General features: G+C 37.4%; 1 protein-coding gene across 4 annotated transcripts; it reads left to right on the top strand.

Annotated features, from left to right (window-relative positions):
- The first annotated feature begins 23018 nt into the window (after window positions 1-23018).
- SENP6 (SUMO specific peptidase 6) lies at window positions 23019-115227 on the top strand. Of its 4 annotated transcripts, none has more exons than XM_068678142.1 (24): window positions 23019-23251; window positions 54105-54198; window positions 60543-60606; window positions 61773-61915; window positions 67062-67163; window positions 71201-71221; window positions 79627-79697; window positions 80844-80989; window positions 84033-84435; window positions 85419-85651; window positions 88100-88270; window positions 88933-88975; window positions 93041-93220; window positions 96163-96389; window positions 96984-97090; window positions 97191-97307; window positions 98152-98274; window positions 98527-98619; window positions 103930-104363; window positions 107349-107452; window positions 109558-109646; window positions 111821-111889; window positions 111969-112119; window positions 114258-115227. In XM_068678142.1, exons 1-24 carry the CDS (start codon window positions 23197-23199, stop codon window positions 114465-114467), a joined length of 3450 nt encoding a protein of 1149 aa, XP_068534243.1. In that variant the 5' UTR covers window positions 23019-23196; the 3' UTR covers window positions 114468-115227. The 4 variants fall into 4 exon arrangements, with proteins under 4 accessions (XP_068534243.1, XP_068534244.1, XP_068534245.1 ...); XM_068678143.1 differs by lacking the exon at window positions 23019-23251 and adding an exon at window positions 34654-34848; XM_068678144.1 differs by lacking the exons at window positions 23019-23251; window positions 54105-54198 and adding an exon at window positions 34708-34848.
- Window positions 115228-116819: the final 1592 nt, after the last annotated feature.

The following is a 116819-nucleotide window of genomic DNA, read 5'->3' as shown; positions in this document are numbered from 1 at the left end:
GCAGAAAAAAAAAATATATTTTGTTGTTGTTGTTGTTGACAAGATCAAAACAGATGTCTTCTTCTGACTGTACCGGTCCCACCTGACTTGAAAATATCTGTAAATAATCTCATTCTGGAAAATATACATTACTATATATATTTATATATTTATATATGCTATATATATAATGTATATAGCATTACTATATAATTTTTATTTCAACTGTCCATCACTGCAGTGAATAACTTCATCTCATTCTCTAAAGCCATGGGGGAATCCAGAGTCAGTGCCTTATACCTTTTCTCTTCTCAAATATTGTACATCATAATTAACTGGCCCAATGTACCAGAAACAAATTATCCAAGTGGGTTTAGGGTTTCTTCAGAAATGTATGTTCAGAGAAGCTCTACTATGGGTAAAATTTTGTGAGAGCAACTACAGTCAGTTATTCATTACTTTGCTCCTCATTGAAGAGTACTGAAGAGTACAGAAGACTCTTCATTGAAGGGTAAGGAGTCATTAGTATTTTAATTTCTAAAAAAAATATTTTTTTATTTGCTTGAAGGGTCTTCTGACACCCTGGTTTTATAAGACTTTTGTTCACTTCCATAAGAGCTGTATTATTTTAGATTGTGCTGCTGCTTTTACCTTTGTTTCAGCTTTACAGTGTAACTGGCAGGGAGGGTGGTTGATCATATTTTGATTAACCTGATCTTGGCTGCATCCCCTCAGATTTATATTTTGAGAAGGTAAGTTATTTTTTCTGCTTTTCCAGATACTATTGTCACCTCATAAAACTGATATTGCTTTGTAGATATTAGATCTTCTATATCCTCAGCTCAAGCACCTGCTTTTTTAGAACCAAAGAATAAAGCATTTCTGCCACCTAGTTCATAGATTTCATTTAGTTGTCTGTTTTATAATCTTGCCAAATTAATTAAACTAATAAAACTTTGTGGTATCCCACAATTCAAATATTTTCCCAGATACATAAATTATTTTCCTAGGTGTAATTTAAAAGTGAATTGTGTAATTAACACTGCTATTTTTATTTCCCTAAAACCTTTTTACTCCCTGTTTTTTGTTTTTTTTTTTTTTTTTGTTTGTTTGTTTGTTTTTTTGACATCTGCATTAATCTTAATTTTATTTGTTGTAAACACATCACATATATCTAAAAAATCAGTGATGTAAGATGCTTGCCACAGCTACAAATTTCCAGGAACTCTTACTGGAGTTTTATAATCTTTCCTGTAACAGTTTTTCATGCTTTATCAGTGAGATAAAAATAGGGTGTCTTTCATTTTGTTTCTTCATATGATGTCTTGATCTATATTTTTTTCTTCAGAAATAATTTCTTTTGAAAATATTTTAATTAAAGAAACATGTTAAAATGCTTGGGCATTTCAGTTGTTTTAAATTTGATATTTTTGCATTTTGCCAACAAAAATATCAGCATTTCATAAGTCTTCTCATTATGAAATAGGCATAATTCTGAGATGACTACAGTCAGACAGACAACCACACCAAAAATGTCAGATGGCCCATCAGACTTAGAGGGGCTCAACACTGTTTATGACAAATGACGGGAAAAATAGTGATAAGATTTGTATCAGAATTGGACACTTGAGTCTGAAGCTCCAAAACCTGGCACTTGCTAACAGCTGGGTCAAATGGAGACAGCCTGAAGCCTAAATCTGGAGGAAAGTGCCAAGTCAGGTCTCTGGAAATAGAGCAAATCATCTTATTTGCTCCGCTGCCACACCCCAGGAGTGGTATGTAACTTGCTCAAAGACTATGATAAAAATGAGCTGAGCATGGATTAATTGCTTTTAAGGCCAGCATAAGCTACTTTGATAATCTAATATTGCCTCCTACACAGGAAAGGCAGGGGAATTTTCCTCAAGCAAAGCAGCAAGTTGCAGTGAATTAAAGCACATCCTTCAGAAAGATTATATAAAGCAAATATGGACAATCTGCCAACTCAACATAGAATCATGGAATCACAGAATGGCTTGGACTGGAAGGGACCTTAAAGATCATCTAATTTTGATTAAGATGATCTAATTTTGAACACCTTCCACTAGACCAGGTTGCTCAAAGCCCCATCCAGCCTGGCCTTGAACATCTGCAGGGATGGGGCACCCACAACATCTAATTACTCTTACTATTTCAAGCAAACCAAAACTTTGCAATTTATTTCCAGTTTGCTATTAGCTGACTTTAGCTCCCAGCCCATTCAATAGCTAGTCAGTAGCCTTCAGCCTCTCTCAATTTCTGGAATCCTAAAAAATTTCCTGAGGAGATTAAAACGCCTGCAGAAAAAGTCCAAGTATATAGGAGCTAACCTTGCTTATCCTGATTTTTCTGTGACCCCCTTGGAAACAGTGCACAGATATCCTTGAATCACAGAATGAAATTCTAAACCACTTCTTCCTATGCAGGTTATTAAAAATCAAGTTGGTTCTGAGCCTTCTCTCTTATAGACTAAATTCCATGAAGTTTTCACTATCCCTTAGCAGATATTTGCATATTATGATAGGACGCACTTAAATTGCATACAGTTGTTAAAAAATAATCAAGCAATTAAACAAGCACCCTACCTGGGTAAGCCTGTGACATAAGATTATCAATCAGAGAAATATGGATAAATTAAGATAAATTTAGATTAAAATAGAATACTATTTTGAGGATTAAATATTTCCTTGAAAAGACACCTAGAATTTGTTTCATGAATAATCCCACTGAATAACAGTAGTCCTGTATTTTCTCAAGATTTGTCTGTGTGCTGTTCATCACTGAAGGGAATCCAACAGATTTGTTACCAATTACTGTAATGTAATCTAAATATCACCTTCCATTTACTACTAGTCTGAAGCAAATTTATGTGAAAAAAAACACTTGGAAAGAAACATGAAGGTATCGACTGCCAGTGGTAATTGTTGGTAGCACACGTGAAAAATCTTATAAACATTTGCTTTTAATGAAACAAACACAAACTTCACTTACACTTTTAATGGAAGATGACCAAGTAAAACATCCTTATCCTGCAGTTCAGCTTAACTGTGTTCAACCCCCTTAGCACCTCAAGCTTTTCAAAAATCTAACAAGCTGTGAACCAGAAAACCATAGCTTTGTTACTGTCAGATCAACAGCTGTTTTATACCACTGAAGGGCCTGGCCATTTGTCTTTAACAAGGCTTCAATTCTGCTGCACTGCCTTCGTTAGTTCAAGCAGCTTGTAGGAAAACTCATTATCAAACAGATGTAATTCCCTCATTGCAATTGTGTAGCAGTACAGATATCATCACAACTTGGTAAGATCCCTCTACAGTAGATGCAGTTTTTACCAGAACTCTCCCCTCTCTATGAATGTGTTATTCAACAAGAAATACGTAGCCCAGAAGTATTTATTCTAAAATAAATAAATAAATGAATAAATTAATAATAATAACAATAATAAAAAAGATTATCACGATCATCTGATACGCATTATTAAAGCTGCAGCACCCAAGGACTCGATTGCCAAGAACAGCACCTCTGTCCTTGCAAACAGTGCCATGCTCTCCTGGCTGCTCATAGGAGGGAAGTGCTGCTTTTGACATCTCCAAGAACACAGTGCCACCTATCTGCACGTTAGGGGTAATTCAGGGGAGACGGTGGGAGAGGACCAGGAAGGGGCTGTTTTCCTTGCAGCCATTTCAGCAGCATCCGTTGTTCCCTGGCTGGGTTTCCTGAGGGCTGAGGGAAGCTGCTTCCACTGCACATCCCCAGGCTGTAGTTGCATTTCCCACACCACACTGCTTTCTGCCACCAGCTCAGTTCCATGTACACCTGTCAGGTCAAGTGCTGACTGGTCATACCAAGTTTACTTAAGACATTTTAAGCTAAGCCTCTTATATCATTAATACTCCCACAGATTTTGTTCACAGAAGCCCAAGACTGTTACTACATTATCTGTGGATCTGTAGAGCTTCAATTGCTGAGGAGAAAGGAGTGGCTCAAATACATGTAAGCAGCCCATGAGATTTAAAATTTGTACCCACCTGGACCTCAGTACCAAGGAAAGGGTTAGCCTTTCCTAATTTTGCCCCAGGGATGAGCCACCAATGCACTCCAGATGTAAATTACAGTCCAGCTACCATTTTCATGAAGAACTGTCTCCAGTCCCGTTACCAAACCAGCTACATACACCTCTCAAAGATAGTCATTTGCAAGACTAAATTGCACGCACTAAGGAAAATAAGAGGGAAGGGATAAAGTATTTAGTGTCAGGCACAAATCCATGCTTGAAGAACATCTCTGCAAGGGGGTGGAAGCAAGCCTTTGAAATCCAAGATTATATGCTCCACAAAGTATCAAAGACCTGATGCTTGAAATATAAAGAAGAGGAAGATACATGCAAGCCAGCTTACTTCTATCAAACTGCTCAGCAAACAACAGGCCTTGTTCTTGAGGTATCACTGTACATTTGCCATAAATTACACTTTGTGGTTTTACTTTCAGAGTGTCGGGAAGAGGAGTCTTTTGAAGCACTCCTTTCTATTTCCTATTATTTAAGAATTTGGTAAACAATAAGGAGGAAGGCTCAGTTAAATTGCTGTTCCACTCATTTGCATGCAGACACAGTTTGCCAGTGATACTCGAAAATGAAATGGTCTTTCAAAATGCCTTGTTTTTAAGCAGCAGTGTTGAGAACAGTTCTTTATGAGCACAGTTCACTTGGGTACATTAGGAAAGAATTGTTTTGCCTTTTTTATTGACCACTAGAAGAGAGCAAGAGAATTTAGATAGCAGAATTTTAACAGGAGGATCACTATAGGAATTTTATTTAAAAAAAAAAAAAAAAAAAAAAAAAAAAAAAAAAAAAAGCCACCAAGATGATGAAACTCTTTGAAGAGAGGCTGAGAGAGCCCGCACTGTTCACCCTGGAGAAGAGGAGACTCAGGGAGGATGTCACCAACTGAAGGGAGGGTGCAGAGAGGATGGAGCCAGGCTCTGTTCAGGGGTGCCCAGTGCCAGGACAAGAGGCAATGGGCACAAGCTTGAACACAGAAGGTTCCTTCTGAACATCAGGAAGCACTTCACTGTGCAGATGGTGACTGAGCCCTGGCACAGGCTGCCCAGAGAGGTTCTGAAGATTCCTCCTCGGTGATCTTCAAGAGCCGCCTGGGCAGTCTACTCTGGGTGACCTTGTTTGAACAAGGGTCTCTAGAGGGCCCTGCCAACCTCAGCCATTCTGAGATTCTGTGATATGCTCATAGTGCTAAATAGCATACTATTGAATACGTCCCTTTTCTTCCATATATACTGGCAATACAATTGCTTAGAAAATCCACCTGAGCTAAAACCTAGAACGCACCTCTGATAATCTCACTGGACTACTGTCCAATACCTGCCTACTTATGCAAATTACCAAGAAGAATTACCAATTACCCTGCAAGTTAGAAGAAGTGACTAGAGTTTCCTCACAGCCCTTGTAAATAAAAATGCATTTCTTTTAGAGAAACCAAAATAGTGTGATGGGAGATGAGATGGGGAATCCCTGTGCAATAGGGAAATAAGTAACTGCATGGTGCAGAAATCAAAAGTTGGGACACAGAGTGGAACCTGAGCCAGTGGTAGCATGAGCACTTGCAGAAAGCCTAGCAAGGCATCTCTGCCTGGAAACTGAAATGGAGACAATCTGAGGGAATACTTTAAACATTCTGTATCCTGTAAACTATTGGCTTTCAGGATATAAGCAACCTCAACAGAAGGAGGTAGACACCAGGTCAACCACAATTACCATTGCTAGCCATGTAGGTTTTCTTCCTTTTTATTATCAGGATTATTTAGGTAGCTCTACATCCAGCTAATTCCTGAGTATCCCATCTTTCAGTACTCAAAAGCATACCAGAACAGAGAAGGTTAAGCAGAGAAGCCAGAGGCCAGAGCTACTACTGGCTCAAGAAAATTATACACAAATTATATTATTTGCTTTATTAGGCCACATTTCTCTTTACAAATATTGATGCTTTTTATTTGCAATATTTATTAATTTATTTATGTAAAATGGCAGAGAATCACAGAATGGTTGAGACTCTGAGGGACCTCTGGAGGCCATCTTCCAATCCTCCTGCTGAAGCAAATTGACCCTAAGCAGACTGCCCAACACCACGTCCAGATGGCTTTGAGTACCTCATAGGATGGAGTCAGCACACAAAATGAACAGTAGCACATCAGAGCAGATTTTGTCTCACCTAAATCAGTCATGAAGTTAGGTGTACAATCAGAGTTGATTCACAGTGAATTGTCTCATCTTCCAGATATGATTAAACACTCATTTGTGATTAAGTAATGTCAGAAGAATCTGATCTCCAGCACAATTCCACATTTAATTTCATTTTATATTTATCATTTTATAGAGTAATAATTTATATTAATGTCTTGAATATATCTAGTAGTATTTTTCATGTGCTTATTTTATGTGAATGTAACATTTTCAAAAATCAAAGTTTTGTTGTTGTTGTTGTTTTGTTTGTTTGTTTGTTTGTTTTTTTAACTAGAAAGTAAATAAAGCAGGTTTTTTTTTTTTTTTCCCAGCAATTCCTACCGTTATGGTCATTTTTATGTTTTCAAGACTTCTTGTATGTCAAGATCTAAGTCTTTATTGTTAGTACATTGCCAAATAAAAGAGGGTCAAGTAGCAAGCTGCACTGCTGATTGCTCAAACCGATAGCACTCTCCTGGTGATTTAAGTGACACAGGTCTTCCAATGCTGAAGAGCACAGTATCTGTCTTTGAAAGTCAGTGTTTTTCTAAGAAAAGTCCAAAGAATCTCTTGAACTGCATAATTAAATGATACTGAGGAGTTGTATGATTCAATTATATATTCAGAGCTGATACACGGAGTATGTTGTATTATCCCTAGAATCTATTTTAAGCCTAAGATTTCCTTAACAGGAAACAGATTTTATTTATTTATTTATTTATTTTGGCAAATATTGCCCTCACATTTCTCCTTTTACAGAAGGCAGGAAGCCAAGATCTGTGTTTTGAGCTTCCCTCCCACATATATACCTTTACAAATTTACATTTACTTTATATTGGCATGTTTTTCCCACAACTCTTCCATATTAAGCCGGTTTTCTTTCTCCCTTAGGCCTAAGTAAATCTTTCTAGAAAGTCAAGAAGACACTCATGAATCTCAAATTATTCTTTTGTATTTCTGTCAAAAGGATGCCCCCCACATCATCCACTAAGGGCTTCTGCATTGTTTGTTTTTTAGTGTTACACGTGTGATGGATTGCAACATAAAATATTTCCAGCAGGTAACAGATCTCCAAGACACCATCACTAAGACTCTTCTAGGGACAGTTTAGCCTTCAAGAAAACAAGCAATAGATAAAAAAGCTAATACTCACCAGACCGTGGTGACATATCTGAGAATTAACTCAAGCAGAATAGAACTACATGACCATTCTAAGTTAAAAACAAGACAAATCAGAAAAACATTGCAAAACAACTGAAATAAATCATTCTCAACAGAGGGTAACAAAGTGCTGAAGCAGAACCTGAAAACCTAAAGACAAGATTAATTCTGCTGTAGCTGAAGGATACGGCTGGTTTGTCACATAGAGTTTTAGTGCACTATAAAACAGAGAAACCAAACAAATAGCTTGGTTGTCAAAAAAGGAGAAAAAATCTGATAAAGAGAGCTCTGCATCCTTCACCTTAAATACCAGTAGGAATTGTACCTTCTTTGTTGAGCAATAAGCAAAAGCCCAGAAGGGAAACAAGCAAACCAACCAACCAGGACAGGGAAGAAAAGAGAAAAATGTTCTAATGCTGAATAAATAAATAAATAAATAAATAAATAAATAAATAAATAAATAAATAAATAAATAAATAAATAAATAAATAAATTGAAGAGCTGGGATAGATATTGCTCAATGTATTGTAGCCTAAATAAGGAAATTCCAGTAATGAGGGCAGTCTAAGAACCTAACAAGACATATATGACTGTTCTGTTTGGCTTACAGTGCCAGCTGATGGACATTGTTAAATATACGTCTCTCCAAGTCCAAGAAAAATAAATACTCTTCAGTATGTATATGAGTTCCAAGCCTTCAACAAGGCAGGCCTTTGCCTACAAACATGTGATTCAATTATTTTGATACATTTATATAGAAAGATATATAATAAAAAAAAAAAAACTGTTTGCCTCCAAATATGTAAATGGACTTTAAAAGCAATTAAAACAAGAAATATTCATGGTCTGTTGTAATACCAGAACAGAAATATGATAAGAAATAATAAAATAGAATGGTATTTTAAATGGTCTTCTGTGCTGATTGAAATTGAAACCAGTTACTACACTGAAGTAGAAAGCAGCTTTCTATAATCACTCCAGCTTCACTTAGGTCTTTAACTCAGATATTGAGACCTGTCTGGGGGCAAAATTTCTGAAAGTACAAAATATTGGATGAATGTTGTGTCTTCAGAGCATTTTCTTTTGGAAGGGAACAAGAGAGGAAGGAACAGTGTATCCCTATGTGTAGTAAAGGTGTTGGGTAGGCAATTTATATTCTTTCCTTCTGTTTCTGCACATATGAGCATTTTGTCATTCACTTGCTCACCCCAATCACTGTGTTAAACTGTGGAAGAAATATTCCTTGCCATCCTTCAGGGAGTACAGGGAAAAATACAGAGAAAAACAAAGAAAATAACTGTTTTGCATTTGCTGGTCGGCATGTTTGGAGCAGGCCCTTGGAATACCAGAGTACACCAGGCAGAAGCACGGAGAGTCAGAGGAGCTGAAAAGAGGACCTGCCTGGTACAGCAGCTTATCACAGGCCTTGCATGTCCCACAAAGACCTAGAACTGATGACAAAGTGAACCTGGACAAATACTGTATTTGGGAGCAGCTGGAAACCTTTTGATGTGACACTCTTGGGCTACTGGGTTAACATCTCAAGTTATCAGGATGCAAGAGGTGAAAATGGGGTGGGTATAGAGCGAGAGCTGCATACGAGAAGTTTTGTTAGGATGGTAGGAAAAGTCACAGCTCCTGACCAGATGCCTGCTGCACATTTATCCTCTTGACTGTAAGGAATTTACCAGTAGTCAAGTGTAGTGAACTCACGTTGACTACAAAGGATGGCCAAGGTCTGAAATTACAATTAACCATTCAATGGCACAAAGCAAGAGAGCCTCCACCCTGATGGAAAGGACACAGGCAGGACTAGTCAAAGGCAGGAAAAACTGCATCCTAGAGAGAAAGGGACTCACATCCCAGTGAGGAGCCGTATCTTCTTACTTTGATATCTTTCTCCAACAAATCCAGTAAAACCTTTACAGAGGCACAGTGGGAAGAGGCCCTTCCATTACTGTTGTCAAGTCATAGATAGAATAGTGAATTTAGTGAATATCTTCTGACTGGTTAGTCACATTTTTGTTACAATTAATCATACCTGTTTTTTTTGTTTGATGGTTTGTTTGTTTTTCCCTTTAATCCTAGCTAGTGCATGTCCTTTTATTCTATCCCAGATTTGTTTCCTGGATACATTACAAGAATAAATAGAAAAATAGGCTACTCCAAAAATAAGACCTGTACTTCTGAGAGATTCCACAAAAGACAAAAAAAAAAAAAAAATAAAAAAATCAGGCCAAACATATATGGGTCAAATAAACTTTAAATGCATTTATGGAAGTGAATATGAACATCTCCCTGTTCTATATGTAAATATTTCTGACATCCCAGATCTTGCCTCAGGTTTCTTTGATGAATAAGTACAAGAGAAAGCAGCAGAATATATTATTCATAGTTTCATTAAATACTCCAACATCATTATTTTTGCAAATTATAAATCTACAAATATTATGAAATTATCTGCTTGTTACAACCAAATAAGCACAATATTTATATAGCAAACAATAAATAACAATAAATAAACAATAAATAACAACTTCAAAAACAAAAGACTTTTGTTTTCTATATTGTTTGAATAGGATAAAAATAAATGAGTTAAAGCATATAAAAGGAAAAGAAGAAGCACCAAAATGTTGTTCCAAGAAATCCCTAATGAACAAACCCTCCCAAATTCCTCTTCTTTGACTTCACCACAATCATTGAACTAACTCCTCTGGAATGTAAGCAGGTTTGTTTTCTGTTCAGCTGCCATCAAATTAAGTCAGCCTTCACCTGACCTTCAGAAAAAAATTGAATTATGGTGATACCCATTCTCCTGGACTGCCCACACCTTCCCAGTCTTCTCATTCTTTCTATGGAACACCTCAGTAATGCACTATTTGTTAAAAAACAAACAAACAAACAAACACAACAGCATGACGCTTCCACAATTAGCTTCTGTTGTTTGTCTAACTCCATCAGTGTAACAAACAATATATTGCAACCTTTCAATATATTATAATATGAAAATATTGCTCCAACTCGCCCCACTACTCTGGGACTAATTCAAGATACTGGTAGTGGCTACATAGAAATGCAACACTTTTACTGGTCAGAAGAAGTAGTCCAACAATTGCTCTTCATAGAAGGAGTATGACTCTGAGAACGCTGATACTCGAAGACAGGACACTTCAGACTAGATAGTCCAGTGTTAAGAGGACTTTTTGTAATTGTGGGCTTCAGCCAATGAACTTCACATAAATGGAAGGAAAACACATCCATAAGGAGCTTGAGATAACTATGTATTATATTGCAAGAAGAAATATGTTAGTAAATTGTATATAAAAACTTTCCCAAGTTTATTCATTTGGTACCAAACACCTATTGGTTTAAGAGAGTTTTGCATCTGAAACCAGAGGAATTTCTAAAGAAAGGAGAGGCACGCAGGGGCAGGAGCCTCTTTAACCCACACTCTCACTTCAGCTGCTAGCGAACTTGCCCATCATTGTGATATCCACACTAGGGATCATACACATTATGTTCAGCATGGGATTCAGCTGTACTAATATAGAAATCTATAGTGCTCATGAATGCTTTTGAGCCAGCTATCCAGACTCCCCATGGTGTCGAGAGAAACAAGCATTTCTAAAGTGTAGTTCCTCTCTTACTAACACAGCCAGTGAAATCACTCCCTAGAATTATTTATTTCTCTCCACTGGTAAAATGGTGAGACTAAATCAAATCTCTCTGATGTCTGAAATTTGACGATACAATGTTCACCCTTGCTGTCTTAGCTGTTGCTTCTAGATCCCAGGTATCTGTCTACTCCAAAAAAAACCACAATTTTATTTCTGTCACAAACTTGAAGTTTTCATTTCAGCAGCTATTTCAAACAGCTAATTTTCTGTTCATGGGCTTTCTCCATTTTCATTACATTTAGTGGCCCTGTGTTTTTCATTTTTTCTTCAGTTCTTCTGTTTCACCAGAACAGTATGCCACAGATAATGAAGACTGCTGAGACCTCTTGACTAAGGGTCAATAGAGAGACATACCTCTGGAACAAATACATTTAGCTAAGTCAGTAATGCTTTTCTCTGAATTTTAACCCAACATTTCTACTTGAACTTGAAGTAAACTATCTCTGTGGTCATGCTTACAACAGCCGAAGCCAGTATAAACAAGGAAGGGCCTAGAACAAAACACTAAAACCTCTTGAAAGCATCCTGGTTATCTCAGAGAAGTTTTATTAATCAAATCCAAGCCTTATTTACATCAGATCTTTATAAAGAACAGTAAATCATATTCAGTATGTACCAAAGGAAAAAAAAAAGACAACCCCCCCAAAGAAAAATAAACTACCTCAGAGATAGCTCTGTCAGTAGCAGACAGACTTATGATGCTATATTAGCTATATTTGTATGCAGATGTCCCAGTACACTATAGAACAGATGTTACACTATTATCATGCATAGAGTGAATGAGTGCAACAGGTGAAAGAACAGGTTACATTTCTAATGCCTGCATTTGAATGACACTTTGTTAGGTTAAATCTAAAAAGAAAAAAAAAAATCACAATAATATATACTTTTATACCTTCTACTCACATATGCTAATGACAAATACTAAAAGCATATGGGATGGAAACCTTCTTCCTCTAGTAATCAAGTGAAGAATTTGCCTACTCAGGTTCTAAAACAGCTGCCTGCCGATTTTGGCAGCCTTCTGGATCTGAAAGACACCAGTACCACAAATGGAGGATTTCCACCATGAATCGAAGACTGACAAATCTCTCCACTTCGTCCCAGTACTGTTACGAACACATCATATGAGCTATGCATCACCAAGCTCTATCTGTTATTAAGACTCCTTCATTCAGAAAAACATGTCATGCAGCAAAAACTGTGGGAAATGTTAAAAGCAAGAGCTTCCTTTCTTGTTTTGTAGGTGCTACTGGAGAACACCTCTTTTATTTTGGCAGACCTGTCAAGTACCTTACATGAAGCATGATCTTCATTTGACGGGAGTTTCAGGTTCTCCCACTGCTGCACCTGCACCTCAAGGACCAATAGTCCTGTCACTGCCACTCTCCTGCCCCAGCACTGAGCACACCATGTGCTGGCTGGCCTGTCCCAGCTGTACTTTCGTACATTGTTACAGACTGATGGGGACATTCAGCAATATCACTTAGCACAGTCCTGGGCTTCAAGAAGCTGCACTGTTAGGCATGGTTCCAAGCTAAAACTTTATACTTGAAGCCCTCTTACCCTATGACAGGCTGTGCACGTATGGACTTGACAGGTAGGCTCTCCTAAAACCTGGAAATGTAGCTTCCAGACGCTGACCTACTGGTACAGCAAAGAACTGAAGCAAAACTTACCTTTTCCTCACCATAACTCTCGTTAATCTAGTAAAGGGGAAAAGGACTACACAGTTTGCTCAAGGTAAATGTTGTTTCATCTGTTCAATAATACACTTCAGAAATTAGAAATTTTTAAGAAACTTAAAGCACCTATAAACAAAACTTACAGATAAGTACAACTCAGATTTTTATAAAACTTCTCAAGAAATTTAAAGACCAAATGTGCCCTAATCTATAAAGGTAAATCAACAACAGCTATAGGTCTGGTCAGAATTGGGGCCATTACTAATAAGACAATCCTCTGGTTTACATGCATTATCTGCAGATCTCAGGCATTTCAAAACTAGTTTCTCATGGATATTTTCTCTCATTATGAAGCCATCATAGTAACTGGTAGACTGAATAGACTTTGTTAAAAAAAGTCCCAAGGGCCACAGTACTCTTGGTAGAGAGCATACTAAGGCTGCAAATTTTGGATCTGAGACTGGATTCCAAGCAAACTAAAGATCATGAGTAATTGGTTCCAGGAGCTGGTCTCATTCTAAATATGGGGAACATTTGCAAAATTTGTAACTGGAAATGAGTGTTGAACATCATCAGGGCTTGGAGTTATTCCTCTCCAGGGTTTTAACCAAGACCCATCTGCATCTCTAAGTCAAGGCTGGATACAAATGGAGGAACTGCAGAAAAAGCCTTACACTGTGTGAGTGCATTGTACTCACAATGCCTTTGTTAGTTGTCCACTTTTTTAATATTACTACGTTTTCCATAGAAAAACAATATACAAGTTTTGTATCTTATGTCTTGCTCTTGCAGTGATACCATTACAAAACGTTATTACTACTTGAAAAAAAAAAAAAAAAAAAAAAAAAAGAAAAAAAAAAGATTTATTGTGGTGCAGTAATACTGGTTTTCACATTATCTGTGTAGATTGTCAGCCTTCTATGCCTTTCCATAATTATTAAATGACTACATAACGCCACCTAGAGGCATAGGGCTTCATTTCTTTTGAAAACTGCTGAAGTTCATCACTTAGGAGGTCTAATTGTGCAATTGGTGACCAAAACTATCACAGTTCTGATGTTAGTGTGTAAAATGAACTTATTTTCTAAAAAAAGAAAAATCTTATTCATTTAGATTTCAAATCTTATTATTATCCATTTATAGCAAGCAATAGCTATTTAGAGTCTCAAGGCAAATATAGAGCACCCATTCTGACGTAAATATATTTTGACTTTTAGCAAAAGAAAACATAAGGTGCATGACAAACACTAGAAATAATCTGATTATATATTTATAACTCTTTACATTTTACATATATGCTCCACCTGTGGAGATCACACCTCAAAGCCAGTGCAGAACAGACCATGGGGCACATGGCCTGGAGAGGGGCACATGGCCAGAGCATAGTTCTCTACTGTGTAAAGCAAGATAAACCACAGGGGCTCTCATTCTACTGGATGTTTTATATGACTCCTCTGGCAATACAGCCTTTCATACCAGTCTTTACACGTCTCCATTTTACCAGCTTCATTATGCCGAGTCTGGGCTTATGGCTTCACCACCCCTGGCTAAATCTGTAGAAAATACTCTGCCTAGTGGGAGTCATCCCTGGCATGTGCTAACCTGAACCTTTCCCAGGCACCATCTAGGGAAGTATTAGTGGGTACAAACCACTTACAGGGTCACAGGGTCTTGCTCCAACAATTTAACTGTATGTGGCAGTGCTGAGGCCATGATTTTGGACCAGCTTAATTTACCAGTAAAGAAGTATCCTTCATTTTTTCACAGCTGTTCCTTCAGCTACTTCCATAAAGCTCAGTCTCTGCTAGCTTCCCAGCCAGCCAGAAGCCAGCCCTCAGATATTCTGAGATGGGGCCGTCTTTTCAGAAATAGTCATCAGTTGGAACAATAAGTGACATTTTTGCATATTAAGATTTGGATGGAAATAAATAGTTTAAGAATATTCCACTAGCATTATGTTAACCTTCTCAGACTTACAGCACAACCACAGTGCCACTACACAGCAAAGCTCCCATTTTAGTAACTCCACTAAATTTAGGCGTGTGGAGCATTGCATGTTTGTTTCCTGTTTTCTTTCCACTACTTAGAAGTGGACATTCTCCAATGCGGTCCTGAAGACATGAGTGACAACCATCTCTCATTGCCCTTTCCTAAGGAGTTATCAGCACTTTGGGGCTTAGATCCCCATATAAAATAGGTGGGTAAAACAAACCATATCTATTTCTCATAAAAATAATTCAGAAACTTTTCCGCTTACACCATGTGTCCTCCACAGAGATCATAGAGGGAACAGATCTGAAGCTCTGCGACACAGTGTTTCCTGAATACCCTTTACAGATTAAGCTTTCATTTAAAGATGGTTTCTAGACATTTTCACTGTAAAACTGGATAAGATGTAAAATGCATGGTATCCTTTTCGTTTGTTTAATGACTTTTTCTAAACTCTAAAATTTCCATTCAGTTGTATGCCCTCTTTCTTCTTATAGAAATATATACATGAGATCAATAAAAGTAATAAAAATAACTTCCTAAAAAATAAGATAGAAGATAAATTACTTTTTTTCCTAAATGCAATAAACTTACAAAATGTCATGCAGCTCACATATATGCATATACTACAAATGTATGTATCAGTATATATCTCTAGAAAATCCAAGTCAAACAGCATAACCATTAACAACAGAATACATGACATTGGGTCTTCATTCATAAAGTGCTGAGAAGGTAGAAAATCGGTGAAAACAACAGAATAAATGTGTCCACTGAATTAAGCTTCAAAATTATTTTTCTAATTTTTTTTTTCCCCTAGTACCATAATATAAATCTGAATGTAGAAACAAACAACAAAAAAGCACTTACTATAGCCTTTGTCACTGTTTTCCAAAGGTTTCTGGGCATTACACTTTGTTGCCAAATTCAAAATTAAAGAGAAGATCTGACAGAAATCCTCAATGGTGTTTTAAAATGTATAGAGAGTAGAAAGTCCATTCACATCCAGAAAGATTTCTTAGAGGGCTCAGCTGAAATCTGCAAACACTGTATGCTGAAAGTTTGCCATCTGGTCTGTATCACTGGTTAGATTCTACAAAATGTCTTAAAGAGTACTTTGATTCTGTGTAAGTGTGGGATGTACTGTCCACAACAACATTATGCATACTTTTCCCTTACATAATGTCCTGGATACAATGAATAAGGTCAGTACACACTAGATTTACCAGTAGGAGTAATGGCAGCATGGAATAAATATTTGGCATAATTAATACATTTCTGTTGCTCTCATTAACCAAGGGGACACTTTAAAACAAGAGAATTGTACATAATAATTATATATGTTTAGATAACACTGTTTTGATGTAGAAAAAGACAAAGACCAGTTGAAATCTTGTTCTTTTAAAAACAGAGCACAAATTTCAATAAAGTTTTTTAATGCCTTTCTTTTGATCTCAGAACAATTACCACTCTGTACTTCATCCCATGTATCTTTGACCTGCAAACTATGAACAGATATTTAAATTATTTGCTTATTCGTAACAAAACCTGACATCTAAAGGTACATGAATATATATTTATGAAAATTTTAATCCTATTTAAATAATTTTGTTTTGAATATGGGATCAGAATTTAATGTGCCAAATATTTTAGTCAAATGCCAATTCCTTTGAAAGAACTGTTATCATAATACATGTATATTTATTAATAAAGAGAGAAAGAGGGGGAAAAAAAGTGGTACTACCAACCAGATTCTGTCTTCAGTTTCCTATAGCATTCTCATACCTTAAATACCTAAGCTGGAATTTTCTACATGTGATTTCAGTGTCAGACTGATTATTTTTATTTGGTTTGAGAAATTTTATTTCATTGAAAAATTCTTGCCATCTTCTAGTAAAGACTGGTTGCAACTCTGCTAAAATTAAGGTTCATTTTTTCCTTGTTTTGTCTTGTCTTACATAAGAGGTCTGATACTTCTAGAGGCAGGTTGTATTTATGCTTTAAAACCACTATTTGTCATCAAATTGAAACCTTCTTAATTGTCTTATTTTGCAAATGCCTAAGAGGCAAGTGCTTAAAATTTTATTGCTTGTTAAGAGTTTGACAGATGGAAATTTCTGTCTGTACAGTAGAAAACAGGATTTTGGTTAAATCCATCCCTGAAATTCAGGTAGGCTTCTTTTCATATCGTCTGTTTTTCTTCTAATTTCCTTTTGCCACATGACAGTGGTTACATTTCTGTTAAATGTGGTCATAACTGGATATATTTTTATCTTTTTCCTGGTAGCAACTTCTAAATATATTGATATATTGTTTATATATTTATTTTGTTACAATCATTGTTATTAAAAATGAGATGTTGTTTAGTACGTATATTCTAAAAATACTTGCTCAAAGTGCTACAGTGAATGTCCAGTCTACAACCTCTCAGCATAGGAAATATTCTCACGCTACCACAGAATTCAGGGAAAATTTTAACAGAAATGCAAATTTGGCTTTCCTTTACAACATACAGTTTATTCAGTAGATTTATTTGTATTTTTCTTCTCATAGAAAAAACACTTTTCTCTTTCTAGATCAAAATGCAGGGGATCCTTTCAAGCCAGGTATTACTAGCTTATACTATGTGTTTAAGGTCTTGAGCACAGCCTTATCTTGAAAGATCAGCCTTATCTTGAAAGATCTGTAAGCCGCAGCTCTCTTCCTCTTTCAGTATACATATGTATGTGTAAACATAGTGAGGCCCAACCATAACAAGTAAGATTGAATGCTGCTGCTTTGAATTCAGTGAATATCAAAAAAGGAAACCTAGAACGTTACTTTTCAGCAGAGAATGAAAAGCAAGGAATAAGTAGAATCCATAAAAGAGAGAAAAAAGACACACAGGAAATAATGAATATTCAAGTTAAATTGGTTTACATCCTTCAACTGAGTGGGCTATTGAGTTATCTTAGTAACAAATAAACAGAGGGATGCAGTTTGAGGTAAGAATACAGTGTTTGCAAAAAGTGACAGGTAAAAGAGAGGTGTGGTTTTTTGTTTGTTTGTGTTTTTTTTGTTTGTTTGTTTGTTTTGTTTCTTTGTTTGTTTGTTTAAGAAAGAGGTGCATTTCTGGAACTAAATTTCTACCTTTTTAATTTACCTTCACAAATCAAATTGATTTTTAAAAGGTACTACACACTATTATCACAGAAGTACCAGAAATTGTGAAAGAGACAGAAGTTTTGGAAGCAAGCTTTAAAGAATCAAATGTTTCTCATTTGCATTTATAAATTATATGATACAAAAGTGGCAGTAGCTAACCATTTGCAGTGTTCAATAGAATAGTATGTGAACAGTGAAATAAGTAGAGTGGAAAATCCATTATACTATATTGTTTAATTTGATTTCTTGAATTTAAAGGTTACAAATACAATCTTCCAAATCAAGCACTCATTCTGTAATCAAACTATTTCAGTAAAACCCTAAAAATTCAGTATTCATGTTAAAATTAAACTGTCTGCAACAATGTACTTCAAGATTTCTCAAATGATCAGTCCAAACATACATCTTTTGTTGATCGTTACTGCTGATTGTTAGGGGAAAAAAAAGATAAACTTGAATAGTACTGATCTGCCCCCTTGTGACAAACTAAGAAAAACTGTTGGGATCTGTAGAATCCTTCAGTCTTTACATGAAAAAATTAATTGACAATTCCATGTGAAACAAATCAAAGGTGGGCTAGGCTATATTAAAGCTTCTGCATGCTATTGTGAGAATTCAGCATCACTAAATGCAGTCCACTAAAACATCCACTAAATGTCATTCATAGAAAAGTTCTGTCATCAAAGAGTGCTGTACATCCTGATACCTTATACTGACTTGGGCTACTTCTGTCCTAGTACTGTGGATCCTTGTATTACAGAGTTCAAGGACATGACAGGGCACTTTTGTAAGATTTGTAATTTTTTCTGAAGAGTGAAATATTGATACATACTTTCTATAGTTCATTTATCCTATTTTAAAGATTAAGACTGACAAAACAGGTGGTTTTTGTTGTTTTCTACACAAGAAGTATGTTAATAGCACAATCTGGCCAATACAAGATTCATAAAAATGAAAGTATAGTTCGTAAAGAATGATTTGAAAAGGTAACAAAGTCATTTACAAGGGTACTTGCTCTTTTGTTACTGCACATACCTAGTTTAGAAAACCAAGATTGCCTATTAACATTTATAGTAGGAACTGTTCTTCAGCTGACTAATTAGAACACTCCCTCAAAAACTTGAAGAGAGACATTTTGCGGTTTCAACTTTGTAAGGAAATAAAAATCAAAAACCATAATCCTTTGACTTACTTTCTAAAAGTTTTTTTGGAAGGACAGTGCTCCACCTCACTCTCATGCATAAATAAGTTGTCTACAAATCCTTATCCCTGCTTAAAATTTTGTAATTACCTTCATCAAACGCACAGGACAGCACTATAAAACATGGGCACAACCATATAATTTCACAAGATGAAAAAGTGAGGAAGAAATTTGCAGTCCAGAGATGGCAGAAGAGATAAATCGTAACTAAAACTGATTAAAGATGCTGCTTCCACAAGTAAAATGATGTCTGTGTGAGACAGGATAAGGAAGTTACTCGCTGGCTACAAGTTCCCTGTTCCCAGCAGTCAACACAACAGTTAAGGAAAAATGTCATATAGCTGTTTACACAGTAAGTGATTAAGTTAAGCAAAAGGGTGAAGAATAACATGGATAAAATGCTTATAGATACATATTGCTATATGATGCATGAGGTGAAGCTGTCTCTTGAATTTCCTGGGGAGATTAACGTGAAGTTCTTATAAAGGGCATCCCACTGCAGCATCTCAGCCTTACTACACCCTAATGAAGGCATATCATATCCTTTGCCCAGTATAGGACATCCTCTAATCTTAAACACTATAATTACGAGTTTAAAAGTGCTCTTGTTGAGTTACTTGTTACTCACATTAGTGAATATCAAGTTTTGGCTATCTATAAGACTGGACACTGTTTTTGTTAGAGTTATTAACTCGGCTATATCACTCAGAAGAAAGAAGAAGCTGTATATTCACCAATTCCAAGACATCACTAGCTCTTTTCTATTTTACTAACCCTATTACCTACTCTAATACATAATGATAATTGTAGTCAAACAACAAGCAGACTGTGTAGCTGCAAAAATTATAACAATAATAATAAAAGCAGATGGAAGGGTTCTACAATTTCTGCAGCTCTGTTTACATGTTGTACTTTAGACAGGCCCCTGATCACCCTGTGCTGACCAAGAGATGTGTGAGTGCAGTAAATGTCTCACCATGCCAGAGCTAACAAGGTTGCTGTCTGGCACAGTTAATTAGCCTGGGCTGTGCACAGAGCGAGCACACTCATGGCTGGCTCAGAGCATTGGCAGTGTGAAGTTGTATTAGCACAGGCATAGAAAGACTGTGCCTACTCACAGCATGACACGTAGGCATATTCTGAACATAAATCAGGGTCCAAAAGCATTGGAGAAAAGAACCTGCACAGAAACATCAGTGAGGAAAGGAGCAAAAAAATTCCATTAATATTTGAGACACTGGATGTGGCACAGAAATATAAACTTATCCATTACTCTCCTCCTCAAGACTGGGGATGTTTGTGTGATTCAAGTGCTACTCTGGAACTCAGATAGCCAGCTTATATGATTCACCTAATCAGAGACTCCTATGCTGTAGAAATCTACATCTGAGCGAGGCATCTAGATTCCCTTTACAGTGAATGGAAAGAAACAGATTTGATGAAACAATTCATCCCAAGTAGACATCCAAAAATATCAGAAATAAATCACACTTTCAAAGTACCTATTTCTCTCCATTAAGCACAAAAGAAAGGCAGACCCCTAGCTCACATGTACACTAGTTCTGTAGTCATCTAAAGACAAGAATGATGAATACCACTGTCTGTGCCTATGTTCCTTTAAGTGAGGATAATCATATTTCTGACTTTGTTAGAAGAACTTTAAGGCACTAGAGGATGTGAATACCTCAAAGACTGAATTCTCATGAGCCAGGTGGCTATAACAGCATTTTATGTTTATAATATCATTTATTTAAATAATTCTTATCTCTCAGGATAGGTAATTTGAGATAATATGTATATAGGATACTTTGTTATTAATAGCACCTCACTTCACATGTTTTACAAACCTTAGTCTGTATTATCAGTATTATTGTCTAAAATACAAAGTAAGGCCAAGTGCTGATTTTCTAGTTTCACATTAAATTGACCAAGTAAATTGACCAATCTTCCAAATCATTCACCAGCTGGTCCTGCTGATGGATTTAGAAGCTTGATTTGGATCTTCACTTCTCTTACATATTCTCATCCAGAGTATTTTTCTATTCTCAGCTTGAGCTCTATCTACTCTTTCCAGCACTTCAGGTTCCTTGCTTTCATAACTGAAAGAGATTCTGTATTTGACAACTCCTGTCTGAGACCTGCCTAAATTACCTTTATCATCTTTCAACATCTTGTATTAATGTTTAATTTGAAATTGAGCAAAAGACTAAAATGTTTTTTCTCTCTTACATGTGACTGCTGGTTCTTAAATTTCTTGGTGGTTCATTAAAGCAAAAAATAGTAACCTAAGTGTTAATTTATCACATGATGCCAGGTAATTGTATCCTGCAGCACGGATAGGTCATTAATAATACAAGTAATTGCTTATTACTTTTTTGGTCATATGATTAAAAAAAAAAAAAAAAAAGATTTAAAAGTTGTATTATTGTAAACAGTAATTATTGCACCAGAAGCTCCAATAAAGATTTAAATATATCTTTTCCCAGTAGCCATGCTTCAGACAATCACAGATGCTAGACCATAGAATCACAGAATGGTCTGGGATGGAAGGAGCCTTAAAGATCATCTTATTCCAACCCCCTGCCAGGGGCAGGGAGATCTCCCACTAGACCAGGTTGCTCAAAGACCCATCCAACTTAGCCTTCAACACCTTCAGGGATGGGACATCCACTGCTTCTCTCAGCATTGGGTTCCAGTGCCTCACTACCATCTGAATGAAGAATTTCTTCCTTATATCTAATCTAATCTTCCTATATCTAATCTAAACACCCAATTTTAGTTGAAAGCCATTACTTCTTGTCCTACCCCTACATTCCATGGTGAAGTCCCTCCCCAGCTTTCCTGTAGGCCCCCTTTAGGTACTGGAAGGCCACTACAAGGTGTCCCCGCAGCCTTCTCTAGGTTGAGGATCTCTAGCATCCACACTATTTTTATGTCTGAAACGTATACTGCAAATTTCCAAGTTCATTTATCATAGTAAGAAATTGTGGTTAGTTCTTAAAATGGAGAGTTCTGTATTGGAATGCCTTTGCAGTGTTCCAAAATGTTTCTGGGGAATCTTGTACACTCACACTTCCCAAAGCATTATGGCTTGCACATATCCTGCAGACAGTACACATGAAGCATAAAAGCATCAAGAAAATCTATGTGAGCCAAGAAAGGCGAATGTTGATGATAACGGTAACGTTATCCCCTTGCACTTACCATGGTGGTAAGTTACTATTACGTGTTAACACACATTATAGGCAAGTGGAGATATCCTTTGGTGCAGTTTTTGTTTATTACTGTTTTATATAAATTGAAATATTTAATTTGTTGTTTGCAATCCTAATATACTTTTATATATTAGCCTAAGTGTTTCAAAACTAGTACCATATTTATATATATATATATATATATATATATATGCTGACCATCATACTTTCAAATATCTTATGTGATGAGTAACAGTGGAAACGTAGATATTTATGAAGCCCATACCAAGCAGCTCAAGTAAAGTAACAATGCCTTGACCCATTCCCTAGGGAAAAAAAAAAAATTTATATATATATATATATATATATATATATATATATATATATATATAATGTTTGTGAGCTTTCTAGCTGAAAATAATGGTTGTGCACACACGATTTGCAAATGGCTTTCTTAGAGGAGCACACAGCTGGGTTTAACTCTAGCTGTAACCCCGGGTTTTCTTACACGCACACTTTTTTTGGGGGTGTGTGAGGGTAGGGAAGGGGTGGCTGGCACATGGCAGCAGGCAGCCGTCTCGGGGGCGGTACAAAAGCCCCCTCTGCTCGCCACACGAAGCGAGGTGGCCCCGTGACGGGGCGGGCGGCGCGGGGAGCGCTGAGGCGCGCAGGTGGCCGGGCCCCGGTCCCGCCCAACGGCCGCCGCTGCTGACCGTTGTGACCGTTGGGCGGGTCCGGGGCAACGGCCGAATCCCTGCGGTGCCCTGCTCTGTCCGTGCTGTTGCCGAGGCCCGAAAGCTGCTAGAAGGTTCCTGTGCTGAGCGAGAGCTGTAGCAGTTTCTGGACCAGAGATATTGCTTTCATCTCTTCGCGTACGTCGAGGCTTTTCCTTCCTCTCAGGAATGCAGGGAAGATGTTCTCCTGGCCCCTTTCGGATCCTGCTTTCTCCAGGCAGCTGCTGCTAGCCCGTAAGTAGTTGTGTGTGAAGAAAATTTAAACACTCACAGGCTAAAAAACAGCAAAGGAATAACACTGTTACCTGTAGGTGAAATTAGCCCTCACCAGAGAGCTGTTGAGGGTCTGTCTGAGGCTGTCGTGAGCTGGAGCATGTGGTGTGCCCCACACCCAGGCTGTGCCCTCCTGGGAGCGAGGAGCTGCAGTTACTCCTGTCTCAGGTGCCAAAATTATGTGCTGTTAGCTGTGAACTTTGTAGTGTACAGGTTAAAGGTGTATTGACCTGTTATAGGGAATGTTGTGGACTTTTTCAGCCAAGAGGACAAATGGGTAAGGAGGTCAAATATCCTTATTGTTGCTCTGTTAAAAGAATTTGCAAGGCTCTACTTACTTGGGTACAAGAAGATTTAGATAACTTAGTTCCCCTGTTCATAGTATGAAAAACCACTTAAGCCTGCACTCTGCCTTGTACTCTTGACTTCAGGGGTCACACACATGTATTCTTTAAACTTTAAAGCTTTTTTTTTTCTTCATTATGTTTTTCTTTTTTTTTTTCATTTGTTGTTTCTGTGTGTTCAGACAGAGCTACTTTACTGTTGTGCCTACTGAAATATCTATCTAGATGAAAGGTCTTTGTGAAGACCTTTAAGATCCCAGGCATTTGCTTTTTCATTTAGGTGAAAACAACCTTTTACAATCTAAAGTGGAGGCTTACAATTAAATGTTCTAGTTCCAACAAAGTTAAATCCAGCCTAGCACAATATGATTACTGCTTTGTAACGTCCTTTTGAGCCAGAAAAAGGATATTAGTTGAATAGTTCCTCGTTATTATTTCTCTGGGGAACTATTCAATATTTCAGGCTGCTACCCACTTCTATTTGGACACATTGTCCGTTATTGTTCATATATTATTATGAGAAAGGAGATACTTCAGGGATTTGCCGGTCATCTCATTGCTGAGTGTCAGATTTCTTCAGAGCTAATGGTGGTTGAATGCTGAGAGTATCCACCTGCCTGGATGCTAACAACAGTCAGAGCGTTGACCAGGTCTTTAAGCTTGTTTACAAAGAAACTGAATACGGAAAATCTGTGTTAGAGCCCAGCTGAGGAAATAGATGATGCTTCTTTCATTTGAGTATTTGAGTACAGGAGTATTTCAATTATATTTCTTGGTTATCTTCATTGCGTTATTATTGTTTTGAAATCCTTTCCAAACTAAGGGATTGCTGTCTGTTTTGCAGAGTTTTGTATCTGTGTCATACAAAACATTTCCAATTCCAAAAACATACTTCAAGATTACTGGTAATTTACAAGGGATCTCAACTTCCCTGCCTTGCTCTGGATCTGGTAGAAACTTGGAGTTCCATTTGTTTTGACCTGCAGTGCCTAAAACAGCATCCAGAGGTATACATGTAGATCAAAACTTATTTGGGTGCCTTATACTTTGCCTGTAACAAGATATTCTTAGGTTCTCTCAGACAACTTTGCATCAAAATGTCACAGCTGGAGAATGTGAAGTGCAGATTCGATGTTAACGTGGCCCTGAAGTTTGACTGCTTCGTTTGAGTTCCTATATACTTTTAGGTAGTTGCCTACTCTAAAACCTAATCCCTTAAAATTGAAAGGTCTCCATGTATAGAAAGGCATTTTTTTAAGGAATACCAAAAAATTCTTTGACTTTATTTTATCTATATACAGGGAAATAGATAATTGAATTTTTGGCATGTTTATAGTTATGCCATTTGCAGGCATCATTTATATTAATGATGTTGAAACATTGTGTCGAAGCTTACATGAAAATTTCTGCTAGTGTTTATATACGTACAGTACCTCTGCAAGCCACACTGATTTAATTTCCTTTGAAGATATGTAGACAATTTTCTAAGTCCTTGTGTAGTTCACTTACCTATTAAACTGATGTTCTATTTATGGCATAATACAGCACATTCTCTAGCAATATGTGGTCATGTAAAAAAAGACCCTATCACACAGACACAGGAGGAGATAGAGTAAGGTTGCTATGGGAACCTTAGCTCTAAATGGTCTGGCTTTTGTTGGCTTAAAATCTCAAACATTGTGTTGCATTAATTATGTTTTTGTTGAGGTTCTTTGCACTGAATATGAAATTTGTTGGATTCCTGTTCCAGTCTTACATGTCTGTGTGCAACACGTTTAAAAACAAAATTACTTGTGTTAGCTAATAGAAAAAGGGGAGATTGTTTCATTACCAAACTGAATTACAGTACTGAAGAAAATATGCTCAACAAATAGCAACTAGATTTTCTTTTTATTCATCTAGCTAAAATTCAGCTATTGCTATCCTCAGTTAGTATCCATGAGCCTTATTCAATAAAAGCTAATATAGAGGAACCAGCAGTGGGAGGGAGTCATAACAAAAGGCAGGAATGGGGTAGCAATTGTGGAGGGAAAGGGTTGGAGAATTCTCTGTTGGAAGCATGGGAGGGATTTCGGTACTGATTTTGGTAGGAGGAAAGAAGCTGAAAACAGAAACTGAATAAAAAGACATTAGGGAAGACTGAGGGAAGAGAAGAACTTGAGCAATGACAGAAGTTGAAGGATTGCTTTTAGTGCAGGAACCACTGGGAGAAGTGAGACAGGAATGGATAAAGAGAGTCTGAAAACAAGGTGAGTCCATTTGGGGTGGGTTGAAGCAGGTGGGTTGCAATTACATGGTGAGGACGCTAATAGAATTCAAAACATATATCCCCAAATTATAAATATATTAATCAGATCGCACAAGTTATTAACCATAAAGTCATCTTAATATATGTTAATATATATATATATATAGCATATGTATTCTCCTAAGACCTCTTCAAATCTTCAACTGTATGAGACCAATGAAGTTTCACACAGTAAGAAAGGAAACATTCTATAGCATTGAATTTCTTCCCAATACTTTTCTAAAAGTGTCATTTGATGATTTTCCCCTTGGAAAGCTACTTAGGGGTAATGAATATGATTTAATTTTCTTTAAATTATATTAGTTATTCTTAAGAAGCTTATGTTTCATTTGCTGAATTTTCCACAGAATGATTTCAGTCTTCATTCATCCTTATGGGTGGTGCAGAGAATGGAATTTTTATGATGAAAACTGATACAGCACTTTAAAACTTTTCAGTGCTGAAAAACAATACATTCGGCATCTATACTACAAGGCAGCAAATAGGACAGATGTTAATAGTAGGTATGCTCCACTTTAAATGGCCTCATATGGTAACTGTAATTTAAACAGTTGGCTAAAATTTCACGTTGTTTTAGCAACCGTAAATCCTCAGTCAAAGTACATACATCTTCAAACTGCTGAAAAACTGTAGTCTGCATCTGTATTTTCTTTAAAAATAAAGAGAACAGTGCTGGTGATCTTGGTGCCTTTTACAGAATCTTACACAATTCCATATATTAAGTAATCTTAATAACACATGGTAGAGTTCTCTCAAAAAAGAAATATCTTCACAATATTCCATGAACAGCATCTTTATTCTGAATGCTAAATTGACTGAGTAATATGCTTACATGTTCACAGTCTACTTATCTACTTCTGTGGACCTCATGCTCCCAGAGAAGATGAGTAACTACCAGAGTAATTTTCATGAAGTTTTAACAGGAAAAATTAGTGGAACACTAAAACCAGTCTAATTTCCCTCCTTCCCCAATCAAAAGAGGCAAATCACACACCACTTATGCCCATCACAGTTAACATTTCCGTAGCTTTTGACAAAAACCAACAGCAATACTAGTGACATGTTTATGTCATGTGGGTGTGTCATATCAAGGGGGCTCCACTGATGGATTCAGAATGGAAGCAGCCATTCCATGCCCCCAGTGTGTCCCAACCTCTTAGCCTCCTGCTTTTAGCAGCCTCTTGTAACTGCTTGAATAATGTAACCTGTTGGTGCCCATTATGAACAATACACGAGTGACAACTGGATTCATTCATCTTTATACATGCAGCTAATGCACTAAGGATGACAGGTGCCTGGAATGAATCAATCAAGGATGGATACGTAATGACAGACACTGTCACTTATCAAAGAGCGTAAAGACTGGGAGACTCTTCAAAGACTTAAAAAAAAAAAAAAAAAAAAAAAAAAAAAAGCATGTGATGTGCTACTTAATAAACCGACTGCTTGCTAACAAACACTGCAAAACTCACTGAGTTAGCGCATCCCATCTCACTGAGATGTCTTTGTATAATACAACTGTGAGCACATGAGACAACTGCAGTTTGTTTAAGCTCCCCTGTCTCAGGGCCCATGTTGCTTACTGCAATTAAAGTTGTCTACACTTTTCACCAGAGCGGAGACTCTACTCCATGGTGATGTCTTACCTCTGATTTCACGGTGATTATACAGGGCCTAGTTCCACACAACTCTGGAGAAAATTTCATCTTGCCCTGAGCCTTCCAAACGCACATCCTATCATTTGACAACTACTGTATGTGTAACAGATGGAGCTGTGGGAGCCTATGTTACTAGGATGTACTTACAATAAAGAATGTACGCAACATCTTCAAGCAATGGACATCCACAACCTTCTGTCAGAGGAAACAATGTCCCAGAATGACATCCCTCCTTGTGTGGCTAAGATGAAAAACACTAAGAAGTGCAAGAGTTTCAAGTACACTGATACCAAGGTCTTCTTACATATCTCTGCATATTCCAATCTCCTGTTCCTAGGAATAACTGGAAAGCTCTGATGTCAAACTACAGTTCAATCCATCTTCAGTGGGGTAGTTGGCATATGGGTTTATTAGGGAGAGAATGCAGGTGATACTGATTGTAGTAAGACTTCAGTCATTGTCCTGTGTGACGTCTTAAAATTGACAAGAAACAGGTTGAAAAAAGGCATTGTTAGTGTTTCAGTGGGTCTGAGAGTGGCATTTGATTCTAAGCAGGCTTGTCCTAGTCATAATTCTGCTTGTATTTTCACTGCCAGACTGCAGGTATTGCAAGCCCCTGCCATAACAGGATTGAGTTTAAGGTGATATGGATAGATGAAGAAAATTATCTAAAACCAGCAAGATAATACGTAGTGATGGCAAGTACAAAATCATAGATTTCAAAAGGAAAAAGCAGACGAACTAATCCAAACTAGCCAGGGAACAACAGTACAGAAAAGGGCTGGGGAATTATATTGTATTACAAATTGACCATGATTTAACTGTAATTTTGTTGCAAAGTATTTTAGGATGTATTAAAAGGAATTGTTGTATGTCAGAAGCAGAAGACAATCATTCTGCTTTACTTGACTTTAGAGAGACCTACATTAGTGCTGCATCCTGTTTTGAATGCCCCACTTTAAAATGCAGGCAAGTTAAAGGGACTCCAGGGAGAAGATTAAAATAATAAGTGAAGGAAGGCTGAAGGAATTGTAGAAAAGACTGAAAAACATAACAGCAGTCTCTCAGCATATAAAAGTTGTTCAGAAGAGCATTGTGACCTCTAATTGAGGTAGAAGAAGAAACTTATCTGTAGAAAAGATAATTTAGGTTAATACTAGGAAAAATGTTCTGATATGCCATCTGTGGAGACTGAAGATCCATTTTAAACTGATTTGTAAGGGCACATACTGGTGACATTGTAAGTCTTTACAACTTGACTCTATGTAGGAGGACAAACTAAATGATCCCTTTACATCTTTCAAATCCTTATTGTGTGGATTCTATTCTTTGCAGTATGGTTATTCTTACATGTGCTTTTACTGGTTCTACTTCAGCGATGAGAATGAGCTCACTACTATACTTAACCAGTGAAGTAGGCAGACAAAAGCACATTCATCATCATAGTCCAGTCTCTTCTCCCTTTTTTACCTGAGAAGCAAATTTTAGAGGTTCTTCTGATTAGAGGGAAATCTGTAAGAAACAAACTCATACCTACACGCTCAAACACATACTTCAGTATGTATTTCTGCTTGTATGTATACAGGTTAATATTTGATGGTCTATGTGTCCTGAATGTAGTTTATTTTTAGAAATGTAATTCAGATACATACAGAAATTACCTACATAAAACCTGTACTGAAAGATTGCCTTAATTGCTCTGAAAAGTAATTTTCCTTTAAGCTTTATACAAGTAGGTATCTTATGAAACAGATAGGCAGAGGAAAGGTGATCCTACTCCAAAATGCGTGACCTTGCTCAAACAATTTTGATTAGATGTTTTCTGTTTATTATACACATTGGTTTAAATTGGATAGTTCTACTGGCATGAAGATCTGGAGGCTAATGATTATTTACAAAGCATCTCCAAGGATTTCAGCTACAAATCAGTTTCCTTTCCTGATGGGTGTGAGACCATTACGAAAATAGAGCATCTACAAGCTCTGTTTTCTATCTGGCAATTAAGAACTCTTCTTTCTATGTGTGATTGTGAGAGTGACTTCTGTGTAACTTAATATGAACCGAGTTTAAATATTTATTAAATATGTTTAAAAAGACATTCCAAGTTGACATAGGCATATTATGCATTGATTTGAAAAGCAGGAGACAGGATCTGACACTGTGCATATATGCATAATATGTTTTGTATGTGGGATATTTTTGCATGCCTGAAGTGTCTTCAGTAACAGTTTGAGTCTGAGCTTTTATTTTTATTATGGTAAATTTTTCTATAATTTTGTTTCCCTGATTACATAGTCTTTGATTTTAATATTTCATGCTGTGGATGCATTCATTATCTTCTTTTTGTTCTCAGATGAAAGGCTATTGTGGTTATGCCATACTACTTATGTTGACAAATGCAATGTTTTATATTTTGCTTCCTTTAAATCAGTTAGAACTTCTGTTCCTGTAGTAAAATCATGAAAGAGTTCTGCTCAAAGACAGACAAGAACAGACTTATAATGTTGCCTACTGATAAAGTTTGGGTTGTAACCAATAAATATATTTGATCAGTTTGTATGCAAAAACATTGCCATTATAATACCACAATAAAAATGCCGGAGAAGGGGGAAATATTATTTCAGGTTAACAGTGGAGTTACTTAAGGAAACTTAGCAAATATGATAAAGTGAGTCAAAATATACTGAGGTATCTTTTATACAGACATTTTGAATATATAAGAAAATATATTCTAAATGTCTCAGAACTGTTAAATTTTCTTCAGCCTTTTATGTGTTCCTTTTTTAACATTTACAAAACTATTACCAACAGTCTTGTTTCTTAACGATCTTCTGAAGCTTCTTTTGCTTGGTCAACGATCAATCCTTGCCTGAAAATGTGCAATAAAATAATTACAGTATGTAATTACTAAGGAATAAATTAAAATATAGAAAATTATTCCACATTTTCAGATAGGATGTTTTACATTTGAGTTATAAATGATCATTTCTTCTTTTGTATGACTCCACGTATGAGTTTTACATCATTCTCTTTTATAAATTTCTTTTCATGATTACTATTATAATTCTTATACTTAGGAGAGGTACTGTTTCCCGGTCTCTGTTACAGTGGTTCTGGGCTGTGCACCAAATTCTATTTTCTTCTTTTTTTCCAGAAAAAAGGGCCTTTCAGAGCCCAGACCCTACAGAAAGAAATACTACTTCCTAAAGTACTCTCTGATGCTGTGTTGTGGCTAATGATGTTGTACATTTCTCTCCATCAGTCTTTCAGGTCTACAGCTCTCACTTTGATGCTTAATGAGTCATGGCTTTTTAGTCCAATACAGTTGCTTGATCTCGTTGTCCAACAAGAGAACTTACAGATTTAAGGCAAAACTGTTTCTCTTTGTAATGTAGTAATGACTAAAACAGTGCAGCAGACATTTAAGCAGCAACCACAGCAATGAATAACAGGATTTTTATTTTCAAAATGTTTATGACAGTAACAGAAAGTTTAATAGATTCTTGTTCGTTATGGTTATTCTCCAACAACACGATGTCGTGTTTTGAGGTAGGCAAGTCAGATTTAAAAACTTTCCTTTGGCTCCTTCAAGGAAAGAATTAAAAGAATGTTTTAGTCTAAGTCCTGATGATGTTTAGCAGTCTATACTTGTTTACTATTTACTCAGCAAACTATCTTTTGACACAAAAATTTAACAAAAATATTTCAAATCTGGATGCATTGTTGTAAATCCTAGCACATAGACAAGTGGTATTCTTCCATTTGGGAATATTCTGGAAGAGTTTACTATGGTATGCAAGCTGTCCTGAAATAATACCTGGTTTAAAAAAAAAAAAAAGGCAAGACCAAAAAAATCCAACAACAAAAACTAAACGTGAAACAGTAAATTTAACAGCAAGAACAAGACAAAGTAAGCACAAAAAATATATTTGATTTTGCTTTAAAAATGCAGAGGAGAAACAGGCATCAGGTTAAAAGGACAAAAGAAAAGCTTTTATTTTTAAAATAGCATAGATTGTGCATTTGTAATACATTCAAGGAATAGTTCTAAGAACAGCAGTGGAAAACAATGACAAATAATTCAGTCCATAATAATTATTTTCTAAAAGATGTTACTGTTAAGTCAGATTGTAGTCTGTAGAACGGGTTCATGGGTTGTAAATTACAAAAGGTTTGATTCAAGGTACCAATAAATTCCCTGTGATTTATGTAGCAGTAAAAAAAAAAAAATAGTAATGTATAATGCCACAACTGCAGAAGGTGTGAAATTGTAATCCCAATTCTATTTTATTCCTTAAGTAAGGAAACAGTTTCTATGCAGTAGCCACCCATTTTGTTGGCTAACCTGAAAAACACAGAAAGAAAAGAAATAATTGGAAGGCATCAGAAATACAAAGAAAAAAGATGTATTTGTCACTTCAGTACTAAATCATCTAATTCATCTAAATAATCTAAATATTTATTAACAACAAGCTTTTCTTTGTGGGAAGAGAAGGAAAAGTGGAATTTGTTAAGGTGAAGTAAAAACTGATAATCACCTAATTAAGTAAGTAAGCTTTTCACTCTATGCAGTGCTGTGACAATAGCAATATATGTTTGTAAATTTAGGATCTTGATTGGGTCCTGGGATTGTCATCAAACCACACCTACCCATAATGGAAGTGGTCAACTTCTAGTGGCTGCTAAAGGCCAGGAAGTAACAAACTGCTGTATTTTATTCCTGGGTTCTTCCTGAGTGAAGACAATTAGCATTTGGACTTAGAAGAGAAAGAAAATGCAGTAAATTCTATATGATTTTGTCCAGCAGGGATAGGAATGCTAATTTTATCAATAATGATAAATTTATGTCTTATACGTGGACAAAATCCTCTGGTTTTAAGCAAAGCTAGGAGGATGCTGAAGAGACTTGACTCAGCAGTATTGGACTCCTTCACAAATACTTAGCAAACAAACAAACAAACAAAAACAAACTTATAAGGCTGAGAGTGGACTATGAATAAAAGCTTTATGAAAAAAGATTTCACTACATACTAGCCATTTGCATCCTTCAACAGTTTTAAAATAATGGGAAAAAAACAAAAACATAGTGGTGAGATATAATTTGGGGGCAGCTCTTCTCCATTAAAAAAAATAATAATTAAGTAGATGTTATCAATCAAAAAAGTCTAAAATGAAGGCTGCACACAGATGAGTATTTGTAACTTCTTCCGTTGCTATTTATACTTTTTAAGGTGTTTTATCTATACTGTGCTTGAGCTCACTAAATACGAAACTATGAAGCTGCATTTGGTACCGTAACTTGACCAACAAAAGCACAAAACTTCATTATACATTTATTCCAATAAATCAGAATCCCTAGCTTTTAAAAATCTGTGAAGAATTAGGTAGACCTGAACCTTTCTGTCTCAGCTGAAAATAGGAATTGTTTTTGCAGACTTAATGTTGTGACTCCACCATAAACCAACCCTCTGTCCAGACGATACCCTTTTGAGACATGATAGGGTATTTTTATAAAATTAGATTCTAAATTTCCTTTCTTCTGTTGTTTCTCTCTTTTTTTCTTTTTGGTCTTTTAATGTTAGGTTTCTATTAAGCACATATGGTCTTCTGGTTTCTGCATAATTAGCTTGCACTGAATTTTCCTAATTGATTCCTGTTTAATTTTATTACTAATGAAAGGAGAATATTTTGTGATTCCTCCTTCAGAAAAAGTCTTTCTTTTTTCTACAGAGAAGTGTAAGTTATGCAGCACTGATCCAGCTTTTGGAGCTTTTTTCTAATTGCTCATTAGCTCTGGTGATGCTATATAGCGCTGGGGGAGCACTGACATCTTTTGTGTCTTCCTTTTCTGCACCTCTTGCTGGTGTGCAAACTAAGCACTCTCTCTCTTAAGTGTTTGTAAACATACTGGCTTTTGAATGTGGTTGGTGTCAGTAAATCTGGGAATTAAATTAATGAATTTAGGAAACTTGCAGAGTTTTCCTGTATCTAGCTTTTAGTCTTCGTATGCATCATATACTTGAAATTAACCTATTTTAGGACTTAAGTGTGTGAAGTCTTGAGTTTTCTTAGTTTTGGGAGCTTGCTTTTCAGAGAGAAGTCATTTTAAAACTAGGTACTTTAAATCAGACATGAATTCTTCATTTCTACGATTAAAGTAGCATTACTAGTGTCAGATGAAGGCATCTGTCCAAGAAAGCCATCTCTAGCTTTGCCAATTCCTGACTGTCAGAATTTACCCTCCGGTTTTTAAAAGATGTTTTGGTGCTTTGGCTTCACGGGCAGGCCATTTAAAATACAAAACCCTGCTTGCTAGACGAAGGAGTTGTTTCTTTTTTTTTTTTTTTTCTTTTAAAAATGACACACAGTGGAGGCCATGACTTGCAGTTTCTGTGCAGTCGCCTTGGCAGCGCCGTGTTTTTTTGCGGGATCCGCGTCGTGCGCTTGCAGACACCCCTCTCGGGCCGCACGTAAGGCGAGGACTCGCCAGCCTTGCTCGGCCCTCGGCGGCCTCCCGCGAGGGGCAGAGCCGCGGGCCCCGTCCGGCCCCGCCGCCGAGTTCATTCATTGTGCGCGGCCCCGGCCGCCTCCTCACCTCCAGCCCCGAGCGAGGGGGGAGCGGCCGAGCCCCGGCCGTGCAGGGCGCAGCGCCGCTGCGGCCATTTTAGCGTCTGGGGGCCCGAGCCCGGCCCGGGGGAGCCGGGGGGGCGCCCGGCAGGGCAGCGCCGCCGAGGCCCCGTTCATGGGGGAGAGAGAGGGGCGGCAGCGAGCGCAGCCTTCCCTCTGCCTCCCCCTCGGCTCGGAGGCGGCTCCGGCGGAGCCCCGGCCGGGCCCGTCTCCCCCAGCGGGCTCCGGCGGCGGCCGCAGGGCCAGGCCCGGCCGGCGACCGCGCGGGGGGCTGCGGCGGGCGGCCAGGGGGCGGGCGGAGCGGGGCGGGCGCGCTGCCGCCGCCGGCTGCTGCCGCTGCTGCCGCTGCGCGGGGGCCGGAAGGCAGCGGGGCCCGGGCCGACGGGGAGCGGGAGAGGGAGCGGAGAGGGCCGGGCCTCGGCGCTGCTGCTGCTGCCGCTGCCGGCGCTGCGGGTCGGGCAGCCTTCCGCAGTGGGGGTGGGCGGCGGAGCGCGCAGGCCGGGGGAAGGGCCAGGCCCCGCCGCCTCGCTGGGCGATGGAGTGAGGCAGCGAGGCTCGGCAGCAGGAAGATGGCCGGTGGCGGCGGCGGCGGCGGCTGCAGAGACAGCTTGTTTCTGGAAGGTGCGTGCACGGCTCCCCCGGGGGGAAACGCGGCCCGCGTTGCGCTTCTGGCGAGCGGCGAGGGGCGCGGAGCGGGCTGGGGGCCGGGGGCAGGCGGGTGCGTGTGTGGCTGTGCGTGCATCGGGTCCCCGTTGGGGGCCGACGACAATGAGAGGTGCCCCGGTGGCGTGGGGGAAGGGAGGGTGCCGCCAGGGCTGGCTCCATTTGGTGAAAAGAGACCTGCTTCGGAGGGAGGGCTTAGCGAGGGCGAGCCGATCCCTTGTGCTTTTTCTCCTTTTCTTTCATTTCCCGAGGCCGGGGCAGCGCCGTGTTTTGTTCGCAGGGGCAGAGCGCCCAGAGCAGCCGGGGCTTGGCGCAGCGCGGGGGGGGGCTCCGCGCCCAGGGGCGCTGGGCTGGCAGCCGCAGGGCGAGGGGGAAGCGGGGCTCGTCCTGCCCCTGCTCGGCGCCCAGGCCCCGGCCTAGGCCCTACCTTTCACCCCTCACCGTGAAATGAGGCCGGGCTGCTTCTAAAATGCTACTTTGAAGGCTTGGCACTGAGGTTCATTTGGGGAGGGGGGGGGCGTTTGGTGCTTACATTTGGCTGTAATTTGTAGAATTAGATGATGAATCTATCAGCTGTAACTAAAAGGAACCTTTAGCGTTTATAAAGCCTTGAGTATTTTTCTTGCAGTGTATTTTTTTTCTCTGTAAACCTCTTAATTATAATGCAGAAAGTACACTGAATTTCGAATGTATTTAACTGTTGATTCTTTGCAGTTTAACCCGTGAAAAAATCATCTGCTATTGTAGTCTTGCAAAATTGCTATAACCACATACCGTGTTAACATGGGCCCATAGGTGCTAAATTCTTATCACAATGATAGGAAAAAAATACATTAATTTGTTCTTCGTGAGTGGAGTTTTTCAAGTCAGGTGTAAGCTTAGCAATGGTGATTTTGTATGATCTGTATACTGTAGGTACTACCTCTTGCAGATCTTCCTGCGGGATGTTGGGTTTTGTTTCTTGTTACTAGAGGTTCTGGAGCAGAAATAGTGCATAATAGTGAACAAAATACTATTTGCTGCTTTGAATAAGTAATCTGAAGTACTGATGTTCAGAAATGCCTTCTGGTTAATAATTGCTGTCACGTTACCTCCCTTCTACCTTTAAGGTGTTTGGTGGTGAAAGGAGGACTCTCCATTGTGGACACCCATTTTTTTTCCTGAACTTTCTCTACAGAATACAGTGAGGTTTGCTTGTACTGCTTGGAGTGCCAGGATGGTGTTTAGTCACTGTCTTCTCTGTGCACCTTGACTGCATGCTGGTTAGACAGGTGGCTAACAATAGATAAGTTTCATGTGCAGCACCCCCATTTTTTATTTTTGAGATTCCGTTTCAACAGCAGTATCAACATGACACTGGATAGCATCCCCCTTGGAAGTTTCAGTATTCCATGGCTGATGGGCAGAGTAATCAGTCGGGTTTGTGTTTCCTCTTTATTCGGGGACATGTTAATTTTAGGACTAATGATGAGATGGGATGCAAACCCTAAGAGTGTGCAAGCATGCTCGCATGTATGTGTTAGGAATCTTCTGTGACGAAAACCTAACATGGACAGTGGTGATGAAAATTTACGAGGGTGGACCAAGTCCAAATGGGATGATGATACTGTAACAGGTCTAGTAAGAACAGGTAAACTTTGTACTGACTTGAAGCAAAGGAAAAAGAAGTGCTTCAAATGTTACCTGAGAGGTTTCCTCTTATTAGGGTGTGTTGACTTCATAGGAAAAAGGCATACAAGGCATCTGTGTGGATTATCTAGCAGTTTTAAATCTGGAAATGTATGACAGTATGTTTGAACAAACATTATTCATTCAAAGGTTGGACTTCAGACAAGCATAAGAGTTCGAGGTTTTGTGAAACAAGTACAACGTGGACAAAACCAGAAAAAAATGGGCATGGCGTAGGGAATTTAGCAACTCAACTGCAAGGTGATGATTAGAATCTGAGCCTAGAATTAAATCTCTGCCTAATCTGAGTCTATATATTTCACAGACTCAATTGGAGTCTATGTAAGCAGCAACTAACAGTTGTTTGCTTGGCGTTTTCAGAAGTGTTAGAGTAAAGGTTGATAGAGTGAAGAGGGAGAACTGAGAATTCTTCTGTTCATCCCTGCCATTAATGCTCAAAACAAATGAATTGGTACCAAATGCGTGTTATGTCTGTCACTGTAATTGAGCTCAATCTAACAGAAACTGCTCTGTTTAAATATGTACCTCTGTGTGTATATATGCGCATGGAAAATTCTGGTGCTTCATGCTTACATTGACTATCAGTCAGACTTGAGATAAACAATGCACTTGAATGAAATTAATTGCTTGCAAAATAAGATAGCAATTTTGGTTTTGATTACAAATGTCCACTAAGGTGCTGTTTTTTTCTCGTTCAGTGCATTAAACATTAACATAAAGAAATAGAATATTATTCTATTGTTCAAGTGTTTTCTTTTAATATTTTCATTATTCTCCAATAAAAACAAAGGGGTCTTTCTGGAAGGGTGTTCCTTGAGTGATTTATCTGTTGCCTTTCTGCTAATGTTGTTCTTCAGTAGTGTGATTCATACTAGCATTCAGATTTTTGGCCAGTTTTACATATCTAATGTGTCATCATTTTTTATGCTGTGTTGTATAGATAGTCTTATGGAAAATGTGGAAAAGATTCCTAGAACTATAATATTTGACACTTTAAAGCTGCATTCATTATCCTTCTGGAGGGGTGGTAATAGTTTTTAGTATGTTAATAGACATCATATCTATTAATATACATGACTTGCACGTTTAATTCCCTTGAGATGTGGGGACTGTTAACATTGGAAGAATGGAAAGTACTGCATTTTTGTTATTTTAGCTAGCTTGCAAGTGGAATTCATAAAACCTTTTCCTTGTTTTCTGAATTTACTTTCCTCCTCAGTAAAGTTTCAAAGCCATAGGAAGAATGTGCAGAAATTTGTGTGAATAGAGTAGCCCTGTTGCATGGGATTTTTTTTTCCTGATTTGGAGGACGAGAAATTTATCGAACAGAGATTTGTCTGCATGAATTCTTGTATTTTTTACTTGATAGTCAGATGTAAAATATAAAGCAGATAAATCCATTTAGATTTAGGAGGAGGGGATGTTCAATGCTTACTGTAGGAATGGAGAATACTATTGATTGTTACTCCCGTGGAAAAATTGTGGGAACTCTTGTTATATTCTGCCCCTTTAGATGTTATTGAGCTGCAAGGAGATATTGCCTATTATCTATTGCACGGATATAGAGAGGCTTTTAATTTAGGACTGGAGAAGAGAAATGATGAACTGTATAAAGTATTCCAAATCCCGTATTTTCCAGAAGAAAGGAGAAACCTTTTATTCCTTCATGTTTTCTTCATTTTTTTTTTCCCTTTAAAAAATCTGGTGGTTACAGTAGCGATACTGGGAACTAATTTTGAAGTTTCTGTTTGAGGACCTCCTCTCTAAGGAATGTTGCCAGTCCCTACCTTCAGAGCTGCTGAGAGATTTGAGTGCAGTCATGACAGGAATTTGCTCAATTTTCATTCCATTTTCTTGGCTACAGGTTTCCTAATAACAAATGAGAAAGCTATTTGGATTACCCATTAGCAGCAGCAGAAGAAACTTCGCAATTGTCTGAGGACTCTAGAAGACTGTATAGTTTTTCATTCAGCTCACATATAAAGGATTGTCTTCACAAAATGAAGAGCTGTGGACTTTTGTATTGTCTTAAAGGAGGCAGAGATTCTGGAGCAGCACAGAAACACAGGCCCTGTGTGTGATCCTGTGTAGATGCAGAGTTGCTATTTGAAGTGGTGGTCAGCCTTTCCTGCTTTTTCATTGCTTTTATCTTGCTGTGAAATCTGATGAGAAGAACACAAATTAGGAGGGCAGAGTGGAGTATATATTTAGAAAGAATACTTGAAAATTTTCCACCTGCTATCCCTCTTCTATTTATTTTACTCTTAACAGTGAAATTATTAATTGTTTTAATGGTCTCTGAAGCTGTTTCTGACACGTTTATTGATGACCTAGAGGAGATAAGTATTTGCTTGGAACTGAAGGAACATCATTCACTTTCTTCTGTGTCTTTAGCAGAAGCTAAACTTCTCTATGCTGTTGACCAGACTCCCCTGGTCTCCCTCAGCCCCATCAGTATCCAGATATGTCCTGTTCCTTTCTTCTGTTTTTCTTCAGAGTAGTTTTCTACCTGAAAGTGAGAAATTTGTGACTCTAATGGCTCTCTCAAGTCTCCCTGTCTTAAGCCCCATTTGAAATTTTTTTTACAGCATTGTGTCTCTTTCTTCTCAGCCCATTGTTTCAGTGTCCTTTCCAACGTTTTTAAGAACAGGACACCTCATTCACTACAGTGGCATTAACTTCTGGTATTGAGTGGGGAGATCTTAAACCCACTTGTTGAGAACTGTTTCTCAGAAAAATTGAATTGAAATTATCTTCATATTACCCTGTTTTTTGTCAATCTAACATAAGCAATAAATGGCATGAAATGTTAATAAAAAGAGAAACTGTTTCTTAAAGCATGTGGAAAGATAGTAAAAACCTTAGTTTTTGAATGCTCTGTAAACACGTTGTAATATATTCGGTAGCACATAGCCTGTGCCCAAGTCCGCTTCCACATCATCTCCTGTTTAATTATGAGATGGGATTTTAGGAGCCCAGGCTTGTCCTTGGCTTTCTAAATTGGAAGGCATCTGTGTGCAATTTTCTGGGTTTTAGTTAAAAGCACATCTATCATTTGGTAGCTGCTGCTATAATAGTTTTGCACTAAGTGGGACATAGAAGTTTTGGGTGTAAGTAATTGTGTTGTACAGCAGGCCTCATCTGTTACTTTATGGCAGTTGGATTTGGAAGGAAATTCTGCTGTCTTTTAGTGGCAAAAAAACACCAAACCCAAACCAGGAACTTGGCAATCTTCCTAAAATAGATCCTTACACTCTTCTTGATGTAAGTGTAAGGATAAAAATAATAGTAATAACATAAATAATAGCATCAATATATGGCTTGCTAGCAAAGATAAGTCAGCATTTTGCAAATGTCTTGCTTGCACAAATACTTCTATAATGAGCCTATTTGGATATTTTAGTATTTTGCTGCTTGTTTTATGTACAGAGATAAAAACACATAATGGATTATTTACTGAAATGATCTAAACAACTACTTTGGCTTTTATTGCTATTGTTTCTGAAAGACTGTGCATACATTTCAGCGCAGTATCAGCCTTCACCTCTTCTGTAGAGTTTTAACTGTGTCTATAATTGAGATAACTGAGGGATGTCAAGGTGCTTTGTGTTGTAGCAGGTCCTGTAAAGTGAGACTAATAGCCAAACTCAACTTGTCACTTTTAAGGAATGCTTTATAAGAATGTGTGGTGCTTGGGTGGTTTTTTTAGCCATCATCAATTTGTTTCTTCTGTTCCTACTAACACTTTTGAACCCTTTTGTTTGATGAATAGATACCTCACAAGTAAATAGATAGAGACTTTGTGAAATTTGCCCGCTTTACTAATTCAGAAGAATCAATAATTAGAGTCCCTCGAGCAAAGGCTTCAGTGTTACCTCAGCATGGCTCAGCTTGCTGTGAAGTGATGTTTGTACCCACACAGGCTGAGAAGTCAGGGGCCGGAGGAGCTGGGGGACTCCGTGCACAGGTCAGTGTATGCCTTGCATGGATGTGTATGTGTTGCAGAGAGGAGTGGAAGAGTGCAGGATAGCTGAAGATAGGAAGCTGAGAAAACAAGATAAAAATGGAGCTCCTGCAGCTGGGGAGGCTGTAGAAATAGAGGGGACAAATTCTTCTGGGGGAAGAAGCAGAAATGTAACTCTTAACTTAGTTGTTCTGGAAGACGCTTCCATTGGAGGAAAAAACAGAGTTGGAATGCTTCTTTCTCTGGGCCCCACGGTTAGTGCCTGTTTAGTTTAAAGTTGGAGTTTTTGTAGGGCAGAGTTACTTTTTGTAGGTTGAAATTTGTCTGATGCTCTCTATTAGTTCTTGCTTAAAGTTAAATATATATATATATATATATGTTCTTATTCATTACATAGAAATAAACACAGTGGTAATTTTATCTTCCTTAATTTTTAAAAGCATGTCTTAAGCTTTCTCTTACAGTATTCAACAGCAGTGAATGTGTAATATTTTCAGGTGAAGCTGATCCTAAGCTGTGGTGGAGTCATTGGATTGGCCAAGTCAGTTGCTTGTTAATGTCACATTCTCAGGAGTAAATAGTGCTTTTCTGAATGGGTGGGTGCTCTGCAGCCTGTGTTGGTGGATGTCATGGTCCAAAAAGAATTACCTGGTAATCCCTATTGCCCTGTCCCTTCACAAATCCAAAATAAAAGATGTTTTTGATCCTGCTGCTGATGCCAAGAAGTTTCTTGGCCCTCAGGAAAAGTGGCAAAGATAATCAGGTGTTACATAGTGAGTTAAAATCAAATGGTGTGGTTTTATTCATTATATCATTGCCTAATTCAGTGATACAAATGTTTAGGATGGAAGCTTTTTTTTGGAAAACTACTAACACTATAACTAGAGCTTAGTTCCTTAGTACATACACATAGCTGTGAGATGTCTTTGAGTACTTTAAATAGAATGTAGCAAAAGTGTTGCAAACTTATTCAATTTTCTTGTATGGTGGTGTCTCCCTGCACAGAACTGGGGATTGTGCCAAATGGGATTCAGTCTCTGAATTACAGCGTAGTATAAATCAGAATCCGGAATGGCTAATGGTTATTTGGGTACTGTAACTAACAGGAATAATTAAGAGCAAATAACTTGAGAAGTCTTTTTGGTTTTGTTTATGGTGTAATGTCTGCTACGAGTTAAAGAAATAACATTTTGGCAATGCTCTTGTTTGAATAACTTTTTCTAAGTAATCCATGGAAAGAATTATGTTCTAATAATGTATGGGGATAGTTGCTTATTAAAATGATTGTAGTGAAAGCAAGAATGCCGGCGTCTCGTAGCTAATGCACACGAGCAGTCTGCAGCTCGCAGATACCGAATGTGAAAAGAATTCCTTCAAAATAAACTGTCCAAAGAACAGTAAAATGATTGTGGTGTGATGCCGTTGTCTGGAATAAGGTAACGATAAATCGTGTGCGTGGATTTCCTAACGCAGCGAACTGTGACGTTGCTGCTTTTATCTTATCATGCTGCAGCTCCATTTTGAATGTAAAGCTGCATGCCAACTATTTATTGGTTCTCTTTGCAAGGCTTAAAATTATTAACTGGTTTAGGCATAGGGACTAACAGAACGTTTTAAACTGATTAAAGCATTACGTGGTGCAGCTGTGCTGCTCTGAGGGCCCCCTGCCGCAGGTGGGGGAGGTCTGCTGCTCTGTCCCCTCCGGCCTCCCCCAGCATCCAGCCTGGCGGTGTGTCTCACGCGGCCCATCACCCCAGGGATGGAGCGGTTTATTGCCAGAGAGGTTGAATTTGCTGTGTACTGTCCTGCCGGATCAGCGCTCTGCCAAACCCCTGTTGAAGTTGCTCGCTGAAGGGTAAGCCTGAGAGGCAGGACAATGGATTGCTTTGGGGAGGGCGGCCGGCCTCTGCGTGTCAGGAGTAGGACATTCCCCCTTCAGTCTCTGGCGAGCTGTAAAGTCAGCTTAAGGTGCGGTCTGGAACTTAAACTTAAGAATAAATCCTCTTGTGCAACATCAGCTTTACTCTGCCCAGGGAAGTTCAGTTATTTTAAATAACAGGTTGAGATCTGCATGGAACTCGCTGATGGTGGAGGCTGGAGACTGGAGGAAATAAATTAGCAGGCTGTGGTTATTCTTTCCCAGGTTGGTCAGCAGGCCTTTCAGCAGGTTTTGGTAACGGGCAAGCGCTGCGGGAGGCAACAAAACAGTTCTCAGTGCTTGTCCCAGTGACTCCTGTGAAAGAATAATTAGGAGTGAAAGGAGTCGAATTCAGGATATCTCCCTCTGATCGAATCTTGAAGTGATGATTCAGAAGCCCTGTGCAAAGCTTTCCCATTTTTGTTTTCAGACCGCGTAAGCTGGAGCTGAAGCAAAGTCTCCCCGGTATTGTTATTTTTTATTTTTTTTAAATAAAACTTGCCACAGAGATTTTGGGGAATGATAAATAAGGATAACATTTGGCTGGCCTGGTAAAACACCGTGCTGTGTGACATGATTAATATTATTTAATCTTAGAAATTTATGTTTCTAAGAAACAGCTGTGAAAATATTTGTTATTTTCATGAGAATGTTTTTGTCTGCTGCAGTAAAGTTGTTTTCTCTTGTACTAAAATTCATTCTGTTGATGTATTTTTATTAAAGTTGTAGGATATAATGTTGTGTTTGTTTGGCATGTCCGATTTTTATGGCTCATTTAACAAAATATGAATATCCTGCTGATGACAGAATTTAATACGGTATTCTAACAGAAAGATTATTCAAGAGCCCATTAGATGAGAATTTGAACTATGCAGTGGATGGTAGGTTTCGTATTTGCAATTGCCTTTGTAATTTCTGAGGCTCACTTCTTTTGGAAACACTGCAGTCCATTGTAATTTCATTTCTGCCAAGGTTTACTGCTCAAGAGGCACCCTAAGGGTCCTTTAAAATTAAGAATAAATTTTCAAAAAGTGGACTTCCGGACTGCTCTGGTCCACATTATTATGACTGCATTTGCTTAGCACAGTCGGATGGTAAACCTTTAGGTGAGATGACTAGATGCTGCCATAAGGCAAGTTGGTAGTAACTGAATCTTTACCTGATGGATACCAGGAAAAAAAAAAATCTCCATCATGCATGTAGTCAAAAAGCTGTTTGTCATCTAGTGCAGTGCTTGCTAGATGGAGAAGGCGCTGCACTTCTTTGGAAGAGTGACTTGGAATAGAAAGGACTGATAGAAACCCAGAATACACTTCCTTAGATCTTGATAGTTTTTTGATGAAGATAAATGTGGGTTGCATGTTCGGATGAAGATGGCAGAAGCCCATCTCCAGCTGCAGGATAGTCTCTTAAAAGCCCAGTGTTTTGCTTCAGTTGTCTTTTGAGTGATAGCTCTTAAAACAAGTTCAGAATTGGGTGCAGTTAGCAAGCTGACGTGTGTTATTCTGTTATATTAAAATTTACTTAATCGGTAGTACTTCCTTGTTTTCACTGCCATTAAAAGTAATGATTGAGAAAATACTCATTTTTTCAGGGATGTTAAAGTTGTGTAGTTTTTGTTTGTTTTTTATTATTTTATTTCTTCCTTTTTAAAGAGAGTTTTAGCATACTGTGATTTAGTTAACAGTTGTCCCTGTTCCTGAAACTCGTTGTGAGGTCTGGTTAACTTTAATACTTCCATTACAGAAATTTGTGTTGTAAATGTAATATTTTAGTTGCAGTGCTCTGCCATTTTAAACCACCCCCTTTCAGCTGCTAATCTATATTGTCTCAAAGGAAAGAAATAGTGTGAAGAAGCTAGAATGCCTTTCCGTGGTGACGCAGTAGAGAAATTTGCAAACATGTTACGGTGTTTATGTTGCCTTTGTGTGTATGCGCACTTACGCTACAATATTTTCTTCAAATTTACTTGAACTTTGTGTAATGGGATTCAATAAAGATACTTAAATGTAATATCTAAGCTTATATTACACAGCCAGTGGAGCCCGCAGAGCTGCTGGGTGACCAGCTGCTCGATGTCTGCTGAACTGGTCTCTGGTTCCCTTGCCTTACAGCTTCAACCATGGAATGGTAAAATGGGTTGGAAAAGACCCTTAAGATCATTGACTCCATCCATTGACCTAACAACATCTGACTGCAAATGGACTTGAAGTCCTCTTGAAGTCCATAGAGTGGATCTAGTGCGTGCAGGAGGTTGTTGTCCATTCTTGTGTTGCACTTCTCTGATTATGTTTTCATATTTCTTTTTAAAAAGATACTCTACTGGATTTTTAGCTGTGTGTATGCGTGCAGGGTCATTTTGTAACCAGTAGAAGCCCCCAGGTGTGGGGCTGTACTGTGTAACCCTACAAGTCACTGCAGCAGTGATTTGCAGCCGGGCCAGGCCTGCCAGCTCCATGCTGCTGTCAGCTTGTCCTGCTGCCCCTCCCAGGGCCAGGGCTGGTGCAGCTTTGCTTGTGTCAACACTGACACTTCTCTGGCTTTGCAGCAAGTTGGCTGGAGGAGCTAAATTGGCAGAAAACTCATCTTAGAGGAAGAAAATGTGTTGGTGGAGCTAGCCTGCACTCATTTTCAGCCATATTAGCAATCTAGTCCAGCTGACCACTCTCTCGTATGGGTGTGAAGGCTTGCCAGTGTTACAGGGAATAGGGGGGAAAAAAAAAACAACAGGTCTCTGGCCTCTACAGAAAGGTAAATGCAAACTGTTCTCATAGCCTAGAGTTTAAATAACTCTTTCATCCTCCTTTCATCCTTTCCTTACTCAGATTTTTCTGAGATGTGCCCTTTTCATTTGACCAAGTTATTGAGGTTCTTTGTTGTTTTCTTTTCTGTGTGCTTTTTTTTGCTGTCAATTTCAGGAGGATTTTGAACAATTGACAGCATCAAAGAAGTGTCTGGCTTTTTTCTCCTTAAATTACATTTTAGGGTTTCTTCTTCTGTCATATCTTTGCAAGTTATTTTCTTGTCATGGAACCTTTCTGGACTATAATTTTACAGGGGGGACAACGTCTGCCCAAAATACTCTTGCGGTTTTCAGGATAATTCTAGAAATGTAAATAATAGAAATTCTTGATTTTTTTCCCTTTCTTTTTAGTTATATTGATAAAGTGCTTAATTTCAAGCCGAAGTTCCAATTACTGCATCAAACCAGGAAACCTTCTTAAAGTGGTGGTTGCCTTATTTCCAGGTAGTTAGGCTAGATGGTTAATCTTACTGTATCTGTAACTGCCTCTCAGCACTTTCTAAAAATAGATGGCTGTTTGTTTAGTGCTACTACATACTCTGTTGCACAAGCTTAGCTTTTTTATGAAGATAGATCCCACAGTGCATAACGAAGTCTGAAATCAGAAGTGTGCAAATCAGATGCATAATGTACTGTTTCCTGCCACGTTTTGCTTATCTTCTAAAACTCTTCCAGTATTCAAAACTTGAGATCATGTATGATTAATGTCACATAGTGATTTGCCACAGGAATCACATTCTAGAATTCTTACTCAAGTGTCATCCTCTTTGAAATGGCTTGTTAGCTTGATACATTTCCACATTTTTAGAGTACGTTGGCAGTTTAGAAATTGTCCCTGCTCTATCCTAACCTTTTATTCTCCAAGTTTTCTTAAAAAATGGGAAAGATAGATACAGAGAAAATATCTGACTATAAAAATACTGAAGCTTTCTCCTTCCTTTCTAAAGTTTTAGTTTGTTTTCCAGAAGAACATTGGTACCCACAACTGATTACTATTTTGAGTTTTGTCTTATGATCACATAGTTGGGACCTGAGTGGCCACTGGTCGGAATTAGGTAGGTTGGAACCTCCTGCCCAAACCAAGACCTCCCCCCCACCTTTTTTTTTTTTGTTGTTTTGTTTTGTTTTTATTTTTACTCCTGAGTGAGCCCTGCTCTTTCAGCCTCTCCATGTATGATGTCCTCAGTCCCCCATCTGCCTTGACAGCCCTCTGCTGGACTTGCTCCAGTGTTTCAATGTCTTTGTTACACCGGTGAGTGCAAAACTGAATGCAGTACACTAGATAGGCTTTCACAAGTGCGCTATGGAGGGGAAGAGTTGCTTCTCTTCACTGCGGACAGAACTTCATGTCAGCTGTCTGGCCTTCCTTGCTGTGGGGCTGCGCTGTTGACCCATGTTTAACTTGCTGTCTGTTGGAACCCCGAGATCCTCCCGAGACACTGCTCCCTAGCCAGCCAGCCCCCAGCTGTGCGGCTGCCCAGGCTTGTTCCATTCCTAATGCAGGGCTTGCTTCTGTGATCTCAGATGCTTCTGTTGAACTTTGTAAGCTCATTGTCAGCCCATTTCTCCAGCCTACCAGGTCTCTCTGAACAGCAGCCCCGGCTTCCGGAGTATCAGCTGCTTCCCCCAAGTTAGTATTGTCTGTGAACTTGCCAACTGCACTTGATCTCAACATCCTGAGTGTTAGCAAAGACTTTGAGCAGTATTGGCCCTGGTACTGATTGTCTAGGGATGCAGCCAGCTGGATTTGTCATCATTCTTTGATGATGCTGGTTTCCATTTGATCCAGCTAGTTTTCCACTCACCTTATCATTCACTACTTAGTCCATGTCTCTCTCTCCAATCTAGATAAAAGGTCCCTGTGGGAGACCACGTCAAAGTCCTCACAGAAGTCAAACACTGGCTTAAGCGTTTATCAATTTTATCTTCCCTGACAGTGGATCGTACTGTGTTCCCACAGATTCTGCTCCTGGAGCTGGGTACTGGGAGGCTGGAGGGCAGAACTTAGCAGAGAAATGGGAGCAGGGGGAGGAGGATTGGGTTCCTCGGCCTTTTCTGTGACTATTGTCACTAGGCTGCCAGTGTCACTGAGCGATGTGTGCACATTTTCCTTGGCAGTCCTTTGGCTGCTGATGTAACTGAAGAGGCCCTTTAAAAGTACTTCTGTATTGTTTTCTGCTTCGATCCCAATGGCAGCCTCTTCTGCTTCTCTGTTGGGACAGTCAGTAGAAGGGCTCAAGGAAACACTGGCTGCCCGTCATATGGTTACCACTGCTGTCTTACTGGAAAAACCATCAAAGAGGTTGTAAAGAAAACATGTACTTCAAAGCTGTCCTCCTTTGTTAGTTGTTGTTATCAGTTCTCAGAAAATTGTAAAAGTTCAGTGAGTGATCGTGCTTAAGCAGTTCTGTGGTGTTGGTTCTGATCATTCTGCACGATACTCTGCGCTGTAAGGAGCACAGAGCACATGGAAGTCCTGGAGGGAAAAAAGGTCTTTGGTCAGGACACGCAGGTGCTTTTCCATCTTTGAACTACGTACCTCTTACAAATGCTTTTTCTTCGTAATTTTTCTTTTCGGTCTGGTAGTGGATTCTTTGTGTTTATCATTGATTTTCTGTTCCAATAGCATTCCTAAAAAGTTTTTATTACTATTTTCATTAAGTATCTGAGAAAAGAAGTTGCCTTCATATGTAACATAACAATGTTGTGTCCATACTTTGTATCCTTTATATAGCATCAGAGCTTTACCACTCAATTACGTACTTGGTGGAATATCCCACTATCAATTTATAATTGCTGCCCACTACTGGACATGAATTTGCATTGGTTTTACATCTCTGGGTAATTTAGGAAGAAGAAAGGTAAAGTATCTTTTAAGCAATAGATCTCTGAATGTTTAGCTATAAATGCAGGCTAAGGTATGGTTCCATGGAGACTTTTTTGGCATCAGTGCCTAAAACAGCCTGGTCCTGTAAACCCCTTACCTCTACTGTGCCATGGTAGTGTGGTTGAGCAGGTGGGAGCTGATAATGCCTGAAAAATAATTCTACCACACACACAGGCACGGACACATGCGTGTGCATACTTTTTTTTCCCAAATTGGTCCTTTCTTTTGGCCTGCTCTTGGTAAAGAAACACCTGGGCTGCCTATGCAGGGTGCAGGGCAGGAGCAAGGAGCCCCAGCTTTCAGGAAGTGAGGGGATGCGTAAACCAGTTTGTGCAATGCTGCTACGAAATAATGACAGTGCGGTCTCACTGTGGTCAGACAGTTGACCTATTAGAGCTGATCTTATCAAACTTCGAAGATAAAAAGCTAGTTTACACAGAAGCCTATCTGAAAGAGTAAGGGAACAACAGGGAAAGTAAAAACAACTATAAATTATTCTAAATTAGTCACATTTTTATGAATAATCGTATTCTTTTATCAATACATGTGACGACTTCCAATGAACAACAGATTAGCTCAGAAGCATTCTTTATACATTACCTAAATATGATCGTGGATGAAGGGAATGAGTCTGAGTGCATTTAAATTAATTTGCTTTTTTTTGTGTGAATGCTATGGCGTCTGCAAAGTTGTCTGCAGTTGTGATGGTCAAAACATTTATAACATAAAGCTTTTATTATTTTTGTTTTTAGACCGGTGTAACTGGAGAAAAAGTATGTACATTTCAGGTCTTCTGGAAAAACTCCGTAGTCCCAAAGCAAACCTTTGGTGTAGCTTTTACGTGCAGGGTGGTGCATAGAAATGCATGGTATCTCAGCAGACTAAAGACTTGTAAATGCTTCTGGGTGTTGTAATAGAAACATTAAGGTCTCTGGCAACCTAATGATAGGAAAAAATTGCTTTCCTAAAGGAGTTAAGGGTGTTCTTCGTGTAACCAATAAATGTGTGTGGTATCATATCTAGAATAATACTAGAGGTATGTATGCTCTTCTGGTCAACCATAATACAGATTCACATGGAATGACTGGCCTTACACCACAGAGTACAAGACATACAAGCAAATCTTCCAAAATGCCATCTTCTGTTGGACACTAGCGCTTTATTAAGTACTGGATATGCCACTCCTCACGTCACTGTTGATGGACAGATTCTTTTTTTTTTTTTTTTTTTTTTTTTTTTCCAAATGTACAACTTTGCTCTCATTTCATAGAGATCCATTGTGGATATTTTTCCCCTCTAGCTTAGGAATTACTCAACAATATTGTTGAATGATGGAAACTCCTGCTAAAGGAGTTTACAAAACCGTGTCAACACTGAGTAACTTAGAGAGGTTAATCTGCTTTCTGCTGTTCTTCCTGCAGGTGTACTTTGTAACCCAAAATCAGTTAATTGGTTAAGTTTTACCCAAAAAGGCAATATGTAGATTTTTAAAAGGATGGCTTCAGGATGTGGTTAAAAACAAAAGATTTAATAAAAACTGAAGTACACTATTCCAGGAAATTTTGTTTAATTGGCATTTAAAAAATGGCATGTAAATGATAATTATTTTAACAAACAGTGAAATACATTCTATACATCTGTATAAGATGTCCACTTAAATTCCATCTAGTTTCCGGGGGCTCAGGATTCCTAATCTCCCAGCTCAAAAGGGAGCTTGTAGTGAGAGGAATAACAATTTGCTTGGTAGTGAAATCTGTTCCAACATGCTGGCTTTCTTGGGCAAAGGGAGAGTAATTGACTTCTGTTGGCTAAGTCTCTTATGGCCAGGTCTGCTTATTTGAATATTTTCACCTTCTGGGTATGAATCTGTCTTGCTGGCAGATGGTAGTATTCATATGCATACTGCCAGAGCCAGTATACTAGTGAAGACTAAAACAGGTTGCAAGTAAATACAGGTTGCAAATTCGAGTCTTAAAAAATAGTTTGAAACAGCATTTCTGACACATGACGTCTTACAACTCTTTAAAAATATACATATCCTATATAGAATCAGGTCCCAAGTGACCATTTAGATCAAGTAACTTGGGTGAGCAGTCTGGTTGAGATGATGATATACTTACAGATTCATATTTTTGGTAAAGCCAGGAATACTAGAGGATGTTAAAATTGATCCAGAGCTGAGTGAGCAGAGCTAGGGCTCCAAGGGTGTTCTTCCACGAACAAGTGAGCTGGTCTACAGTGATGGACTGGAATAGTGCACAAACAGGTTTCTGGGTTTATGACAGTAGACGGAATCCATGACAATTTGTCTTTTGGGTACAGAGATGGTAAACTTCGTAAGATAACTGAAGATTTGTAGCGAATGCAACAAAAGAGCTGGTAGTATCAATCCCTGTGATAGAAAACTTAGCGCCTTCTGTAGCAAGTGCAGGACCACAAAACCAGCCAATATCAGAAAAAAGTTGTGGGGAAGATGGATTAACATGTGTTTCTTCGTAGGAGAGGGAGTTCTCTTCAGTGATACGGGTTTTCTGAAAATGAAAATAGAGTCAGTCTGTTGGCACCTAAAGAGTGAGGGGAGGCTGATAGAAGTGTAGCAGCACATGGTTTGATGTAATGTACATTCAGTACCAAAAATTATGTCCCCTACTGTGGCTGGTAAAACTCAAATAAGAATGCAGGTATAAAAGACTAAGTGCAATAGTCTGATTTAAATATAAGAATCATAAAAAAAATCCTATAAGAAAAGTGTTTGCCTTATTTGTATAAAGGAACATAGAGAAGTATTTCAGGTAAAATGGGAGAACTAGAAGCTGGCAGAATGAACTTAATTGAAATTAGAAGGAAAATAATTAAACATTATGACAAAAGGGAGCTAAAGGGGACTAATGGAAAACAGATAATGTTGGCTAAACAAGTACTCTGTATTCCAGACAATGTTCAAGTCAGATCAGACTTAAATGGCTCAAAAAACTAAATGGGATACAGATGAATTCAAGGACTCAGCTTTGGTGAGGCTGCACCTTGAATCCTGTGTTCAGTTTTGGGCTCTTCACTACAAGAAGGACATCGAGGCCCTAGAGCATGTCCAGAGAAGCTGGTGAAGAGACTGGGACACAAGTCCTGTGAGGAGTAGCTGGAGGAGCTGGGGTTGTTTGGTCTGGAGAAGAGGAGGCTCAGGGGAGACCTAATTGCTCTCTACAACTACCTGAAAGGAAGGTGTGGGGAGCTGGGGGTCGGCCTCTTCTTGCAGATAACTAGTGCTAGGACTAGAGGGAATGGCCTGAAGTTGCACCAGGGGAGGTTCAGGTTGGGTATGAGGAGACATTTCTGCTCAGAAAGAGCAGTCAGGCATTGGAGTGGGTTACCCAGGGAAGTGGTGTCACTGACCCTGGGGGTGTTCAAGGAAAGGTTGGACGTGGTGCTTAGGGACATGGTTTAGTAGGTGACATTGGTGGCAGGGGGGTGGTTGGACCAGATGATCTTGGAGGTATTTTCCAACCATAATGATTCAATGTCTATGAAGGAAAATATAGCACGGGAACTACTGGTTACTTAACCAGGGTGATGCCAACTGTAACCTGTTAGAAATTTATAAGCTGGGTAGATGGCGGACACTGATAGCAGAAGTCTCGATGAAAAACTGCCTTTTGGCTCTCCTTCAAGAGGAAACCCTTGTGCACAAAAGGAAGTGACAGTATGCTTCATTGATTCTCTCATGTGAAATTGTGACTCCAGGATGTACTTGTTCTGCAGAATGTTGTGAGTGGTGGTGTTGGAAACTTTGCAGTATGTTCATATGTTGAAGTGCATGATATCCTGTAAAGATGTTGAATTTCTAAACTTGGAGGAAAATCATCTGATATAGAAATGCTTAATGCAAGAGAAGACTAAAGAAACCCTTAAACTTCTTGAAAAGGAAGTAAAAGACGCAGCCAGAGGGTAAAATATTTGCAGGCAGCTTGGGAGTTATTTAAAGACACCATATTGAAAGCTTACAGCAAATGCATGCTGCTTATTTAAATAGACTTCAAAAGGCCCCCAAAATGTTGGCATGGTTACACAGCAGGATATGGGTAGGTGTCTGAAATAAAACATTGTTCTTAATTTTTTGTGTGAATGAGGAAAACAGAGATTAATAACAATACAGGTGAATTAAACTTAAAAATACCATGTGGCAGTCAAAAATAAGAATAATAATAATAATTAGTATAAACTAATGGTGAGTCTTTCTTCAGGCTCAGCAGAAGAATTTCTAGAGTACTTGTTGGGTGCGTAGGCATTGAAGTTACAAAAGGAGGCTTTGGAGAAGATGAGGTCAGCCAAAAAACAGAATTGTTTAAACCCACTTCAGCAATGCTTACAGAGGTCTTTGTGCCAGATTTTTTTTTAAGAAGGAATATGGTAGAGTTATGTCTCAAAACGAAACATCAGCAGAAGAAAATGTAGTACGTCAGGCAAACAATGAGCAAGGCAGCATGATGAAATGGCATTTATCCAAGTGTTACAAGAGGAACTTGAGGATAAAGCAGGAGATGACCACAGCATGTTACTTGTTGGTTAGCATCGTCTTTCTGCTACTAGATGAGAAGGTAGCTAGTGTGATACCACCTTTTTGAAAAGGTAGCGGGGGTATTTGAGGAACTTCTCATCCGTGAACATTGGCCCTACGACCCAAATTTATAGAAAGTTAATGAAGACCAAAATTAATTTGGTCATTCCTTCTGTTGTTTCCTGTGCCAAAGGCTTTTAGGGAAGGTATGTTTCCTCTGGATAAAATGGAAGTCTTACATGTGAATAACTGACAACAGAGGGATAGAGGGCAAAAACGGTTCAGATTCTTAATAGAAGGGATAACCAGTTGAATTCCACAAGGATCTATGTAGTGAATGCACAGGTAAAAAGAAAAAGGTGATGGTGAGGTGGCAAAAGTTTGTAGATGGTGCTAGCTTTACTTGGGTTAGTAGAAGTACTCGTGACTTCAAGCAAATTGCTAATGCTCAGGATTTGCATTTTGTGGGTTAAAAGTCATATATGAAATTCAATTTTGATGCATACCAAGCACTGCAGGTGAGTGAGAAATGGGCCAAATAATGATTTGTCTAAATTGTTGTACACCATGATTAGCTCTGAACTGGTTCTTACATATCATGAGCGATGGAAGTATCTAATGCATAACATCAACGCAGATCTCCATAATAGTGAAAATAGCAAATCCAGCCTCACTGGAGAGAGGATAAAGCAGTCTCACTGGTTAAGGTGACTTAACCTTAATGAATACTGCTAACATATTCTGGTTCTCCTTCACTTACAAATACTTTAATGTCATACTATAAGAAAATCTCCACACTGTTGGATATCGCAGTAGATAAATTGGAGATCAGATATAGTGTGACTGTTCTCAGGAAGTTCAGGTTCTTGCTTAATTGATTCTAACCCTCAAATTTCAGTTAGCATCTAAATCATGTCAGAGTCAGATGTTGGATTAAAAAAAGCATATTATGTTGAAACTGTATTTGGGGTAGTTGAAAACTGTTGCTTTTATATGGAAAAATTAAGTACGTTTGGAAATTAGACATTCAAACAATAAACATAAGGAGCCTTTGTGCATGTCGCATATAGTTCATATCAGAAAAGGAACCCTTAAATTTACAGTTACCAGTAAACAGCTAAGATACCAGTAAAACAGCTGAGTACCTCACTTGATGATTTTAATAGTGTGCTAACTTACTGCATTACTAATGAAGATGTTGACAGATAGTTACTTGTATTTATCTAGGAAAATGACTCGCCACTGTGTTGCTGAACTTATTTTCTCAAATGGTAGTTAAATGTTTACATCAACAAAATAAATATTTGGGGAAAATATGTACATCTGGTTTACTCCTCTAGTTTGTGTTGATTAATAACCCAGCATGAAATCAAGACTTATCTTAACTTGTTCTCATTTCAGCTTTGGATAGATCACAATCCAAGAAAGATGGAGGTTTTAAAAATAATTGGAGCTTTGATCATGCAGAAGAAAGTGAAGGAGATGCAGAGAAAGAGTAAGGATGCTTTTATCTAGGCTATTGAAAGTATAAGTGTCTATTTACAAATAAATATTCTTTTGTAATTTATTAATAAGAAACATTATAATATCTTTAAAATGTTAGTGATTAAGAGAATTATTTGGAAGTAGTGATTATTTTAACTAGTTTTACAATATAGAAAGTGTATGATAACGTAAATTTCATTGTCAATGTGGGGTTCACAACATAGAGCTCAGTACACTTCACAACTGTCGCGACTGTCTTTAGAGCTCCTGTAGAAGTCTAAGGAACACAGACAAGAAATGCATTACATGTAAGCTAAGGAAATGGAAAGTAGAGTTTCAGCTTCCTATAGTGGTGCTGTTTTTCAGTACATCACAGTTATGATTAAGGTATTTACAAAATTGTAGGCCAACAGAAAGTTAAAAAATTGTAGGGTTTTTCTCCTTTGTGATTATCTCAAATGGTAGAGTTAAGGCTGTTTGTGTTCCCTAATCATTTATTTATTTTTACTTAATATGTCTGGATTTTTCCTAAAAAATAATAATAATAAAAAAGTATAATGTGTGTAGTTAGAATAAATCCTCTGTCCTTGTAACATTTTATTGTTACTTGTATGCTTTCTCGTTCTTAAAGTATTTAATGAATTGTTAACAGAACAAGTTTCTTGTGTGAAGAATGCGTGTTAGGTTTATTTGTTGTTTTTCGACATTTGAAGTTTAAAACTAAGTGTAAAAAGCCAGAGTTTCATCATAAGGAGGAACTGAATCCCGTGGTTAAGTACAAAAATAATTCTTACGTGGGTCTCTAGCTTGACCTCTAATAGTCTCAAGAGACCACCATGGAGTAGCACTGTTGTAGGTAATACCCTGCAAAGTACTGTGTGCCGAAGGGAGATAAGAAAGTGGATACTTGGGCTGCAGCAGCAGGCTGTACTGTAGTCTTAAAATAAATAAATAAATAAGAAGTGAGTTCAGTGAAGTGTGAGTTAAAACATTAAGAACTTTTGTCAAACCAGAACTGCATCAAAAGTTAAGACCAATTTTTAAATGGCTCTCACACTAGGAACACTTTAGTTTTATAAAATCAAACATGATTTTTTTTCCTTAGCAATTTTACATCCATTTCTAGTGCACAGTAATATGTTTTAAGTGTGATGGTAGTACATACAACAACATTTGCATTTTACCTGTCTTCAGAAATAAGTAACTCACATTTGTAAGTGTACCAGTTCTTTCCTCTAATCATTTACTGCTGTTTTCCATCTGTCTACAGCTGATACTGACTTAAGAGCACAGAATGAGATACATACAGAGAAAGATGGTTTTTTATTTTAAAAAAAGCCTTCTGAAAAACTGTTTATGGAACATATGTTTTATATAATGGTAACTGATTTTAAGATGGTATTTCTGAATGATTTTTCATTCCTTTAAAATATTCTGTGTGATAAAACAGTTTTCCCATATCCAGCATCAAAATTCTATTAATCACATCAGTAGTTCTTTTTTATATCTGTGAATTATGCAAAGCCTTATCTGGAAGTATAAATAAAAGAGTAGCTGAAAATTGATTTTAACTAAAGATCTTGCATTTTTTTGCTTATCCATACTCCGATAAGCAAACTTCAAGCAACTCTACTCCCTCAACCCCCCATGGCTATAAATCTTAAGCTGCTCAAGTGTATACTTTTGGTAACACTTGTTTGTGTTTTGTTGGCATTATAAGCTTCACATTGAACACTTTTAAATTTTGCTTTTCTGATTGATAAAGTTCTGAATACCTTCCACCCTTAACAGCCATTTCAAATACTAGCAACTTCAGTTCATACAACTGTCCCAGTATAAAACTTTGTTCTCTTTCCACCACGATTCTGAGCATACTATGCAATGAGTATGTGTTCTTGGGATTCTTTTAATGCGGCTTTTATTATGCTATGCTGATATTTACTAGCAATGCTTTTAACTTACTGCATATCTATGTGGAAAAAGCTGTAAATCTGAAGCAAGAAGAAGCTGGGTGCATCTCCTGCTTGTTGTTGAGGCACTGGCATTTTAGTGTCTGACCTTATCAGAGTTTTTTGCACTGTTAATGACAGACGCGCAAAAAGCTGGTTTTGGACCGGCCCAAGAACAACATTCCAACACTTAAAGGATTGGCTGTATTCTTAAATTACACGTGTGAGATCTGTGCCAATGCTGTTGGTTAATACTGGATGCCTGCTTTGGCTGTCTTTCATCAGTCAGATGAACGCAAAATAACGTGGCTAATGGCTTTCTACCAAAGCACTTTTTGAAACAGGTAGAATATTTTAAGACTGTGCCATTTAGCTTATTTGGAGTGTGTCATCATGGTAAGGTGTCAAGTAATGGACTCATTATAAAGAAATTTTATAAATTGAAGAAGATTTGGAAAAATAGCACAATCATCCCAGCATAATATATACATTTCAAAATGCTGCTAGAGATGATATTTGGTATGAAACTGTTGTTACAGAAATTCAAGGTGGAAATTGGCAAGTATCTTATTGTGAAGTAAATGCTTGCAGTTAATTTTCAGTCCACCTGAAAGAATAAAGTACCACTTCTGATGACTTACTAGATTTGATCTAGTTAGAGTATCAGTCAAGATGATGGCAGGTGACTTGAGACTTCTCTTGCTTTGCACTTGGAAATTGCACAGAAGGAGAGGAACCTTTATGTAGAGGGGGGGGGGGGGGGGGAAGACCAGGCTGTCAGTCTAACACAGTGAAGTCTGTGTGTCTGTGTAGACCATCAAAGAACAAATGATAGAAGTGATGTGTATCTTAACGTAGTAGGACGCATGGAAGGATTTTGTTTGCACTATGCTATCCTTTCTGAGCTAACGTTTTCTTTAATTTAAAACAAATATATTTTTTTCAAACTTATTTAGGAGAATGAGCTACTACTTCCCTTGTATTCCTGACTGAAAAAGCAATGATAATTCTTTTTATTCCTGTTTATTTTCTTTTTCCAATACTTTTTTCCTTTTAATTCATTTTCTCAAAAAATATATAGATATTTTTGTGTGCCTTTTTTAACCCTGTTAGTAAGGCATCTAATCCCTTGAAGTGATGAAGAACTTCCTGGTCAGAGCTCCCATTAAGTTTAGTGGGTTTAGTTAATGTTACTTTTAATGGTGTGGCATCCTGCATGAGTTAGATAATATTGTTTCTCTTGTGCCTCTGATAATCAGGACTTCTTAAATGTGTTGCCTACCACCAACGTGATTTTAAACTGTGGGATGTATACAGTGTGCTATAAGGGAAAATATGCCAGCCTTTTGTTTACATACATAAGAGTTTTCAGAGAGAGATTCCAGTTCTGTTTGCAACGTGACTTGATCAGTTGTATCTGTGCAAACAAAACTGCGGGCAGTGGCTATTCTAGCAGAAGGTCCTGCTGCTGTCTAGGCTGGAGGAGTGGGGCTCACAAGAAGCTCATCAAGTTCAACAAGAAGTGCAAAAAGGAACAACCGCAGGCACCAGGATGTGCTGCGGGCCACCCAGCTGGAAAGCAGCGTGGCAGAACAGGACCTGGGCATCCTGGTGGACGCCAACTTGAACATGAGCCAGCTATGTGCCCTTGCTGCAAAGAAGTCTGATGGTGTCCTGGGCTTCAATAGGCAGTGTGGTGCCAGCAGGTCAAGGGAGGTGGGCTTTCCCCTATACTCAGCACTCGTGAGACCACATGTAGAGTGCTGTGTCTGGTTCTGGATACCCCTGTACAAAAGAGACATGGACATACTGGAGACAGTCCAGTGAAAGGTCATGAAGATGAGGAAGGGTCTCAAGCATCTCTCTGGTGAAGAGAGGCTGAGAGAGCTGGCACTGGTCAGCCTAGAGAAGAGGCTCAGGGAGGATCTCAACAATGTATATAAATCCCTGAGGAGGGGATGCAGAGAGGATGGAACCAAGCTCCTTTCAGTGGTCCCCAGTGCCAGGACAGTGGACACACATTGAAACACGGGAGGTTCCCTCTGAACATCTGGAAGCACTTCTTCACTGTGAGGGTGGTAACGGAGTACTGGCACAGGCCACCCAAATTGGTTTTGGAGTCCCGTTTTGTAATTCACTCTGTTTACCTAAATTACTTTACTAAACTTAAGAAAAAATAGAATTAAGGCATGAATTTTGTTTATCATAAAATTTTAATAGGAGTATAGATAAGTTAGAAATGATTGTTCTAATGTAAAAATACAGATCTGTGGTTCCCTATTCAAAAAGAGATAAAGTGTGAAGGCATATAGTCTCCTCACAGCAGAACACTGAGCTTTCATTTCAGTAGCATTAAAATGTTACTGTCAGAGTGTGGTATTTTTTTTTCCTATGTCTGTATAAATTGCATCTTTTAAGCAGGCAAGTGTAAGCATGTGATGCATGAGCAAATAGACATTACTCAGTTGCTATGTATTCTGCTTGCTGAAAAAACAGCCTTTCTGGTACTGATGCATGTACTTTGCATTCCTTAAAATCTAAAAATACTGGTTCTTTGAAAACATCCAATTCCAAATATTTTTCTAGTCATGTCATCTTAGTTGCATCATAAGAGTTATTCTTGTTCGGTCTGATTTAGGGATTTTTTTCAGTCTGTTACCTTCTATTCTCCACACCCACACTCATTGCTGTAATGGTTGCAGTATTGTGGCATCCTAAAGCCATTGAACCAGCATGTATTGAAAATGGTCCTGGTTTTTATACAGTCTGGAGCTAAAAAGGAAATAATACACAGGGGCAAAGTGGGTTGGTCAGGTTTACACAGAAGGTAAGTAGCAGGAGCTGCAGTACTGTATCTATTCAGGAGCCTGAGAACTTCTGAAATTGCTAAACCCATTGTCTTCTGATGAAGGGTTGAGAAAGCTCAGTGAACCTCCCTTGAAAGAATAATCTATCCTGAAAGATAGTTAAAACAGCATCACATTATTTTAAAATTGTCATGTTCATGGATATCGATACAAAAGTACATCTCTCCTATGCTTTTGACATACTGTAATGGAAAATTAATGAGGCTAATGATCTACTACACCATTCTTATTACTATTATGTACCTAAAATTGTTGCAGTCTGTAAATGAAAGGAAAATACATTTCACTAGCTGTTTGCTTTCACATCATTCTTCCTTTATCAAAACAAGCTGTGTGCACATTCTATCCTCCTGAAGTTTCAGGGTCTTCAGTTAGCACCCTGTGAGTCAAGATTTTTTTTCTTTTACTTTATTTGATATAAGGACACCTGTATTTCACAGGTTAGAGGAAATACATTTTAACATGAAGGGAATCCTGCTCATGGAAGAAGTTTTCAGGAAATAAGGGGGTAGGAAAGTACTGAGTGGTTACCTTTTATAGAAAGAGTCATTATGTACATTGTAGTCAGAACATTGTACGTGCAGCTAAAAATGTTTCTCCCTTCCCCTCCATCACTGTTTCTCACTGCTGTGACAAGCTACAGCTTTGCCTGGGACCCCGTGGTATGACTGAAGCTACTCTTACATAATTTCTGCCTGAATGATCTTAGCTAAGAACCACCCAAACCATGAAATAGCAAGTTGGCTAAAGGTTGTATTGTTTTGTCACAGCCAAGAGAGAAGTAACCTTACCAGGGATGTTGTTGAACAGGTTGCTTCAACTGGAAGCAAGAATGTTAGCCTATTCTAGCTGCTATCAGAATGAAATGTATACTTGTGTCGTTAATTTAAATCCTTAAGATTTATTGAAAAGAGTACGTTTTCATGGTACTGTGGGTTGTTGGTTCTTCTGTTTGTTTTTGTTATGTTCTGTGTTACAGCAGTTGAAGATTACAGATACAGGAGTACTAAAGAAACACATTTTAGTGAACACTTGAGTCAAACTAAATGTGCTATTTTTAGGAAGACATGTTTTGGCAGTAATGGCTATGTGATAATACTTTGTTACACAAATTCTCCTCCCAAAGCGTTTTGAATTTTGCAGTTTTAAACCATATACTTCAATTCATGAACAAAGTGGTAGTATATTTTATAGTTAAATACTTCATTTAATTTATGCATAGGGTTATATAGAGTTATTTATGATGTTAGTACCATTGCCACAACTGTATTGAACATTCAATAATACCCCGAGTTAATAATGTCCTTTTAATTGAGCTTCTCCTGAAATAGTTGGATGTAGTCTTCAAGTTGAGGTTTGCTTAATATATCCTAAGCACTGACTAACTAAGTTTATTGCCCACTTTAATGTTTCTGATGATTTGGGCACATGCGTTTATATGTAAAAAGGGGAGGGAAAAAAACATTTATGTTCAAAATGTTTTGTTTATGCTCTGTTGCATTACGTGTCTGCCTTTCTCTTCCATACCTATCATCTAGTGAGGCAAATCTGCTCAGCATAGATGACAGTGATGGGCCCTTCAGTCCCAATGAAGATAGGAAGGTAAGTACTCATCTCATGGTGAAAATGGGTCTTTTTAAAGCTTTTAGAATTATGTTGGACAGTCCTCTGCACAGTACTGAAAATTCAAATTTGTGCTGATTTAGCTACATATAACACTGAACTTGCTTATCTGGGTACCCTTAATGTCTGCTTACTCCTAGAGATCTTGTTGGTTTGTATAGTATTCTGGAAATACCAGCATGAATATCTACTAAGTTTAGACAATTATCATTAATGGGTTTACATTATTTTAATTTGAAAATGTTAATAATTAAATCCCATGATGTTTACTATCACATTCCCAATTTTGTGTGCATGTGTATGTATATATAGGCAAAGTGCGTGTTTATTTTTTGAAGTATACCAAAATAGTTTACTACTACAGAGATGCTTCATAATGCTTTGAAAGTATGACTATTTTGCTTATCAAGGAATCCTACTGAATAAGAGTGTATTTTACTGCATTAATAGAAAAGAAACGATTTGAGAAATTAGATTCGATTTTATTTTACATTTCTTGTATCTGTATGGCAGATCCAAATTTGAGGATGATTGTATGGGACACTTCTGTGTTTGTGAGGTGTTACCACACATTGGAATGGCAAAAAAGTCATATTTTCTGTTTGTTCCTTTTCATTTTGCTCAAAAGATGACATTCCTGTTATTCTGCATTTAAAAGGTGACATATCTGTGTCTAAAAGGTAGATAAGACTTTGATGTCAGCGTACTAGTTATGAAGCAGGTTAGCTTTGCCATGTATATTTTTTAATGTTGTTGCTCTTCTGAGAGGCATAAAGCTGTTTCATATGTAACAACATTTACAAAATAGTCTTCTTGGAGAGAAGAAATTGGAGGGCTTCTGATACACTACAGAGTTCTGAACTCCTGGAAAAAAAAATCACATTATACAGGAGAACTCTCAAACTATTGTTAATCAGATGTGATCTTGTAATCTTGTTTGTACATTGAGTATTACAAAAGTTTCCAGGAGCTTTTAGGAGGACTTCTGTTGAAATGGGCTTTTGGATAGATTTTTACATAAAATTCTGTACAAGCGCAGTGTGAAAATGAAGCCAAAGTAGTATTTATGTAGATATTCTATAATTCATTTTTTCCTTTTAACTTGGATGTAAGTATTGTAATGCATGTGAATTCTCTTGTTACAGTCACTTCGTTGTCGGCCTGGAGCTGTCGGCACCAGTGGTGATTCCATAAAAACATACGCGAGGCGAGGCAAAGCTCCAAACTTGAGACTTCTTAAAGGGAATGCAATTGGCCTCAACATGATGGGAAATAGCAAGAAACTGAGGTACTGCCTTCGGTTTTACATTTACTTACCTATTTAATGATTGATAAAAAGCAGTGGTAAATGAGCACAATTGATAGTACGGTTGCATTACCTGCTGTGTGTTTAAGGAAGCTACACTGTGCTGCACTTCTGAGCAAAGACAGAAGACTAGATTAAGGTATTAATTCTTCCACAGTCTTATTAAACCACGTCAGTAAAATATCAGAAGATTAAAATAAAATATTACAATAAATTGAGAGCTTTTGCTTTTGTACTTGTCAGTGTTGTCTGCATGACCTATTGTTTCTTCTGTGGAGTGCTAATAGGTAGAAGAATATTTCTATTGACTCCATCAAAAATTTCTACCTTTCCATGATTGTGAATTGTCAAAGCTATCTTAGGATCCATTTTCTAGTTTCCTTACTGCAAGATCTCATTTGATTTAGGAGTCACTGACTACTCCTTTAAAGAGTTCATCAAAAAAACATACTCCTAGATGGTGGTTTGAGATTATTACTTGTATTTAAAGCTGACAGGAACAGTGTTTAAACATTCAGTGCTGCACTTCCTTGTTACTACTGTCCCTATCTTGTAACAGACTGATCTCTTAATTTAGTATATGTGAAAAAGTGATACATTCATGTAACTTTCTGTGAGAATTTGATACTGCTGAAGTATTACTCTGTTTGGATACTTCTGCAGGAATGAAAAGATCTCTAGGTAGTTTGCTATGGTTTGCCTATTCATCAGATACCTAACCTATACAGAGCTGTATGAGTAGATCGTTGTTGGTTTGTGGGACTGTGTTATCACAGAGTTGCTGCAGAAAAAATCCTAGAAACATTTTGTGATACGTGTCCTCCCCTGCTCTTCTGATCCTTGAGTCTAATAGACAGGAAACAAATCCAGAATTACAAGTCTGAACTGATCCTTCAGCTTGATACAGAGGAATGAACAGATTAGGTCAAAATAAGGACTCTTCTTGTCTCCGTGCTGTAACTGTAGTCTGTTAATCACATATGTTAATATATCTTGTTAAATTTGAAAACCTAGATGGCACTTTTCCCAGTATCTTAACTAATTGTGTGTGCTACGCATCTCTTTAATTTGGTTCTTCTATAGCTTGTGGATGGATTTGACTGTTTTGTTCTCCTGGAGAAACTGCTCGTGGCTTTGGCAGGTGTACAGATCTGAGGGTGAAGAACTGGCTGGGTGGCTGGGCTCAAACTGTCATAGTGAATGGAATTCAGTCCGGTTGGCAGCTGGTCACCAGAGGTGTTCCCTAGGGCTCAGTATTGGGACCAGTTTTAACATTTTTATCAGTGATGTGAATGAGGGGATCAAGTGCACCCTCAGTGAGTTCACAGGTGATACCAAGTTAAGTGGGACTGCTAATCTGTAGGTTCTGTAGAGGGATCTGCACAGGCTAGATCAGTGGGCCACGTCCAGTCGCATGACATCCAACAAGGCTAAGTGCTCAGTCCTTCATGTGGGTCATGACAACCCCATGAAGTGGTATTTGCTCCGTCTTAATAGTAAAAAAAAAAAAGCTTCCACATGCACATTGTACTTTGTTGTTTGAGTATACCTAATCACTTAGAATATGATTCCTGTAGTCCGGAAACTAGAATTTTCTTCTATCTGGCCATGAGATTTGTAATGAAATCCAACCATACTATTTAATTTTTCTACCTTTTCTATTCAAGCAGTCATACTTAACTGTGTGTATGTGTATTTTTCTTCAGTTGCAGAAAGGTGTGTGGGTTTTATTTTAAGGTATATCGTTGCAGAGGTTTTTTGAGACAATCGAAGCATTTAGTTCAGACATTCTGTTACTTGGATTGGAACTGCTTTCCATTGACAAATGCTGCCTTATAAGCCTAAGACATAGTATGATTTATAAGTAAACTAAAACGAAATTAAATCTGTTGCATGTGCTTTACCTTAGTGAAAGGTCACGTCTCCTTTGAAAACAAGCATCCACCTTCTCTCTAGTACTGTGCTGCATGCTGAATTTAAATGGGAAATAGAAGTGTTCACCTTCTTAATAAATAGTTGTTAATGAAGGAGTTCATTGGGGAAGAATGGATGGGAGGAGGCCACTGTGACCTCTGTGAACGGTTGGCTTTTGATTAAAAAATGTACTAATGATTATTTACTTAGTCCTTTTTGGTGTTTGTACACTAAATTTGCTTGGAAACATGATTATGCTATAAGTGGTTATCTTGATTTAGTGCCTTAACTGTGATAGTATCGCCTCTTTCCTAATACACATATCACAACAAAATCCCCAAATAAATAAAGGTTTGTGATCCAGCCACTGTCTGTAGTGAGAAGTGGTAGTGTGTTAGTTCTGAGATGTTGTATGACAGGTACTTGCTAATATCTTTTCAATATTTGAATTGCTGGACTAAAGAAATTTTTGAGGATTGATTACACAATTAAGCTGCTAGATGAAGTTAGAGAAGATCAGAGTTTATATTCCTGAGCTTCTAGGTACATTGTGATTTGTATCACAAAGTTGAAGTTTTTCAACCTCATCTGCAGATTAGGGTTTGAAAGCTTTTCATATTGGTGGATTTCATTAAGCTTTCGGAGCTTGACTCAAATTAGTATTACTACCCTGCCGTATTCCCTAAAATCCAGGAAATGAGAGAAAAAAGCTACTCAATGAATAGCAGAATTAACCTAGTCTATAAATGCAAACTGTGTTTCTGTAATGTCATGCTTTCATTGCTTCTAGATCCATTCTTTTTGCCCAATGCAGGATTCTTCTCTGCCTGGCCTTTCTAATTTGCAGTGTTCAGAAGTTATTGGGATCAACAAATTTAATGTGAAAGTGTAAACATATTTTCTTCAGAGCCTAGACTCTAATCGGGTGGTTTCTGAGATAATGCTAGGGAGATATATATTGCCATTTTAAATTCCTTGAGAGTTCTAGAGCATTTGCTATTTGGAGGAACTTTGACAAATTTTAGTGCTTTATATTAATTTTCTTTTGCAAGGTGAAACTTGCAAAGCCAGTTTTAGTGTGGAGGTGCCCATATTGCAACTTTATGATTAAATTTTCTGGGGATTCTGCCTGCACTGGGTATGTTCTATTTGAAGACTGGGATTATAGAGCAGATTGTAGTCTACAGCTGTCCTACTTGGAAGGATATCTGATGCCATATGAAACGTTTAAGTGTGCCATCTAGAACAGTCTGCTTTGACTCAAATCTAATCACCCAGCAGGCTGTGATACTCTATTCCAGCACCTATGGGAGCTTCTCACTTGAGTGTGAGGCACAAAGCAGAAGCACAGCTTAACAGTTTTTTGTGCTACGGAGGCACAAGACTTAAAGTTTCCAAATCATGATAGTTTGGCAAAGCTCAGATTCAACAAATAAAATCATGAAACATGAAATAGGTATGTTTCTAGACTTGCTTGCTTGTTTTAAAACTCTGTAAGTCCTTAGCATTTGAGAAGAAATTCCTGCACTCTGCTTGTGTTTTCTTGTCTGGTATCTCTTTCACAGAGAGAGCCTGGAGAGAAACTGGAAGCCAGAGAGGATTTGCAAGACACTCAAGTATTTAAAACAAGTAGCTGTCAGCTTTTTATTTCTCAGGGGAACACATTAAACAGAAGGTTGACTATAAATTAGTCTAGATGATGACTGACCAGCTGGAGTTGTGTAGTCTTGACTTGGAAGCATGTGGGATGAGTGTTTGTGTTTACTTTTGTGATGTTGGTGGTTGGAATGTGAGGCTGGTAGCTTCATTTATGGGAAATTGAACTGTTAAGTCAGAGCATAAATGATGTTTCTAAGCTTCATGTTCTAAAGGAAGGTGTTTTACCATTTGGTTGGCTTTGGGTGTTGTTCTGGTATGCTATAATCAGTCAGAAATGCTCTGAAAGTTTCTAATCTTGATTTGTGATATTAGATACAAGTCTCACAAAAGGGTAAGCTGAAAAGAAAATTAAAAAAAAAAACAATCAAAATAGCGATTTTCTCACCCTCATCTTTTGGGGATGTATAAAGGAAGGATTAGGAATTGATGTGCAGCTTTGGTGGGGATTCTGGGACTTCAGATCTATCTTGTTGTTCATCCGAGGACAAATGGAGGGAATGGAAATTCTGCTGAATAGTATTTCCATGAAATTTTGAATCAATCAGAATGCTTTTTCATGTTCTTAAATTTAATGCAGTTATGATTCCCAAGCAATTTTACAACCAAAATGTAAATGTTGCATTTCCATTATTTGAAGCAGTTGGCATTATCAGCGGACTACCTGTTGAAAGCTTTATAGTTTTTGAACATTTTAAATGCAGTATTGTGCATCCTGTAGTAGTAGTGTGCAGGTTAACTGTTAGGGTCTAATGGTCTTCAAGGGAGTTAATGTATTGCTTGTTTATTGGATAGAAAATTGTATCTTTGCACATGCTTTTAAGAGATGATAACTGGAAACCAGCCCTCCAGAATTAATTGTTTTATATAGTAATGAGGTTAAAGCCTTAAAAGGCAATAAATGAGGAAACCAAAGAAATGCTGAAGGACATTGGTGAATATGCTGTCCCTATTGAGATAGTTGAGCACCTGAGAAGCCTTCTCTTCTACTCTTCAGCTGTGTATTGTTTCAGCTACCAGTCATCTTACCACCAGATCTTTGCTGCATTTATTTTCCCTAAGGAGTAATAATATTAGAGAAGTTCCTGAGTGCACAGTTCAGTCTGTTCATGTGTTACGCACTTTAAATCTTCTTGATGACATTAATAAAGTGTGTATATGGCAGCATAAAGTTAACTATAAATGATTGTAATTCATTTTAAAAAGGCAGTATCTTTTTGGAGTGAGGAGGTTGAGCAAAGAAGAGCTGGTTCACAGTGTTTTAGATGGTGATAAAATTCAATAAAAATCTTTATTTACTTTTTTTTTTTTTTTCCAGGGGAGAGGAAAGTGTATTCTTATTTGTCTGTTTTATTCAAGGACTGAATGCTTTTATGCCCGTCCAATACAACCTAACAAGTTATATTACCAATTCAGAAATACTTTGATTTTTGTTTTTATATGGCTGTTATTGTAAAGAAAAAAAAAATAAAAAACAGGACACCATGATTTCTAACTAAGACACTGTGGAAAATACAGTAGAGTCTTTTCTTAAATCTTTTTTTCTGTACTTCTGCAGTGAAAATGCTCAGAATATGTCTTGTCCTGTAACTGTGGTACATGGTAGACGCTTTCACCATGCTCATGCACAGACAACAGTAGTAAAAACAGCAGCCCAAAGGTAAGACTAAGCGGATTTGTTTATCCAGATGTCCCTGTTGTAAACATCCTTTCTGGTTTTGTACATAATCATTTTTGTACATAATTGTTCACCTTATACTATGAAGTGTTTTAGGAAAACATAATTACATGGTTCGTTGTTGATTGTGAGCTTTGATTTCAATTACTGAAGTTTCATAAACTTTATTATTTATTATTTATATAATCTTAGGAATCACTAATTTAAAGCACACTATGACATAATCAGAGCGTGGAAATGCTCTAATGGATGTATATGTATGAAATATAGTGAAATGGTCATAGTATGCAGTAGAACTTCATGTAACTGACAACAAATATCAAATGCTCATTCACAGAAACTCCAACTTGTATAAAATTAATCTAAAGGTTAAGCAACAGATAGGACAATCATGAGTAGTCTTTAAATACAGCATAAAATGATTAAAGTGGGACATCTCACAGAAGTGAGATTTTGGATTTTTATAAGTACTTGTTGGAATGGATGACAGGAAACTCTGGAAATTTACTTAGCTATGCTGATTTAAGCTGTGTTGTTTTGAAAACTTAAAAGCATATCAGGCTTTTGTAAATACTAGGCTCTCCACCCCCTTCCCCCCCAAACAGGCTTTTCACACTCAAACGTCACAAACATATGAACTAACCATTGCTTTAAGATGTATTTTTTAAAATTTGTCCATTCAGAGCTGTATGCATTTCATGGATTTCCACTGGCTTGTCAGCATTTTGTAACCTCTTTTTTCTGCCCCACTTCTGGCAGTGGTGGGATCATATGTAGGCATTACCCTAATTTTCGTCCCATTTCCATCACCTTCATGGCTGTCTTCAGAATAACCAAGCCTATGTACTAACGTGAATGAATGATGTGATCCATATACATATTATGGTAATCTGGCATTGAGGAAGCAAACTGAAAATGGATTCTACAGTTCTGTCTCTGACCTACACCATTGTTGCCTCCATTCATTTCAAAGTCTGCTGTGATTTGAAAATGGAAAATAGCATGGACATTTCCTTCTCTTTAGTAATAGTGGGTGCAGTAACAAGGATCTTGCTTTTCTTTATTCCTTAACATCACTGTGAGGCAAGGGTGACTGAAGAGGATTGGCAGAGCTTTTCCCAGGAATAAAAGCTAAAAGGCAACATTTATGTAGCCAGTATGGTTTGGGTTGAACCAGCCTCTTTTTTCTTATATACAAAATAATTTCTGTATCTATATTTCTTATTTCTATATCTGTATTTCTTATTTCTGTATTTATATCTATATTTCTTAGAAAAGCTATGTTTAATATTCCCTCGAGGAAAGTGTTGGGAAAGCATGCCATTACCTTTCACTTCTTTTTCTGTCTTTCTTTTTTCTCCCTTTCCCTTCTTTTTTTTTTTTTTTTCCTTTCTTCCTTAATAATTATAAGGGATAAAAGCTAATTCAGGTTATTCAAAGTGAGCAGCAAACCATCTGAGACAGCTCTTTCTTGGATCTCTGAATGTTGCCCTTAATGTTAGTGTACTCTGTTAAACTTAGTTGTGAGATAGTTCTTGGATCCACGTCTGTAAGTGGTTTCAGTCTTACCTAGTTACGTCCCTTAGGCATCTTCAGCATGCAACAAAGTCCACTCGAGTAGTGCCCCTTTTTTTTCTTTTTCCCATTGCTGTTGAAAGATGGTGCATGGCCATTTACTGGCTTGGGCAGCTCAATTCATTGCTTAAATTCAGGAGGTCTGAATCTGGCCATAGTGCCTTAATTTTAATCTTCAGGGGACATTGGACTTGCCTGTTTGCTGTTTATCACTTATGAGACTTGGCTTCTTTATAAGCCTATAATGTAATGTGGAGGAAAAAAAAAAAAAAGCAGTGACTTCGCATGTGTGACTTGCAGAAAGAAAACTAATGCATAATGTAAGCAAACTGAATATTGCATGAAGTAATTGGTTAATAGTCCTGTTGAATGTTTCTAAAAATTTTTCTTTTAAGGTTGTTGTTTTATTTCATTTACATTAACAACACAGTTACTTCTTAGGGTCAGAATATTTTTGAAGTTTCAGAGGTGAGAAATAGTCATAAAAAGAAGCAGCCTGATTTGACTGATTGGCCTTTAGAATTTAAGGGTGAGCTTTACAGAGGAACTGTGCAAAGGATATTTAATGCCAGTATCTTTTGCCAGTTGACTCATCTGACTACTCTTTGAAAGGTTCTAAATCTGTTTATGAGTTAATGGATTGAAAATTAACAGAACGTGACCTCATGGCACGCTTCTTTGTCTTTTTTTCTTTCTTCCCTAAGGAGGTGGGGGGGTCTCATTGCAGCTTGATGTGAAAAATGTGGATTTATGAATCAGGAGACTCTAATTGTTAAGGAAAAAAAGTCCTCAGAAAGAAAGGAGTGTGTGCAGAAAATGTGGTAAACGAAGAATAAAATTTGAGGAATATCCAGACAAAGAGAGGTGGTTACGTAGAAACTGAGTTCTAAGGGTCTTTTGTTTGTTTGTTTTCCTGTACAAATTTATAGGCAGTGCATAGTTGTGTTCTGTTACTTTGTTTGCATTTGTAGAATATTTATGAAATGTTGATCAGTTACAATGGGGAAAATAATTTTAACAAACCTAACATAATGTTCTTAAATCTGTAGTGGATTATTGAAAGCATAAATAAAATTAAAAACACAAATTACTTCTGAGTAGATGGCAACATCAGTGCCAGAGACACAGGCTTATTTATACAGGGTTCTTTGAGAGGGGGTGGTGACACATGGGGCAACCTAATTATGAAAATCCATCAAGTTGAATTTGGAGCTTGTGATGTGTGCTGTGTTCCTCATCTCTTTTTTTTTTTTTTGACTTTGCTGCACATGCATGTTAATTTAAATTCTGGCTGAATATCTGTTGCACTGGTATTTAAAATATATTATTACAATACAACAAAATTGGTCATTTCAAAACAATATTTTTATAAATACCCATGTTTTTCCAGTGGAATCTGGGGATTAAGTTGAAATTTATTCACTTCTGATGCAAGAGATTTTCAGATACAGCTTAGCCTAATGTTGTGGTTCAATGTTGCTTCATTTAATGAGCACGCAGTCCTATCCTATGCTATTGACTGACTTTTCTCTAAGACTTGGCATTGGAATAGCGTGTTACGTACAGCATGTCTAACAAATCTTACTGCATGAGCTGCATGAAGCAATTTGGAGGGACATTGCTTGTTATAATTCCTGGCTCTATCAAGGATTCTCGTCTCAAAATCCTTCTGAGATGCAAAAGTGAGAATTATTTTCAATGCATTATATTAATACAGGATTTTAAAATAAGCAGGTGAGGCATTTAGGGTGCTGACTGGGTATTCTGGATTTTTGCCATCTTTAAGTTTCTTTAGCATTAAAATTTATCATTTTTATGTGTGACTCTGCCATATTTGTAGACAGTTAATCCAAGCTGTGGATTAACTCTATCAGGGATACAGATGCTGGCTATTGTTCCATGTCGAAGTGGTTTGGATTTGACTGCATTCATGATCTCAGATGTGACCCACCCAAATGTGACCTTTATTGTTTGTAAAGGCCAGATCCAGCTGCAAGCAATTTTTACCACTTCCCTGCAATATTGACTGAATATCCCATACCCTAAGTCTAAATTGATGTGTTCAAATTCAGTTTTGAATTCCTTTTACTGTCTTCCCAGAATCCTGAGTATTGTGTAAACTTGAATGCTTTGTGTTTTTGTTGGTTTTTTTTGCAGAATTTGTTGACAATTAATCAGATTTTACACACTGAGAAGGAGGCAAAGCAATGTAGTATTTATTTAGCCCATTAACCTTTACTGTCTGTGAAGTAACATCTGTGTATTTATAATTACTGTTGCAAAAATGCTGTGAATAATAATGCTCTTCTGACAGCTAGTGCAGTGAGTGCAAGAGACAATGAAACAGTTACAGCTTTTATCTAATAACTTTTGATTTTAGTGATGTGTGCAACACATGTGGGGCTTTGCATCTTATGTTTTTTTTTCTTTTTTCATATTTTAAGCAATCTGGACCGAAAGGAAAGGTAAGCTTACTGTTGATGAAATGAGCATGGCAATGAGCATTAAGAAAATGAAGTGAATGAGTGCTGTATCAATGCTAGTTAAAGAATAATCAATCCAGTCAATCGTATCTGCTCGTGTGCGAGGGGGGTTGTTTGTTTTGTTCTGTGTTTTTAGTAAAAGAGAATAAATGGACCATAAAACAAACCTCTACATCCATCTCTAAATAATGCTATGTTAATGTGAACTTTGGGTACATTTCCACTGGAAACTACTCAGTGTATGTGTCTGTATATAGTTAGCTGGCTAGCTACAGATATCTCCAGTGTGCAAATAGATAAATTTTAACTTGGGCTGAAATTTAAGAATTTATTGCTAACGCTTCCTAGAGCAAGAGATTTGTGTAATGGAATGGTTCTGAAGCATATCTTAGTTGGTTGTCTTAACAGCTTTTACTGTATCATCTCAGCTGGGTTTGAATAGCATTAAAGGTTTTTATTGTATTACTGTGTACGTTCTGTTAAAGTAGTTAACAGAAAATACGCAGCAAGAACAGACATGCTGTAAGGTTTGTTTGTCACTCATTTTGCATGTTTTACTGACGTTAGTGTTTTTCTAGCAGTATGAAAAAACCTTTGTTTTTCTTTTTATATAGCTTACATTTATGGGTTCGTGTAAACGTTTGGTTGATAATGACAAAGTGTTTTTTTTTTAAATATCCTATTTATGTATGTGGTTTTGGCAGTGTGCTATGCTTGATACTGGGTTGAAATGTTTAAAATGTGTATATAATGTTTAGCCAATAATAGTGTAACACAGAAATCTAATATAGAGTTGTTCTTCATGAATTCAGGGTTGTGTAGATTTATTTCAAATTTAGCAGTAAAACCAAACCTTTCTGTTTAACTGCCTTTGTTATTTCTTAAGAGACCAGTTAGCTTTGGTCCTCTAATAAGGAATAGAGTAGAATAGTTCCAGTTGGAAGAGACCTCCAGAGATCATCAGATCCAACTGTCAGACTGCCCAAAGTTAAAGCATATCATAAAGAGTGTAACCAAGCGCCTCTTAAACGTGGGCAGGCATGGGGAATCAACCACCTCTCTAGGAAGCCTGTTCCAGGGTCTAGCTACTTTCTCAGTAAAGAAGTTTTTCCTAACATCTAGTGTGAACCTCCCTGATGCTGGCTTGAGCCATTAAGGGATTCAATTATCCTCTTGCTGCCCTGGCTTTGAGTTTATGCATATTTTCCTGTTGTTCTTTGTGTTGCATTTATGTTACTAATTAACCATTTGGTTATTAATGCTTGTAATTTGGTGGTACTTTCATAGGAGAACTGGAGCTGAGTTGCGTACTGGTGATCTTAATTTTTCCCTGGGGACACTGAGTTCTTCCTAATCCAGTACAGTTAGATACATGTGTTTCTCCGTCGTTGCTGTCTTATCAGGGGAAAGTAATGTAGACAGGAGTTGCTAAATTTAGATTTAATCATTACCATCGTGATAAGCGCAGCTGCAACCCCTGACTTTCTGGGCCAGATAGGTCTACTGACCTGCATACTAAAAATCCAACTCCTATGCTACTGCTTCTGTCTTTCATAGAATCACAGAACGGTTTGGGTTGGAAGGGAACTTAAAGACCCTCTTATTCCAACCCCCCAGCCATGAGCAGTGACACCTCCCACTAGACCAGGTTGCCCGAAGTCTCATCCAACCTGGTCCTTGGTACCCCACTTTTTCTGTAAGACATGCTAAAGCTAAATCATACCTCTGCAGCTTAGTGCTGTTTTATCATGCCTTGCTCTGTTTTTGTGTAACGATTTTGAAATCAACAACCTGTGTGCTGTGGTACACAAGTATTAGCAGTGTGGAGAGTATTAGTATACTAAGTATTAGTAGAGTGGGGAGAGTGAGGAAGGGCTGAATAAGACGTACCCTGAAAGAGCCAGTCTGTGCATTAAACACAGTTCTTGTGTGAGCTGTACACCCACGATAGGATTCGGTACAGCCATATAATGCATGGTATTTTTGTTAGGTCTCCTATTGGATCATCAGTAGTCTGATCTAAGACAGCACTGTTTGTATTTTAAACTCCCAGATTTGGATGTTTTCTGCAGGATTATTCCTTTCTGGCATAGCCAGAAGCTGTTCGTTTTTTTTTTTCTTTGTAGAAAAGAAATTTGAATACCCAAATTTTGTTTTAGCAGAAAGCTGTCACAGGGGTTGGTCTGCCACCTTCACCGAGGTGAAGATAGTAAGGTCCGATTTCATCAGCAAAGGAAAATTACAATAATCTTTAATTGGACAAGTTTCCAAATCTTGTGTGCTGAAAATACAGAATCAGTGATACTGTTTTGACTGGGCAAAGCATGTTACTTGGGAAAGCTACACCATTTAAATGTTAAGACATGTCAGAAGTTTGGGGTTCTCTGCAGTCCGGACTGCCTCAGTATTTTGTCATGTCTGTTGCGGGAAGTACCTGGTCTCTTATGGTCTTGTAACTTACGTTCTGCTGTTTGATGCTTTACCTTTTGATGTTGCTTTTAGCAAATACTGGTCTACCTTTCTTGTACTTAACAGGTATTAAAACCAAAACTGTTTATAATGGATGAGATAAATGAGATGCCTAAAACAATTTAAGCTCTGAGCATGGAGTCTTGCTCTTCAAGCAAAATCTAAATCTTGTAAGAACTATTTTTAGGAAACTTAACAGGCAAAAAAAAAAAAAAGCAATATATTATTCAGCAAGATGGCAGGAACAGCAATCAATATTGTATTTTCTTTTTTCTTTATTAAGTACAATACGTAGATAGTCTTGCATCTTGATGTTTTTTTTTGCTGTTTGATCCCTCCTTTATTCTTTTTGAAGTGCAAGATTGAGTTTTATTAATAGGATTTAACAGCAACAAGGTATTAGTTTTGAGGTGCTTTACATTTTTTAGTTCTTACACAAGTAAATTGTTCAGTATCCTAAGAACTGTACTGTAGAAGGTATCAGTGGATCTGACACTGTTCAAACAGCTAGAAATTTCATGCCGATGAGGGAGTCTGTGTTTTGCCATGTAAAGTCTTATGATGGTGGTCTCTGCCTTTTTGTATATTTTTTTTTCGGTGCAAGGAAACTGGTAGGAGGAACATCAAGTTGTTAAGCTCTTATGAGAGGACTGTTACCATCTCCAAGAAAACATTTTTCTTAGATTAAATCTGCAGTTGAATTATGTTTATAGTTGTCTTTGCTTTGTGTTGGAAACAAGTGACTTCAAACCTGATATTGAATTGTGGAACAAGTTAAACTGTTTTGGATAGCCTCAGCTGACTTGGAGCTGTTAACTTCAGCTGTCTCAGATGTGTGGACAGGGCACTAAGGCATAGGGTTTAGTAATGGGACTTAATAGGTCAGGCTGGTGGTTGGACATGGTGATCTTGAAGGTCTTCTCCAACCTAGGTGATTCTTCAACCTCTTTATTAGTCTGTGTTAAGTCACCTGAGCTGGGAGTGTCATGCACTGATTGTGTAAGGGTGCATTGAAGAGACGTGGTGGGTCACTTACCAAATCTTTACCCATAAATAATAAATGCAAGATATATATAAAAATTTTTTATATATGCATATATATATATCATATACATATATATATATGTATGTATCTTGCAATTATTATTTATGGGTATTTATACATATGTATATATATATATATATTATTTATGGATATTTGTATATATATTGCTTCACTGTAAGTAAAATGGAAAAGCTAATGAATAATTAGAAGACATTGGAGAAGCAGGAGTATTCATTCCCGCTATAAAGTTAGATGCTGCAGAACTGAAGTCGCTTTTGAGATTCAAGAACGAGGACTACTTTATGTTGAAGTGATAGATTGCATGATGTCTTTAACATAGGAAGACAGTTGTATTTGGTTGGTGTTGTCACTGCCCTTTTTGCCTTCTGTGGTCATGGAGCTACCTTTGAGAAGCCAGGTCTGTTGGGAGCAGCTGATGGGATTCATCTGACCAAGTGGGGCAAGAGAGTATTTGCCAACAAACTGGCCAAGCTTACAATGAGAGCTTTAAGCTGGACTTCATGGGGAAGGGGATGGAGTTTTGAATTACAGAAGAGCCCGGGGTTGTCGATGTGTTGGGAGCCAACAGGGAAACACCTGTGAAATGCCTCAAGAGAATTAGTGTGTGTTCTTTTAAAGAGGTAATACAGCAGTAGACCAGCTGAAGTCTCCCTGTGCTAGTGAACATAGCTTAGGTAACAAATAGGAGTAGTGGGAAGGCAGTGTGCACCTAGAAATCTGTGGTGTAGTTACTATTAATGAAACTTGGTTTTCCCAGTGGTGGGACGAATCACAACTGGAGCACTGCAGACATTGGCTTTAGACTGTTCAGAAGGGACAGGCAAGGAAAGCAGAGCAGGGGAGTTGTTCTCTGTGGAAAAATAGAATGACTGCACAGAGCTGTAACGACAGGATGAGAGCTTATGGGTAAAAATAAGGGGCCAAGCCAACAAAGGAAACCTCATGGTTGGTGTTGACTACAAGCCACCTGACAAAGGGGAGCTTGTTGACAAAGCATTCTTAATTCAACTACAAGAAACATCACGGAGGCTCTGATCCTGCGGGGGAACTTCAGTCACTCTGCTATCAGCTGGAAAAGCAGCCCAGCAAGCTGTAAGGATTCCAGGAGGCTCTTGGAGTGCATTGAGGATAATTTCTTAATCCAGGTGATAGCCCAACGAGAGAAGTGCTACTGGACCTGTTGCTCACCAACCCAGATGAACTAATTAGAGAGGTGAAGATTGGTGGCAGCCCAGGCTGCAGTGGAATTAATGATCCTGAGGTCTATGGTAAAGAGTAAAGTCAAGACCCTGAGTTTTAGGAGAGTGAACTTCCAGTTGTTCAAAGAATTAGTGGGTGGGACTCCCTGGGAAACTGCCCTCAGGGATAAAGGAGCAGAACAGAGCAGGCAAGGCTCAAGGATGGTTTTTTTTAGAGCACAAGAGCTCTCTGTTTTTGTGTGTAAGAAATCTGACAAGGAGGGTAGGAGATTAGTACGGCTGAGTAATAAGGAGGACCCTGGGAACTACTGACTAGTCAGGCTCACCTGTAAGATCATGGAACAGATCCTTCTGGAAGTCATGTTGAAACATGGAAGACAAGGGAGTTGATTAGAGACAGCCAACAGGGCTTCACCATGTGCAAATCGTGCCTGACTAATCTAGTGACCTTCTGTAACAGAGCAACTGCTCTGTAGACAAAGGAAAAGCTGTTGCTGTTCTCTAAGACCTTTGATATTGTCTCACAACATTCTTGCCACTGCATTAGAGGGATGTTGCTCCAGAGGGTGGGCTGTTAGAGGGACAAAGAGTTGTCTGGTTAGCCATGTCTAAGGAGTTAGTCAACAACACAGTGTCCAAGTGTAAACCAATGACAAGTGCATCCCTCAAGGGTTCATGCTGGGACTGGCACTGTGCAGTATCTTCAGTGACATAGTGGGATTGAGTGCACCCTCAGCAAGTGATAACACCAAGCAGGGGGGTGTAGTTGATAGGCTTGAGGCTGCCATCCAGAGGAACATTGAAGGAGGCTTGGGAGGTGGGCCTGTGAGAGCTTCATGAAGTTCAGCAAGGCCAAGTGCAACGTCCTGCTCCTGGATTGGTGCAGTCCCCAGTATGATTACAGGCTGGGTGAGGAATGCATGGAGAGCGGCCCTGCAGAGAAGGACTTGAGTATGCTGGTGGATGAAACATTGAATGCGAGCTGGCAGTGTGCACTTGCAGCCTGGAAAGCCAGTTGTTTCCTGAGCTGCATCGAAAGAAGCGTGGCCAGCAGATCAAGGGAGGTGATTGCCCCCCTCTACTCTGCCCCTGTGAGACCCCACCTGGAGAAAGATGGTGAGGCCCTGGCACAGGCTGCCCGGAGAAGCTGTGGATGCCCCATCCCTGGAGGTGTTCAAGGCCAGGCTGGATGGGGCTTTGGGCAACCTGGTCTGGTGGGAGGTGTCCCTGCCCATGTCAGGGGGTTTGGAACAGATTGTCGTTAAAGGCCCTTCCAGCCCAAGCCTATGACTCTAATGATGATTTACGTAAGAACTCCAGTTTAACATTCCAGCTGATTCTTGCTAAGAAGATTAACTGAGAGATGTACATCTTGTTAGCAAATGTCTGAGTTACAGGAATTTATGAAGCTGAAAAAAATAATACAAGACCTTGCTTGAGGCTGAACACTCTGTTACAGAGAAAGCTTGAGACTGACAGCATGATGAGGGCTTTTCTGGCCCTCACAGTCTGGTCTTCTGGGTTTTATTTATGAGTAAAAATTCTGAACAAGCATTATTTAAAAATAGAGTAAAAATAAAAGCCTTAATATATGTTTGCAGATTTCCAGTGATTAATGTAATTAACATATTCATACTGCATTTAACATTCGTTTAAATGCTGCTGGTGTTGGGTAAGAAGTGATTAATTATTTGTTGCAGTATTAACTGCTAAGTTGTCTGTTGCCTTTCCTTTAGTCTTGGTCAACTTCTGGCTTGGTTACATAGGGTTATGGGAGTGCTCTCAGGTGCCTAATTTTGGATGATTAAGAGAATTTTTCCTAATGTGTAGTTGGATGTAACAAGTTCATTGTGAGCATGAATAAAAGTCTTTTACTGTTGGAGAAGCAAGATACTCATTTTATGCTAGCCCTTGTGTATTTTTCATATCTCCTGTAATAATATGTGGTTTTTTTTCCTACCCTTTAGTATGGTATTTTTGTCATTGGTTTTGGTAGTAACAGCTTCCTGTTACATAATGCTTAGTTGGCGCTCTGCCTCGCATTTCTCCCAATTTTGCCTGTCAAGTAATCCCTTCTCGATTGGAACTTTTAATGAAATAAAAACAAAATCAAATAGTTCATGAACAAATATTCATGTTGAATTTCTGATTGTGGTGAAGTTTATGTGTGGAGATGGTTTAAAAAAACAACAACAACAACAACAAAAAAAAAAAACCACAAAACTTGTGTAGGAGCAGGATTGTTTCAGAAATGCATTTGACACGATAACAACTGAATCAGTCTAATATGCTTGTGGGCACTAATGGTAAAGTGCTGTAACTTCCCAACGTTTCGTTCCAGCCACGCTTATTTTTGAACCTTTTTTCTCCCCAAGTTTTTTGGCATGGTGCAGCTCCTCAGCACAGCAAAACCTGTTCGTGTTTAGTGTAGGGTTAATAAATTTAGAGGGCCAGATTTGATAAGAAAAAAACGTAAAAGGCATTGTAGAATAATCTTGTCCAAAGATGTTAATAATCAAGTGTGGGAGACCCTGAGAAGTACTAGCTGGAAACCCAGGATATTCAAAGGTCCTGATGCTCTGCTGCAGTAAAGTATTATTTGCTGAAACAAAGATTTATTCCTCGTTTTGAAATCTGTTTCAGCTGTAGCTGAATCATTGTCAGGTGGGCCCTAAAGATTTGGCTGTGTTTGTCTGAGATGTTACTGCCTACAGCTGTTTACTTTGCTCCCTTTGGTGCCGATTTTTGTCCTTGTATTCAGAGGTGGCATTGTGGGATGCATGTGACCCATTTGCAACCGAGAGCACTGACTTGATTTGGCAATAAAAGCAGTTTCTGCTGAAGTTGTAGACAAGGCTTCCTGTGTTTCAGGTGCATGTCATGTCATGTTCTAACAGTAACAACAACCCACAGCTGCAGATCAGGGTAAGAGCAGGGAAGGAGAACTCCCATTAACAGTAACTGAGATGCAGTATCAGCAATCTTAATTTGATGGTAATTTGATTTGACATGCTTTTGTGTAAATTGAAAATATCTTTTAGGAGACTCAAAATGATAATGCCTAATATATGAACAGATATATGATACATTATGCAAATTATGCCAACTGAAGTTTTCTTACCAACTAATTTGTCTGCATAATGTTATTTTCTTAAACAAAGATATAAGTTGTTTCTTCACTTGTGTTCTTTGTATTTTTTGGCCACGCAATTTTTGACATCAGATGTCTTCCCTCTCTTTTTCATTTTCTTATCTTTTTTTTTTTATGTTGTGGAGTTTAAGATGTGGAATCTGATATTGCTGAAGTAATAGTTGTTTCTATTTTTGGATTTTTAAAGTATCTATGTTATACTTCATGAATATGGAGGAGGAGATACAGGCATCAGTCCTTGAAGACTTTGGTCTGAAAGTAAGACTTAAAAACTATTGATTACTGTGAAAAAGGATTTAGATCAGAAACACTTCTAAGACTTTTACTGTAGCAGTTGCTAGCATTCTGGTGATATTTTTTTTCAAGTGTACACATAGCATGTTAGAGGAGATATTTATTCATAACTTTAAGATGCAGTTCAGATTTCTTTTTCCGTGTGTAATTGTGGCAAAAATATAATGGTCTCAGTTGAAAGAACAACTATATCTAATTTATTTTTCAGAAAAGAATATCCCCCTCAGCTTCAGAAAGTAGAAGCAGATCACATTAGGTTACCACGACCTCAAGGAGTGGGTAAGTTATCTAAAAATTTTAGAATTCTCATTTCTGTTAAGCAGAGGTGTTTGTTTATTTGTTTGTTTCAATCGCTGCCATGGGCAAATACGTTGCCAAACTTTGAGTAACCTTTAGTATATTTATCCTTGTATCATTCTAGTTCTATACAGGTTTATGCAAGAAGGAAGACTTTTTTTTGGACAGATTTTTGCAACCTGTTCAGTAATGCTATAATAAACTTTAAATTAGTCATCGGTTATTTTAAATACAAGTGGAATATGGAAAATTTAGAGTAATAAAATTGTTTTGTCTGGAAGTAATGATGTTCATTTCAGATTTGTCAGTACTGATACAGGTAGTCCGTGAACCAGCAAGACTATCTGTATATATTGAAAAAGTGTTCGTATATATTAAAGTTGTAGCCTGTAAAAAAAAAAAAAAAAAAAAAAAAAAAAAAAGTTCCAGGATGGAGATTGTAATTAAACTAGTGAGCCTAACTGGCATTTTTACATTAGACTGAAATATAAGGCACTGTTGTACAACATACTGAAAAGCCCCTTTTATAAGAAGATCTCACTCTGTACACTGTTAGTTTAAATAGTTTGTGTGCTTCTTTGTTCCTGTACTCTTCTAGTACCTAAATTAATGCCCCAATATAAAACAAGATACAGCGGTATAGCTCAGTGTACTGCTGAGTCTTGTGATGAAGGAATAAATCCTGAATTATGCAAAATATTTTCAATTGTTCTAAATGCATTCACCAGAAATCTTTTTGTGAAAATTACCAGCAGCAGCATCTAGCAGATCCTCCAGTAGCAAAGGCTTCCTTCTAGTTCTGGTAAAGTCTCCCCTACAGCCAAAGAGAGACTTTGGCCTTGAGACTGTGCAAGGCCAAAGTCTCTTCTGAAGATGTGAAACTAGAAATTGTAAGCAAGAGATGCAAAAACAGTAATAATCAAAATTTTAAATATTATTTTATGGATTTTTTTATTTATACAAGAAGTCATAAGACACTTCTTTACATGAATGAAACTGTATAGTTTGTTGCATGTTTTTAAAATAGTTAATGTTTAGTTCAGATTAGTGTTCATGAAGAAGAAAGTTGGCCATAATTGCATCTGAGCAGACATTTCTTGTTAACGTTTTCATTTTTTTTCCTCCTAGACAGTATAATGGAAAACACAGAAGAGTCGGAATCGGAATCAGAATCTGAAATTAAAAGAAAGGTGCAACAGAAACGTCACTGCAATTCATACCAGTCTGACTTGTCCCTATCTTCTTCTACAAAAAAAGGCTTAACCCAGTTAAAGGTAGGCTGTGTTTAAAAAAAAAAAAAAAAAGTTTAAAAGTTAATGCACATTTCAAAAAAGAAGCATTCAGGTTGTAAAAATAAGTTGTAAAATCAGTGCAGATATTTAAGTGTTAATACTGATGCCAACTGTGAAATACTTACTTTGTGAATTGAACAAACAGATGGTGCACTGGAAAGCAAAAGAGCCTGTGTTTAAATTGCTTGGGGAATCTGATCTATGCTTATTGGGATAAACCAGGAAGTGACACCTTTGGTTTGCCATATATGAAATAGAGGAATAATATTTCACACTTTGATGGAATTTATTTAATATAAAAATATATAATTTTCAGAATTTATATAGAAATAAGGTTGGTGTCCATGAGCCAGACCACATGTAGCTGACCACAATGCTACAAGTAACTGTTCTCTATCTCCCTGATGGAAAAAGCATCAGACTTGATTACATTGTTTCAAGGTCTTGATTTTATTTCCAAAACCGCAGTACAGGTTTCACTTGTAAACAAAATTTAATAATTACATCTGGTACTTTCTCCCATGAGTGCTTGCAGTGAAATTTTCAAACAGTAAGCTTAAAAATGAGACAAAAACATATGTTACTAATCAGAGTGTATTAGGAGATTGCAAAAAGAGATCAACGATGATACATCCTCACAAATTTTGTCAGAGTTACATTTAAGTTCAGCCTCTGAGAAGTGCCTATATTGCTGATTACATAAAGTTAGGGGGATGTGTCCTTACTTTGTTCCCTGTGCTCCCAACGGGCCACCGTTAAAAGTACAGCACAGGGCTGGATGAGTGTTTACTCCTGTCCCCTAGGATAGTTACGATTCTGTAAGATTGCACAGTTTGTGGATACACTTTCTGAGTATAGGACCTATTGTGTTAATCTGAGCTTTGTGTTTTGAGTAGAAACATAAATTTTCATCAGCTTAATAGCTGATTACAGGGGAGAAAGTATGGTTATGGACATGTTAAGGGGTAATTATATTACTATAAATTACAAATTCATAGATGAATAAGAAAAGCCAGAAGAAATCAAGCTGCAACTGATTTTATTAGCAGAAATTGTTTGTTTCTTTTTAAACAGGTTAAGAGTTTAATCTTCTGCCTTAACTCAATTTAATCCTTTAACAATGTTTTATGCATGTTGTGAACCATACGCTTTTTAGTGAAGCGTGCACTGCCACAATATGTAAATGATCCATATAGATGTTTATGGAACCTTTGAACAATTCAAATGTGTTAGTTGTAGTTGTGGTTTCATGCCAGAGCAATTGCAGACAACCAGCTGCTTGTCAGGCAAAGTGCAAATGGTATTCATCTTCCTATACTGTAACAGGTTGTATTTCTTAATTGTTAAAAATTTACGGAAGTTTTGTAGGAGGGAGGATTACATTTCGTACGTACTTAGTGAAAAACAAAAGCTTTGGATGCTGAAACTTACAGAGATAGGGCAGAGTCATAAAATGTTTGTATTTTGCAGATGATATATTATTCAAGTCATGAAGCAGATGAGATACGTTAGGTAGAACTCACCTACTTAAGTAGTTATTCAGAGTCCAGCTTAAAAAATAATAATAATAAAAAAAAGAGTATGTCTTTGGGAATTAAACAGCAACCATACCATCAGATTGCCTGCTCTCAAACCATGGAAAGGAATTTGTTTTCAATTTTTGGTTTGTGCTTGAGGTGGAGGGCTGCAGTTATTCTGTACTTAAGATCTTTCAGGTATGATAGGCTATTGAATATTTTCATGTCTGATTGAAATTCTTCCATGTGGTCAGCTGTATCTCTGTAAAAGGTACACTCTGTAAATCAGCATTGAGACACAGTACATCAATACTGTACTCCTGTCACTTGCTATGTTATCCTACTACTCAGATTTAAAGGTCTGATAGGCTTTTTATACATTTTTTTTCTTGAATCTGTTTTGCTATGGTATGTGTAGCTTTATTAAATTGCAGAAATGTTGTAAAAAATATGTTCTCTTTCTATAACGTTTTTTTTTGTCTTGCTTTTAAAAATGAGGACTGTATGCCTGAGGAAATCCTCTTTATTGTTGTTCATGGCTGGGGATGGGGTATGCAAATTGTGGTAGATATGTTTTGAAAATAGGTACACAAATTTGTTGTGGCTTCTAGAAGGTTAGTGTCTTCCGTAGTTCACAGTAAAGTGAACCCTTGAAAGTGTCATTTGACCTCAGTGCTGCAGGAGACAACAGTATATGCTAAATTTCAGTTCTAGAGGTGTCCCGTATTCAGTTCAGTGTGTATTCAGTAGCTTTCATGTTACTATCAAATACACTTAAACTTAGAAGTCGAAGTTCTGCACTCTTAATAGGTAATATTCTGTATTACTTTTAATTAAGTAGGCTCTAGTAGATATGAGAGAAACAGAACCAATCTCTTTGCAGTAATGATACAATCTTTTTTTTTTGTAGCCCCTGTTTCCTCTAGAAAGTCTGAGAAACGCCTTATCCTCAAGTGCAGTTTTCTCTTCTGTGATACTGGACTGTAGATCAATGTATTTTATTTTCTTAAAGATTTTTAGAGGAGTGATTTTCTACATGGTTTGCCAGGCTGTTAGAAGATGTCTTGGGAGGACAAATGAACTTAACGATTGAGGAGACTGCTTCTAGTTCTTAGCATTGCCCTGTTGATCCTCAGGTTACTTTATTTTTGTCCAATGTAACTATTTTTACAGAAATGATGTAACTGGACCTTCTTGCTGATGGTGTTACGTATGAACTATGATGCTGATGCATATGAGCAGTGTGCAAGCTTTTAATACAGAAAGAAAAAAAGATAAAAGAACTGCTGAACATTAACTTCTTAAAAATTGCTACACTGCCAAATTTCTAAATGAAAAAATGTAACGCAATTTTAATATTTGCTTTGAATGTTTACTGTAATTGCTAATACACTATTGTCAATTTTCATTCTGAACAGAAATTAAATGCAAACTTTGGAACTAATATCTTTGTTGTTCTTAGTTACTGATCAGGGTTGGTTTGTTCTTCCTTCCTCTTCCCTTTCTAGCTTTTGGAACCAATTGATTATTCTACTGATTGCCCAAATTGTGGGCGGGCAAATGAAAACCAGACCAAATGCCGACATTGTGAAAATGCTTCTCTTAAGGATTTGCAAAGAGTCTCCAGACAAACTGGAACATTAGGTGAATCTATGGGACCTTTATCACGTTCTTCAATACACCAGAATTCAACGGGGCAAAAATCTTCGGGTACAGGGTTCAACACAAAGAAGTTTTATAGTTCTGCTGTCGGGAAAGGTCCAGCAGATATTCTACTAGGTAATGAAGTTGTAGGACATTCTATGTTACGACAGAATGGAAAAGTTGGTCTTATAACTGGGACAAAAAATACTAAAATTACAGGAAGCTTAAGACAGAGGAGTACAAGACCATCTGAACTAAATGATCCAAGTAAGTATCATTTCATGAATATAGCCATAAAATGAAAACAGAGAACATCCTGTCAAAATGAAGAAACTTTCCGTACAAGCTTATGTTTTGACTTTGCCTGGAATTTCTTTGTGGATATGTTTTTGGGGTGGGGACATATCATACTTTTTTAATGTCTTTTTTCATATACTGAGGTACTCTTTGAGAAAGGTGAATACTGGGGAAAACAAAAATTATTGTTTTGGTTTTTTTTAAAGACTTAAAATTTACACTTTTTTTAAAAAGCATTCTTAGCAGAGTTGTCATCCATTCCCATGAAGAAAACAGTCTTTAACATATTTTTTTTTAACATTTTTTTTCTATTTTTACTCATTTCTATTTTTACTCACTTCTCTTTTCGTCTGAGCTATCGATCTGAACACTGTCCAGGCTTTCTCATTTACTGAAACTTCATTCTGTATAAAATGTTAATATTTGTTATTTTTATCTGCGTGAACTCACATTAATTGATATGCAGACAGGAACTGGAATTTGGAAATTATGGTTCTAGTTCTGGGCTTAGTTGTTTAGACGATGTTGTATTTTACTGATTTGAACAACTTAAGTTATAACTTCTCTGGTCAGTTTTTCTTTACATTACCTGTGTTACATAGCCTTTTAAAAAATAAGCTCTTTAGTAAAGAGAGGCTTAAGTTAGACTTAAGCTGTATTGTTCGCTGTCAGTTTTTTGTTGAAAAAGGGCATGGATGACTTCATTTCTGTGTCTAGAAGGAAACTGATGAAACACGTTTCTTGTACAGGGAGTTATGGGAAATAAAAAGTGAGGGAGAGAGCACCTGTGAACAGATTCCAAATAAATACTAATAAAAGTATAATATAATAATAAATGTGGACTGTTTTTGATACTGCAGGACAACTATATAAATTACTTTTAAGCTATTGCTTGCAAAGAAATTTCTGTTAAGAAAAATGTAGTGGTTGAGAATTTAATATTTTCTGTTTAGTTGTTTTGTCTAGTGATGATGATGAGGAGGAGGATAGTAGCAGCACTAGGAGAATGGAAAGCATTTCACCTCGTCCTGCAGATTCAGCCCGCTCCTCCCCAGCTCCTTCTACAGGAAAGGTGGAAGCAGCATTAAAGGAAAACAGTTGTGGAATAGAACAGAGAATAGGTAGTATTACAACAGAAACAGAAATTGCAGTCACACTACCAAGAAAAGCAAGAATGAAAGATCAGGTACTATTTCATACTTTGTTTAAAGAAAACAAAAATCAAATCATAAATGGGAAATGTAAAGGTTTGTCTTGCATTGTTGTAAATAGGCTCTATTTGATTGCTAATTTATCAGCTCAAATAGTATCTCTGCTTATATAATACTGGAAACATAAGAAAATTTGTTAATTTTTTCAAGAATTCATAATATTTGAATTACGCTTTAAACATAGATGTTTCTGTGTTGAATGTATGCTCTTTGAGTCTGTATTGCGTACCTCTGTGAAACTGAAAGGCCATCTTAGTTTGCAGAAAAACATCGGTACTAACTGTTCCTTGGTGAGACTTTGGACATAGGAAGTTAAAGGTGAAAAAGAAACATTGGGAACAATAGTGGCCCTTTACAATTAAAATACTTTGACAACTGTCCCAGTTAATAGCACTTATTTGAAGGATTTCATGGTGGGGCTTTTGTTTTTTAGTTGAGCACCACTGCAAGAATTGGATAAACAAAGACACAAAAAAAAAAATGCACCATGAGCAGACTCCTTAAGTGCTGTCAAAGGGGACAGCTTTCACGGTATGTTAAAAACTTAACTACCTCAATAGTGAGCCAACAGGAAGAACAAATGCCCTGTGACAATTGTTGAAATAATACTACTGATTAAAATGATTCTTGGGTCGCTTGTCCAGTTCCGCTCCTGAGAATTTGGTCCAGCAAGAGTATTTGATTAGATTTCCACAGACTTAATTTTTTTTTTTTTTTCCTGAGTTAGAACACTAACAGATGTCAAAACCTTCATGCTAGGTTGAGATTAAAAAGCCAACATTCTAGTACTGTAATTAATGAAATGGTGTGTATATAATGTGGTGTACGGATTGTCATCAGTGTAACTGTGAGCCTCTCAGTCTACTATAAAGCTGTGGGGCTAAAAGCTTGGGCAATAAATAGTTTTGAACTTCCCTTATTCTGGCATTATTTGCTGGATTAAGGGAAAGTATTATGTTGTGAAAGCATGGGTGTCTCCTTTTATATGCTATGCTATGTTCTTCTTCACTCCCCTTAAACAACCAAGTGCTATATTGGAAATATACTGCATACTTGAGAAAAATGTAGAAAAGAGCTTTATTTTGAAAATGGGTATACAAAGGTTTTGTGTGAAGCTTAACATAAACTTTGCCTTGATTCAAGAAAACTAACAAAAATTGTATCAGTGTGTTTGTCAGCCTGATTAATAAAAAAAAAAAAAAAAGCTTTAGGATAGTTTTTTTTCCTCTGTAAATATTAATTAATTCTTCATACTCAAGTTACTTGAATGTAGTGCCACTTCAAGATTTTCTGTATTACTGCTTGTCTGTGACTTGTTTTTAATAATGTTTAGGTAGTCCAGCAGACAAAGGAACAGCTATATTCAGTAAGAGTCATAGGAAAATATTTTAATTTCAGGGATCTAGATCCTCTCTTCCCTCTTGTTTTCTCCTCTGTATTTAAGTGAAGTATCCAAAAGAATATTATGAATTATGGGCTAATGATTAGGGATGCTGAAAAAATTCTCCAGATTTAATCGTAATGGAAATACTGAGTCCCTTAAAATCCTTTTCTGTGGGAGCTGAATTGTATTTTGTAATTTAAAAGCATGTTTATTATTGGACAGTTTTATGAAATGAGGAAATGAATACCCAAGAACAAAACTAGAACAGAAAATCCTTCAAAAACATAGACCAATTTAAGTAGTGTAGTAGATAAATACATATTCTTCTCGTGGCTCTCAGCCAATTTGCTTTCTTTTAAATATTTTTTTCTTAAGGTTGTTCTGTTGGTAGACAGGAGGCTTAATTGAGATTAAAGCTTCAGTCAGCGTCCAGAGATTTTCTTGAGCTGGAGCCAAACTCCACATGGCCTTTTCCTCAGTGTTAGTCTTCTGATCCTGGATTCTGTCCTAAAAACATCTTAACAGTTCTGTAGAGTTCCTTTATGGATTTTTTGATTTTGCTTATTTATTTATATTTCTTGAAGAGTCTACTCCTAATGTTTTATTGCACTGTACTTCAGTAATAAATCAGTATTTTTAGTCACCAAAAGCCTGTGCTAATTTGGGATGCTTGTACAGCATTAACGTTTTTATATAAATAAAAGAAGTACATTAAAAAAAAAAAAAACATTTTGCTGGGCTGTACACTGTTTAAATACAAGTAACTAAATTGTTTTTTGGCAATTTGTGACTTTGAAATGTTAACAAAATGTCTACAAGTGTAAAGTAACGTTTTTTTTCTTAAATCTCACAATATAACATCAGGCCAAAAGCCTTTTAGGAGTTTTCAACCTTTTATATATGCTTGAGGTGGATATTACAATACTTATTCTTGTTGATTAATAAAAATGTAGCCAAAAATTTATCTGTGCTTTTTAGCAGCCTGTTTTAGCAATAAATCATAGCGAAAAATTCTGAAACCTTAAAAATTACTTTTCAGTTTGGCAACATTGTGTCTAACACTCCAATAAAACGTCGTAAGCTTATTTCTCAAGAAATTGTAACTGAGACTGTACCTCTAACTTACCAAAGTCCCTGTGAAAGTGTCATTCTGAACTGTCGAAGTATACGAATAGGAACCTTACGAAGAATGGTAGTGAAACCTGTGATTGTAAGTAATCTTCTTACTTGAAAAAACAGCTTTGTTTTTCATTTTTATTTTTGTACGTGAACAATGTAGTATTTTGCCTTTATCTGTGAAATGGCAAGTCTGTCCCTAATTTCAGAGGCTTTGATTCACAAAGACATGAGAACTATACTGTTGCATTCAGTTTAGTTTTGGTGTTAAACAGAAGCATCATGTTTGCAAAACACTTCCCTTTTCATTTGATTATTTTAGGACGGGGGTGATGGGGTGAAATATGGATTAGTTTGAATTGAATGCAATACTTACAAAAAAAAAAATTTATAGATGGGGGAGGAATCAGATTGTCTTTTTCTGTATGTGTATAATTTTGCTTCTGCTGAACAATATTTTCTGTTCTTTAAAATTCTCTTTTGAAGATTTTATTCTGCCAATATTTTATGGCATTTTTAAACTTTTTTGGAAACAGTATTTCAGAGACATCTGAAATGTCAACAGTCAGTATGACTGAAAGAGATGTGGAAGAGTAAAGAATATACTTGCTTCCTTGAGTTGCGCTATTTTTTTAATTACGTTTTACTTTTTTATTTTAAAATTTTAATTACTCAAGTATTAAGCTGTTAAAAGACATAGAGTCAGTTTAGTTACAGAGAAGAATGGAAATCTTATTTTTGTATTGTCTTCCACAGTTTTGCCTGGATTATATCAAAATATGCCTAGAAAGTCAAGAAGGTGAGTACTTGTGAATGCTGAATTCCTTTTTTGAGTGAAGTGACTTTACCAAAAGGAATTAACAGGTGAATCATAATGAAATGTCAATTCTGGTTTCTCTTTGTGTTTAATAAATTATATTTGGTGTTGGTAGTCATCAGAAAAAAAAAATAAAAATCTAGAGTATAAATCTGAGCTGAGCTGCCTGGTGAATAAAAGCCAAAACAATTTTGCATTATCTCTTCTATCAGAAAGAAAATCCACAGATGGGAATTAGCAGTTTGTGGTGAGCATGCAAATGGGCTTATTAGTTCTTCCCCCTCAACTTAGTTGAAGAGCTGCGGTGATTGGCAGAGATATTCATTAAAATGCTTAATAAAACCACAGGCAAGAAAAATGTCCTGTGAAGCATGTTACGTTTTTATTACTTTAAGTTCTTCTATTTCAAATGCATAGATAGGGAGTAGAAACTACACGGGTGTCTTATGCCTTTCTATGTACATCTGCCTTTAAACTTTTTTCTCTGGCATATAGCTTGTGTATTTCGTGCTACTGAAAGAAATAGTGGCATTGTCTAAGAAATGGTGAGCTTACGATTATTTCTGTTTCCTTTTTTTAAAAATGTGGTCCTAGCTCAGTTTGCCTTTTTGTTACTTGTAAACGATAGCCATTAGTTTTTGTAATTACTATCACATGCTAAAAGCTGCCTTTTACAACCTGTAAAAATAAGTGTAGACTTTTCTCAGTCAGGTGATTGTTGCATCTAAGATATAGACATATAGTTACTACTGTTTTTTCATGCATTAACTGCGTTAGCATGACTCAAACTTACCAAAATTGGTAGAACATGTCTATCAGGCATCTGCATATGAAGTTATTTCAGTGTGACTTGATCCTTCAATAGCATAAAAACTGAGACTCCTTAAATGATGGGTTTATTGGAACATTTAGTACTCTTCCATGATTTTTTTTTTTGAGTTTTTCATCTGTAGGAGGATGGGTGTATTCCTTGCTCCGTTTCTGTTAATGTAATCATACCATGATTTGTTCTGATACAAGTAAGGGTCTTGAAATAAAAATGACACCAAATATTTTGTTTTTCTTGAGGTTGATTATGTTGGTCATGCTTTTTCAGGGAGAGGCAAATGTTTTGAACAGCTGTACGAACAGCAGTAGTGTCCTGCCCTGAGTTCGATTTTTGTTTGTATAAACATGTCAAATTCCCAAAATGCTCTATATATCCTTTGTCAGTTTCCTGCAATTCCCAATTGGCGTTTCAAGGAAGCAGCTTTCTATTTCTAAAGAGTAAAAAAAACTTTTTGCGTTGCCTTTAGTGATAAGTACTGCTGTCTATCATATAGGAAAATACAGTACACAGGTTGAGTTGTTCATGGTGAAATGTGTTAAGATGCCTATATTAAGGTAAAAGAAGGGATATAATTTAATTTTTTAACTGAATAGTAGGTAAGTCTTCCTTTTACATGAAAGAGTTACAGTTCAGCGTTCTTAACTGCAATGCAAACACAGTTGCAAGGATCCAGAGATTTCTGTTTTGGCAAGGGCCTCCTATCTGGACATGGTTAGAAGTGTGCCTTGGTTAAATGGGGTAAATCCAGTTTTACATTAGAATTGTCATTACTGTGGGCTACCTATGAAAGTTGGAAGTGAAATTAATTTCATTAAGGAAAGTGTGTGTGTTGAGGAAAGAGAAAACTGAACTATTACTACAGAGGAAGAGGTATTACAGGAAGAGGCACAATCTTAGAAAGTTATTTTGTTGTTTTCTAAAAAGAGAGAGGAAAAGAGAATTCCTTACAGTCATTTATCCAGGGAGGCTCAGCAAGCTGGAAAAATGAGCTGATAGGAATCTCACCAAGCTCAACAAGGAGAAATTTAAAGACTGGCACAATGGGGAGCAACAACCTCAGGCACCAGTTCATGCTGGTGGCCACCCAGCTGGAAAACAGCGTGGCAGAAACGGACCTGGGTGTCCTGGTGGACACCAAGTTGACCATGAGACAACAATGTGCCTTTGCAGGAAAGAAAGCTAATGGCATCCTGGGCTGCATTAAGCAAAGTATTGCCAGCCAGTTAAGAGAGGTGATCCTTCCCCTCTACTTAGCACTGGTAAGGTCCCACCTGCAGTGGTGTGTGTAGTTCTGGGCTCCTCAAAACAAAAGAGACATGGACAGACTTAAGGGAGTCCAATGTAGGGCCACCAAGACGATAAAGTTACTGTAACATCTCTGCCTTGAGAAAAGGCTGAGAGCTGGGACTGTTAGCCTGGAAGAAAAGAAAGTGCAGGGGGATCTTATCAATGTCTAATAAATACCTGAAGGGAGGATGCTGAGAGGATGGAGCCGGGCTCTTTTCAGTGGTGCCCAGTGCCAGGAGAAGAGGCAGTGGACGCACATTGAAACACGGGAGGTTCAGGAAACATTTCTGTTCCGTGAGAGTGACTGAGCCCTGGAACAGGTTGCCCAGAGAGGTAGTGGGAGGGACCTGGTCCTGGGCAAGCAGCTTCAGGTGTCCCTGCTTGATCAAGTGGAGTTGGACCAGACGACCTCCAGAGGTCCCTTCCAACCTTGACTATTTGGGGATTCTGTGATAAGGCTTCATTTGTCTGCTAGCTTGATTGTCTCATATGTTAGTCTCCAGGGAGATGAAGGAGAGTCGGTACAAGGAAATGGACTAATTAGATCCATGTAGGACCCATTTCTGCTGCTCTTTACCTGATGAGATGAAAAAGTACTGTTAGGAGCAATAAATCTCACCCGGTCATCTTGAATGAAATGTGGTTGCTGTAGTCTGACCCAGAGCTGGGCTGCTGCTTCTCCAGCTAGTGCGGTAGGAGAAGGTTTAGAAGGAAAGGGGAGCTGCTTTGCTCAGCAGTAGCTGTAGGAGCCACCACTTGCAGTCTGCACCGAATACTTTGGCGTGGGTAACTGCTTTGTCTGAGCTGCAGGCTCCCTTTCTACCCAGTATGGGAGAATGGATTCAGTTGCCAGCATGAAGGGAGGATGTAGGGGGCTGCTGCTGGACATTGGCTGCTCAAACACCAAAATAAGGGTAGGGAAAGAGTTCAGATGCCTGTCACTAATAATTAGTAAGAATTGTTGATAATGGTAAGGTAGAAAGAAATTGTATGTCTTTAACAAAATAAAAAAGAGGAATCTGGTTTTATGCACTTTATTCAGTGTGATGCAAATTAAGCCTTTTAGATTGTAACCATTTAACTAATTTTTACTCACCATCTGTTGGGTCATAAAATACTTACAAGAAATTAAGAAAGGTCTTAGTTTATTCAGGAGTTCCCTGCTGTGTCTCTTCCCTTTTTTATTAGGGAAGGAAGAGGAGTGTGACCTTGTTGCACTGGTGTTTATTAGAAGGAATTGATGTTGGTTCTATTTTTCCTTCCATCCTCTCTAGGTTTTTTTCTCTCTGTAAGGGAATATAGTTACTCGGGTAGAGGTTGCCATTAACCATGTGATGGAACGGTAGAAGCTGCCACTAACTAAAGCTTTAAGTGACTCCCATTAACTATTTTTCTGATCTAGAAAAAAATCCTGGCTTTGATTTTGGTGAAGAAAAAAAGTTGAAGGAATTCTGACTTCCTGTATTTTTCCTTCCATTTTTATAATTCAGTAAAACCCACAAAATACTCAACATTGGCATTTGCAGCATCAGATGTGTTAAAAACTTACTGCATAGCTGCATTTCTCTTTTTTAAGTGATAAGTTGAGAGCAGGACTTTATTTCCACGGGCAATCAGATTATTTCTCTGCACGAATTTTATTATTTTCGTTTTATTTTTCATAAGGAAATTGGACAAAGATAAATCTTTGAAGCAACTTTACAAACCTGTTATAAAAGGTGTCATAGCAATATTTGAAAATTTAAATGATACTGGAGATACTGTTTTTATGTGGAATAAGGACTAAATTAAAGTGGGTGAGAAGAAATTAAAACTTCATTTGAAAGTCAATGATCATGCTCTGAATTCTTGTTAAAATCTAGGGGGGAATTATAAGAGAAATCTATATATTTTGACCAGGTTTTTATATATTTTTCATGATTTTCTTCTAGAATCGGACAGTGATACTCGGGAGATCAACCTGAAAACTTCAGAACTTACCAAATGTGAATGGTGTAGTGTAAGAAAATTGCCAGTAGTTTTTCTACAAACAGTACCATCAACCTGTAGTAGCCTCAGAGACCAGCTGAAAATGAGTAAAGATAATGTCTGGTACGAATGCAAAGGAGACAGTAAGTAAATCAATTATAATAAACTATTTCTCATTTGTATAGGGGCATGTATTTGTAATGCTGTAACTTTTTTATATGGGCCTTCATATTTTTATGACTGCTTTTGGTATACTTACCTCTGCTTTCTGTTCTGTTCTGCTTACAGGCCTCAGTCTGAGTAGAAACTTGTGTGGGTTTGTGTATTATTTTTCCCCATATGATTGTAGTGATATTCTCATATAGACAAATATCTGCTTGGAAAAGAAGTGGATTGTTTTCATGTATCTTTAAATTAATTTAATTTCAATATCGTTTTCCTCAAAGGTCTAGCATGTTAATATACACTCTATTTTTTAATTAGCTTACAGTCCTTTTCCCCTTAAATAGCCTTTTCTTTAGGTTAACTTTTGTGGTTATACTCACACTCAGCTTAATACATGCATGATACATTCAAATGGAGGAAGAATGCCTTCAACAATCTCACTATTGTGTGTTCCCAAGACAGAATATAGTTAGAATAGCCTCATCCACCTTTATAAAAGTAGGAATTGTAACACTCCTTACAGCTACAAAAATAGTAAGAGAGCATATGTAAGGGGATGCCAGAAACAATCCTGGTAGCAGGGATTGTGACAGCAGGCAAACACAGGTGTTTGCAAGTGAACAAAGGAAAAGCTTCCTGAGGGACCTGGGAAAGAAATCCTTCCCTTTCCACATCTCTCAGCCTTTCTCCCTCTACCACCACAAACCTTTTTTCCTGTGAGACTGTGGCTCTGAGCTAGTTCTTGTACCCAACTGCTTTATAGTCCTTGATATTTATGAATGCCTTATGATAACACAGTTGCTATTTGCTTTCCAAGCAATGTAATTACTTTAAGATTGAATTCATAGTTGTGTAAGCAACATTGTGTAGGTGCCTAGTTCCCCAAACCCAGTTAGAGATCTGAATTCTGTATTCAGTGAATTTGGAGGTAGACTGGTAAAGGACTATTTTCACACCAGGTAGCATGCTTAGTTAAGAACAGGAAAGGGTTGTGTGTGTGTCCGAAACTCGTCTTTTACCCCAAACAGGTCCCTGCAGCTCTGAGTTAGCCTGCTACATGAGACTGGAATCTGCAGTCTGAATGTTAGTCCTATACCTGGGTGCCTAAGTCATTCTTCTTAGGGCATTACTGCCTCTTTTATTGTTTGGATGGTGTGAGGAGGTAGTATTTATACAACAGCTGATTGATCCAACTCACGTTCCCTAACTCCTAGTGAAGGTGTAGGCAAGGCTAACCTGTTGAAGCTAAGCCACTGTACCAAAAGAGCATGAGAGAGAGTGGAATAGTGTTTCGTTCCTATAATATTCACCTGGGGTAGAGAGGTTTTGGTTCATATATGTTACAGGGCCTGAAAGCAGGGTTAGTCTCTTGTAGGTGATGAGATCCCTTCTGTGGCAGGGGTTAAAGATTTTGATCAGAGGGACATCTTAAATTCCTTTCCTTGTTAAGATTCATACTTCTTAAAAAGGAAAACTGGTTGCCCGTGAATCAAAGAACCTTAAGAGATTTCTGTTGCTATGGTAACCAAAAACTGATCAGAGAAAAATAAGTGTTTCTTTTGTGAAATCGCCATCCCAAGCTTTTGTACATTTTATGTACTCAAATCATATGTGTCTAGCATAAGAAAGTGTAATTTTATTAGAACTTTGTGCTAGTAGTGTGCAGCATACAGTTCTGTATCCACTACTGAAAAAAGCACCATGTTTATTTTTCCATCTAAGTCTTGGAAGACCCTCTCAAAAATACAGCTTTTATTTTTGTTTTGTTTTCTTCTCAATTTATTTTTCTAAGCAGTGGATTTAAGTTCTGTACCCAACTTGCATGCTACCCTCAGTTAAAGTAGATTTTTTTTTTTTTCAACCTGTCACTATTTCTGAGAATCTGTTGTCTGAAAGACCTGACATAGATGTCAGTGCTGGGTACCCTTGTAAATATGATTATGATCTATTTAACTAAAAGGCTGAGGACGTCTGGGCTTACATACTGTAATAACCTCCATGTGTAAAATTTTCAAAAGCAATAACATGTTAGAGCATGGCCTTCTGGATCAGGTAGGACCATGAATCTATCCCCCTGAATCATGGGGTCTCTGTTTCTCCTTTAATTAATTTAATACACTGTTTCTCCTTTAATTCAGTATATGTTGTCTTGGTTCTCTCCCTCACTCCCACACACACCCCTTCCTCTTTTGCATTATAACTATCAGAAAGCAGGAGAAAAACAGGCAGAACATTTTCTAAAATAAAATACTGTATAGGGGACTAAGTCGATGGATAAATATTTAATATTTAAAAATATCCCTGAAATGACTACATTTCTATTCAGTTATATGTATTTTGTGCTCAGTCTCTGTCTTTTTGCAAACCATTCTTATAATGATCATTGAGGCCACAAAAGCCCACCTACATTCTTAAAATACTTCTTTTCCTAATACATTTCCATTGATGAAGGTATCTGATTTTTGAGTGACCTCCTCTGGACTTCTTACACTGTTGATCTAGGAAAAGTCAGTGCATGCAGTTTCCCTGTATGGACAGGAAATTATGCTGAATGTGTAATTTCTGCAAATGTATTGACACGGCAGCATAGAACTGTAATAAGAAAAAGAAGGATTGTTAAAAGCATCTTATTGGCAGTAAGCAGAGAAGTTCTTAGTTCTAAAAGTTTTAGCTTTGCATTTAGTATGTGCTTTATGTACAAGGTATAATACTTTATTTTCCTAAAGGCAGAAGTTGAGTGTACACTTCTTGCAAATGTAGGTAGAAGGGATTGGTAGTTGCTCCGTCTATCTGTCTGAATAAGTGTGTATTGTCAGGGGAAAGCATATATGTGTTGGCCCATGGTTCTTCGAAATTTGTTTATAAATGTGGCATTTTATTGTGTCACTAAATGAATATTTTTTTCTCTGCTTTGTTTTAGGTCAAGAAGAACAGTATATAATTCTGATTTTTGAAACTGGCCTTGATCCTCATGCAAATTCAATATTTGAAAAAATAATTACTGACATTGGCATTAGAAATAATATTTCTGACTTCTTCGTGAGAATTTCCTTTGAAGAAGCTAATGGCAGACTTGTTGCATTTACTAAGTGCTTGGAAGAGAATTCTAAAGGAAGCCCTTCTCACAGGGAAAACAAAATTAAAACTGTAATTACTTTTTTCTGTTTTAGAACAAAGTCATTATATTATTTGGATTAGAAATATGCTAAAGATAGTGTGCTAGTCACTAAACAAAAAAAAAAATCTAACAACTTCTGCTGGCTTTATAATAAGGATTCTCAGACAAGTCCATCAAGGGGTATGAGGCTCTGGAAAACTACATTCATGATACTTTTTAGCATGTTTACTTTTTTATAAGTTTGTACACTGGTCCACAAATAATGTCATTTAAAATGATTAAGGGATGATAAGTTTGTAGTATACTTAGACAACATAATTGTTTCCAAGTTCATCTACTGGTGAAATTTTGATGTTTCAAATGAGAAGTTATAGTGCTGTAGTTAAATTTAATTAATGCTTTTTTTTAAACAAAACTACCTCTTAAAGAATTTGAGAGTTTTGTGGTTCTGCAAGAAATGAATACAGACATTACTGTAATAAATGAACTAGGAAAGGAAAAGAAAATTGAAGTCCTTATCAAAAGCAATGAATTTTACATCTGTGTATTTTCAAAGCTTTACTGTCTTTTTAATAAAAGTGAGCACAGTACACAATTGATAACATTGACTTCATTCTTATAAGGTTGTTTCTTCTGAGTCCAAAGTGCAGCAGCGAAATAAACAGTTATACTTTGATGATGAAGAAGAAATTGGAGAACCACATACAGTATTTATTGGTCCCATAGAAAAGTAAGATATTTTTCTTTGTCCAGTCATCATTTTTCTGATGATGATGATTATTATTATTTTGCATTTCATATTTATTATTAAATGTATTTTTTTGTTTCAGGTTGATAGTTTATCCACCTCCACCAGCTAAAGGTGGCATTTCTGTGACCAATGAAGACCTCCATTGCCTAAATGAAGGAGAATTTTTAAATGATGTTATTATTGATTTTTATTTAAAGTAAGTTTTTATTTCAAACCGGTTTCTAGTGTTCTTTTACCTTGAAACTTGAAAAATTCTGACATTAACACTTCATAGGTCCTTTGATAACACTTGGTCTCCAGCTACCTGTAATTCTAACTTTAAGGATTGTTTTGTGTTTTTGCAAGAAATTCTGGTTCATATTCTGTCCTGGTTTTGAAGGTGACGTTCTCACTCGGAAAAAAGGTTCCTTAAAATCTCTTTGTATCTGAAAAGGAAATTGAACTATAGAAGAAAAAACACCTTTTTAAGTTCAATTATTTTTTTTCCAGAGTACTTGTGTTCCTTAGAACCTCATTTGCTTCGATTAACATAATAGATAAAATAGTCTTCTGGTGTCACTGATGCCACAGATGTTAGAAGCATATTAAATTGTTATATGCTTGCTGTGTTTATGCTATGCGTAAGGGCTGTGTGTGTGTAATTTTCCGTATATTGAAATACTTAAGATGTGAAAAGAAAACTAGTACACAAGTCTGGGGAGTGTTTGGAGGTTTAGTATCTCAATCTAAAAATGTGTCTTTCCTATATATGAAACTCATTGAAAAATTGTTTACCTGACATAATATAAAAATAAACAGAGCAGCAGCAGAACAACTTGTTGCTTGAGCATATCACGTAATACCTTTAAATACTGACACAGATACTGGATTAATGAGTTCCAGTGATTAGTTAGCCCTGATAGTGTTACAGCTATTTCAGTTTAATGAGAGGCTGCAATAATTTGGTGGGGGTGGTACTAGTGTTGGCAGAACTTTTGTACTCGTAAATACTTTTGAATTAACACCTCTATGACTTTTTCATTTTGTTTTAAACTAATTAGGTATTTGGTACTTGAAAAACTAAAAAAAGAAGATGCTGATAGAATACATGTGTTCAGTTCATTCTTCTATAAACGCCTTAATCAAAGAGAAAGAAGAAATATTCATGAAACTTCAAACCTCTCGTAAGTCCGTTGATAAGTCCGTATTATCAAGAGCTGAATACAAGGAATATTACAAGAACATATGTGTTACAGAGATAAAATCCTTACTGACAGTATGATGCCAGCAGAACTCTAGGGAACATCCACACCTATATCAAATATAGAATATGTCTTAAAAATCCTAAGAAACTGTTAATGTGAAAATACATGGAAAGGCAGTCTTTCAATTAAAATAAATCACCCTACAAATCACATTTGGCTTTCTTCTTGCAGAATACAACAAAAACGACATGGGCGAGTAAAAACATGGACACGTCACGTTGACATTTTTGAGAAAGATTTCATTTTTGTTCCTCTTAATGAAGCGTAAGTAACCATACCATATTACTGGATATATGTGCTAAAAGCTTAAGCTTTGTAGTTCTAAAATAGAAAGTTATGTTGTAGTGTGACTTTAAATTCATAATGGAGAGAATAAATATCTCTTTACAGTGATAAAACCAAAATCTTAATGTGACACACTGCAGTAGGATAAGAAATATTTGGCAATACAAAGACTAAGCAAAAATTAACTTATCTGAATACTGTTTCCAGGCTTTTCTCTATTTCTTTGGCATTCATTCTTCTAAACTGTTGTCAATAACTTTTGAATTTGTTTTCAGTCTTTACTTCCTCTAATTAGATCTCTTTGGTATTGTTAACATCATCCTCTAGGTAAAATAAACCTATTGGACAAAACTATAATTTGAAATTTCTAGAGCCCTGTATTAGGGTTTTTTATTCTTTTCCTTTATATCCCTTTGTCCTGATGTTTTCCTTGAGTAAGGAAGCAGACTGTTTGCATTCTAATAATTGTTAAGGATTGTTAATGATGCTTGCTTTCTTTGACATCAGGGCAAGTTGTCACAAACACACCTCTTCATTTCATGAAATGAATCCAAGCAGTCTTGAAGCCAAAATATTTAGGAAAGTTGAATTCCTGCATTTTAAAGATATTTAATAAAAATCCATTTTAAAAAGGACACACAGAATTGTAACTGATGTTTTCATAGGCAAAACAAACTGATCTTATGCAAATTCAAAGAATATATTTTTAATTAAAAGCTTTTCAATGAAACTTACCTAGATACCATGCTATTGCGCATTCGGAGGAAAAATTTCTGAATTTTGAGGTGAGCTGTAAAGAGGCATTTTTGATGCAACTCACCAAGGATCTTTCTTTGTTATAAAATCACAAGTAAATCTCTTAAAAAGTTGTTCACAAACACTAAGATTGGATTTTGAGAAGCTATGACTTCTATACAGCGATAGGAAGAGAGACAATCCTCACATGATGAAAATGACTAGAGATGTGACATTCCTCCTATCTACTGCAAATTTAATCCTTACCATCTCTCCTTCTGAAGCTTTAAGTACCAGAAATTTGAAGAGTCTGTCATTTAAATTTCAGTTGCCTTAGAGCTTATTATATATTATCCTTCCCATCTTCCTCTTGTGTCAGTCACAGATCCACATTGGGCCGTGCTTCCTAATAATTGGCTATCTGTTGGAGAAATGACACAGCTCATGCTGCGAATTCCAGAGTGGGATTTTGCAGAAGTCACCTGATAAGGAAAAGTAATAGTTCTGTGGTTTCGTGAGAATCAGTTATGTTGATATTAACTTAGCACATAGGAGTTTTCACTGTCTTGTTCATTTACTGTTAAGGAACTAAAGCTATGTCTACCTCAGTAGTAGTGCAGCTCATACAGGTGACCTTTCAGCTTGTACTGGAGGCATGAAGTACACGCTGGTTTTGAGGATTTGTGTTTTAAGGATTTTACTTTGGAGTAGGTTGGTCTTGTGGACTCTTGATTTCAGCATCACAGGTGTACTCTTGGAGTACATCTTTAAGGTTAGTTGCATCTGGAAATAATCCTGTTCACACATTTTGGAACTGTCTTGCACTGTCAACTGAAACTTGGTTAAGTGGTGACAATAAGGACATTCATTTCAAAAGCAGTTTCCTGATCCAAACTGAAGTGCTAATACAAAGGTACTGTAAGAACGTTGCAGAGCATAAAAAAACAAACAAGTATATGAGAAAGTGGTGTTTTTCTTGTGTTTTTGTTTTGTTTTTGACCTGCCTTCTGGTAACAAAAACTTAAATCTTCCATATTACCTTTTCAATTTTAATTTATTCTTATTAGCAGCTACTATTTTCTTGGATGCACATTGCTATTTTATCTCCTCTCAAACATGTCACTTTCCCATCCCCCAAAACCCTGCACTCAGTTTTGAGGAAAAAGATGCCAAACTTTTCTTGGGGAGGGAGCTGATTTAGGAAAGAAACAATGATTCAGCAGTGAAATACTTCCTTTATGAATGATTGTTAATTGGTATTGCAGTACAGAGAAATAGTCAGGGAGCTGTTTGGGACGGGAAACAAAAAAGCAGCAAGTATGAAGGCTACTAAGCATGTATCCGAATAGCAGAGCTCTTCACTTGATAAGTTTTGTCTCCTTTCATGTATTACCATGACACAGAAGAACAGCAATATTTTACTAGGTTACTGTATATTTGACTGCTCTTTTCCATATCTTCTTGTGCTTCAGTGCTGCTCAGGAGTACAGAGCTGGAGTCAGCTTAGTTTTCAGGTCAAAAAATATTTCAAGATTTCATTAAAGCTGGTTACTTCATTGCAAACATCTTACTTACTTTGATACATAGCCAGTTATGTTGAATTGACTTGTAAATCTTGTTTTATCTTTATTTACTTAAATACCACTTCAGGTGTATCATAGCTTCTCTGATACAGAACATTTTATTTTTAGGATTAAATATACTGGTAACAAAAGAGGCAATAAATAGCAGTGTTGGTTTTTGCTTCTTCTAGGTTTCTGTAGTTTAACTGGCAAAATATGAAGGATTTCTGATCTGGTTAGCAAATGTGGTATAGACTCTGTGTTTAAGTTACAGTCTCATGTAGCATTCTGTTGCTGTGTATATGTGTAATAAAATATATTGCTTCTGGACTTTATCTGTTAATAGGACTGAACTGAGAAACCTTGCTTTTGTGTAAAACCACAAAAATGTTGCAAAAGAACATTTTTAATACACTCATGTTGTTGATTTGTATATTAGTTGCATTCTTAGTCTGCAGTCTTTCAGATTTGCATGTCTTAAGATGAAGGTTGTAGGCTGGGACCTAATGTCTTTGCTAAGCTGCAGGTTTTTCAGAAGGTCCCTTGTGTGACTTCTTTTGTGTTACGCAGTTTCCCCATGCTTCTCTTCCTTGCAAAATCAGAACTATCACACTTTGTGTTGACACAAATGGACACGTTCAGATGCTGCATGTTCAGTAGAATAAAACTTCCAGCTGCTGGATGGTTAGCTGCCTAGTTTTTTTCGTGTTGGTTTTTGTTTTTTTTTGTTTTTGGGCATCCAGTTATTGCCTCATAGCTTCTAGGCATTAACAAATACACCAGGAGCACGGAGAATCAGTGATGAAGATGGAGAGCCAGTGGTGTGCAGACACAAATCATGTGCCATTCCGTGTATTTTTGGACAACCATGTTTTCAGAATTTTTTCAACGTGCCTTTGCCAGGCCATCTGTATGTGCAACCTAATATGGTTTAATAATTCTTCCATCAGTTTATTCCTTGTCTTGATAGATTGTGACTATGTAACTCACATGCAGCCTTGACTGTGAGTATGCTTTGGCTAGGGTAGTTGTCTAGTGTTTCCTAGTGCTTGTGACTCAACACATTGCAGCACTGCAGGTATTTTTTCAGGATTTTGTCACCTGTTTTAATGCTGGTAACTAGTTCTTGCAAACAGAACTTTTTCTGAGTAATACATCTCATCAAAGGTATGGAAGAGTTTCTTTGCTTCCAGTGAAAGGTCTGCATCCATTACCATTCATAAACTGTCTCAAACCTGAGTCTCTGGTAAATTAGTGGTTGAGAACCCATCTCAGATTCTTTTTCTTTTGTGTCTTGAATTAAGTAGTCCATGAGACAAGTTATTGTAGGATTTGAGAAAACTTGAGAGCTTCTCTCACATCATAGGAATGCTGCTAATGGTTCCTCTCGGTAGCATTTCTCTTGTGCTGCTTAGAACAATGTTTTCTTTCTCTTAGGACAGGCATAGCTGTTTATTCTGGCATTTGTTTTAAAGCAGCATGCTAGAAATGCTTTTTTTGGAGTTGCTTAACTTCTAGAATCTTCTTCTAGAAAGTAGAAATCTACTAGAAATTTCTAGAAATCTACTTCTAGAAAGTCTTGTAGACTCTCCCACAACCATTAGTTTAAGGAATGTGGGTTCACCTGAGAAGTTCAAAGAACTGCAGTAAGTGGAGGTGGCCAGGATGACTCTAGGGGAGAACTAATTTAAGAACAGAATGGCTGAATTGACCATCAGTATTTTGGAGAGTATATTTTTGTTCAAGTCTCTAGTGGAAATAGCTTGTTCCTTTAAAAGTTGCAAGCTATTTTCTTTCCAAATCCAGGTTAATTTGCTACTCTATTTACATATCTGGTACATAAAGCATATCTTATAATAGGATATGCCCAAATTCTAAGGTTTGGCAATACTTAAAAAATTCATTTACTAGGTGTGGTGAATCATTCAAGACAAAATGCCTCAATACTTCATGTGTTGCTTTCAAAAGCTATTTACTTGAATTACCATTGACTTTTGATGGAATTTAGACTCATAATCATCTAATTTTTTAATAGGTCAGATGTGCATTTTAGCTACTGCTTTTTAATTTTTCTAAAGCATATTGAAATGTGGCTTTATCTGCATAATACATAACTCGGTTCTGTTTTGTTATGTGCTGTAGGAAATTAGAGGACCTTCAGAAATTTTCTAAATAGGGTCAGTATATATTTACTTGCAATGCCACAATACCTGAATTACCTGCTGTTCCATTTCTGATTGAGTGGCAAGTCAAGTCTGAAGTGGCAAGAGGATGAGGAGGAAGCTGGGGCAAAACTTCCTATCTTTATTTGGGTTGGGGGATATGACTGATTTTGATCCTGAAAGGGTTAGAATGTAAATTTCCTTCCTTACAGTTCTGTGAAGGGTGAGTAAGATCACAGGGTTGTGGTTGATAGCATTACATGCATTCTTTTCTCCCCCTTTTTCTTCACTGCTGGCAGGATTGTTTTTAAAATGGGAAGTGTCATATAAAACTAGAAGATCTTACGGGTGGAAGAATTTGGGCAACTCAGTTGTACCATTGACCTAACTACTTTTACTGTCAGTGGTGAATTTCTAGAAAACTTAATACAGTCATAAAACATGAACTCTACAATCTCTAAATAATGCTATGATAAAGAAAGCATTTTAAAAGAATTAAGCTTTAATTCAAAGGAGGAAAATGATGTATAAACTGTGAACAAATTGAAATAATATTTAGACAGCACCTGTTCTCAACTAACTGCATCATGGTAATACATTTGTTGGTGACTGCTGGCATGGAATGATCCTCCCTTTAAAGAAAACTTAATGTTCAAGTAAAACTTGCACAGGAAAGTGAACAGCTATTGCAGTCTGTTGATTATGGGGAACATGTTTCAGTTTTGTGTGGACGTATGTGCACAGAGTTTTTGTTTGCTTTTAACAACTTCAAGTTTAACACTGAATATTAATGTAATTGCTGGTTATTAATATATTTTTTTCCTTTGCAGTGCCCACTGGTTTTTGGCTGTCATCTGTTTTCCTGGTCTAGAAAAACCCAAATATGAACCAAATCCTCACTATCATGAAAGTGCTGCAACACAGACAAAATCTTCCTCTTCAGATGGAGAAAGCAACACACCATCTCCTTTGCCAAATGAGTTCGATACCCAAAACTCGCCTTCCATGTCCACAGCAAAGAAGACATTGACCAAAAAGTATAATACAGCTTTAATTGACCCAAACACTGAAACAGAGGACAGTGAGTCTTCATGTTGTAGAAGAAGTCCTTGTAGGGGAAAAAGTGGTTTCAAAAAATTAAGTCAAATAGACAGTGATGTGGAAGAACCTAACACTGTGGAATCAGCATGCCATAAACTTGACCATAGGACTCCAGATGAAAACGGTATACAGGGTGAATTCACAACTGCTAGCCAATCTATGGGTATGTAATTGTAAAAACACACATTTTAATGTAAATTTGGAAGCTTCACATCTGTTACTACATTTGCAATTGTGTAAACGTTGAAAATTGAGTAGTTTGTGGCTCACATTTGAAGGCTGGCAATGTAAGTAATTTACAGCCATTGTGTAAGAAGTTTTTGTGTTCATCTCTCATCACATGAGACTGGAGAGAAAACAGTTTACCCAAATCTGACAAATTTGTCAGTCGCATTATGCTTTCTCACACACAATCATTTTCTAAATGTCACTTAATTTGCATCAGATGAGACTGGAATTGTTAGGGAAAGAATAGTAGTTGCTGATCCTTTGACCATGAACCCTCAAAATGTATATGCATGGGGCAGCTGAATTAAGATCATGAGAAAGTTTAATTCCATTGTCTTCTAGACTTTGAAGTTTCACTTCAACAAGTTCTTGAATGTTCTGTTGGAAGGCATGTAAAAAGGCTGAGAAGAAAACAACCAAAAAAAAAAAAAAAATCAGTCGTGATTTCCATGTTACATTTAGAGAGGCTTCCTCCATGCATCACTTTTGTGGAGGCTGATACCAGTAGTTTTAGTCATCTGGAATAGCATTTGTACAAAAGTGAACAAAGGAGCTGACATAATTTTGAAGACAAATGAAGGAATTGGGAAAAGATTGTTCTCTCTGCTCACAGTTTGTTTTCCCTTGAGGCATAGAGTACAAAACAGCTGGTCGTGAGAAAACTTCTGTGTCAGGCACTGATAACATTCCTACTGACTTAATTTACACATAGTAAATAATTGTGTCGTGTATAGTACAAGGTCTGAAAAGACTATTAATCAAATGGTCTAATCTGTATACTGCAGGCCATTACATGCAGTATCTTTGGGTGTAAACCATTTCCCACTTTCTAGTCCAAATTTATTCCTGGCTAGTTTATTCTTCTTTTGTGGTAACATTGTCACTACTAGCAGCTCTGTTTTGTTCTTACAGGGAGATAGGTGGGGAGTTGTTGTTTGGATTGATTTTTTTTTCATTCTGTACACGATTATCGCAGTCTGATATTGCTGCTGTATATGGTCTCACCTGTCTTGGATGCCACTATTGTTTTTTGTCTGTAATTAGTGAGGACATTCTTTATGAAATACATTTTTGCTAGGATAGCATTTCTTTCTTTTTAATGGCTGCACTGTATTGGTGGCTGGCCGATGGTCCTTCTGTCAAAAACTGAAATGCTCAGACTTTGTTGCTCAGCTATGGCAGATGATGCACCCTGTGATCAGTGCAGACGTTCGTAATGGTCCCAGTCCAGGTTTAAGAGAGAGATTCAATTCAAAATTGACAGTACAGCAATGAAATTTAGATGCACTACAAACCTGAACTCCCATTTATATCAGATGGAAGATGGGGATGCGGGCCTTCAGTATTCTGTCCAGTCTTCAGCTATTACTCTAGAAGGATGTGGATCTTAACTCTTGACTGCTAAAGCTATGTGCTAGCTATCTGAAGATACCTCAAAAGGCAGCAGCTGCCCGTTTCATAGTACAGTCAGTGAACTGTAAGTGAGTTGTTCAGTTGAGTTGCTCTCTGCTCTGATTAAGGTCTCCACTGTGTGTTGTGAGACCCTAGGTGCCTACTATACGTGGGAGCTTTAACACAGATGTCTTGATCTCAAACGAATTTGTGGTGTTGGACTCATATATTAGTAGAAGTTGATGCAAAAATAACTTTGAAGAGATCATCCAAAATACATATTTTTTATTATTTAACTAATCCCCCACTTCTATTGTAGGAAGGTCATCCATTTCTTCTTGTATGATCTGTGATTATTCTTGATACCAATTCTTATTTTTTAAGACTGTCAGCAGTAAGCCACGCGAGTGTGGCCTACTTTCTGTGCTGAGGTCTTTTCAAAGACACCAAGTAAGATTAATTCCCAAGTTTGTCCCTATGGAAATCCCCTGGTAACCTCATTCTAGACTGTTAGTTCAACTTCAAATGCAGATCTTCTTTGACTTTGTTAGCTTGTTCTTTGCCCTATTTACTGTTCTTACAGAAAAATCCTGGGTTGCTTTGGTAACTAATAGGTCCTTCACTGGCACCAGAACCATTTTCATTTTTGTGTTTGTTTAGATATACTATACAGCCTTTTCCTAAGGAAAGTTTTCTTAGGAAGTTACCAAGTTCTGCTAGCACGAGTTATATGTTTATCATTTATTTTCACATAGTTAATTACTTTTCCCTTCAAAAGCTGTTCTGAAGACTTGCATGGTAGTATAGGAGGACTAATGAGCCTGTAGCTGTTTGTCTGCATCCTTCACAGGTTTAGTGATAACATTAATTGTTCTTTATATTTTCTGATAGTTTCCAACGTGAGTAAATATATAAAGGTGTATGTAAATATGTGGGGAGTGAATTTTCAGATACATTCTTTTTATGTAGCAAACAGTGAAGTTTCACAAACATTTCTAATCTGTTGCTCCCAGAAGAGCTGATTTTGCCTTCCCTAGCAGCATGTTCTGTTTTACCAGCAGAAGTCATCATAAAACTGCACAGCAAATCTGATCAAGGAACTGATTCAAATTAAAAATACTAAGCTTTTGGATGACTTTCTCAGTCTGGTCCACTGTGTGTGGATATATTTTGTGTCAAAAGCAAGGAGAACTACATAGGGACAGAATGAAACTTCCTCTTTTGGTGGCAGTGCCAATTATTGTTGTAAAGGCCTTATGGAACTACAGTGGTAATTTCATGGTGTATTTTAGTCTAGGTTATTACAACTTTTTAAGCATTTCACAAAGTAAGGAATAATCTTTGCTGTATTATTTAGAATAAACTTTTCCCTTTGGGTTTATTATTTACATGAATAAAATACTGTTTGTCAGCTGTAGAGAAGTTATTGTGAGGAACTCTTAGAAAATCTCAGGTACTTAGAATTAGTTTGGTCTTCAATGATATGTAGCATTTGATGTTTAAATATTACTGTCTGTGATTGATACAGATGGATTGCACAAAATCAGGCTAAACTACAGTGAAGACTCAGCTGATGGCAGTAAACTGAATGAAGATGAGTTAATAGATTTTTCGGAAGACCAAGATAACCAGGTAAAGTATTTAGCAATTTTATCTGGGAAAGGCAGACTGTTTTGTTTCATTTTCAGTGGGTTGTTTAAAAGCTTTTACATACATTGTAAATGTGCATTGTCTAAAGCTAATTAATTTTACAAATGTCAAATCCAAAACACTGTTTACCTTACAAAATTTGGAAACTAGCAAACAGGAGAGGATAGAACATATGTTCATTAAACTTTCCAACAGGAAAGTGCTGTTCTGATCCTGCATTTCATGTTGTGTGAGTCCTGTGCATTATGACAATATTTTCCAATAATTTTATTGTAAACTCTGAAAATCAGCAACACTCTCTAATCTCCCCAACCCCCATGTTTACCTAGTAGACCCTAGAGCAAGTTACTCTGATTTAAGCTACGTTTTTTTTGTGTAAACAGATGCATTTATAAGTAGGTGTTAACTCTTTTGTTGCATTTAGTCATTGTTTTTCCTAGTCACATTTAAACAATGTGGGTTTATAATCAAGTGGTGTTCTTCAAGTTCAAGAGTTTTAGATCGCAGAGATGTGGGAAGTCTCTGATCATTCGTTGTCCTTCATTGATTCACTTCTGAGTATAAGAGCGTGATCTCATAGCCCTGTTGCTTCTGCAGTGGAAGTTCAGTTTGAGCAAGTTAGAAGTTAAACAGTTCTTAATTGGTCTTCCTGTGTTCATTGTTCTGGGTATATGACTCTAAGTTGTCTGAAACAAAGAATCAAAGGCTTTCAAATGTACAGTCCAGAACTTATCTGTTCTTCACCTTTGAGTCCAGACAAAGCAGTTATTTTGCAAAGTCTGCAGCTATTTGTGATGTCTTCCAAATAGTGTGTGTGTGTGTCTATGTGCACAATGTAAAAACGGTCACTTTTTGTTGAAACCTATCTGTGCTTTCAGACTCAACCCACCTGCTGTCGTGTCACTTGTCCAAATAAGTAGTCTTTGATTCTATCCCCATGAAGTGCCTTTCTGTACTTGGTAACAGAAAGCAGTGAAGAAAGCTCATGGTCGCCTGTGTTCTTTGCGGGGAGGAAAAGATGCCAAGTTCCTTGCTTGCAGTGTAGCTTAGAACTTGGCTCAGGCGGAAGCTGTTACTGATACCTTCTAGAACACACAAAGCAAGTATAGAAATGGTAGACCATGACAGGCTGAGTGTACTTTCATGTCTGCCAAAAATGATGTTGAGGCTGCAGCAGAAGCAGGTGTATTAGGTATCGTGTAGAAGACACGATAAAATCTTTATGGTGTAACAGGAGGATTTTAGTCATAGGATCCTGTGTACAGGATTCTGTATGATTTGTACACAAGTGCTCAAATCATGCTGATTTCTTGGTTCCTCATTTTGGAAAGCATATCTTTCCCTGTAATGCAGTGGTCTGGGGTAGTAATAGCTAACTCCATAGCTGGGTGAGAAATCATGGATCACTGGTTTCCTTTTAGGTACAAGAACCTAGTGTTCTTGCTGATGAATCTTCCGTATCCTTCATAGCAATGATTACTGAAATCAAAAGTTTAAAGAATATTCCCAGGCTTGTGGTGTGTTAGTTTTTGCAATATGTAAAATCATGTCAATTTGCCTTTAAGTTTCCCTTGCTCAAAGAACCAAGTTGGTGGATTCTGGAGTAAGGATCAAGCTTTCCTCCTGAGTTCACTGCAGATTTTGCAGATACTGTCTCGTTTCCTCTAGAAGATAACATAGATGCAATATGCTGAAGAAGTTTCTAGTAATCAGTAGGAAGAGACAATACAATTTGTATTATAACCTGCAGGGAGATGCACCTCTTTTAGGCCAGAAACACTTAGAAAATGTCAGTGCTTTTTGTTTGTTTCATTTGTGTTTGTTTTTTTTTTATTCTAGTTTCAGTGGTCATTAAATATAACAGCACCATTCACTCCATGTCTTTCCAGCGTGGATTTGAGAAACAGCATGAGACTAAAAGTTGTTAATACAAACAGTGAATGGTTGTAGATGAAAAAAGTTAACACTTCTTTATTAAACTTGATGTTATTGGTCTTGAATAAAAACAGAAAGTATAGCAATAATTCCTCTTGCATCTATTTAAAAATGTGAACTTCTAAACACCTGTAAACGTGTTGCTTTTGTAGGAAGACAGTAGTGATGATGGTGGCCTTTTAGATGATAACTGTAATTCAGAAATGGGACAGTGGCACCTGAAGCCTACTATCTGCAAACAGTAAGTAGTGAAACAGTTGAAATTGATATCAATACAGTTTGGGAAATGAAAATTTCATGGGAGTGTATGAAATTTTAAGACAGTAATTGAGGGAAATGGTCATACACGTTTCTTCAAACAGTTTAGCCTGTGTATTTGTGTTTGAGGGAGCCTTCTATATTATGTAGTACCATCATCTTCAGTAATCAGAAAATTTAGCAAATGAAACTACTTGTAAAATAATACCTTGTTGGCTTCTGTTAAGCCTATGTACTTCTTCAAGTAACAGAAGATTATTTCTTCAAATAAGGCTGTATGTTCATATCTTGTGCTTAGATTCCTACAGAAAGAAGGTTGCAGAAGCACATTTAAATGTATCCTTTTATATTAAAAGGCAGAATAATTTCTTCAAATTAAACATGTAGTTAAGTTAATATTAAATGAAACCTTCGTGGTCAGTCAAATTATTACAGGAAAATGGGATCATTTTTAACTGTTTCCATGCCTGATTTAAATGTATTTGAGTTGTTTTTATTGTCTCTCCCTGTTTCTTGGTTAATCTTTTCTCTAATGAGAATGCTTCACAGCATTGAGTTCAATTACAGGGTCTTTCATCTACTTTTTTCATAACCTGTTTTTCATTTGAAATATCTTCAAAATGTTTTTGGATTTTGGAAACACAAGTGATTTATTAATGAACACTGACTGCAGTTGCCTGCATTTTGATGTGACCAGAAGCGTTATTCCAAGTCCAGAACTATTGTCACTAGTATTGTTGTCTTTAGAGTTTTCTTTATATTTTACCACATTTTGTTTATCCATTCTCACATTTTTCTTTGTGAATGTAATGCTTGCTAGAATGGTAATGGTTTTCATAAGTGTTTTTTCTTACAGTGCAGGATAAAATTATGTATTTATACATTATATGAAATACGTAGGTAGTATCCTTGATGCATTGTCATGAAGGTGTAAAAATCCATCTGTACTGTGAGATTTAGGAATATTTGGTAGTGCTATGGACTTCTAATTATAACTTAAATTTTTCTCATGCTGATGATAGATTATCTGTATGTAATACTTCTCTCCAGTCGTTATTTTAATCTGAATATGAAACTTCATAAGATCTTTGACACGGGTATCAAAAATCATTAAGGGCACTTGAAACTATGATAACAATAAAGTATTAAAATTATTTCTGTATGAGAAAGGAAAGTCAATTCTACTCCTCCCTTCCAAAACAAAAAAAAAGAAGTACTGGATTGTGTGTTTTGAGACTACTGCTTATTTAAATAATAGCTCTCTTTCAATCAAAAATAAAAACAAGTATAAATTAAAGCAATCATTGTTCAAGTAATAATATACTTGTGCCTCAAAAGTTGCATACATGTAAGTTAATTTACACATACAAACCAAACCTATTTATAAATTCATGCATATAATTAGTCTGAATTTGCTAGTTTCCAGTTACAAAGAACATCTTGTGTGAATGCATGCGTGTATTATTATTAGGCGAAAAAAGGTAGAGCTTTGTGATAAGTAGTCTGTAGCTTATTTGTCCCTCAAGGTACACCTTATATCTTAACAATGCTGAGATTCTGAACTCTGGAATGAGTTGGCTCCAGTGGATAAATCCAGCTGTTGCCTGTAAGGCAGCTGATATAATTATATATAATTGTTACATTTATAGTTCCTGCTACGACAGTAGCCTCTAGATTGAATGATAGATTTCAGATTCAGCAGTTGGGACCACTTCTTGAACATACAAAATCTAGTGTATTTTTAGGTGCCGTGGACTGCCCTATCTGTCCTCCAGATGTTTCTCCAGGAGGATGTTTGTGGGCTCTGTGCCTTACTTTCCAGTCTCTTGCAGGTGTCCCAGATACCTTGTGCATCTAAAATAGCACTGGACACCTGGGGGGCTTTTAGGTAACTAGATTTTGCCTGTAACAAATGGTTTCATTCTGACAGAATGCACTTAGAAACTGTAGTACTGGAGTTCTCTGTACTTAGTGTGTGGTTAAATTTAAGATAACTTTGTATTTAGCTATCCCAGTTAGGGGATTATAGCAGCACTGGTAAAAATGTTATAGTACTGATCTACTTTTGTTCAAGGTCATCCCACAAATCTCTAGCTTTGTAATGTATTTTCTAAGCTGTTGTAAAAGACTGTACTTTAAAATTATGTTCTCTTACAGGCCCTGCATTTTGCTTATGGACTCCCTGAGAGGCCCTTCACGGTCAAATGTTGTGAAAACACTAAGGGAGTAAGTTTCATAACTGTAATTTTTGCAAAATTCTGCAAGTGAAAACCAAAGTTTTAATTGTCATGGTCTTTTATCGTAGATACTTAGAAGTAGAATGGGAAGTCAGGAAGGGCAATAAAAGAAGCTTTTCCAAAGAAGTCATGAAAGGTTCCAACCCAAAAGTGCCACAACAGAACAACTTCAGTGATTGTGGAGTGTACATACTGCAGTATGTGGAGAGCTTTTTTGAGGTATGTATACCTATTTGTGTAACTATTTGTTTTGTCTCCTGCAGCGATCAAGTGTGTGCTGCAATTATAAAAGGCTCTTTTAGCTTTTACAGCTATATAGATGATGCATTAGAAACAAATTTATATGTTCTCACAGATAATAATGAATACTTCCTGGAAAATAAACTAATGGCCAATATTTTAATATCTGGTACACATGGGTACCAGATACAGAAGCCATGGAATTTTCTGAGAAATTACTGAGAAAAGCTTTGTGTTGTTACAGTGCATGGCCTTTAAAATTACCCAGTAAGAGTTCAAATTTGAGTTCAAAATCTAAACCAAAGACGTGGTACTATAAAAGCTTGTTCTTTTTCCCCTAAGAAATGTGACCATAATAAATTCATTAATACAACACAGCTAATTTAGACTTCTTAAGCTTTCATTATAACATGTAAGTAAAATCATTATAGCTAGAAGCCAAATCTTAATTCCATTGAAGAAAATAGTTGAATTTTTATTTCCTTTAACTGTCTTGGCCTTCAAGTTAAGGCTCCTTTCAGAAGGGGAGGATGGAACACCCTCAGGTCTGGGTTGGGAGGAGAAATGGCAAAGTGAGATGTTACCTATATGGGGTGTAGACTCTTTTTACAGTCTGGAGTGCTTTAGAGCACTGTTGCTGAGCTGTCCTGTGACTACCAATCTCCTGAGAAAGCTGGTGATTCCTTCTCCATTGCTCAACCCTCCCCTCGTTCATACCTTATGTGATAGCAGCAAGGCTTTAGAAGAATGTATTCATGCAAAATGAAGGCCAAACATTCAATGTGCCTTAAAACACTTTTTATTAATTAATTAGCTTTTGCTTTTCAGAGCTTAGAACCATCCTAGAGAGCTTTTTGTTCTGTACGTGGGGGAGTGTGGAGCAGCCACGTTCTAAGGACCTTACCCCTTGGTTCTTGCCAAGTGCCCGCAGACAGAACTATGGCAGGCTGGATCCCTCGTCTTGGCTGGCCCCACAGCTTTGCCTGCCAGGGAGCAGGAGTGGGGCATAGATGTGCCTGGTAAAAAATCGCAGGGTATTCTCAGAGGTGACGCTAGTGGGAAAGTAAAACCTGGGCTAGCGGCACAGTACTAAAATATCTCACAGCTATTGAGCTAATCCATTGCAGCTGCTAATGTATCTGAAAGATGCTACCAAGTCTCAGTTGTCCTGGCAGCTGTACCAGCTGACCTGGAGAGTATGGTTAGTTGCATGGGTAGGGCTGTTCAGTCACATCTTCTGCTTTGTGGGTTTATTTCAAGCGTCTTCTTTTAATAATAAGCATTAAAGCCATGACGTGTAGGTCTTTCTTAAAACCAAGGCTCGCTTGACGAGGTATCTGGCGTAACAGGACGGCGGGTGCCTGCTGGGCCCCATCGGCTCGGCCACCGGAGGGCGCCTGGGGCCGTGGCCGGGCTGCCGCCATGGCCGCCCCTGGCTGTCCCTGTGGTGATGGGGCAGGCAGGAGGGGCTCGCTGAGAGAAAGCGCCGTGCCGCAGGCTGTGCTGATGGGTCGGGGTGCAGTGGTTGTGCCTCACCGCAGCCCTCCTGCTAGTTCTCCGGGTAAGTGACCTCTGGCAGGAAAATAGGAGGTAAGCACACAGAAAGGGCCGGCAGGCAGCCAGGTGCTCTTCACAGGCCCCGCTTTTAAGAGTGGAATGTAAAGCTCAATTTCCTGGTTTGTTGTGGTCCCACAGGTATTCAGAAAAACCGGACTAGAGCTCATTAGGAATCTGGTCTTGATTCTAGCCACCCTTTTTTTTCCAAAAGAAAAGAAAACAAAAAACCCTGTATCTTGTATCTATTTATCTTTTACCTCTTAATTAGTACGATGTCTATCACACAAATTAATTCAAATAGTTTGCCTACACAATATAGCAGTCTGAGTAGATTATTTGGACACTCCTATAACCAGAACTGTGGTGTGGATGTGTGATATTCATAGCAAAGCTTGATCTATTTGACGTTAATTCTACATGTACAAAAGATATAAACAGTAGAAATTTTGTTTCACACTGAGGGATGAGCCAGGGAAGAATGCATGTTTTCCACTACAGTTCTCCCCAGTCCTTTACGTTATAACTCCCTACTGTAATGTCCAAATCAACTTTCTTTTCAGAATCCCATTCTGAGTTTTGAGCTACCAATGAACTTAACAGACTGGTTTCCACGCCCAAGAATGAAAACCAAAAGAGAAGAAATACGAAAAATAATCCTGAAGCTGCAGGAACAGCAGAGCAAAGACAAGAAGGGACAAAAGGACCCAAGTTCAGCAGAAAGATCTTTGCAGGAAAAAACAGAACAACTTATCAACAGTGGCTCAGACTGAATGTTGTATCTGTTGCATGTTAGCTCCACAATCAAAACTGAAATATACATTTTGTCTGCCCAAACTAAAGATTTGGCGTATTCTCTGCTCAAAGTTACTTGGGAATGTTCAATGCCTGTATAAATGTGTGTCATAAAAAGATTTAATTCCCACAAAGATGTGTATTAAGTAAGCAAGTCTGTACATATGTTAATGAGGCCAACTTTTTCAGCATTTGTAATTACTTTTTTTCCACTTGGTAGGGAGCTTTTGTTATGTATTTCTGTTAATAGAACTTAAATAGCAACTTCTAAACATAAAGCAAATAAAGAAAATATTTATAGGATAAAATGGTTAACTTTTTCTTTTTCAGTAAAGCTGTAATGTTACAGGCTTAAGTAACACATAGGGAATGATTTGGTAGTAAGATACTTAATTCATATTTTGACCCTATTTAGTTGCCCTTTACAAGATTATTCTGCTTGCGCTACAAACAATAATATGGGTAAGTGTCTCAGTGTACCATGGCCTCAGAGAGGGTGATTCCCATCCTCACAGTATCTAAGTGTAGGCAGTGTAATAGTTAATAGGACTGCTTCAGATTTGGGGTTTTAAAAGATATGCATTGCAATTAAAATTCCACACTTGCTTTAGTGGGACGGGCTAGAGAAAGGAGGAGAATGCTCTTTGACCAGAGATTACTATTCAAGCAGTATTATAAAAGTGGTTTCAATGAAGTGATCTTGAGTGATACTATTAAATCATATTTTGTGGATCCCAATTGTTGTACAGGTGTATTTTGAGACTTTCTTCATTATAAAATTGTATTTTGGTAAGTGTACTTGGAATAGCAGATTGCCCACATTACATTTTCTATGTTACAATTCTGAATGTTACATTCATATGTGCTTTATCTAAGTAATGAACATTTAAAAAAAGTGTATGATTACTATTTTTTGTAATATCCATGCAAAAAAAAAAAAAGAAAAAAACCTACAAAATATCAGTGTTCATTGCTTGCTTGTTTGTTCTTGGCTTTAGGTAGCATCAGACTAATGCTGGGATTTGTTTGGGTATTTCCAATATATTTTGATTTTTAAAATAGTTTAAAATGCCATTGTTGCTTACAGTGCAAGCATCCTTGTTAGAAAGGCTTTGGTATTCAAATGAGGAAAATTATAAATGTTTTTTGCAAGGATATATATATCCAGTCCACTGCTAGTATGGATATCTTTGATGGGATCCTGAAGCTGTCTCTCCCTGGGAGGAAGTCTCTCAGGGAACCAAGGGGATTTTCTGTCCCTCCTTGCAGACGGTATTTTCTTGCCTGTTTTTTTCTACTGGGACTGTAATTTGTCATTCCCTTCTCAAGAAGAAGCAGCAGAGGCTTCCTTAGCTGAACTTTGTGTCCCCCAAGATCAGTTTTTATACAGATCAAGCATACTTGAAGACCCAATACTTCAGGCTCTCTGTGAGTTTGCATTCTCACTAAACCCTGAAAACATGGCTGTTAAGGGCGTTGCTGCCAGAAAAGCTATTGCTCTGAGACTCTGTTTAAAAGTAGGGTCACTGACCAAAACAGAGTGATTGCACAAAGAGCAACACAGCCATGGGCTGCTAACCCGCACAGGTAACCCACGGGATTTAGGGGATTTGTTCATTCCCTCATCTCTTTCCTGTGCAGACCCTGTGCCTCATGGAGAGTATGTAAGCACCATATGTCTCTTGCAGATGGGCCAATGCCTAGAGAGGTTTCTTGTTGAAGTATGTGGGGGCAATCTTCTGGTTTACAAATTAAATATGTAAGGCACGCGCTTAGGAGTTGTTTCCTCCATGGCATTAGTCCAGTATTCTTGCCATTGTTGCAGAAAATAAGTGATAAAGTAGCTTCAGATTGTTTTCCTGCAGCGTCTTGTATCTGGTTTCAGTGCAACTAACATATTGGAATAGTAGTTTTTACAAATGCAAGTAAATCAGTGATGGCTTGTAGAGAGGAAAGGAAAATAATTTCTTGGAAATACAGAAACCATTGCAAATAGAATGTGTTTCTTCTCAGTTAGTTCTTTTCCCAATGATATGTTCTAATTATATGGAGTATATCCAAATTTGATCAATATAATTGTTTTCCTTTTTCTAACGCTTGTGATGCAGGTTCATAATTTGATGATGTAGAACTATTTGGTTCTCTTGCTAGGAATGGCCTGGTGCTTTCTCCTTTTCCTTCCTCTATCCTGTCCTCCCCTTCTTCCTCCCTTCCCTTTTTCAAAGCTGTGAAGAAAGTGTTTGATTTATTATCATTTAATGTTAAAGGTCTTGAGATCTTCAGTCATATACAGCAAGCTAATATACATGTTAAATATAGGAAACTTATTT

The sequence above is a fragment of the Anas acuta genome, chromosome 3 (genome assembly GCF_963932015.1).
Source record: "Anas acuta chromosome 3, bAnaAcu1.1, whole genome shotgun sequence".
NCBI classification, from domain to species: domain Eukaryota; kingdom Metazoa; phylum Chordata; class Aves; order Anseriformes; family Anatidae; genus Anas; species Anas acuta.
The sequence above is the reverse complement of the archived record's forward strand: the minus strand, read 5'-3'. Positions and strand labels throughout refer to the sequence as shown.

Excerpts from the sequence above, each read along its gene's own strand:
- SENP6 (XM_068678142.1), top strand. The coding sequence starts at position 23,197 with ATGTTCTCCTGGCCCCTTTCGGATCCTGCTTTCTCCAGGCAGCTGCTG. Across the intron at positions 61,916-67,061 it reads GGAAATAGCAAGAAACTGAG|TGAAAATGCTCAGAATATGT; the intron begins GTACTGCCTTCG and ends GTACTTCTGCAG. Across the intron at positions 97,091-97,190 it reads TTTATTGGTCCCATAGAAAA|GTTGATAGTTTATCCACCTC; the intron begins GTAAGATATTTT and ends TTTTTGTTTCAG.